The 122,414-nt window shown below is 41.3% G+C and overlaps 4 protein-coding genes, 1 long non-coding RNA gene and 1 other non-coding gene across 9 annotated transcripts; 5 read left to right on the top strand and 1 right to left on the bottom strand.

The window, feature by feature from the left end:
* The first annotated feature begins 11,281 nt into the window (after positions 1 to 11,281).
* exosc2 (exosome component 2) lies at positions 11,282 to 16,808 on the top strand. The gene is made up of 9 exons (XM_034095998.2): positions 11,282 to 11,456; positions 11,845 to 11,946; positions 12,045 to 12,090; positions 12,215 to 12,304; positions 12,403 to 12,468; positions 12,554 to 12,622; positions 12,929 to 13,105; positions 13,342 to 13,470; positions 16,420 to 16,808. The coding sequence occupies exons 1-9, from the start codon at positions 11,335 to 11,337 to the stop codon at positions 16,498 to 16,500; spliced, it is 882 nt and encodes a 293-aa protein (XP_033951889.1). The 5' UTR covers positions 11,282 to 11,334; the 3' UTR covers positions 16,501 to 16,808.
* Positions 16,809 to 18,930: 2,122 nt separating this feature from the next.
* On the top strand, positions 18,931 to 56,941 carry abl1 (c-abl oncogene 1, non-receptor tyrosine kinase). 4 transcript variants are annotated; one of them, XM_034095738.2, is made up of 11 exons: positions 18,931 to 19,257; positions 47,460 to 47,624; positions 48,828 to 49,123; positions 50,927 to 51,199; positions 51,434 to 51,518; positions 51,661 to 51,838; positions 52,316 to 52,500; positions 52,697 to 52,849; positions 52,941 to 53,030; positions 53,528 to 53,656; positions 53,800 to 56,941. In XM_034095738.2, exons 1-11 carry the CDS (start codon positions 19,131 to 19,133, stop codon positions 55,461 to 55,463), a joined length of 3,345 nt encoding a protein of 1,114 aa, XP_033951629.1. In that variant the 5' UTR covers positions 18,931 to 19,130; the 3' UTR covers positions 55,464 to 56,941. The 4 variants fall into 4 exon arrangements, with proteins under 4 accessions (XP_033951629.1, XP_033951628.1, XP_033951631.1 ...); XM_034095737.2 differs by having other exon boundaries at positions 50,909 to 51,199; XM_034095740.2 differs by lacking the exon at positions 18,931 to 19,257 and adding an exon at positions 39,294 to 40,116.
* A 76-nt stretch (positions 56,942 to 57,017) lies between these two features.
* Positions 57,018 to 71,907, bottom strand: rab14l (RAB14, member RAS oncogene family, like). Its single transcript, XM_034095741.2, has 8 exons — positions 71,785 to 71,907; positions 65,913 to 65,971; positions 64,676 to 64,729; positions 63,955 to 64,132; positions 62,616 to 62,682; positions 61,308 to 61,395; positions 59,317 to 59,347; positions 57,018 to 59,221 (listed from the first exon to the last, which is right to left on the bottom strand). Exons 2-8 carry the CDS (start codon positions 65,962 to 65,964, stop codon positions 59,044 to 59,046), a joined length of 648 nt encoding a protein of 215 aa, XP_033951632.1. The 5' UTR covers positions 65,965 to 65,971; positions 71,785 to 71,907; the 3' UTR covers positions 57,018 to 59,043.
* A 15,115-nt stretch (positions 71,908 to 87,022) lies between these two features.
* On the top strand, positions 87,023 to 95,412 carry ddx54 (DEAD (Asp-Glu-Ala-Asp) box polypeptide 54). Its single transcript, XM_034096096.2, has 20 exons — positions 87,023 to 87,313; positions 88,103 to 88,226; positions 88,394 to 88,464; positions 88,560 to 88,745; positions 88,841 to 88,890; positions 89,000 to 89,041; positions 89,132 to 89,227; positions 89,471 to 89,592; positions 89,717 to 89,778; positions 90,074 to 90,205; positions 90,360 to 90,570; positions 90,688 to 90,819; positions 90,901 to 91,122; positions 91,219 to 91,292; positions 91,389 to 91,628; positions 92,155 to 92,303; positions 92,407 to 92,520; positions 92,629 to 92,739; positions 92,838 to 92,935; positions 93,343 to 95,412. The coding sequence occupies exons 1-20, from the start codon at positions 87,203 to 87,205 to the stop codon at positions 93,636 to 93,638; spliced, it is 2,643 nt and encodes an 880-aa protein (XP_033951987.1). The 5' UTR covers positions 87,023 to 87,202; the 3' UTR covers positions 93,639 to 95,412.
* On the top strand, positions 87,409 to 87,480 carry trnac-gca (transfer RNA cysteine (anticodon GCA)). The gene has a single exon. It is a non-coding gene; the product is annotated as a tRNA-Cys (tRNA).
* A 3,438-nt stretch (positions 95,413 to 98,850) lies between the features above and the next one.
* LOC139434919 (uncharacterized) lies at positions 98,851 to 99,975 on the top strand. The gene is made up of 2 exons (XR_011644211.1): positions 98,851 to 99,656; positions 99,877 to 99,975. It is a non-coding gene; the product is annotated as an uncharacterized lncRNA (long non-coding RNA).
* The last annotated feature ends 22,439 nt before the right edge of the window (positions 99,976 to 122,414 follow it).

Below are 122,414 nucleotides of genomic sequence, written 5' to 3'. Positions count from 1 at the left end.
GCTGATATAGTATGAGCATTGAATATTTTCTTCAATTATAATCACAGTACATTTCATACATTTTTAAAGAGATTAAAAAATATTACGAAAGCAAACAAAATTCAAAATGATGGAAAAACCTTAAAGAAATATATATTTTATGATTACCTGTTGATGTTGAAGGTAGGCATTTTTTATTCTAATCCTATTACTTGGGACGTTGGTGATTCCTAAGTCCTTGCAGACAATTCCCCAGAAACTCTCTTCTGGATACGCGCTTTCTTCTGCCAGGGGCCCTTTTGTCTTGTCTTGCAGCCTCTGGATGCATGACAGAATGTCCGTTGCACTCTTTACCAATTTTCTGGACTATTCAAACATGGAGGAAAACGGTAAATTGTTTGTTTTATTTAAAGATTTGTCTAAGCAATCAATACATGTGCAAAAATAAGTAATACTTACCCTCCCAAAAGTTGAAAAAGTAAACGATCTGTAAAGAAAAAAAATACTCAGTTACAAAAATGATACATATCATGATGTATAAAAATCAAGAAGACTGTAGACAAGATATAAAGATCTCGAGCGCAATTATTTTCTGTTTACATATGACTGCACTGAACATTGGCCTCAAACACTTGACTCACTACATTGTAGGCCTATGTAGTATTGTATATATATATATGTTATATATTTTTGAATAACAGAGTATACAATGCAATCATATAATACAATACTAAAACACAATATATGTATAAAAAAAAATATATATAATAATTATAATTAAGCGAGTTACAGTCGACTTTATAGAGAAGTCTGCATCTCTGGATTTCTTCAATAACAGAAGTTGAGCTCTCCAATGGCGGACACGCAGATTAACGTCAAATCGCAAACGCGGTATCTATGATTCTATATCATGGATGCTATCATGGATGTATATTAACAATACTTTTTTATTATACATCCATAGGGTCTTATTATACAACCATGATATATTTGAACATTATATTGATTAATGGCTGCACCCATTTTCAGTACTCGGATTTACATGATGCCTTTTTTAAAAATGGGGGGCGGTGCCGGCAGCGTACGGAGCCGGCCGTCAACGGCCCGCTGACGACCGGCCGTTCTGTGATTCTCCAGAACACACAGCTGGCCAGTCCCTGTATTCCACCGGGTCACCGCGGCGCAGACGGACCCGGTGGAATACAGGGTCTACCGCGTTTAGGAACCAAAATTGTGTACGGGTACCCGGCATTTTCTTATCGGTTCTCATTTGGAACAGAGTTTTGGTTCCCAACCCTAACACAACACAAAACATAACACACCTGAAATAACATAGCCAAACAATTGGATTCACTACATGAAATAGCTTAAGTAACTTTTTTTCAATTTATAGAAGTTGCTATTTCCAAAGTAAAGAGTAAAGAAAGCCTAGGCATACAAATGACATATGCTAGTCCGTTAACTTTGGTAGGGAAAAATATACTTACCCTTGACGATGGGTCATCATGAATTTCAAATTGCACAGTGAAGAAATATATTATATGCTGGAAACAAATGAACGCAACTTCAAAGTCATCACTGCCAAAATGGCTCATCACATGGTCATAATGCGTGGCTGTGAGGTGAATAGGCGGGTTTCTGTGACAATGCACTTGCTGATTGGTGGGAAAGATAGGTGTCTATCACAATAACAAACACTACTCACGTGAAGAGGGAGAGGATTTATGTAGGTTAAAAAAAAGCACAAAAGCGGCATGGACCAGTAAATGATTATAAACATGGTATATTTATAAAGATGCATATGTTAATTGTAAATGTATTCATAAGTTTATTTAAAACATGTAAACTGGGTATAACATGGGATCACACCAGCCATAGCGCTCTTGCTCTTGATGGCCTGTCCCATCTTCAAACATAAACTTCAATTTGAACTCAACCAGTAAAAGTTATGCATTCAAAAACCTTCCTTAAATAAAAGTACAAGACTTGGCATCAAAATGTACTTAGAAAAACAGTAGTGCAGAATGCCCCATTTAAGAATAATATATATTACTGGATTATAATTATTGATGCCTTAGTGTGTTCATCTTTAATGTTGCAGCGGGTAAAGGTGGGAATCATTATAATTACAGTAGTATTTACTTTACCATGTTTAGTTCTGACTCTGGGGATAGAAAGCTGAAGATATTCATAAGAAACGTAACGTGGGAGAAAATGTGTTTCTAGAAGATATGTAGAAAATAAACGTATTTGAGATACGTTCATAACGAACGTAACGTGGGAGAAAATACGTTTCTAGTTAAACGTAATTGAGAATGCAGTTTAGTTCTGTGGGAACGTACTTTTTAGGAGACAGGGTTGAGCAGTCAAACATGGTGGTGGAAATAATACATTCTCTAGGAGTAAATTTGCCATTGGATTACTGAAAAAGTAGACAGTAAAAGTAGTTCATATTATTTGTGCAAGTAGTCTAAGAAGTACTAAGTACAAACATGGCAGTTTCATAAACTACTTATGGAGGAAATGTTTTTTAGACCACATCAAAGTTGACAAAAATGCTCATTCTTGTTCTCCAGAGAGGACTTTGAAACTCAGATTACTCAAAAAGTACACAGCAAAAGTAGTTAATATTATTTGTGCAAGTAGTCCTAGAAGTACTAAGTACAAACATGGCAGTTTCATAAACTACTTATGGAGGAAATGTTTTTTATCCCACAGCAAAGTTGACAAAAATGATCATTCTTGAGGACTTTGAAACTCAAATTACTCAAAAAGTACACAGTAAAAGTAGTTCATAGTATTTGTGCAACAAGTTTATGAAGCAATAAATCCTAACATTATTCTCATAAATTACCCTGTTCCTCAATCGCAAATAATATAAATGAACCACATGCCATCCTATACTTTGAAATCCTCACCGGAAGTGATCCTGCACATACGAAACGTCCAGCTTCCCAGGGTTGTTTTTTTGCATTACCGTAAACCTGTAACTATTCGCGCACTCGAAATACAGGGGCGGCTGGCTGGTTTGACCACGCAAAAGTGAAAGACGGCTGGCTTGACCGCAGTGCGCATAGCGCGGGAACACCGCAGCGGAGCCGTTTTATGTAGAAGTGAAGCAATTCTTTTATTTTAATCTAAAAGGCGAACTATTCAGTCAGACAGCAATTTATTGTAAAAGTAAAGCATTTACATTTTCAAGCACTTTATCTCAATTTCAAGCACCATTCCCAAAATTCAAGCACTTTCCCAACCTTGAAAACACCACGTCAAATTTCAAGCATTTTCAAGGATTTCAAGCACCCGTACGAACCCCGAGTAGTACAGTTAAAACCTTAACGATCCGAATAATCGATTAATCGTTTCATTAATCGATTATCAAATTAGTCGTTTGTTGCAGCCCTAGTGATGACACGTGGTGACACCAATGTGCAATAGGGTCTGTGACGAATTCATTAAGAACATTGTAAGAGCAACTAACGTTACCAACTTTGACACCGATTTAGATTAGGTCTAATTTGATTAGACAATGTCATGAAACCACCACGCACCTAGCACAAGAAACATTCATTAGCTAGCTAACATCAGCTAACCTACTAGTAAGTTAGTTAGACCATGGCGTCAGAATACAAACTTAGCAGCAATGCTAAGCTAACTAGCTTATACCAATGGCAATTATGCCAGTCTTACCTGTTAAAGTATTCATTGTTCGCTCTTTCATTCGAATACAGCATAAGCCTTCTGCCAACAAATGGAACAGTCAGCAACAGTTGGCAGGCTAGCACCAGAGCTATCTACCATAGCCATATACGGCGCTGGCTAGCACTAGCTAGGCTAACGTTAAGGCCACCTGCTTGAAGGTGGACATGGCTGCTATCAAGCTAACGCTAGCTATCTATTCGCTACCATGTACAAACCAACACGACACTACTCCACTGGCGTTCGCAATCGAAAGCACATAATATCCACCACTAATCCACATTATGGGCAGTACTTACTTGCTGTTTACCGATGGTAACCGCTTTGGAGAAACTCACAGATGTTCACCTTGACTGTTTCCTCCGTGCGAATTTTCGAAAGGATCGAGGCATCTCTGTTAGGAGGCTTTGGGTTCCTCAAAGCGCGATATGATTGGCCGTTCGAGCGATGACGTTCCGTTTCGTCCCTTCAAACGTGACACCTACGGTTAACAGGCAAACCAGTGGAAAAATACCCAGAAATTACGTTTTTTCTGGCGTGTATGTCACGTGATCTTCAACTTTCTCAGCAGAATAAAATAAATATAAATATATCAGCAATTAAACAACATATTCCATTTCTTTTCACACAATACGTCTCCTTTCAGTATCAACACTAATTCGGCTGACTTATATATTTGATCCAATTGGTAAATAGGGACACCTAGTGGTTAAAGCACGTTATTTAAATGTTTTGTTAAATAATCTTTAATCTTTAATAACCTGACTTTGGAAAGGGCTGGAAAGATAATTTTTTCACCAGGGGCGTCTAAATAGGGCCCAGATAAGGCATCTGGAATATGGGAACCGTAACCCACCCAGACATTTTTTTTCAATCTAATGTCAAACTCTCACAAAATCCTGTCTCGAGCTAAGGATTGGACACCCTTTGATGAGGGAGGGAGAGAAAATTGAAAAAAAATGAAAAAAGGTGTTTGGTGCTCCGAGACTTTGAGAGTGTGTTGCTTAACTTGTGTGGAACCCGCTTGCAAAATTTGGGGCCGCTGTGACCTTCAACCAAGTCTCAAACTAAGGTTAAAGGTCATGTTTTCATGGCTCTCAGTACTCTAGACCAGTGGTTCTCAAAGTGGGGTCCGCGACCCCCTGGGGGTCCGTGGCACTCTGCCAGGGGGTCCGTGAAAAGTTTTCAGATTCATTCATTTAAATTATCGATATCATTTTTTTTCAATTTTCTTTTTTTCAACAAATATATATTTTTTTTAATCTAAAATAGTTCATAGATTACGTTCTAATCTAACAAATAGATACATTTAAAAATCAAGCGCGTCACCCATTACCGTGGAAACAACAATAACTGTTACGTCAGTCAGAGAGCGCCGCTGCAAGTATCATAGAGATATAACACGGCTAGCATACTACGAAGATGGACAGATTTGTAAAACGACCGGTTACGGCTACAAATGAAGTAAATGAAAAACAAAAGTAAGGAAATACGATGAGGAGTATCTCCAATATGGATTTATTGAAGTGGAAGGGAAACCGAAATGTCTGATATGCCTGCGGTGTCTTGCCAATGAGGCGATGAAGCCTGCCAAATTGAAGAGGCACCTCGAGACCAAGCATCCAGATTATGTAAAAAAAGACCGGGCTTTTTTTGAGAGGAAGGGTGAGGACTACCGCCAGCAACAACAACGGATGGTTAATGTTACGTCTGTTTCTGCTAAAGCGCAGCGGGCCTCCTACCTGGTAGCGCAGAGGATTGCTAACGGTACGTCCACACAGCAGCTTTTTACGGTACGTCCACACAGCAGCTTTAGACGAATCTTCCACCGCTTCCAACGCTTCTCTGCCCATTGACTTTGAATGGGGATGACGTCACTTTGCCTCGCTTTTCGCCGAACTGCATTGTGGGGGAGCGAAGCGAAGATTTCCAGGATTTCCAGGATTCAAAAGTTGACCAATGTTCAACTTTTGAAGCTAAACTGGAAGCGTCAGCCAATCAAACACGTTTATGCAAATCTGACAGTAGAAGCGCTAGCCAATCAAACCGCGTGTAAGCAGGGAGAACCAGACCGCAGTTCATTTCCTCATATTCCAAACGAGAAATTACGGTAGCAAATCACCCGGTTCTTTACCACCAGACTATTTACCGGAATACAAACCGGAGGAACCAGGCATGGAGAGAGGTGGCAGAGACAGTGGGTGAAAATGGTAGGTTTTCGCCTGTTTGGGGAGTTTATATATATATATATATATATATATATATTGCTCGCATAAAATCCCTGGGGTTTTTTGCTTTGTATGTCGGGGGCGGGAGATTCATGTGATTGGTTGTTGGTCGCGTTGCTCACAAAAAATCGCCAAGCTTTCAGACACGCCCAGCTCCAAGATTTACAAGATTTTTGAAAAGCTGCTGTGTGGACGTAACGGAGCGTCCACACTACAGCTTCAAAAATAGCTTGGAGCTGGGTGTGTCTGGAGCTTGGGGATTTTATTTTACCCCCTGAGAAGTTGAACATTGTTCAACTTCTGTCGCCTGAGACGCCTGAGACGCCTCGCTCTGCTACCCACAATTCAGTTCGGCGAAAAAGCGCGGCTACGTGACGTCACCCCATTGAAAGTGAATGGGCAGATTGGAGCAGATTGGAGCTTTCGACGCTGTCGACGCTGTAGTGTAGACGGGCCGTAACGTAAGGCGCGAAAGCCCCACACAATAGCGGAGGAACGGCCCCTACACACGGCGGTGTGCGTTGCTGCTTGGCGGTGGGCGTGTCTTGAGCTTGGGGAATCAACGCGAGCAGCCCGACCAACAACCAACCACATGAATGTCCCGCCCCGGACATACAAAGCAAAGCATTCATGCTACATCAATGCTGGCTAAATATACTGTCTATGCTTGCTAGCTGTCCATTCAAAGAAATACACTGGATATAAACTCCCCAAACAAGCGAAAACCTACCAGTTTCCCCCACTGTCTTTGCCACCTCCCCCCATGCCTGGCTCCTCCGGTTTGTATCCCTGTATGTTCCCTACCGCCACGATCATTTTCTCCTCCTTTTGTTGACATATGGGAAATAACTGCGGTCTGGCTTTCCCAACATACACCCGGTTTGATTGGCTACTGCTTGTACTGTCAGATTTACATACGAGGGATTTCAAAAGGGCCCTCAAGTCCCATCTTTTCATCAAGGCTTTCGGCCCTTAAATCGATCTGTTGTTTTGTCTGTCTGACCTTTGTTTTGTTTTGTTTTGTGTGTGCTCGCCCCAATTCCTGTAAAGCGACCTTGGGTCCCTTGAAAGGCGCTATAGAAATCTCAGTTATTATTATTATTATTATTTGATTGGCTGACGCCTCCGTCGAGGCGGCAAAAGTAGAACATTGCTCTACTTTTGCAGCGAGCACCTCGAGAGAAGCTACGCTTTGCTCCCACAATGCAGTTCGCCGAATCGTGACGTCACCCCATTCAAAGTGAATGGGCAGAAGCGCTGAAGCGGCAACGCACGCCGCCGTGTGTAGGGGTCGGAACTGCTGCTCCCTGCTGCGGTGGATCTGTGTGAGGTGATGGTGGGGAAAGATGCGGCTGCCAAATTGAGAAGTGTACCTCTGTCAAATGACACCATCAGACGACGAATTGAGGACATGTCTGCTGATATCAAATCACAACTGCTCGAAAGACTGAGAGGGTCTAAATTCGCGGTTCAATTGGATGAGTCCACTGATGTGTCCGGCTCTGCGCAGCTCATCGCGCTGGTTCGCTACCCGTGGGAAGGAAGGATTCAGGAAGATTTTTTATTTTGTCAAGAGTTGACGGGGCGAGCAACAGGTGAGGATATTTTCAATGTTATAGATATGTTCATGGAGACTGGCAATGTGAGTTGGGAGAATTGCATTGCGATTTGCACGGATGGGGCAGCTGCCATGACCGGACGCAAGAGTGGGCTGGTTGCTCGTGCCAAGGAGCGCAATCCAATGATGATAGCTACCCACTGCATGCTGCACAGGCAGGCTCTGGCGTCAAAATCGTTGAGTCCTGAGCTACAGTCCGTTCTCAGCACGGTGGTATCTGTGGTCAACCACATCAAGTGTAAGCCACAGTCCCGTTTATTCGGCATGCTCTGCAGGGAGATGGGCGCAGGACAGGACACCCTGCTGTTCCATTCAGAGGTGCGTTGGCTCTCCCGTGGAAAAGTGCTACAGCGGGTGTACGAACTGCGCTCAGAGCTGTGTGAGTTCATCCAGAATGACAAGCCAACCACTGCAGCACTCTTATCGGACCCCGAATGGATCGCACAGCTCGCCTACCTCGCAGATGTGTTCAACTTATTGAACGATCTCAGTTTGTCCGTTCAAGGCAGATATGCCTCTATCCTGGAGGTAAGCGACAAAATCCAGGCATTCCGTGCCAAAACAGCGATCTGGAGAAGGCAGGTGCAAAATGGCATTACAGACATGTTCCCCAAACTCACAGAGTTTCACATAACTAAGACTATAAAAGTGTAAAAAATAGGCTACGTCAGATTATTTCAAGGGACATACATGTCAAATCAAGTCAATTTTTATTTATATAGCCCAAAATCACAAATCAGAATGAGGGGGTCCTTGGTGTATTCTCTCTCTTGTAAGGGGTCCTTGGCTGAAAAACAATTGAGAACCTCTGCTCTAGACGGCACAAAGGAAGGTCCGACAGCTTTGAGCTTGGTGTCGTTGGAATCGCCTCGAAGAGTACATGCATATTCATCCCTCTGCTGCTCCGAATGTCAAACGTTATGGCTTAAAACGGGACAAAGCCTTCCATTAAGCCGCTTTCACTCTCGCTCTTGTGGTGACAGAGCACGCCAATTTCCCCGCATGCTAGGCAGACAAGAGTATTCTAGTTAGCTTCGGTTTGATGTGGAGATGTGATTTGATGTGTCGTTTGTCCCCCAACTCCTCTCCAAAGTTGAGATATGTAATAAAATACTCAGGGGAGTTTCCTGAATGTTCATGCCGAAAGCCAAGCACTAGGCCCTGGGTAAATGAAGACGCTGATTTGGGGCACTTTTTGCACTTTCCCTGGTGCTAGAAACTCAAGTCAGGAATCCCTGGAATCGTTGTAAAAATACATTTCTAGCTAAACGTAATTGAGAATGCAGTTTAGTTCTGTGGGAACGTAATTTTTAGGAGACAGGGTTGCCAGGACACACGCCGGTTAGAATAGTCTATTCTGCACATGTGCATTGGTGCACAATTCACATGTTACAGTAATGAGTTGTGCTCTTTATATACAGTCTATCATGGTTGTGCTAAGATGATTTTGAGTACAGTGCTTTACTGTGAAATAATAGTTAAATAATGTGAAATCCAATTCTACTGTTTTATAGATATTTTGTTGTGATATTATAGGGGCTTTTGATTACAATATTTCTCTGTAATATGCTACTCTTAAATGCTGTGAAATCCTTGCAATTTTTACAATGTTGTTGTGATATTACAACATTTGATGTGATATTACAGAGGATTTTGATTGCAGTATTTTATTGTGAAATAATAGTTAAATGCTGTGAAATCCAAGGATACAGTCCTTTTTACATGTATTTGTTGGGATATTACAGGGGGCCTTGATTACAATATGTCACTGTAAAATAATACTGTTAAATGTTGTGAAATGCTGGTAATTGTTTACAGTGTATGTGTTTTTGTTTCCCATAGGGTTTATAATTGATTTCTGGTTAGGGGGGGAGCTCTGGGTCCAACGGCCCATGGTGTGGTTGGCTCGGGTTCCCTCCTTCAATCAATCAATCAATCAATCAATCAATCAATCAATCAATCAATCAATCAATCAATCAATCAATCAATCAATCAATCAATCAATCAATCAATCAATGTTTATTTATATAGCCCAATATCACAAATGTTACATTTGTCTCAGTGGTCTTCACAGTTTGTACAGAATATCAGTATGACAATACGACACCCTCTGTCCTTAGACCCTCACATCGTACAAGGAAAAACTTCCAGAGAAAAACCCACAGTTTAAAGGGGAACATGGGAGAAACCTCAGGGAGAGCAACAGAGAAGGGATCCCTCTCCCAGGACGGACAGACGTGCAATCGATGCCGTGTGTCCTTCTGTTTGTTCCTTTTGGCCAGTCCTCCAGACCTCTTTTTGTTTCCCGTTTCGCTTGAGCAAACGGCTGATTATCAATAAATGCTCGTTACCAGTTATTGCGTGTATTCTTTCATGTTGCGGGTCTCAGCACGAGCCACTACCGCGGAGTAGAGGTTGGGGCCATAACAACATATCCAAGACACTGTGAAATGTACTTTGCACTTCAATGGAGTAATAAAAAGTTAAAATGGACATTTTCTTTGTTGATTGAGCTGATTGAATTATGTAGTTATGGGAAAATCCCAGTTAACTCGTCAAATTTACAATATATTATCGTATTATTATGTATTATTTACATTTGTATAGGTACAGTAAATTACTGGCTTATTGCACAAAATAATTTTATCTCTCATCAAAGATGGCCAAAAACATGCATTATTGTACTCAGGGGTGGAGTTTGACAAAGGATTACTCAAAAAGTACACTGTAAAAGTACTTGATTGTACTTGTGCTTCTAGTCCAAGTAGTACTGAATCCAACAGTACCAATTCCATTAAGAACTTATTGCACAAAATAATTGTATCTCTCATCAAAGATGGCAGAACACATGCATTATTGTACTCTAGAGGGGAGTTTGACAGGGGACTACTCAAAAAGTACACAGTAAAAGTACTTGATTGTACTTGTGGGAGTAGTCCAAGTAGTACTGAGTCCAACACTACCAATTGTATTAAGAATTTATGGCTAAGAATCATTTTATCCCTCGTCAAATATAGCAAATACATGAATTATTGTACTCGGGAGGGGAGTTTGACAGGGGATTACTCAAAAGTACACAGTAAAAGTACTTGATTGTACTTATGGTAGTAGTCTAACAAGTACTGAGTCCAACAGTATCACTTTTATTAAGGATGTATGGCTAAAAATCATTTTATCTCATCAAATATAGCAGAAGTTGCATGATTTTGTTCTCAGGAGGGGAATTTGAGAGTATTACCCATAAAAAAGACGTTGTTGGTATCAGTCAACCTAGGACTGAGTCAAACAGTGTTAGTTTTTTTAAGAACTTATGGTAAAAATGATTTGTATCGCATGAAGCAGAAAAAACATGCATTATTTTACTCTTCTATTCTTTACTCTTGCGTTAGTGCCGCTTCTCAGCGATTACCGTAAAGGCGCTATAAATCGCGCACTCAAAAATGAAGAACTGCTCATTTGACCAAGCAAATTTGAGAGACTGCTGAGTTGACCGCAGTGTGGAAATTAGGGTCACATTTATTAAAGCACTCCTGACTGGTACCCTTCAATAACTTTTTCAAGGCATGTTCTCTGCCATTAGTTCCACAGCAAGCATAACCCGACAACAAAGCATAATCTAAAACATAACTATTTACCATTTGAAATATGTTGCACGAACCTCGAGATATTTAGCTCTTTTGAAACTACTAGAAATGTTAGGTAGAACAACATTTAGACCCACACTTCGGTAGGTGGCGGTATAACACGTGTAGTTGTATGCTAGCTGCCAGAGAGGGAAGTAGACGAAGAAGAAGCAAAAGAAGAAGAAGCATGGCTGCTGATATGAGATTGCCAACTATTCAGAAACCAGTGTCGCTAACATTTTCTGCTTTTGACCGAAAAGATCTAGTCGTCCCGGGCGATGTTATCACTTCAGACACCGGCTTCATGAGGTAGGCATCTGGTTGTAGCACCGGTGGTGTGACCGGCTGCTGTGTATGATGGCCTCAACATGTTGTCATGGAGGGAAATCAACTACCGTTAAAATGGGCTTGATTATCTTGAAAATGTACCATAAAGTAGATTTTATGTAGATTGACCATCAGCAGCAGCATCTTAATGCAGGCTGCACTAGCATTGTCTACCTTAAAATATAAAGACATTTAAAAAGGGATGAGTTATTGGTTGTACTCTTGCCATAATCATATTTGTTTAGCTGTTTTTATGGAAGATGTGTAAGTCTTATCTACCATCACCAGTAATGAGTGTTCATCCTCACAGCAGGTCAGGATGACATAAAAAGTTTAATGTAACTTTCTCCACATTGTCATTTATCCTCAGGGGACATGGTACCTATGTTGATGAAGAGAAGCTGACTGCTTCAGTTGCTGGAGAGGTGCAGAGAGTAGACAAGCTGATCTGTGTCAAACCACTTAAGACCAGGTAAGTTATCAAATAGATACTCTCAAACGTTTACTGGTTTTACAAGTTGTAAATGAAGTTGTGTGACTATATTTTGGTTGTATATCATTGAATTTCAGATTCAACGGTGAGGTTGGAGATGTGGTGGTTGGCAGAATCACAGAGGTAAACACTGCCGCCACATCTCTTTTTAATATATGATGCCGGACATTTTAAATGTATCCTAAAATATATATATTTTCTAGCCAATATTCTAACTAAGATTTGTGTGTTTTGATGATATGTATAGGTACAACAGAAACGGTGGAAGGTGGAAACCAACTCCCGTCTGGACTCTGTTCTCTTGTTGTCATCTGTCAATCTGCCTGGAGGAGAGCTGGTGAGCTGCTAAAAAACAAATCACTGGGAGAAGTGATTTGTGTACTTCACAGTAAACTGAACAATGCCTCTTTTTAATCTCTGATGTTCTGTTTTTAGAGGAGACGATCTGCAGAAGATGAGCTCACCATGAGGGAATACCTTCAGGAGGGCGATCTCATCAGTGTAAGTCACAGTGAAATATAATCTTTAATTTGCTGCTTTGTCTAACTATTCTCACTTATTGTTGCTTTTTTTCTATGCTTTTTAGGCAGAGGTGCAGTCCGTCTTCTCAGATGGAGCCCTATCACTTCATACCCGTAGTTTAAAGTATGGAAAAGTAAGTTATGCTAGAGTAAAGATGTTGTTATACCCCAAAGTAATGGTTCACTTTGCTCTTTGACTCATTGTATCTGGTTCAATCAAACAAATCAGAATGTAAACAATGGGCAAGGACACTCGTGGGGGTGGACAATGCTATCGCAGATGGGGCTTGCAGACTTTGGAATTCCCAAATATGCACATTTCCACAATGTCATTAGTTTCTCAGCTATTACACAATTGAATACAAATCAAAGGTAGTTATACTATTTCATCTTTCCTAATTTGACCTAATATCCTGTTTTCTACTTTCTCTGCCCATCAGTTGGGTCAGGGAGTGCTGGTACAGCTTTCTCCTTCTCTGATCAAGAGGCAGAAAACACATTTCCACAACCTGACATGTGGTGCATCCATGATCCTCGGGAATAACGGCTTTGTGTGGTTGTATCCCACACCGGAACAACTGGAGGAGGAGGCCGGGGGCTTCTACACCAGCCTGGAGGTGGGAACAAAATAGTATTTGATTTAGTCTCCCTAGTAAATATATTGGTCAATGAATACTTGATTTAAACAAGAAGTTAACAGCTAACCTTGTCTAATTTAGATATTGTAAAATATGGGAGTAATCTGCAACACTATTACTTAAAAAAAGAAAAGGGAAAAAAAGTCTAATGTACTGCATCCAAATTCTACTCCCATGTTTGTATTAAACTTGTTTGTTTGTCCCTGACCTTTCAGCCTGTCAGTGTGTCGGATCGAGAAGTGATTTCACGGTTGAGGAACTGTCTACTGGCTTTGGCTGCGCACAAGGTCCTTTTGTTTGACACCAGTGTTCTCTATTGCTATGAATCTTCAGTTCATCATCAGGTAGGAAGCAAATACTCATGCACTATGTCACTTATTTCAGATTAAAAAATGTTATGCATTTCTTAATTGAGCCTGGTGTTTCCTATATCTAAAGCAATGGCAATACAAATATGCGTCAAGAAAAATGTGGACATTTTCCATGATATATTGTGCCATCTGGTGGCCATATTTGAAAACAACAGAAACAATTGAATTACTGTTCTTCTAAAGCAGTGGTTCTCAAAGTGGGGGGCGCGCAGAGGCATGAAAGGGGGGCGCGAGAGACCAGGAGGAAAAATGGTTATTTAAAAAAATTATTGATTCGAAAAATAATATGATACAGTACTATTATGTCTGGGTCTCTGTGTTTCATAAAAGCTGTGTGTTTGTGGAACGAGCCATGTTGTGTGTGTGTGCGCGAGAGAGCGCACCGGTACCGGAGATCGTTGTTGTTAGCTTCTGGTGCTAGCGAGCTACGCCAAAGGATATAAGGAGTTTTTTCAACAACAAAGTGGAGGAGAGCCCTCTCCTGTCAGACTAAGAGACTCTCTCTAAAGGACTCTCTCAGTGTTATCTCAGTGGGTCTCAAACGTTTTGGTCACCATTAATGTAAACAATTATTTCCGAGGCACATGTTTATATGATCATTATAGTTATAAAAAAATAAGAGAAAAAATTAAAAACAGGTATGAAATACTATATGACATTACAAAAAGAATAAAGTTTAAAAGGGGAGTGATTTGTAAAATATCCATAAAGAAAAAGTAAATCTGTTTACAGTTCTGTTTCATATGGGTGTTGAGAGATGTATCCATAGATCTCTTCATGTTGCTCTCAAAGTGCACCAGATTGATGCATTTAACTTCAATATATAAAAATCTTCCCGGGGGAGCTTGCCTCCGGACCCCCCTATGTGAGGTCCACACACCACCTATAATAATAGCACTTTACCCCTGCTTACACCTATATGTCGTGAGCTGATTATAGAGCCTTTATTGTAACAGTCACAGTACACTGTGTATATGCGTGGGTATGCGTGGGGATTGTTGCAGTAGAAAATTACACTGTAGCGACCTCCATGAAATGTCAAGCTACCCCACGGCACCCCCAAAATAAATCTCTGGCGCCGCCACTGAGCCTGACTATTTGTGTTTTTTTCTCCAAAGGGGGGGACTGACAGAAAAAGTTTGAGAACCACTGTTCTAAAGCACAGTGGAACAGGCATGGGTGATTTCATTGCTCTTTTTTGGCAGGGAACTGATGTCATAACTAGTGCTGTCAAAATTATCGCGTTAACGGCGGTAATTAATTTTTTGAATTAATTGGGTTAAAATATTTAACGCATTTAACGCATGTGCAGAATGGCCCGCCCCATACGTGCCACCAGTGGCAGCGCCGGGGTAGGCTACACCCATACCAAGAAATGGCTTAGCCCCACCATGAAAAATGATGTTAAAGTAAGCAAAATAAAGTCTGCCAACTCGCGCGGAGTAAATTGCACAGACAGCAGTTAGTAAGATTGATTTCAGTAGCCACGGTTTTCAAAACTTTTGTCACGTAGTGATCGTCTTCTCAATAGAACATCTTTGATAACGGCGTGGTGTTGTTGCAGGAAGTCCCGACGGAGAATACTTTTGCTGTAGTACAGGGGTGCACATAACTGGTAAGCAGGTTATGTGCGTAATCTGAAATGCGTACCGTCACTTGTGTCACAAAGCGCATTTGGGTTAGATCACCGGACGACAGAGCCGGTCTCCGTGTGCACAGACAGGGCTGCTGTTAACGTCGGTCTGTACAACGGACTTGTGCCAAAACTACGCCAACCGGCTGCAGAGGGAGAATCCCCCCCCCCCTCACTGGAGAACTGCGCTAAAACAGCTGATCACAACTTTCACACTCTGTGGTCACGAAGTACTCCACTAGCCGCCGCCCCTCTCCCCCCCCTGTCGACTTTCCTGAAGTACTCCCCCGTTGATAGAAATCAACACGTAATGAATTAAGACCCCACGGTTTGATGATTGATAGGTGTGTGGGCTGAAAATGAACGCAGGAAATCTGTGCATTAGTGAAAGAGAAGCAGAGCAAATTAAAGCGCTAACAGGGGCTATTTTAGTGCGAGGGCAGGGTTATAAGGAGAAAATCTGAACATGAAGTGGAAAAAAGCTCTATATGATTTGATGATAAATCCTACCACCTATGGTACTTTCAAGCAAAAACACTGATAATCACAACATCCATGGAAAAGGCGGAAAAGAGAACCTTTTATCATCTCGCAGTTATCGTACCCATCTCTAAAGGGAATATAATGGAGGAAAAAACAAAACAAAAGTAGCTCTATATGTATGTTCTAGTTTGTATTGTCGAACACCTCGGATGTGCCTGTAAAAAGTACATTGCACATTGTACTCGAAAAATCTTATAATAAACATAGATACTGTATGTTAAATGGATATATCCGCCTTCTTTCATTTATCTTTCCATTCCCACAACAATATACATAAAGAAATGGCATATTTTGGACATAGTTCGAATGGTGATTAATCATGATTAATTAATTTTTAAGCTGTGATTAATCTGATTACAATTTTTAATAGTTTGACAGCCCTAGTCATAACACATTGACATAAGGCAAATATTTGAGAACGCAACATTTTCTATTTTGCTAATATCCCGAGCTAACCAAGCCCAAATAATGTTTCTGGTCAACTGATGTAGAAAATATTGCTAAAGGCTTTTCTTTTTGGTCTGTCTCTGTAACCAAGCTAAGGTGCTAATGTCATTGAAATATTTACTGCATTAAAAAATGTGAGAATAAATGTGCATTATGCATAATTGTGCTGGTTGGTTTTAAGTTGTGATTTCTTCTTGTTACATTTTATAGTAAAAGCTATTGCTATACTGTTTACCAGGATCATTTTAGTGTAATGTGTAATTGATTTATAATTTCTTTGCTTTATTCTGTCTCTGTAGGTCAAGGACATCTTGAAGCCAGAAGTGATGGAGGAGATTGTAATGTTGACGCAACAGAAGCTGTTGGATCAGGAAGGTTAAAGAGCATCAATCCTGATCATGCATCAATGTCAGGGACCGACCACCAGTGAGGACCGATCTGGCCTTTTTTTCAAAGAACCAATCTTGTGTTATGCATTTGAACAGCTCCACATGTATTTTATGTAACAAAACAGATGTTTGTTGTTTGACTGCTTATGGAAATGATGGTTATTTACTTTGATTTCTTCAGTATTCTGAAATCACTAGAGCCACTGTTATTACATTCTACCAAGGTATAGTGGAACCCTTTTGATAATGTTATACGAAGAATGTTGTATGCAATACATTTTCTATAAATATCAGCACTTCTTGGTGTCGTGTCGTTTGTTGATTAAGGAAGAAAGAGAAAGGAAAACATGTCTTCATAAGAGGTTTTATTTGATGTATTTATGCAATCCTTTCCAATTTGCAACAACCGTAATGCAGTTTATCTTTAACATTTTTATTTTATGTTTATTAAGGCTGTCAGCACTGACATGTTACTATTAAATGCCGGATTAACTAAACTGGGGGGAAAAGTTAGGCCAGTCAGAGCATAAGTCATATTTCAAGGTTTTTTTTCTCAAGTATTTGAAATATATGGGTTTGTTATAAGTACGTTTTAAAACTGATGGGGGGGAAAAACCCATGTTTTACATGTCAGAGGATTTAAATCTTTCATACCCTTTCTCTTTATTGAAAAATATCTTATGTGTGTATATATATAATATATTTTGTAATTTTGATTTGATTGTTTCTGAATTGTTTTTCTAAACACTAGTAGTTCGAATAACTCAACCTTACACATGTGCTGCTGTAAAATGCAAAAATACTCATTAATGCAGCAGTAATATGAATCCAAAAACATAAAATTGTAATACATTGATAAGGACCATTTTACTTCACACTTAATGGTGTTACTTTCCATTTTTAAGCACATTGATCATAAGATAATTTTACTAAAGTTTACAATTTTGCACGCAGGACTTTCACTTGTAGTGGAGTATTTTCACTGATTCTGATTCAAAACTTCGAATACTAGTATTTTTACCACTTCCTGGACTGGATGTGCTCTGTCCAGCTCTCCCAGCATAATTCACTACCCTGGTCCCTGTACTAGCCCACGCACGCAGGCGACGTCACACGTAGCCCCACCCACATATTTCTGTAAACCACCTTGCGTATGGAAGTATGGCGGCACCAGCGACACAACTACTCCTCGGCCAAAGTTTACTGCTCATATTTTCACGTGAGAGCGATGAATAAGTACGCAAACCGAGGGGACGGTAACGAAGAGCTCGGAGACTATAAGCAGCGGGGAGGACTTCCAGAAAGAGTCGTCGGTCTCTGGCCGGCTGAGTTTCCTCGATTTCGCTGCACCTCCTGGATTGAAGTGTCTGTAGTCCGGGTACCACAGGGGAAGAAACTCCGCAAGATACGGAAGTTTGAAACAAACTGAATTATTTGGGTTTGGAAAGAGACATTGCAACGCATTTTATTGTTGTGACCAGAGATGTTATTTTGAGATATTTGAGTGCACTTTCGGAACTTTATAAGCATGTTAACAGCCAACTGTTGAGTGCTCGATGAGCATTTAAGGGTCTGGCGCTGCATACCACCAGCTAACGTTGGTTAGCCTCCATGGCTACCTTCAACATTAGCTTGAGGTCGCCAACTAACCAACAAAACACATTTTTACATGTAAGTTTCCTTCACTTGTCTTTAATTCATACGTTCTTAACTACCGTGCAAGTTTAGGATTTGTGTTAGAAGTCTGTCATTGTCACTTATTGCTTATGATTTACATGTGAAATGCTGTTGTAGAAACTATAAGTTGCACAGGGACAATAGGGTTAATGATAACAATCGTATGCTCTTCTGCACATCAGGAATGGGTTTGATGAATATTTTTGTATCGAGCATTACTTTGTTGTCGCTTATCAGCACGAAATATCCTGATAGTCATGTATGTAGCCCGCAGTATACTGAGGTTTACAGATGTTAGCTTGTCACTAAAGAGCTTCATTGGCATTAGAAAGAGGAAATTAAGTGTCATTACATCCTCTATATAACGGGAAATGGGGTTGTACATAGAAGGAAGCACAGGTAATGTAGGTGTGCTGACAAAAAAGTGGAAGTAGGGCAGTTAAAAATCCAGTAATAGTAAGTTTAGCATTTAGTGTGTTATTGTGCACAGTCTTATTACAACATTCCTTAATTGGTTGTTTATTTCAATATTAGAATGCACATTATATTATATTTGAGGGTGTTTTTGCAGTATACATTCAAGCTAGGATTAGCTTGCCACTTGTGTTTAATTTGAGTTGTTCATTTTAATACAATCATATCACTCTTAATTAAATCATTAATGATTCTTGTTTGTTTACCCCCTCTAGGTTACTCTGCAATGCCTTTCTTTGACCTCTGAAGCACTCAGGATCCATTAATGCATGATAAACAAAGACATACTGGAGTAATACGGATCTGCATAGGTGACCCCCATCACCCACACTCCAAGAGAGGACGGACTGAGCCAGGGAAAAGGGTTCCTGTCTTCTCCTGATCCCGTCCCTGCCTGGTGGCGAACTCTTGACAGTGAGCAACTGAGTCCAGCTCGGAGAGTCCCGGCTGCGGCCTGGCACCGTGCCCTTATGGGGCAGCAGCCGGGGAAGTTTGTAGGGGACCAGAGGAGACCTAGTCTGCCGGCCTTCATCAAGGGTGGAAGGAGAGAGTCCTCACGCCATGGGATCCATCCCTGTAACGTTTTTGCTGTGCACGGTAAGAACACAAATACCTACTTAGACCTTTGATAGGTCACTTGTCTCTGACAGCAAATGTGTTCGAAAGTAATGAAATGCATTGTGTGTGTCTGTAATGAGAATTTAGGGATTTAAAATTGCATCGTTGGATCATCATGTGTCTTCACAGGACAAGAAACAAATACTCAGATACCTTTCGGTCTCAGGATTCCTCTTGTACCATAGTACTGGCTAGAGTAGACCATTGCACATGGAATGCAAGGTGCAGGAGATGTAAGGATGCATCATTCAAATTTTCAGGAGTACTGTTGCCTCAACATTACTATGGGTGCATCCATGAGAATGCAAATTGCCAGCTGAATAAAAATGGCAATATTACATTTACATTTAATAATACATGCATCCATTAAGCTACTCTGATCCTTGGAAAAATAGAATGAATGTCACTTGACTGATACAGGGCAAATCGTCTTGTAATGCTAAATAACAACTCATGATTTACTGCTGCTAACATTGCTGTCTTTAATCACGGATGTAATGTGTGGTAAATCACATTCTCTATGGTATTATCACTTGGTGTCTCTTGCATGGTAAACTGATAGACAGATGAGTTGGCCTCCGTGTGATGGCTCAGTGAGAGTCATACGAGCTCTGCAGCACTGTGGCATTGTTGGAAATATGTTGAACTCGTTACTCGCTGGATATCTTAAAGGAATTAAACAATCTGTATAGCAGCTATTTTTCAAAAAGCATCCTGTATTAACAGCAAATATCCATCCAATGCAGATTGTACTTGACCTATGTACAAAGTACTTTTAGTACAATCGGCATTGGATGGATATTTGCTGTTAATACATCAATTCTGTTTACTTTTGATAAGACTTTACTGATTTAATCTGGAGATCTCTGTGCTGATGGTCACACTTGATATGATGTATCTACCTTAACAATTATTAAACCTTTATGAAAGTGTAATTTAAATGAGCGAAGGCATGCTCTTGCTATAAATCCTTACACAAGAATAATACAGTAAGTTATAACTTTATCAACGGAAAATGTAGCTTAAATTAGGCAATTATCTCCTCCAGGCAATTATGTATAGGTTGCTCAAAAGTTACTGCAAAGTCTTAATTTTGGCTCCGCCTCACCTCGGCTAGCTTCTCAATCACAATGAGTCTTGTTGGGGAAAGTGCATTTAGGATGTGATTGTGCACTGTGTGCCATACAGATATGGACAGAGGATATTACAGGACAGTTTTGAGCAATGAAAACACAGTAAAGATTATTCTGTTCACATTGTCTCCTCCTGTGTCTTATGTAGTGTCAAGAAAGTGTTGATTGGTCAGCAAACATAGAGGCTGTGTCCAAAATCCAGACTGCAACCAACACTTTTTTTATTGAATAGTTTTTTTCTTTACATTTTTCGCTTTATCATTGGCCTCAGTGTACAAATGGGGCCAGAGAGAGAAGAATGTGACATGAAACAAAAGTCCCCAGGCTGCAATTGAATGCTGAAAATGTATACAAAATATATTTGTCAATGCAGAATAAACTTTCATACAGAAGCTTAAGTTCAGAAAAATGTATACATCAGTTTAAAAATAGCTTTTTTAAATGATCACTTAGTTACTATTGAAGCTGACGCATGCCTTGCAGCAAGCTAACTGATACGTTTAGCAAAAGTGTCTGTCAGGCTGGGAAGGCCTTGATGGGAATTATTTTTGCTGACAATTGTTGCATAACACAGAGGGGGACAATACTGGGAAAGATCAGAAAAACAGAACGAAGGCCTGTGCCGGTAAATGGATTGAATTTGGCAAAGGGTCAGTGACATGGGGCGTGCATGTTTTCTTTTCTTGCCCCTTTCCGCGTGTGATGAGCACTTTAGACGAGGAGAGGGGATGTGAGTCATAGTGCATGAGGAGGGCAATATCAACACATGGTTTTACATCTATGTTTTCTTTTCTTCCTGGTGAGCCCCAGCTAGTTAACGCTGGGCTAGCCAGCGCCATGCTGCTTCTTAGCAGGCAGGCTCAGACCTCTGCATGCAGCCGCCTGTGAGAGAGACAGAGGCAGTGAAGGGCAAGCAAAGACCTGTTTGTGCTTTTGGCTCGTCTGTATACTGTACACTGGAGAGGTATGATCTCACTGCCTAGCTAGCACAGATCAGAAGAATCCAGCAGGGTAGAACATTTCTCAAACCAAAACTCTAACACTGCATTGTTTTTCTGTGTGTGGCTCAGATAACTGATTATGTCCTTAGATTGGCCATTGAATCATGGACTGGTTTACAAGCTGCAGTAGGTTACCAGGCCTGTTTCAGAAACAAGTCTTAGCACAACAGAACATACTTGATGACATCCTTTGAGTCTTATTTTCTTTTGTGTATAATGTTAACTTGTAAATACAACCTGGATTAACAATATGGGTGTTTTAGCTGTGGCCATTGCTGTCACATCACAGTCCCCCTGCTTCTACTCCTACTGCTATTTATTAAATGTGTTATTTGGAGCCTTGGGTCCCTTGAAAGGCGCTATACAAATGTCATTTATTATTATTATATGTACACTTCTTGCTGTAGCCACATAGGGGCCCTTTCGTATGAAAGTCAGGGAGTCAAAAAAAAGAAATATAATAATTATAACAACAATGGTGTAACTATGATAACTGTCAGCATTAGAGTTGTTTTAATAGTCAGATATTGCTCTAGTTATTGCATTTCGTAAAGTTAAATGTGTTCTGTCAAATATGCACCTCCATCCTTCCTCCCTTTATTTGACCATGCAGGACATGGACTTGTATGTTATTAGTATCAATCCTGTTGTTATAAGTATTTAACAAAGAAACTATGCTTTTCCTGCCATCCCCTCAAAAGGGCTGACTGAGTAAAGAGGAAAGCAGAGGAGGGTTGGGAGGTTGGAGGGTTCAGATGAAAGAGGATCACAACAACATTGTCTGATTTAGAAGTACCTTAGTAATTGCTGAGCCCATTTCATATGTGGTTACAATTATTTGTGAGTTCAATGTATTTTTTTTTAAGGGTACATTGCAGTCTTGACCTATGTACAAAGTTTTTTTTTTTAATAAAAGTTATGATTTCCCATCAGCCATTATATGCCAGAATAATTACACATTAGTGGTCATGATCCAACAATATGATTAAAAGTGGGGTAGGTAATTTTGGAGAAACCAGCTCGAGTGCGCTAGAATTTGAAAATACACAGCCGGAAAAAATCTGCCACTTCCTTACAGAGCCCCTCCTCCAACACACACGAACGCGCACATGACCAATGAGGGCACGAGATAAGTTTGGAAGGCTGACAGGCAGGTAGGCCATCCAGTTACTTTAGCCGGGCCGGCTCAGATGATTGGTCATGCTTTTTACAGTATTACGGCTTCCACAGATGACATTTTTTTTATGGATTTATTGTCAAAGCACTTAAGATATTCATTGCTATCGGGATGTTAAGAGCATTCCATGGAATATAACAAAGTGTATCTCGAGCCGGTTTCTCAAACTTACCTACCTATCTTTTACTTTATTTGTGTATATTATGTACATTTCCTAGCCATGGCCCAGAAATGCAGTCCCACAATAAAATGGGTGCCCTCAGTTAACCAAATTACATTAATTTTCGAACATAGTTTTTGTACTTGTTCTATGACAATCTTTAATTGAAATGAAAATGCTGCCATGTTTGAATTCCTCTCAGTTTAGAGGCCAGTCATCCATATTAAACAGATAAACTGCATCATCCCCCCCACATTATAGACTCATGGTTGCGCATTGTATTTCACAGTTAGTTTAACAGTAACCTAGACATTGGACATCCAAGAAGTGCATTGATACATTTTCATCTCTAAGCAAATGCTTTCCTGAACATTGACCAGTTATAGATTAGCAGCGTTTAACGTAAACCACGTTTTGAACATGCATCGTATCATTAAATGTTTGCAAGAGACTAGTTTTGAGTCATCCTGTTTTTGTCCATAAAATGTGCCATTGTATTCAGCTTCACTTATTAGTTTTAGTTCCTCTAAACTACTGAAAAGCAACAACAGCTGGAAACAGTGTAAGGTTTTAAGAGGCGGCTGTTCTGGCATGTGATTGGCCACTGATTGCCCCTGTTGTCTCTAATGTTTACTCCGGCCCACTTTCATTCGTAGACAACAAAAAGAGAGCAGTGTCAACCTGTGGTCATCAGCCAGACAACAGAAAATGTCGGGACCTCAGGCATGTTGCTTCTTGCTTGGATAGGTTTCAATATGGTCACAACAGGACTGTTCTCTTCCTTCCCATAAGCTTCACCCCACACTTTCCCCCTGTTTGACGCCTGCAGGCTAGACTGGCAAAGCATCAAGTATGTACAAGGCACATTATAATGTGGGGATGAAGAAAGATGACACCCCGCTTGTTCATTGTCTTTATTTGCTCATTTCTATTCAGGGTCAGGCTGGAGCAGTATGTGCAAGGCAGAAAACAGGAAAACACAGCACACCGGTTAACATTGTGTCCCTAAATAACAAACCGATTGACTCGCATGTCTGTAGAGCACATAAAAGGGGAAACTGGAAAATATGTGAACATAGGGACGTCCTGCTGCTCTATATAGTAAGGGTTTAGCCCGTGCCCCACATTCTCAGTTCAAATCGTTGCATGTTATCCCCTATTCCTCTCATCTTATTTTCTTTCATCTCTCTATTCTTCTAAAAAAAAACACTTACAACTAAGCCTATGGATGATAGTGTGTGTTCCAGCAGCATATAAATATATATATTTAAAAGCTAGTTTCAAGATTTATCACAAGGCAATCTTAAGCCTAGATACATATGAAATGACTTTAATTTTTTATAGTACTGGTTAACGTTCCTTGTTGTTTTTTTTAGTTTGTACTCTAAGGTTAGACCGTCTAACCCCTCCTCTCATGAAGCCTTTCAGTGACATCATTTGACTTGTGTGTGTGTTTTTCCTGCAGCAGCTGCATTCAGTGTTCATGTAGTAAGTGAATCCATTTCTCTTTTAGTCTGTCTGGCTCTTTCTTGGCTGGAACCCGAGGAATCTATACAGTCTACACACCAAATCTCCTCCCATGATCCCTATGGTTGTGAAGACGGGAGGAGGGAGTCTGTGTGTGTGTGTGTGTGTGTGTGTGTGTGAATCTGGTGGTGTGTTTGTGCGTGCACACCCACGTACATACCCAGGCAGCAGGCGCCTCACAGTAATGCTCATTTAGGACAGCTGTTAGGCCCCTGGTGGCTTGTCCTTCATTGTGGCTGGTCATCTCTCCACACACACACACACACACACACACACACACACACACACACACACACACACACACACACACACACACACACACACACACACACACACACACACACACACACACACACACACACACACACACACACACACACACACACACACACACACACACACACACACACACACAAACTGGTGTAACTTTAAAACCAAAATACTAATATCTAATCTGCTTCCTACTTCATCTTGATAGTGCTTTGGTTGTCTTTGGTGATGGTATTCTGACAAGTTTGTCTGCAAAGTTAAGTGTTGATGACAAAATGTGTCAAGGGGGAATGTGTGTGAGACACATTTGTCCCTTACCAGATGACACCTTGCTGATAAGTATGTGTTTTCCCCTCTCATCAAGTTTTGACCACCTGGAAAGGAGTCTCCTTTAGTACCACCCTAGCTGATGACTGGTCAAAACAGCTGTGATTATAAATCGTGTCACGATTTCTCTCTTTTTGAACTCTTATAGTGAAGTTTCACAAGGACCTGAATTAAAAGCTAATTGCATTAAAGGGCCGGTTAATCATGTTTAAATCTGACATGGTAAACATGAATCACATAGTTTAGGTAGTTATCCTCAAAAACACATACAGTGGGGCAAAAAAGTATTTAGTCAGCCACCAATTGTGCAAGTTCTCCCACTTAAAAAGATGAGAGAGGCCTGTAATTTTCATCCTAGGTATACCTCAATTTAACTATTAGAGAAAAAAAATCCAGAAAATCACATTTTCTGATTTTTAAAGAATTTATTTGCAAATTATTGTGGAAATAAGTATTTGGTTACCTCCAAACTCCACTATGGCCAAGACCAAAGAGCTGTCAAAGGACACCAGAAACAAAATTGTAGACCTGCACCAGGCTGGGAAGACAATCTGCAATAGGTAAGCAGCTTGGTGTGAATAAATCAACTGTGGGAGCAATTATTAGAAAATGGAAGACATACAAGACCACTGATAATCTCCCTCGATCTGGGGCTCCACGCAAGATCTCACCCCGTGGCAGAGTTCCCGTTAGAATATTTTTTCGCCGCTCAACATGTCCGTTAAAGTTTAAATCTTCCGGACAAAATGAGAAAAGTGCCGGTCAAAGGTCTTCTTTGTTATTTATTGTGCTTTAAAGGTGACATGTCATGCTTTTCCGGTTATTGCCCGTCCCCTTGTGTGTTATGAAGGTTTTTATGCATGTAAACGGTCTGCAGAGTCAAAACCCTCAAAGTACACCATGTAGGGAGTAAAACTCTAAAACAGAAAATACCTCCCCAAAACGCCTCGTTGGAGATACGTCACTGTCCATTTGATTCTTCCGGGTACATCATGTCATGTCGTCCCCGGAACGAAATGGACCAATCCGTGGAGCCGTTGGCTGCAGGCTGATAACAGACAGTTGGGATCGCGGCAAAATTCTCTCTGCAGACCCATTCTCACAGCGTTTATCAACATTTTTCTTACTCCATATCAAGCCACACTTATTGTTTTTACTTCGGCTGTGACTTTGTGTGTGTGCTCAGGGTGAGTTTGGCTGTTTCGCTGTGTATCGCTAAACAAGGAAATCACACCTCCACGGAGCTTAGCGCGATTCACAACGTCCCGACTGGTCCCGACCAATCGGAGCACACTGGGCTCACAGGGAGGGGGGGGGCCCAAGAGCTGCAACAAGCCGTTTAGTGGAGAGAGTGAATACACATACTTTACAGAGATGCTGTATGCGAAACCAATGTGAGTTTGGAAAATTGCACAGTATAAATCTATTTTAGTAGACCTCAACAATGGAATTATGATCAGTGGAAATGGCCATGACATGTGACCTTTAAAACAAATTGATATGATTTGATATTAAACAAACTAATTATAGTAGATTAACTACATTATTCAAAAGTGTACAGTAACTTACAATAACACGGGAATAATAAACTGAGTGCTCCCCCTCTCCTGACAGCCCGTCAGTATCATGCAGCTCGTGGATCCAGTAATGAGTGACCCGACAGTAAAACTAAACATATCTATAACTAGTTACGGTAGTTTGAGAGGTCATTAAAATAGCTACGTGTGCTATTCTAACCTGGTGTGTGTTTTGTTCCGCTCACCGCTGCATGTGATCATGCAGAGCTGCGTGTCGACTCGTCAGCACAGCAGCTGATCTCTCTCTCCCGTCAGATTAGACTTCACTCGGGTTTATGTCCATATCGATCAGATCTAGCTAGTTCTAGCTAATGATATGACTACCTGCTTATTAAAAGACACCTAAACAATAAGCGTCGCTATGCAACCGGGTGAGGCCGCAAAGTATAGCGCAGCATTATGCATTTGTTTACATGCCCACCGGAACCCAGAGGCATTACCAACAGATCAACGCACAATCAACCCATACAGGACATCTCTTTCTCCACATTAAGTGTTAGACATTATAATTGACTATTCTTGTCTGTCACATAAATGGCGCAAGTTGCGCAACTGATGTGGTATTGCGCTAAGCGGAAATTATTTTGAACGGACACTTTGACCGGAGAGATTTAGATTTGCCGGTCTTCAGCATATTTTACCCGTCGTAGTCCGGTAATTACCGGCTAACGGGAACTCTGCCCCGTGGGGTCAAAATGATCACAAGAACGGTGAGCAAAAATCCCAGAACCACACGGGGGGGAACTAGTCAATGACCTGCAGAGAGCTGGGACCAAAGTAACAAAGGCTACCATCAGTAACACACTACCTCGCCAGGGACTCAAATCCTGCAGTGCCAGACGTGTCCCCCTGCTTAAGCCAGTACATGTCCAGGCCCATCTGAAGTTTGCTCGAGAGCATTTAGATCAGGGGTACTCAAATACAAATCTTAAAGGTCCACATTTTTTTTTTCAATAAGACAAAGGTCCGTTTATTACGGTCATTTAAACCTTTAAACAATTGCAACAAGATTCTTAACACGAGGTTGCAAAAACAAAAATAATCTTTTCATTGTGAGCTGCACAATTATGAATAAAGGCAGCTGCACCCTCTTTCATTCAGCATTCCCATTATTGCTTTATAAATGTCTTGCCCCCTTGTGTGTCCACTGAGGTTTGTCAGGCCCAACACATCTTCAACAAAATCTCCCTTTGCCTCATCATAAAAAGTCACAAACACCAGCAACTGAGCATTGTCAGTGGTGTCAGTGGACTCATCCACAGCTAAGGAAATGCACTGTGCATTTTTTATTCCATCACAAAGCTGATTAATCAAATCACCAGCCAGTATGTATGTTCTTCTGGTTGCTGTGGAATCTGAGAGGGGGAGTTGCTTGATTTGACCTGTTATTTTCTCTTTTTGTTTGTCTTCAAACATGGTCTCCATCACTTCAGTCATGCATTCTTTTATACTTCAGTTATTATCCAGTGGAATGTCCTTACCTACTGGCCTAGTTAAATCAAAGTGGTTACTTTTTGTTGGCTGGGCAGTGTAGTTTTACACACCGTCTTATTTTACTTTCTCAGGACTTAAAACTGTAGGCAGACCCCCCACAAAAAACTGTAGGCAGACCCCCACAAAGAAAACTAAATATTTACACACGTAAGGTCATCATCTTAACAGTTTTGTATGCTCATCCGTGAGCAGAGCATCAAGTTGACATGTCTATTATAGCTGAATGCGGCGATTGCCATTTTGTTCAGCAAAACGCCTCACAAACTTATTAAGATCAAAGTTTTAGTCTGTTTTGATTCAATGCTGAGTACAGCCGCAAATACCTCATTCCTTCAGTACTTGGGTCTGAATCATAGGTCTGAATCAAGCGGCAAACTCTGGGGAAGAGCCGGGACGCCAATACGGAAGTGCCACACACTGCAGTTCATCTAGTGGCCAGTAGGAGCAGGCTGCAGAAGGGAGAAATGTCCATAGACACCCATGTTAAAATGCCCAACTTTACAGCAGAAATAAACATGTTTACATCGTGGTTCAAAAAACCATATTCTCTGTATAGTGAGATTCCCCCTTCATGACTACTGTGTGGGGGGTGCATTTTTTCTCAACTCATCTGTTTAATTAATATTAAGTCTTAAAGCTTTTGCATAAATTAGGGCATGGTCACTTTGATGGACACGTACATGCCTCACTGTCGGCTAACAGCAACTTGTCCACTCTGCTAGGCTACAACCATAGAGGCTACAACGTTAGTTAGTTGTAGTTACTGTACTTGACTCTTTAGCCGTGTTCGTGGTGATTGTGCCTTTTAGGGAATATTGTTACAAATACCAGACAATTAAAATGTTGTGCTGTGCGCTTGAATGTACTAACAGAACTTCCAAGAAGTCTAAAATTATAATATTATACATGTTAACCCCGTTCGCAGGTGTTTGTGTGCTTGGTAGCTTAGCTTGCTACTTATTAGCCAGCTAAGGACGTAACCCTTTATTCATACATAGCCAGCTAAGGACGTAACCCTTTATACATACATATACATTTTAGTTTATGATTCAGCCTTGGGTAAGACTTTTATAGTCTATGGCTATGAAGCCCATAATGCTAAACGGGAGCAAATGTTAATGGGGGACCCAATTATCCCAGTGGTGGCCGCCGGAGCTAACGGAGCCGCAGGGGGCTAGCTCCAGCCGTTAGGTCCGGGCGGTGGAGTCAGTCTTTTCTCAACGTGTGAATGACAAGCATTAAGAATAACAAAATATAGCTAATTCTCTTGCAGATTGTCTCATTTGATTATGAATGTAACGTTTATATAGGGGAACTACACTGTTAGCAGTAACTTGGTATGCATGTATTTCATGTTAGCTTAGCTTCTTAGCCTGAGCTAGCTCTGTTTACTTCCAGTTCGGAGGCAGCAGGTCCCGCCTCGGCTCCGCCTCTTTGCCCTTATTTGGAGCAGGCGGGATTAGACTATGACGTCACAGTCGAGCCGTTAGTGGCCGACTCCGCCTACTAAGGGCTTCTCGGCAACTCTGCAGAATCCTATGGGTGACGTCACGGACACTATGTCCATTTATATATACAGTCTATGGTCTGAATGCTTCTCGTTTTGCACCGTCCCGTTGAAATGAAATCGCCGCCAATCATATTTCCACGCTCGCGCCAGGGCCGGGGGAGGGGTTACAAGATGTGCGTCTTGTGCTGCATTCACTTGCACTCGGACATTAGAGACTTTCTCTCATAAATGTCCGATGAGCCACAACTTTTCTTTCAAAACAAAGCTGCCAACTGGGGTGGCAGCTGGGGTGGCAAGGCATATACCATATACCATGCCACCCCGGTAGGTGAAACTATAGGCTACTAGCTACAGTACAGATGCAACTAGATGAGCTGTTAACTCTCGCTCTGACTCTTTTTTTAAACTCTCGCTCTGACTCAGACAAGTTGAAAGACGACACACGCATTTTTCCTACCAGCATTCCGCGAAGACCTGCCCTACTGTGCCTTTGATTCGCAGACTGTTGGTGGGGGGAAAAAACGCTGACGGGATGCTGAATGTGATTGGACCAATGCGTTGACAGACACACACAGACAGTGGAACAGTCGGACATGCAGAGCGCTGTTTGCAGTGGACATTAGGGGTGTTGAAAATAATCGTTTCTACGATGCATTGCGATGCGGACGTGGACGATTCGGTATCGATGCAGTGACGGACGATCACTCACCGTCTCCTCTGTTCCTCCAAACCCCGCCCCCTCCCTGAAAATAATGAGTGACAGGCTGATAGTGACCCGATGGACACTTTATTATTCACTTAATCACTGAGATATAATGAAGCTAATTTAATCTCATACATTCATGGGATTTATGTAACAGTAAGACAGAATGTAAGTGTGCACCCACATGCAGTATTTTTGTTTGTATATGCTGTTGTAAATACTCCTGTTGTCTGCTGTGTTCAGACTCAAGTCCTGTGTGTGATGCCACATTCAGGACATTCAGTGTCCTTTTTTTAACAGAAGACCCGTTGCTAGAAGCTGCAGCTAGACTGCAGAAGCATTATTTCACACAACTTCACACACAGATATAGGGAGGCTAGACCTATACAATTCATTTATTTTGGTTTATAAATTAATGTCAAGACATTTATGTTATTGATTTCTGAAGCACTTTCTAAATAATTAAAAGAGAGTTCATATGTATTTACTGCATGTATGCATTGATGAAAAATAAGCCATGTGCAGTAATATAGAAAATTGAGGATGCAACACATTGGTATGAATCGTGATGCATCGGGATATCGAATTGAATCTAATCGTAATCGAATCGTGAGACCAGTGAAGATGCACAGCCCTAGTGGACATAGCGGAGAATTTTGACTCATTGTGTTGTGGCGATGTCTCGCAGATAACACAGATGATACAGATAATACAGATAATACATATGAAAAGTATCATTTGCTCAGAGTCCAGAGACAGTTGTGGTTCGGTCCCGACCCGGCACTTTGAGGATGCCTGATTTAGATGATCCAGAAGAGGATTGGGAGAATGTCATATGGTCAGATGAAACCAAAATAGAACTTTTTGGTAAAAACTCAACTAGACGTGTTTGGAGGAGAAAGAATGCTGAGTTGCATCCAAAGAACACCATACCTACTGTGAAACATGGGGGTGGAAACATCATGCTTTGGGGCTGTTTTTCTGCAAAGGGACCAGGACGACTGATCTATGTAAAGGAAAGAATGAATGGGGCCATGTATCGTGAGATTTTGAGTGACAACCTCCTTCCATCAGCAAGGGCATTGAAGATGAAACGTGGCTGGGTCTTTCAGCATGACAATGATCCCAAACACACCGCCCGGGCAACGAAAGAGTGGCTTCGTAAGAAGCAATTCAAGGTCCTGGAGTGGCCTAGCCAGTCTCCAGATCTCAACCCCATAGAAAATCTTTGGAGGGAGTTGAAAGTCCGTGTTGCCCAGCGACAGCCCCAAAACATCACTGCTCTAGAGGAGATCTGCATGGAGGAATGGGACAAAATACCAACAACAGTGTGTGAAAACCTTGTGAAGACTTACAGAAAACGTTTGACCTCTGTCATTGCCAACAAAGGGTATATAACAAAGTATTGAGATGAACTTTTGTTATTGACCAAATACTTATTTTCCACCATAATTTGCAAATAGATTCTTTAAAAATCAGACAATGTGATTTTCTGGATTTTTTTCTTTTTTTTCTTTCTTCTCATTTTGTCTATGATAGTTGAGGTATACCTAGGATGAAAATTACAGGCCTCTCATCTTTTTAAGTGGGAGAACTTGCACAATTGGTGGCTGACTAAATACTTGTTTGCCCCACTGTATAACCTTGACGTTTGCCACAGAAAACAAGAGACAGATTCATCTATTTTGTTCGTCTTATTATAGTCCTATCAAGACAAGACTGGTTAACACTGAGGAGGCACAATTATGAACGTTTTTCAACTGTGCTAATGACAACTAGGTCTTTTGAAGCTAAAGCTACATTAGTCATTGTGATAAATAGATTCATACGTTCGAAACCAATGTATTATAAGACTGGAATGGACGAATGCTTTGCAAATGATGTGTCGATTTTGTTTGTTGTGGCAGTATTTTATATTGATTGCTGCCGTCCATGGTAGACATTTCAATTTTTTTATTTGAAGCAAAAGAAGAGGGGATACTGACATTATGCCCTGAAACTAAAGCAGCTTATTGGCATTCAGCATTGTTTATGGTATTATTTGTACCTCTGCTCTTTCTACTGTGACATGTCAACATGTTGCTCATTAAAGAGGCCTATTGTCCAAAATGGCACCCTGTATGATGGGTGTTATGGAAATCTTAGACCCAGTCAATACTGTGGAGATACATGAGTCAGAATGATCAAACAATAAATGGTGAAACAGACAGAGTTGTCTTTCTGGTTAAACCCCAATAGCTTCCTGTCCTAATGCTTCTTCATCCTCTGCCTCTCTGCATGTGATCTGTTGCACCAGAGGGGTGTTGAGTAATATTACCCATTTTACACAGAGAAAGAGAGAGAGAGTTGAACATAGGGCAAGCCACAGCAGTGGAGTGAAGAATGCGACCTCTTGTGCATTCCTCCCTCAAATAACTGGTGCAATCCCCTTCCCTCCCTCCCTTCTTTCTTCTAATGTTCTTCCTTCCTTTTTGTGTCTTTCTTTCCCTTTGTCTGTCTGTCTGTCTCTCTCTCTCTCTCTCTCTCTCTCTCTCTCTCTCTCTCTCTCTCTCTCTCTTTGTCTTTGTCTTGCTCTCATTTTAAGGCCTTTTTATGTGCATTTTACATTTCCTAGAACAGTTTTATAGACATGGGAAACAATAGCAAAAACTAGCAACAGGCTACAAGAATGAAAATCAGCAGACAATGGAGCACAGAAAAACACTATACAACAGTAAACAATGTAAGCAGCAAGCGTTGGTCACAATGTTTTAGAGGATTTTAAGCAGAATGAATTCATGTGATTATGGTTACATGGGTGTTATGACGTTTTAAATCATTGTTCTGCTATCATCAAGTAGTGGATGCTATGACTGGTTGAAATCTAGCTGCCCTGTGTTAGCTGTGATGTTGCATTATACTGTACGTGTACTCTGTTTTACAAAAGAATGTGTATCAAATGGTGCGTAGTAAACTTGGATACATGTGCTAGGTTATTCCACAAAATAAAAAAGAAGCACAATACCTGTTTATCTTGTTTTGATAATATTTTACAGTTTAGAAACGAATATAAACATGTTCAAATAAACTTTTAAATAGGAAAAACTGAGAAATGATCGTCTACTTGTAATGAAGTTAGCTTGAGGAGGGGGAAAATCCAAAATGCAAACAAGTAAGAAAAAGAACAAGGTAAAACAAAAGTGTAAAACCAGGGTTTCTCCATATACATAAGGTACAGTGTTTTGTGCAGAACAATGGAAAGTGTAAGCATATCTGCTAAGAACAAACAGTCCTGTTGAGTCATCCACTCTCACCCTGGATTTTGTTATTTGGATTCACTTCAGTGTGTGCAACAGTGTTGATGTTATGCAATCCAGGCTTGTGATAGCCCAGTTTCTGACAAGAAAATACTTAATGTTTATTAAGAACTCTTGTATACGTTTATTATTTGGATAAACTGATGCATTCTTTAAAATGTGGCTAGTTTTTTTTTTTAATGTACATTTTCTTCGCATGCATTGTCAATCCTAACCTCCAGTCAGAACAATAAGAGGCCGACCGGACGACGACGTGCACTTCCGCTTTCTCTTTGCTGTTTATCCTTCCATCCTACACATATACCATATATACATTAGGGCTGTGCAATTTAATCGATCCTGCGATATATATCGATATTTAGTTTTCCGAGAAAGTATCGATATTTCAGCCACGGGTATCGATACATTAAGTCTGATAACTGTGTATGTTATTCTCGCGTCCAGGAGAGAAGCTTTAAAAAGGAGACTAATTGAGTCTCTGAGAATGTTCAAATGTATACTTTAATTAATAAAAAGCGCGGTAATGTTACAAGCAGAAGATGGTTCAGTCAGAAAAACAGCTGTGTTCTGGCTCTCGTGAGCGAAGGGAAGAGAGCGAGCTCCACCTTTCCAGCTGTTAAATATCCTCTGCTGACTCCTCCCTGTGTGCCGGTTGGCGCTGCTGGGGGCCGGCCCTCCACGTCTCCAATGTTCGTTGTTGCGCATTACAGAGGATTCAGACATTGTACATTAAATATATAACTAAACACGCCTTTTCTCCTCCTTATCTCTTTCATGACTTTTCATTTAATACATTTTAAACGCTGTAATCAATACTCCAAAAATACCTCACGGCTGGTATCATTTCCGGTAGTTCCGAATGTTGTCTCATGCTACCCACGTCTGTAAACAAACGTATTCAAATAAACTGTACCTTCATTTAATATTCAGCAATAATAATATCTCGACGTCTATAGTTGTAGTGTTGAAATCAGTAGGTTTCGGTGTGCAACACCCTGTGTCATATCGCTACTAAATTCACCTCTATAGGAAATGGTATATTAGCCACATGCTAAATGCTAACCGGAGATGAAGGATTTTCAGAATAAAAGCTTAACAACTGGTTGTGCACAAGAACTTCTGGTTTTTCAGTATAAAACAGCATTTAAACTGACGGTATGTTTATGGTACTTTATGCCATCAAAACATTGATTTTAATTTCTAACAAGTCCCATTCGAATCCCCCGTGTTCCGCCACCTGCTGCACCTTTTAATTGTCCATTGTGATACTGCACTTTTCAGCTACAGTTTGCACTTTCAATAAATGAAACTAATTTTCTCACCACATCTTTTGATTCATTTTGTCCAGCATTTGCAAGCTGTAGACTCTCTGTCAGAGCCATATATTGTATAATTGATGCTTTCAGTTTTCAGTTGAATTAATTCAATCCAAGTCAATGGAACACTCACAAGATGTCACCAAAATCACACTGTCCCTTTAAAATCTTTCAGAAAATGATATAAGTGTATCGAATTATATCGAATCGTATCGTTGGCTGAATATCGTGATCTATATCGTATCGTTGGCTGAATATCGTGTATCGTGAGATTAGTGTATCGCTACAGCCCTAATATACATACAATACATACAACAACAACAACAACAACAACAACAACAACACTCACATGCATACGGAGAACCTCCAAGTTGGGTTAGGAATGCAGAGCAGCAGCTCTTCACCTCGCGGGTCACTGCACACACACACTCACACACACACACAGAAAAACACCCCCTGTTCCTTTCTCCATGCCTGAGCAGGCAGCCACAGCTGTTGTTTTCTCTTCAGACAACCTGCTACCTAGGATGCCAGCTCTGTCTTTGGTGAAACACTTCAGCCTTTTATGGGCCCTCTTGGTCAGAGAGCTTCCCCACGCAGATTACAGGATACAAGTCCAAAGAGACATTTGCCTTCTTTGAGAAAGCAGGACACCCTATCCACCTAGACATCACCCGGTCAGATGCATTATTTTGTGTTTTCTTCTGCTCACACTCCAGTCCATACAGTACTGGTATGCTGTCTTGTGCCTTTGTGTTGTGTTAAGCTTCTCTTCATAGCGCTTTAAGAGGAGGCCTGCTATGCTAGCTGCATCTGGATCCACTTAAACACAATAAAGAACCGAAGCAGCTCCACTGCTGCGGCCCGAGAGCCTCATAGAGTCACTCCTCTATGTATCTGTTTCTGTTTGCACCCCAATGGACATACAGACAAATGGGGTCTTTCCACATGCATCTTGATAACATCTCAAAGACATTTAAGGTTGATGGTCTATAAAAACAGACTCTCTTCCCTGTGTACTGTGTCTGTCTGCTCTTATTAAGGTGTAATCTGTGTATGCTGTTGAATCGATGAATAACACCCAAGGTGATAGCATTAGCTTTAGCACTAGCTGTCTCTTTCGATGGCTGTAGGATTGCAAACCCAAAGTCCTACGCCTTTTCTTTTCTGCTTTCTCTTTCCCTCCTGAAACAGTTTGGCTCTCCTTGTCTGCACACTCATAAAACAATGGAATATAAAAACGTTGTCTTTCATTCCAGCTCACAAATTGAGTTGTTAAATTCTGAAAATGTCTGGATTAGCACCCTCTCTTCTCACACACACAGGTTGCTATTCCTGAGTAGACCTCATTTGTCTGGGCACTCTTTCGCCTTCTTAATTTCCGCCCTTCAACACGATGATTAGTGCAGCATTTGATTCCTGGCAAGTGATGAATAGCTGTGTGCATTTGACCTGGCTTTCTGTTTTCTCAAAGAATGGAATTTAAACTCTCGTCTAGCATGCATACATTTCTATTCTCTGCAGGTTTGAATATTTTTTGGCACTGCATACTTTTGTCTGGGCCTACAGCCGTCTATCGTGTGGAGAAATGAGCAAAGGCTCTGCTTAGTCACCTGGTTTGTGTTGCCCTATGTTGTGTCCATGATCAAATTGTTCCTCCAGTCCTGTTCCAATAGGTCGTCTGGGTTTACCTCCCTCTGTCTCCGCTGTGCGTGCTAGCAGACCTTCCCCGGGTGTCTGTATAGAAGATTGTTGTAAAGCTGAGCTGACAGTGGATTGTTAACGAGTCACCTCAAATGAGCAGGATTTGGCGAGAGAGTGTCTATGAGAACAGATACGCAAAAGCATGCACATAAAGTGGATTTCATCATAAAATGTGTTTAATGGCCTTTGGGTCAGTTACAGTGTTTCCATGTAAAATACAGTTGGAAAACCGCTCTTGAAAAACCCAGAGAGAATTGGCGTAGAGAACGTTGTTTGCATTTTCTCTTCACAATAGGCTTAATATATTAAAACCATTGCATGATTGCTTCTATGTTTGATTTAGTGTTGTCCACATTAGTAACATATTACCACCTCAGGGTGACGCTAGTGCCGTTCACCTTGAACCGAAGCAGCCGACGTTTTGTTTTTAAGTGTGCTCTCTCCCTGTGGACAACACTAAGTGGAGAATTATGTCCAAAGCCCTTAACCTCATGTGCGGGACTGCACGCCTCTGACACCCTGGCTGCATTCTCCAGAGGGCCCTGAGTAAACAGCCACATGTGCACACACACTCACTAACATACCTGGTTCTTGAGTGTCTGATATTTAAGTACGCTGGACTGTTACATATTGCTGCGACTGCTGGGTTTAGGCAATGTGCAATTCAGAATTTGCTACTATTATAAACCTAACTCTGGCTTACATTTGTTATATTATAAGGGAATTTGATGAGGGTTTGTATGACTGGAGTGGGTCGGACAGTGCTCGAATATCAGTCGTATTGAAATGTAGCCTAAAGACAATATCTTCTTACCAAGCATGCATTTATCATACAAGTGGAATGTTCCCTCATTGCCTTGCCACATGTCAAAAATGTTCATAGCAGATGTCAGTAGCATTTAATCCTGTGATCATATGAATTATTTGGTGGCATTGTCGCTCAGGGAGTTCTGGTTAAAATGCAAAGTGTAAAAGTAATGCCTAGTTCATAATTGATTGTTAGGATTTCATATATGATGAAATGGTTATGTGACTTGTCAAATATGGAAAATATTGATTCATGCTAACATTATTTAAATGCTATAACACCATTATAGTTTGAATTGTTACACAGTTGCTGCCTCAGAGTTTGGGTATTCAACCTTTTCTCTGGAATCAGAAAAGCAGGAGGGGGTACTTCTTAAGGAAAAGGGCCAAAATCCATCCCGTGGGTGGATGTACGTCAGCTAACTGTTAACATACACGGCCCCGGATTATAAAACACGAGCGAGCAATTCTCCTATGAGCTCACTTCCAAACCATGTGCTTCATGTTTCTCCATCTGCAACCTTTTTTCCCTCTCTCCTCCTCCTCCATTTTTTTTTTTTTATAGCCCCTCTCCTCTTTCCTTCATCCTCTCATCTCCTCAACACTTTGTGACTGCGGTGAGTTAATGGGCCTTTCTCAGAATTTGAGGAAGACTGCATTTCTTCTTAATTGGCTTTTGGGGTAGTGCACGAGAGGAACACAAATGTTTGCCATACCAGCACTGCAGTGATGATGGAGGGCTTGGTGCCATGTGACTGGATGTTCACAACATTGAGGTAATTTTTTGCAAGGCGACTGATACTGAGCTATGTGTATGAATACCCATAGATGCTAATAAAACAGTAACATAATTACTTCCCACACCAAGCAGACAAGCATGGGTAATTGATGTGTTTAGCGAGCCCATGTCAAGTCTGTAATGTCCCCGTTGATTTACAGTCTTTTGGATTCCTCACAGTTCAAAATATAAATCTTAATATTGTCCGCTAACTATCTATTTAGAAAAGGTTCAGAGGACCTTTTTCAAACTCTATGCCTTTCTTCAATTATTGGACCTTTCTGAATGTAAGAAGTGTCCTATAAAACAAGCATTTTAATGATATTTAAAAAAATCTGAGTACATGCCAAGCCATTATCAAACTTGTTCATAAATGTATGGCAATGTAAGACTAGCTCATTGCTCTGACACATATGACCTTTTAAACAAAATGTATTCCCCCCCCTTTATACTCTACTTTCCTAAGATGTCTCCTTGTCTTATCTGTTGTACACACATTAGCTTGACTTCAGAAACATGTACTGTACCAGTAAAATTGTTTCGGACAAAAATGGATACTTGGATGAATACTAAGATGTCCCTAGTAACACTTAATGTTTCAAGATGTAAACAAAAACTGTTAAAGCTATTGACCCTTGTTATTAGTCCATTCTGCACTCCGTCATTGGAAATTCCAAGGACCAGGTCAGCCAGTGATCTGGTTTGGCACTCGTGCTATTTGTGTCATCGAGCCGGCTTCCCATCAGTATTTATTCATCCCTTTGACTGGGCTTCTTATCTCTGGGTCATGTTTGTTAGTGAATGGAACAATATCTATCAGACAGTCTGTGAAACTGCTTTTTTAGTGGTTTCAATCTTCAGTGGACGGACAGCCAACAATACTATAACACAAAATAACAATATCCTGATAAATCAACATAAGCATATATTGCTTTCTTGGTATGCATGTACAATTTGAGATGCAACAGTAGAGTGCTTATGGTTATACTTTCCTTTCTTTCTCTTGATTGACAGCTTTAGCTACATCAACAACCCAGTCATGTTCCTCCAGAACTGCATTTCTTCAACCTGTAAACATTTCTGAATGATGAGAGGGGAAAAGTGTAGTCAAAAAGAAGAGCGAGCAGAGAAAGAGGGGGGAGGGGGGTGAACAAGTTGGAGGAGGGGCTTCTTGTAATCATCTCATGACTTCAACAGAAGGGAAGAACTTTTTTTTTCTTGGGTCCATACTGAAACAAAACTCCAATCAAAGTTTCATATAAGACCTCTGCAGGACTTGTTCCATTTGTTAGTATGAATTTAAGGCAACGGTGTGCTCTTGTTTATATTCCTCTTGGAGAGTGCTTGTGTATGTGGAAGCGGTCTCTCCCTCTCATTGTGTGTGCTGCTGCTGGAGGTGGGAGGGCTCAGCTGATGTCATTGAGTGCAGCGGGCTGAGCCTGAAAGAGGCCCTTTGTTGGCAGCTGTAGCAGGAGTAGTCCCTGTGCCTCAGAAACACACTCACACAGGGGACCGGAGCGAGGAATGGCACCGAGCAGACTGCCCTACTGCCCACTCAACTGACACATCTACATCTGGAGCAAGCTTTCGGACCAAACCCATGCTTTTGGAGAGCCGTTTTACCCTCCAACAAAGTGGAGCTAACCAAGAGCCCAAAAGCCAAAGAGGGAGAAAAAAAACATGGAGACGCTCAGAAGAGAAAGTTGATAGACTTTGCCGGACAGCGGACTCTGCTTTTTCTGTTTCGGCAAGGAGTGAAGAGAAAAGATGATTAACACTTTCTGAGAGGACTGAAGAAAAGAAAAGCAGTGTATTTGAACACCTACTTTCCCTTGGTGCCGTTTTCCTTTTTTCAGTTTAACTCTTGCGTTTGAACATTTCCTTTTGTTGGACACATGTAGAGGCAGAGCGTTCGAGGGACCTCTGATTTGAACAAGCAACAACATTTTCAAGCGGGAAGGGAAAGAAAGCAAATGAAAATGTTGGAGATATGCCTGAAATTGGTGGGGTGTAAATCTAAGAAGGGCCTCTCGTCCTCCTCCAGCTGTTACTTGGAAGGTAAGAAAACGTTGTGCGAGTTGAAAGGGTTGTTCTTTTAGCTCGGGCCGTGATTTGAAAGTTTACTTTGGAGAAGTATAAACAAAAGGTAAAGTGGAGATGTCACACAGAAAGAAGAGGCTCAACAATGATTTCTGCACAGTGGAAACAGAAGAATGGGGAGGGGAAAGCAGAGAGTGAGCACAGGGGAGGGTGAGGGAGGCCAGACACACTGGCTAGCTGAAGAGGAAAGAAGTGGAAAAAGAGACGGAGAAGAGAATACAAGGAAATCTGACTCCTGCTCATGTCCCACTTAACTCTTGTTTATGAGGAGAGGGGATCTAATCTCAATCTGCGCTTTCCTTTTCAGTTCTCCATGTTCCACTACTTGGATCTTTAGTCTTTAGATAAAGTAGATCTATATACTCCACACACTCTTTGTAGTACGCACACTAGCAATTTCTTATTTTCCATTACTTCTAATTACACAGTGCTGGTCACAGTTAAAGTGGGTAATTGATTCGCCCGTGATGTATAAAGGGGACACAAGGGGAGTTTGAAGAAATCCAGGAACATCCAGTCTGTTCATGATCAACATAGTAATTGATTGGCAAAGGAAGACTCTGTGAAGACTTGTGTGCCAAAGATTGCGCAACCTCATGATTTAATGGAGTTAATAGTCCTGGTACGCTCCCCACTGAAGTGGATGACAGTGATAAAGAGCCTCTCATTTCCAGACCTTATGGTACAAGGCACTGCAAATCTCATGCTAAGATGTTCCACCCCAAACTAAAACCTTTCCATCAGAGCCGAAGGCCTAATTTTTATTTATATCAACGTTCGCCATTTGACGTGATCAGAATGGCATACAAGCAGGGTAATGCAACTTTTTACGACACTTTTGTTGTTATGCTAAATTATGAAAATGGTGGTTGTAAAGTTTAGTTGGCTCCATTTGGCTCTGGTCTGTTCATCCGTTTACAAATGTCCCTTAATGGATAGAGCCATTTCAAATGTAACGTGAATTTGTTTCCCTTGTCTCGAAACTCCCTTCTCCACATCCTAGGACTCAGGTGATGCAAGAGAAGATTGTAGATGTTCTCTCTCATCCCTCAGAAATATGTGAGTTAGGCCTAGAAATGACATAATGGAAAGGGATCACACTGCTATATACATTCATGGGTTTTAGACCCAGACTGTCGGTTTCTTTTCTACCTGGTATTTAGTTATATTTCCCTTTTTTAATCCAAGGTGTAAATCAGCTTATTTAGGATGACTGGAATCAAAGCTACCAGGGCTCTTTTGGTCTCTGGCACTAAATGAAGCCAGAAATCATTTTTGTTTTTGTTTCTTTTTAAAAGCTGTAGGGGTTTTGAGAAATGTCTGTCTTGCATCAGTGTGTGAGTTTGGGTGAATTCCTATTGCTTATCGCGGTGCCGTCATAGCTATGAAGTTCCAAACGTATTTAATCATTATGTTAGTTTCTTCCCAGTAATTCATGTAGGACATGCTGCAATATTCCCCACTGCAGGACTCTGGAGGACGTTGAGTCTGATTTAAAAAGCATACCTCAACCCTGGTTTTTCTTTTTCATATGTCTTCCATTTTCCTCTCTCTTTGTTGTCATGGCCGATGTGTCAGTGTGCTGTCGCCCTCTCACAAAGAGCTGTGGTATTTGTGGCCCGTAATGTGGACATGTGTGGCATGGGCTGCTCCGATGCGCTGCCCACACACTTTATGACCAGGCCAAACTCTGGACATGTGGTATGTCTTGCTGGCTTTGGTCTGCATCTTGTAAAGTGGAGCTCTTTTTCTCTTATGCTTGATCTCTGGCCTCAGTTTAAGCCTATATTCAAGAAAACATGGCCGTATTTTTCACTTTCATCATATTGCTGTTGTCTGCCTGTCAGTCTCGTATGTATAACCAAGAGATGCACTCGAATGAAAATCTCTTTTGGATGCTACTTTCTTGCCATATATTGAAAAATTAAGAGTTTGGACCCATATGCTATTTACAATTCCCAACAAACAAACTAACTATCAATGCAAATGTGCTGTCTACTGTCTCGGATAGATTGGTTTGTAATTGTATTATGATTTAAACTGTCAATATGAATGTTACTGCTTGATATGCTCATATGTTATATCTTTTGGCTTTAATCATTACATTACATGTCACTTGTTAGACGCTTTTATCCAAAGCGACTTACATACTCAATACTGTGGGCAATCCCCACAGGAGCAATCTGGGGTGAAGTGTCTTGCCCAGGGACACAACGACATGCTGACTGCAGTGGGGTTTGAACCTGTGACCCCCTGACCCCAACACCAAGGCTCTATCCACTGCACACACGCCAATAATCTAATACTTTATGACGACTAGCATATTATACTGTAGAAAGGTGACTGCTTCCCTAAGGGTCTTTTTGTGTTTCTGTATCTGCAGAATTTCATGTGATGCTACAGTCTGTCATTATTTAAAGACATATCTGTATCAACCTGGATTGGTTGCTCCAGCATTCAACAGGTTTTGTCTTTATAGGATTGGAATCTACTTTGATATACTGTAGGAGTCTGAGCAAGGCCTTTTGCTCCAGATGAAACCAAATCTGGTGTTTTCTCACAGGCTAAATGGCAGGTTTGTGACCTCCAAAGAATGACCACATTTGGCATTGATTGTCTCACTGTGCTCAAAGGCTATGAAAGGTTTGTTATCAGCCCAACACACTGAGGCCTGCAACTTGTCAACAATGTCATGTGACTGGCTGTTCCCATTCCTTAGGGCCGCTGTACTAAGTCTTGCATGCTACAAATTCATCTTCATTTAGCCTACTTCTTCAAACTTTGTCATATCTTCTCTAACCTTGAAGCTGATGTTATGACTCAAAACTAAACAGCATTCAGTTTTGATTAAAATATCTGGAATAAACTTGCATTCAAACCTCAGCTGACTTGTTGGGGAAAGCTTCTCAAATAAGCATGCCTCCATTGTCCTGAGTATACATCGATAGTTGCTTGCAGCTCTGTAGCATCTAGAGAGGGTGCACACTCTTTGACTTATGCTCAAAGATCCTTCTCATATTTCCCAACAAATCCAGCTCTGCCTTGATCACTGCATGCACATTGTCCTTTCGCCCAAGTCATAATAACTGCATGACCATTGTGGATAAATCAGTTGTGGTAAAGTATAGAGGTCATGGCTGTTTTTGTCTGTTTTTCCACGTTGGTCTCCTTCAGACCAGACAGTCCTTGGCACTCCTTCTACAGGCATAATGTCTGAAAACGATACATTAGATGATCTCACTCCTTAATCTTTTGCAGAAACAAACTGTAGATGTGTGGAATTTTTCCTCAACTCACATTCACTTGTGCAATAAATGTGGTGAGCAAGTCGCAATATGCTTCATTATGCAACAGGGAGACTTGGTTTTGCTCCAGCACTTTCCATCATGTGATGAAAAGCAAGTATCTCCAAAATATGATATTTTCAGAAAAACAGCCTCGACTGCAGCTTAATCTGTTGAATCCAGTAGCTTTTTCAGAGTGTTTTATGAACCTAAAGGGTAAAGGGATTCATAAAAACTTCCAAAAGATAAATGGTTTTCAATTAAGAGAGATAACACAATGGATAACTGTTCCATCATGTTTGTGTGTAGTGTTTGCACGTAGGAAATGCTTAAAGTTGGCCACAATTGTTCCTGCCTGCGGTACTAGTGGTACGATATGATGCAGTCATTTAAACTTGACAGCTGGTTTTATCGGACTGACCTCTGTGGGATTGAGAAAAAGCCTTTGCAACTTTAAATCTTTGTTAATCAACTTGCCTGGGAAATTCTGAAAATAACAGGGACGGACATTTTAGCAGTAGTTTCTTAAGATGAAATGAGGTTTAAAAAAATAACACCCACAAGTGTTTATGTTAACAGCCGGTCAATGTTTTGAAAGGCCAGTAGGCATTATAATCTGATATGTTTTCAGTGGGCTCCTTTTGCATTATTTATATAGCCTTGAGGAAAAGCCATTGACTTGCAACGTTGTTCTTCAGGATTACCAGGATCCTGGAGCCTGACTTTGCACTCAGACTATTGTTTTATTTTTGAAGATTTGTCAGTGTTGGGGCAGTGTTTAAGAAGGTACTTTTATATTGATATGTAAATCGATTCCAACTGCAAATATGTTGTAATTTTATTTGTGGTTTATTGCATGAAGGAAAATGATTTATACAGGATCGTGTTTTTTGGTGTAGGTAGTTTTACAGTTGTAGAAGGGCTTATTTTCTATGTGAAAGAAACATTACAACTCAGGATTTGTTTCCCAGTGTTACCAAATCCACAGAAAATACAAAACAACGAATTTAATATAGAGGCCCGAATTTATTTAATGCAATGTTTAGCTAGCAACTTTTTTCCCAGTCTTTGTAACTAACTAACTAACTAACTAACTAACTAACTAACTAACTAACTAACTAACTAACTAACTAACTAACTAACTAACTAACTAACTAACTAACTAACTAACTAACTAACGGTTAGTTCCAGTGACTTTCATCACTTTGAGAGTTATATTGGATTTCCAATGATACTGTGTATCTTGCATTATTACTGCTTTTCTTATAAATTGATTTGAGAATTTTCCCTCCTCACATAATCCTCATGTTCCCTAGAAGGTGAAAACATGGTGCAGCTGTAGTCTGTTGTCTCTGCTGGAAGGATGTGGGTGTTTCTGATCTGGGGGATGAAATGTAAGATGGCTCTAAAACATGTGTGACAACAGCTGAGGAAGCCACACAATGGAGCTCACGCTCAGGCCAAACTGCACTTTAAAGTTCTCTCCTCACTGCACTCCTGTTCTCTCTCTTCCTCCTAAAACATTTTCCTTCTTTCCTCATTCTTTCCATTTTCCTCATTTTGTAATTTAGCCATCAGCTTTACTGCTCTAAAATGGCTATAATTCCAGCTGTGTCTGTAATTAACATAACTATGAGTTAAAGGGCTTTGAACCTGGCATCATTACCTGTGAGTGCAAGCACATCTAGTTTCCAGTTACACTGAAGATTCATGCTGAGACACATTCTCACGGTCTGATGTTCGCAAGTTGTCTAGGTATTCAGGAAAATGAAAACTAGGCAGGGATAATCCAGGAAATGAAACGTTACAAAGACAGCGGGTCACATGACCAGGGTTATTACTCTAATCCAGGGGTAGGCAAGTAAGTTTGGCCTTGGGCCAATTTTTTGCTGAGCCACAAGATGGCGGGCCAGAACATAATCAAAGCCTAATTCAAGGAATTGATTTTGGTAAGAGGGCGCAGCGCCCCTGTTCCGAAAAAATTCTATTACTGATAACCCTCCTCATCAACACTCTGATGCGCAGTCAGATCCGCTGATTGGTTCACTGATGATATAGGTGCCCGCCGCCCAATCCAGAGCCTCTGGCTAGACCCGCCCAAAGAGAGGGTCGTCCTCTCTAGCCCCATTTCAGTCCCAAAGCCAGTGCTATTATCTGTATTTTAACATACTTATCTTTTAAATTGAGGTGTATTTATTGTTCTCTTCAAAGTAAATTTTTCTCTGAAATTTTAGGGGGGATGGTCCTCCCTTTCCTCAATGGACGAGCCTCCACTGAGTAAAGTAGAGTTATTAACTAGGTAGCAGTGTTATTTAACATAATTTTATTCTGATAAGTATTGTCAAGTTCTCTGGGTTTTTGGCATCTATTTGAGTGTTTGCCCACATTTGAGAGGCTTGAGGGGCAACAGAGGACGCATGGACAACTGGAATCCTTTTTCCTTTTCTTTATTTCAACTTTTCAAGGACACATTAGGATTCTTTCAGGTTGAAAACCTTTAAAAAATATCAAAGGACAAAATAAATAAATTACAGCATGTTTTGCTTTGCAATTTAATATATTATAACCTAAATTAATCAGTAACCAAGTATTTTACTCAAACTCAATGTATTTAATAGTTAAATAAGTACTTTAATTGACCTGGTTCCCCACAACCACACATTTGCCATATGTGACCCGCTCTATCGAAATCAATCGGAAGTCGCAACGGCTCATTTCAAAATAAACGTGGATTTGCGTAAAAAAATTGTTTTTCGGGGTTCCGGTGTTTTGTTTGATTTTAAATAAACAAAGTTTTGGCTTTCAGAATATGAAACTTTTATTTCCAAAATCACACGATAAATACATGTTTGAAGCTTGTAAAGGGAAGATGACAGCTCTCCCTCGCCACTCTGCTCTTCCACAGCGCCGCTTCCCCTCCCTCCGCTGACATTATGAATGTAAGCTGATATATCGGGACAGAATTTATTTTACCGGACAAATTTGAAACTTACCGGTCATGTTTCAATAATAATAATAAGAATGGTGTAGCAAAGTTCCCATTAGCACTGCAGGTAATCACCGGACTATGACAGGATATGCTGATGTTAATGGGAGTCATTTTTATATCGCTTCAGTTTATAATCGTTACAGATCGAAAAGTTCAGATTCATTTTTCAATAAATGATTCCACTAACAACAAACAACATAATTATTACATTCAAACTACTTGTAATAGATGAAGTACATTATTCAAAAGTTTACATTCATTTTGGATAATAACACGGGAGAAACGGATCCTCTCTCCCTCTCTCCTGACAGCCCGTCAGTTTCTCATGCAGCGCGCTAAACAGTGGGCGGGGCTTCAGGTGATTATGCAGCAGCTGATCTGATCTCTCTCTCTCAGGTCCGGTTACACTTCACTCGCGTTTATGTCCATATCGATCAGATCCAGCTCTCCTGATCGGCCTTGATAGAGAGCACCGATCAAACTATTAAGAGTGAATATCAGCCGATAATGACTGGTGGCCGATCGATCGGAGCATCCCTAATTATTACCAGACATTTTGACCAGCAGGTTTTGAATTTACCGGTTTTTAATGAATTTTACCAGATAAAAACCGGTAATTACCGGCTAACAGAAACCCTGATGTGCGACTCTCGGTCCTATGTTGTAAACAAAACAAAAAAATATCAAAATAATATTTTATTTTTGATTCTCAAAATTACAGGCCAAATAGTATTGCTGGCGGGCCAACAATGGTCCGCGGGCCGCCTGTTGCCGACCCATGCTAATCCCTCTCTGGGATCACAGCTGATGACCTGCTTGTTGGAGCAAGGCCCAATTTTGGGAATGTAGAAGAATTGTAATGACACGTGGAGAGGCAACAGTTGTTGCTGAATCATCTCCAATGTGTGTGGGAAAACTGCCTCACAATGTCGCTGCGTACCAAACACACGCCTACAGCTCTCCCTCAGCCATGCATTGTCTCATGTTTTCCCACATTGACGGCATATGTTCTCTTTCTGTTTTTTCAGAAGCTCTCCAGAGACCGGACTTTGAGAGTCAGGGTCTGACAGAAGCCGCCCGCTGGAACTCCAAAGAGAACCTGTTGGCCGGCCCCAGCGAGAATGACCCCAACCTGTTTGTCGCGCTCTATGATTTTGTGGCCAGTGGCGACAACACACTCAGCATTACTAAAGGTAAGTAAAAGGGATAAATAAGGCAATTTATTCTCATAAGTTGATTTGTAATCAACAAGGAATTAGTCAGCTAATTTTCAGATAGGCTTTTGTAGGTAAATCAATGATGTTTTATCTTGTTTTTGACTGCTGTCACTACTAGAAGTGATTCAAAGTGGCGAAAGAAAGTCCCAACAAGGTTATTCATCTTATTTGGGATCTGCTTATTTACTTCCTGTCTCCTTCCCCTCTGTCTGACTCTCACTTCCTGACAATGGTCTCGAACACATAGTTTTTTGTGTTGGTCTGAACCGTCTGTAAAACAATACCACACATGGATCACACAGACAAACACAGGAAGGAAGGAGAGAACATATGCACCGGAATAAACAAGAACATATCCTGTACAACATTACTTTCCATAATATGAGCCAATTCATCAAAAACAAAGCTTCTCTTGTCACTTTGCTTCTATATGGTCAGAGTGAAGTTTGGCCACTTGTACTATATTTCTGTTTTACCTAAAGTAAAGAAGTGCATTTATTTTGTCTAAATTAAAAGTTAAGAAAATAAAAGCAGCTGCCAGAGCTTTGATTTATGGAAGAGATGGCAAACGTAAACACATCCTTTTCTCAAGTAGAAGTACATATACTCGTGTTTAAAAATACTTATTCTTTTATTCTCAAGTAAAAGTAAAGAAGTGTAGGCTTCGAAATGTACTTAAATAAAAAGTACCCATAACTACCATCTGTTTTAAGGAGTACCTGACCTCACTTTTACATTAATAAAACAATAATGTCATTGTTAGCTAATGAATGTTTCCATGCTGAACAACGGCAACATGACAAAGTTCTCATTGGTCCCTCTTCTTTAGAGAAGACCAGGAAATGATGTTCAAATCAATAGGCACGCAATGACTCTAAATAATAATGATCACGCCACCAAACACACATTCAAACTAAAGGAACCAGCCTGTTAGGGAAATGTAAGAAGTAGAAAGTACAGGTATTTGTGTTAAAAATGTATGAAGTCAAAGTAAAAAGTCGTCAGAAAATAAGTAGTAAAGTACTGATACCAGAAAAATTTACTTAAGTACAGTAATGAAGTATTTGTACTCCACTACTTCCCACCTCTGAAGGAATGTGCTCCAACCATTTAAGATATTAATCAAGTAGGGGTTCACACTTTTTCCTTGATATTGAAATGTTATTTTTTCCCATGTAGGAGAGAAGCTGCGTGTGCTGGGCTACAACCACAACGGCGAGTGGTGCGAGGCACAGACCAAGAATGGCCAGGGTTGGGTGCCGTCCAACTACATCACGCCTGTCAACAGCCTGGAGAAGCACAGCTGGTACCATGGACCCGTGTCTCGAAACGCTGCCGAGTACCTGCTCAGCTCGGGCATCAACGGGAGCTTCCTCGTGCGCGAGAGTGAGAGCAGCCCCGGCCAGAGGTCCATCTCGCTGCGCTGCGAGGGCAGAGTCTACCATTACAGGATTAACACTGCGTCTGATGGCAAGGTAGGCAGCAGGACACACCAACACACACTCTGTGTATACACACACACACACACCACCTCTTCTGTCTGATTAAAAATAAAGGTTTAATTAAGTGGGCTTTTGGCTGAATGTAACGTGCTCAGAAATGCCTACATTCTTCTTGCTTTTTCATATGCTGGGGTTCTATTGACCAAGTACCATTTTTAGATCCTGTTTGTTTACTTACAGCAAATTGCACATATTTCTATATAGCTTTATTTTTCAGCCAGGGCACGTTTCCATCATTCAGATAAAAACCCAACCTGAGATTATATATGTTTTTGTCTCCCTAAAAAGTATGAGGTTTCACATAATATACTACATGAAATTTAGGCTGCGGAAATATATAGTTGTTCTTATTATCATCACCGACAACTGTGACAGTGCAGATAGTTACCAGCTATTAGCACAAAAATGCCCTTTAAAGTATCATCTTAAAAAATGGACATTAAAAAGTATGTCCTTTTTTTAAATACAATTTGTGGTTCTATAAGCCGTCTACTACAGAACTAGGTGCACTCTTATATCTATTTATTTATTGCAGGCAATATTCTTATCTCAATATCCAACCGCATTATTTCATATTGTATAGCTTCCTCATATCTCGCCCTACTAGAAATCATAAATGTGATGCCTAAGACTCAGCTTGGCCAAAGAAGGCAGGGAATCTGGAGCATGGAGGGATTCCCCCAAATAGTTATGCCAACAGAGAGGCCCATGCCATGTTGGCCGTGTCACCCTCCTGTCTGCAGCGAGGTGAGCCGGCTCCAGGAACGCTAGCTATGACAAGAATGCCTCTAACCACCACTGTGCTGCTCATAATGGCCAGCAGACGCAGGGCCAGCCAGACGCTGACGCCCATGCTATGACATGCATTAGAGCAGACAGATGCAGCCAAGTATGCACACACGCACAGACACTCACACACACACGGCTCTCCATCTCATATTGTTTTCCATGCTCCCACTGAGCTACAACTCAAGAGTCTGGTATGAAAGACTACTCCGATAGTTTGAGATGACCTCAACACCCCCCAGGCTGCAGCTTTGTTTCATACTGACTGATTAAAACTTCTCTGGATACTATTATTTTATGTTTGTCAAATTGTTTATTCCCACTTTAATTTAGTACATGGTCAGTGTTTAAGCTAGGAGATCCTCTATCGATATCGAATGTGTTTTACTGCCTTTTAAAAACGATTCTTCCAAAGGCCTTCAGCTAGCTCGAGAAAAGCCTGTTCACAAGTAACGCAGTGCAGATTGTAGAGCAAATCATTTTTAGGGTTATGTAACACTTGGACAAGACTGTGTCCACTGAGCCCTGACCAATATCCTCCCCTCCTCCAGATTCCTGAGTAATGCCTTGTGAGTTTTAAAATGTGTTAAGGTCTGTCTTTACGAAATAAATGTTTTAGTGTTGGTCAAGACTTAGAAGATTGCTTCATGCCTCGAGAATGGCACTTAGCCAGTTATTTCTGGCCTTAACAATGCCTCTAATATTGCTCATTGTTTCCAGACATAAGGGGTAATCACTACCCTTTTAATGCAATTTTACACTTAGTCATGTAATGAAAACATTTGGTAACATTGTTTTGCAAAATCAGCTTTGTTGACCTCTCTTTTTGAAATGATAACCACCAATCTTGTACTAATCCAAAACTGTAGCAGATATTTGGTGTATGAATAAGTATTTTCATAGCTAGTGGCTTAAAATCCTGTCCATAACCTAAGCTGAACTGACCTTTCATATGCATCTACTCAAATGTAGAATCTCTTTCTCCTCCAGCTGTACGTCTCGTCTGAGAGCCGCTTCAACACGCTGGCGGAGCTGGTGCACCATCACTCCACGGTGAGCGACGGCCTCATCACCACGCTGCACTATCCGGCGCCCAAACGCAACAAGCCCACCATCTACGGGGTCTCTCCAAACTACGACAAGTGGGAGATGGAGCGCACAGACATTACCATGAAGCACAAGCTGGGAGGGGGCCAATACGGGGAGGTGTACGAGGGGGTTTGGAAGAAGTACAACCTCACCGTGGCTGTGAAGACACTAAAGGTAAAACAAAAAAGATAGCGTGACGAAGAGCAGGATAAGTTTGGATATTTTGAGGAAAGGGTGTATGTCATAAAGTGGAGTGGAAACATTTTGACACCTACTGTTGTCACTTATTAACACTGTCAGCTATTACATCTGTAATTGTCTGAATAATGCTTCCATCTGGTGTTGCATGGATGCAACTGCAGCCAGCCAATGGTTGGGCTCACTTTGTTTGCCTTAAACTCTGTGCAGGAGGATACAATGGAGGTGGAGGAGTTTCTAAAAGAGGCTGCGGTCATGAAAGAGATCAAACATCCCAACCTGGTACAACTGCTAGGTATGTCCACTTCTTCAAAATGGAAGATATTTTGACTCGGGATAACTAATAACCAGAGTGGAATAGGTTAAATAGCATATTTATTTCTGTGTAAAAGCTAATGCAAGTAAACTACAAACACAAATCCTTGTTCGTTTGGCAGGTGTGTGCACACGGGAGCCCCCCTTCTACATCATCACAGAGTTCATGACCCACGGTAACCTCCTGGACTACCTGAGGGAGTGCAACAGGGAGGAGGTCAATGCAGTGGTGCTGCTCCACATGGCCACGCAGATCTCCTCCGCCATGGAGTACCTGGAGAAAAAAAACTTTATTCACAGGTGGGTGTCATGATCCTCCTCTTTCGAGTCTTGATTTGACTCTATTGTCATTATCAAAGGTTTGTCAGGCAGCCTGGTTATCCTCAGTAGTGTGGTCTCAGTCAGAGCTGCAAGCAAACTAAAGAAAACATCTGCTTTGTCCTTAAATCTCACATTCTCCTCTCCATTTCTGAGCTGCTCTCCTCCCATGTGCTCTCGCAGGACTTGTATCAGACGTGTTGTTACACAGCTCTATCGTTCTGGCACGTTTAACGAGGTTGTTTTATGAGACATGTAATGATTTATGACTTTCGTATTTGCCAAATTGCATTTTAATTTTTAAACTTCACAAGAATCGGCTTGAACAGAAACATCGCTAGAAATCCTAAATGTTTTAGTTACTTTGTCTTTATCTTTTACTGTTCTGTTTTTAGAAAGTCAGGATTGCATCATGGCCTCCTGTTCGTCACTCATTCCTCTCTTTACTGTCTCCTGCAGGGACCTGGCTGCCCGTAACTGTCTGGTCGGGGAGAACCACCTGGTGAAGGTTGCAGACTTCGGCCTGAGCAGGCTGATGACCGGGGACACCTACACCGCCCATGCTGGGGCCAAGTTCCCCATCAAGTGGACCGCTCCAGAGAGTCTGGCATACAACAAGTTCTCTATCAAATCTGATGTCTGGGGTAATTTGATCTCATTACAGCATACAATGTACTCTGATGTTCCTCCTTTAACATCTTTATTTCAGGTTCCTCTTCAACAAGGGTCCATTGTTTTCCACCTTCCCACCATTTACAGTTCAGTGATTTAGCTCTTGACGTGTTTCCGTTGTTAATCGTATGAATAGCACAACTAGCTGTCTTGTGCCTACATCTCCAGCATTCGGTGTGCTGCTGTGGGAGATCGCCACCTACGGAATGTCTCCGTACCCCGGCATCGACCTGTCCCAAGTGTACGAGCTGCTGGAGAAGGATTATCGCATGGACCGACCGGAGGGCTGCCCCGAGAAGGTCTACGAGCTCATGAGGGACTGTGAGTAGCAACATCATCTATACTGAATATGATTGAAGTCTCTAATCATGAAGGATGTCCTTATTATTTATTCACAACATCTCTCTGGCAGGTTGGAGGTGGAACCCCACAGAGCGTCCATCTTTTGCTGAAACACACCAAGCCTTCGAAACCATGTTCCAGGAGTCCAGCATCTCTGATGGTCAGTACGGCCATCTTTGATATCCCTGTTATTTTCTCATATATTTTCATGCCCTTCAAATTAAATTCAACGGTTTTAATGTCATATGCACATAAGCTAAAGTTTAGAAATGACAATGAAAAGCTTATGTTCCGACCTCCAACAATTCAACATAGTTATGTAAGACAAACACAATAAAACAAATTCAAAAATAGTGCAGAAGTCTATGTACACACGTAAATACAATATGATATATACAAGAACAGAATGTAAAATGAAATAATGTACAGCAAGATGAAATTAAATACTGTTTATTACAGTGATAACTATTTAGATAAATACATTGTAAGATGACAAACAGATGACTGGTTATGGCGGCACTTATCAGAGCTCAGGTGTTTAGCAGTCTTATTGCCTATAAAAACTGTCCCTGAGGCTGGTGGGTTTTGTTGGTTCTTCCATCATAGTTATTAAGATGTGATAATAGTGTTAAGTCTTGTCTGTATTTGTACTTTTAGAGGTGGAAAAGGAGCTGGGAAAGAAAGGGAAGAAGGCGACATGGGGCCCCACCCAGCAGGCACCACAGCTGCCCACCAAAACCAGAACTCTCCGCAAAAACATGGACAACCGGGATGGAGATAGTCCAGGTGAGACGCACTTCCACCCACTGCCACTGTTACAACCTGCTGTAAAATGGTTATTCATTTTCTCTAGCCCGTTGAATTAATTGTAGTTTAGTATTTCTTCCTTATCACTAATCGTTTTCTGGTTCTTTTGGGCTTTTCCTCAGACCCTTTGGATCCAGATGTAGCTGTGTCTTCACCCATGCTCCCCAGGAAAGAGCGCCCCCTGCTGGACAGTAACCTGAATGAGGACGATCGCTTGATACCCAAAGACAAGGACAAGAGTCGTGGCTTTCTCAGTCTCATAAAGAAAAAGAAAAAGAATGCGCCCGCTCCGCCCAAACGCAGCTCGTCCTTCAGAGAGATGGACATCCACCCCGAGAGAAGGGGCATGACTCCAGATCTCCGAGACAGCGACAACTTCAACAACGGTAACTCGTTGACCATTAATGACATTACACATGGCCTCGACTCCGCAAAGTTCCTGGGTCCTAACAATAACGGGGCAGGGGGCATCACCAACGGGGCCCCCACCTACCCGGTGCCTTTGTTCCCACGCAAGAAGGGAGCTCCTGCAGTGCCTGGCCCTGGAGGGAAAGCAGCCACAACCCCACCCAGCGAGGAGGAGCCCATGTCCAACACCAAGCGCTTCCTCTGGTCCTCCAGCATGCCCAGCGGCTCTGACGGCACCGAGTGGAAGTCCGTCACGCTGCCCCGGGACCTCGGCCAGCGACACTTCGACTCGGGCACCTTCGGGGGGAAACCAGCCCTGCCACGCAAGAGAACCAGTGAGCAAAAAGGGGAGAACGCCCCTCGAAAGGGGACCCTGACTCCCCCGCCACGTCTGAACATCCTTTCAGACGTTTCCTCTTCCTTCTTATGCAAAGACACTGATCCCAGTCCTGGTTCCAGTCCCCAGGCCCTAACGCCAAAGGTGGTCCGGAGACTGGGGTTGCCCGGACTGGAGAACTCCAAGACCAGCGCGCTCCACGCCGAGCTCCTCAAGCCCAACGTGTTCCCCGCTCTGGGGGCCGCTGGAGACGAGTGCAGGGCCCGCAGGAACAAGCACTCCGGGGAATCTGTCAGGGAACGAGGAAAGATACAGAAACCCAAGCCAGCCCCACCTCCACCACCCACCAATGCCAAATCGGGCAAGATTTCCCGCAGCCCCACTTCAGAACTCCCCTCTCCCTCAGACATCAAAGCTAAGGGCCTCCCCTCTCCCTCAGAGCCCCACCACACAACCACTGCCAGTGACTCTGCCCGCTCCCCCCTCAGCGAAGGCTCCAAGAAGCTGTCCCTGGGCTCCACCTCCAAACCTCAACCGTTAAAGACCTCCGCTTCCTCCTCTTCAGTGACCACCTCCCTCTCCAGCCAGAGCCTGGGAGGCTTCTCTTCCTCCCTCACCTGCCCCGGCGACCTGTGCTCGCCCACCGCCTTCATCCCCCTAGTGAACACCCGACGCTCCCTCCGCAAGACGGCCCCCCGCCAGGCAACCGAGCGCACCCCCAACTCGGCCGTGACGCGGGACATGGTGCTGGAAGGCACCGAGCGGCTCCGCACGGCCATCTGCCGAAACTCTGAGCAGACGGGCAGCCACAGCGCCGTGCTGGAGGCCGGCAAGAACCTGTCCAAGTACTGCGTGAGCTTCGTGGACTCCATACAGCAGATGAGGAACAAGTTCGCTTTCCGCGAGGCCATCAACAAGCTGGAGAACAGCCTGCGGGAGCTGCAGATCTGCCCCACCGCCACAGGGGGCGCCAACGCACAGCAGGACTTCAGCAAGCTGCTGTCGTCTGTCAAAGAGATCAGTGACATTGTTCAGAGGTAGCGCCATAAAGCTACCAAGATGTAAAACTGTTTCCTACACTACTCTTTTTTTCTGAACAGTCCATGCTGAGCTGTCGGAGGGTAAAGCCTGCGTGAGAGCGGAGTGTCACTACAGTTCACTCCGAAACACTTAAGCCTGTTGTTACTGTGGATGGAATCAAAGGACTCTCTATGGAGACCGCGTCAGAGTATGCAATATTGAAAAGCCTTAACCATGAATGAACTGTCTTTTGGCCTTTTATGAGAGGCGAGGCGCCAATACTTTATCAACATGACTTTTCACCAATCATTTCTGAAATGATCATGTCTTATGTATTCTCGTTGTGTTCTCCCCCTAATCGATGAAACTAGTAGAAGAGGCCTTTGATATATCACTGTTAAAAGTATGATTCTTCATCGATGCCAATGACAATGAGAAAAGCCTTCACCTCATCTTGTTCTAGGATGCCTTCTAACTTTTAAACGACTGATCTCATATTTCTGTTGACACATTGTGAGAATTAGGGAGCATCTGGAATCAGTGTTTATAACCTGATGCCTCTGTCCAACGTGTTGCATTGCTTCATCAGTGACGAACACGTGTCAGTGTTTGTTCTGTGTGAATGCTTTTTGCAGTATTTGCAACCATGTGCCATAAAATAATAATGGGAGCAAGCAAATAAGGCAGAATGAGCTTCTGGTTTTCACCTTTTTTGTCTCACTGCACACTTTGGTGACAAGTAGTGCCTTTAACACTATTGGCAGAGCTGTTTAGGACTTGCCACTTTCCAGAGATGTGGCAGAGTGGATAGCTGTGTTGATTAGATATACTTGTGTTATTGCCATACCAAAAACCTTTGTCTCCAGTCGATACTGGAGAGGGACCAGGGTGCACGATCTGCTTCTTTGTGGATCAGACTTTTATGTTGTCCTCAGACTGGACCTTTTTTTACTTTTGTAAATCTAATTCAACTTTCTCTACATGCCAGTCACAAAAGCCATCAGTAGCAGCCCCCCCATGTTTGATCTGTAAGGAGTGATCAGTGTCTCTCACCATTGAAAGGGCTCTTTGGAGGGTTAATGACACGTGGTCCTGATGCTGTTTCAGAGGCCTTTCTACCCCAGCAAGAAATAAATATATCCTGGGGGAAACACTGGACTGTTGATCAAGCTGTCACTTGCTGTCTTAGAAAAGTGATAAGCTGACCATTATAGACTAAAATACCTATGAATATCCACTGTAACATCTTTTGTCAGTAAGTTTTCAGTAACACCCCCATGCCTTGACTTCAACATGGTACTGTCAGTGTCGGCAGTCATCTGTTTTTCCTCTCCTTTTCAACCATACCACTACTCTACTTTAATGTCTAAGTCTTCTCACCAATTTTGTAGACAAACTTTGCTTTCCTTTGTAAATATGTTTTCTTTTTCTCTCTCTAGCCTTGGTGCAATTTTTGTTGCAATAAAATACAAAGCAGTTGTGCTACTTGAAATACAGAACAGAGTCTGGTGCTTTTTTCTTAATCACATTAGCAGTAATTCATATTCTGTTTTCAAAGCAACAACAGACACCGCAACAGGTTATGTATAATTTATTTTTTCTGTCTAGAGTATTGTCATTAAAATCAAAATGTCAACATCTTAAAATCATATACACTCAACACATTTAAATGTTAGCACAGCTCGTTACAAATTTATACATATGTACTTTTTTTGTACTTGTGGACAGACAAAGCAGGAAGTGGTCACTCGGACTGCAAAGAGGTGGGACACAGGAAAAAGGAAGACCCAGCCCACCAACTTCCCACAATAACAAACCAATCCCCAAAAGTTAAGACAGCAATGCAGGCCCCTCCCATGTGGAGGAGGGATGATGGGGGTGGAAAAGAGACTATAAACATTAAAGTGCCCCATTCTCCACTCCATAAAGAAATTAGAGTTTGCAGACATAAAAACTAGTTTTCACATATCAATCCACTTCCTCTCCCCTCAACCAATCGACAGGTTCAGTAGTGTGCTTGGGGGGGGGGGGGGGGTGTTTAGGTGTCTGTCCTTTACGTACATTTATTAATAGAAACTATGTTACAGAATTTCCCAAGCATGAATTACAGGCAACCCACTAAGCACATCAACTGTACAGATCTTGGCAGAGCCAGCAAATAAAATGTCTAAATTTCCAAGTAGCGAGGTCTTCACCGATAATTAAGAAGCGTTATATACAGCTGTCCAATCGGGGATCACTATGGTACAGAACGTTTTTTTTTTTTACTTGAAAAATAAACAATTGGATTTGTGATAATTTTGGGGGGTGCATGCCGCTCGGTGTCGTACTATACAAGGCAGAGGCACAGATCAGCTCTTCAGTGCAGCGCCAGAGACAAAGGAGTGTTGACACTTTCTGACCATGCTGCTGATATTTTTTTATACAATGTGAACCAACACTTTGCATTTTTATTCTCCGGTAAAATGCTTTGTCTAAAAAGAGTTGATTTCATTGACTCGGGGTGAGTCCAACAGCAGTGTGAAGAGCAAGTGCAGCGATACAATGATAAAGAAGAAAGAGTAGTAACATGAATTATAGTAAGGCAACAAACAATGACAAAGAAAATGCTGGTAGAGACAGAATCTGTTGGGGAGAGCTTTTGGGGGGGGGGGTAGGACGGACGGGCGAGGAGAGCTGGTTTAGAGAAACCGATGTGAGTGAATCAAACAGAAAAGCCATGTTTTGTTTTTTTTATAGTCCCCCACCCAAATATTTCTCCTTGTGATTTCTCAGAGGAGAGACTGAGGAATAACTTCCAAAGGAATTTGTGGGCAATTCCTGGTTTTGTAAAGTATTCCTCCTCCTCTCTCTCTCTCTCTCTCTCTCTCCAGAGAACATCAGTGTGGCCACATCTGGCGAAGGAACGCTCTTGGTACCGAGGAGCAGAAACAGAATTAAAAACCACAAGCCGGTTTTAATCCTTCTGAAAACGCTCTCGGCTTTGAAACACACTGGAGACCCTCTGCCTGTGAGGGAGTGAGATATCACGCCCGCATGTCTCTGTCAAATGCTCGAGTGGTAAACCATGCAGGATGTTAGGAGACTACATGTAAGATCCGATTCATTCAGAACTGATTCGCGGTGGATGAAACTTAATGCAGTGTTTACATGTCATATACAGCTATAAAACCAAACGTAAAAAACAGTCTCGGTTTATCGTGTGAACGTTACGTCTATCTAAAGTGTCGGTAACCCGTGTGGTGGCGTCTACCATACTGGGATAGGGGGGGTGACTACACTGAATGGTGCGAGAGGAGGGGAGTAAAAGAGGAGTTATGGGACGACAACACAGACATATTTTAGAGAGAGGAGGGGAGAGAGAAAGGAAGAGGGGGGAGAGATGTAGTCCGCCCAGGCCAGCTCAGTCTGGCCCTAGTTGATATCCATCCCTCGGGTCCTTCGCCCTGCTCTCATGCTCCTGGTGCAGTGAGGGAGGAGGGGGGGGGGGGTGGACGTACGGAGGTGAAGGAATGGATGGAGAGGGGGGGGGGGGGTGGTTGAGGGACAGACTGAGAGAGAAGGAGGGAGCAAGGGAGGATGACAAGGGTTTGCTTGGTCATTAGCACCCGCACCCTTCCCTCTGGGGCTGTGGTTCGCTGGTTAGCCGGCCGCCCTGGGGGGCCGACGGCTTGTGCTGGACCCCCGACTCGGCGGCGTTCAGGTCCAGGCTGCCATCTTGGATGTTCTGGTAGATCTTCTTGGCGGCTTCCAGGAAGGCGTCCTCAACGTTTTCACCTCTGAAACACGGAGCGAAAACACACAAATGTGAGAAAGGAGGCAACTGGGAGTTAGAGAATGTAAGCAGAGAGTCGCTGAGGCTGAGCAGACTTACGTTTTTGCACTGGCTTCCAGAAACAACAGACCTGGGGGACATAAAGCAGACGCAATGACACATTCAGTAAAACATTGTTAAAAGCTCACAGTGCTCAAGTGCCAAGTTCTCAATCGCCCGCTCGTTTGATTAATATCCCCGCTTTCCTCAAGTCACCTTCTCCTAGTTTCTGTCCCAGCGATATAAATAGAAAAGGATATTAGGGGTATTGATCTTCATGTCTGCCTCTTGAAATCAGCCATAGGGGCTCCAGTTATAAACAATCTGGAGAGGCTGGATCTCATTTTATTGCTGTATTTTATTTCTAATTATTTGGACATTTTGTTGGAAATGTGATTTATAGTGTTGAAATTGAGGATTGATTAGTCCCAGTTTTGAATGAGGTCTTTATAGAATGACTAGTGTGAGAAAAAGTTTTTAGAGTGTACTTGTCCATGGACAAGTGAGTTTGGCAATTTACTTGTCCGAATACATTTTTCACTTGTCCAAAATGGACAAAAATTGGGGCCACTGGAATCTTCTTCTTCGTCATCGTTTTTTACATTTTCCCACGGTTTTACCGACACCGCTAACGTAAGTGAGCGGTAAGCTTTTACTGCATCACACATAGGGTTGGTTATCGTTTGGATTTTAACGATTCCGGTTCTGCTTTTCGGTTCTCGATTCCGGTTCTTTGAGAGGGTAAATAAGTCCCATGACAAACTGGGAGAAAAATATATTTATGAAAACATTAAGTCAAATCTGTATTCCTATTTACAAATCACTTCATACTGTTGAATTTCTTACGGTTATTGAATCAAATTATATAAAAATTATCTCTGCATTGTTTAGTTAGTTCTAAGTGGTGCAGTTTGAGAATGTACAATTGGCCCAGTCTCCTGATGTAACACTGCAACCTGCCTGTGAGACAGAGTCCAACCACACATGTCCAACACATAGGACATAACCTAATAATAATAATAATAAATTAGATTTATAGGCCTAGCGCTTTTCTACAACCCAAAGACGCTTGCACGCTTACACATGTCCTGCAATACACATGCTGCAGCTGCCCAGCTGCTCACTGTTTGTAAAAGTAAATAAATAGTATTTTCATTTCAATAATGTAGCTACTTTCTTTACCCTGCTTCATAAACAATACTGACATCCCTGTGCTCCTCCGAGTCTGGGGGTCCGGGGATGTGAGGACAGCGCGAGGACACAGACAGGGAGGCTGCTTTACTTCTTAAAGGAAATCGCGGTCAATATTAACAACACGGGAGCTAAAACGCTTAATAACCTTCATTACGTGTTAGAGAAAGAACATTAGAAAGTTTGACAAAGATGAGGCTGTTAAACGGGCAGCGGATCCGCTGTGTGTAGAAAGAGAGAGAGAGAGAGACGCTGAGCTGCACCGTGCAGTGATCAGCTGATACGGAGCATAGAGAGAGAGCTGCAGTCCGCGGGGCTCGGCCTCGCCTCCTGTTCTCACAACTCTTATTAATCCCGGTACTGGACAATTGATATTTGTTCCTACTCGGAACCGAGTTTTGCTTCCCAACCCTGCCACTGTGCTACACGTCGTTCTTATTATACATCCATGGTCCCGCCCCGCCCCACCCCCGTCTAACAGTACAGAAAGCGGCGAGATGCATTTCCTTAGAAATCGACAAGCAGAACCGAAACTAACACTTCTAAACGAACAATGGCGGACACGGACAATTTGCGAATGAGTTCTGCGTTTTGTAAACTGAATGCATCAATAATTTGTCAATAAATGAGGGCGAAAAACGTCACTTGTCCCCCGGACAAGTCAATTGAAAGATCTACTTGTCCGATATCGTAAATAATACGTCCCGGGCGGTGGGACGTGTGCTTTTTCGCACACTGATGACTGATTTACCGATTGGTTAAGTCCTTAAAGTCTAACAGCATGTTGAAATCCCTAAAGCAAAACATTTCCTCCGCCTATTTTCCTCGTTCCTTTCTTCCTGATGTTCCGTTTGTCTCACCGTTCTCCTCAGCGAACTGCTTGGCCTCCTCGTACGTGACGTCCCGCTGGGCCTCCAGGTCCGCTTTGTTTCCTATGAGAATGATCACCTGAGGAACAGAGACAGGAACGTGGCGGGTGAGAAATGTGTTTTCCAAGAGCTTAGAAGGCAGTATTAGAACACTGTTCCTAGAGCAGTTGTTACGCTGTTAAGAGATGGAGAGAGGGATACACTGAGGAGCAGAGACACACAACAAACAAACACACTAGACTGTGCCCCTAGCAACTGATGCAATTAGACCTGTAATGAACTCATGTAATGCAATAAGCCTCCTTGTTGGAGCAGTGGCAGACTCCTACGGCAGCACGTTGAGAATAAACAACTTGTGTTTTACTTCTCACAATGATCCTCACTGTGCTGTTGTGGTGAGTTTTAAACTTATTTGGGGAGAACGTGCTCTTTCCAATGACAAGTAATAGACACAAATACTTCTGTAAGTCAAATGAAATCTTACTTTTTGAATTACTGGCTGTTGTTGGGAAAGTGAGCCAAGTTCTTTCTTAATTCCAAGAAGTCTTACACAACCTATTGCTTTCATTCAGACTCCAGTGATAGTCAAATGATCAGATAATGTTTTCATTATGTTTCCCATCTCAAACAACAGCAGTCACACGATCTCTGTGAAGCAGGAACACATGTTGACACTTGCAGTACTGCAGTGATATACAGTGGTAAGGACTCCAACACTGCCATCCCACGGCTGATTCAAGGACACTCAGTGAAAACAAAACGAGGCTACGATGCTGCTGCAGATTGCTTCTACTATTTTGTTATTGTAAGAGATGACAGGAAGGACACCACAAAAACCCATGTCTCAAATAACATTCATAATTAATAAGCTTGTGAGCATATTTACCCATAAAGATGAGGGAAACAAGAAACCATTACTTGATGTGTAAGAACAGCTCGACATAAATAAACCTCTGTGGTTTAGATACCAGGAAACATCTTTTACTTGATGTTCAAAACCTGGCGTGGCATATTTCAGAAATACAGTTCCCTGAAGTAAATTAGAGAAGTGTGTTTTAGAGCTAATCATATTCACCAAGTAATTCAATTTAAGAAATGGACAGGGCTCTGTGGCTTTGAACAGGCTCGGGGGGGTTGGGAGGAAGTGACAACAGGGGGATACTTAAAGGTCACAGGAGGACAGTAAAAGAAAAGACAGAGAGCGGAGGATGCTGGGGCATTGAGTTAGAGTGATGCAAAAGACACAGTCATTCCAGAATGACACAGGATGAAGAGAGGTTACTGTATCTTTGTACTCACAGTATTAGGGTTGGTGAGATTTCTGGCATCAGTCAGCCAGCTGCTGAGGTGGTTGTACGTGCTTCTCCTGCATGACATCAACAAAGGGGACAGGGGTTACTATGACAACAGGCAAAGAAGACTTAACGATGCCACGCCTGAGGAGGGATCAGGATCAGCAGCTGCTACACAATCAGGATGAGGAGAGAGCAACAGTGACACAACCTCATTTCAGATAGGGGTTTCTGGAATGGACAATTCCTGTCACTGGTTTCAGCCTAATCTAACATTTCCCGTTTTCTTTAAACGGACCATTTCCTCATACAGTTTGATCGTAGTGACAATAATCATGCAGGGGATCTGGTTCCAAAGCACAGATGAGTCGGGTGTTTTTCAGCAAGATGTGGTAGCTCTAAAATGAGGCCTGACAACAATACAGATTTTTAGGATTAAAATGTTGTCCGATTGCCAATGAATCAGTGCATTCCCATATCTGAAGTTAACTGCACTGACTGACACACTGTACCCTTTAAACAAGCTTGTAGCATATACCATGTGACCAAAATTGTTAGGGCGAGTGAAGCAGGCAGGACCCAAATGCAGAATAAACAGAAAAAATACCTTTATTTCAAGGTTTAAGGAACAAACGGAACACTACCTCGTGAACACAGTCAACGACAAACAATGAACCAACAATGACAGACAGAAAAACCAGAACTTAAATACACACAAGACTAATCACACAAACAAGACACAGGTGAGGAGGGAGGAGAAAACACAGGGGCACCAGGTGAACACAATCGGGTAATTAGGTAGGAGGGAAAACAGACAGAAAGCAACAGGCAAGACAGGAGGTGAAGACTTTTCAAAATAAAACCAAAGACAGAAAAAGACAAGATAAAACAACACAGACAGATCGTGACAAAACTTGAACTACAGCCAATAATAGACAAATAAACTGGTTATAAAGGCCACACCCTTTAATAACAGGATATGGATAAAGGTCAGCTGTGTGTTTTAAAGATTGACACAACAAATATTTGTCTCCAATTAGCCGAGCAGGAGCCGCCACATTAACAGGTATGTAAACAATAATATTAGCTCTCCCAGTTAAGTGCTGTTCCTAGGCTCTGCTGCAGTGGGTGTGGAGGGACATTCCACATGTTGAGCTGTGTTTATTTGGCACACCCCTGATGCCATCTAACTTATCTTTTGTTCAGGAGGGAGTCTATAGTGGAGGGCTGTGTGCTTATCAGATTGTTTTCCATCCATTAACCTTCCTCTTGAGCTTTAGTGTAAACTCCATGCTGTGTAGTAACCTTATCTCTCACAGACCTTAACAACGAACCATGGCCTGTACCTGGTGATGTCGTAGACCATGAGCGCCCCTGCGGCCCCGCGGTAGTAGGAGCGTGTGACCGCCCTGAAGCGTTCCTGCCCCGCCGTGTCCCAGATCTGCAGCTTGATCTTCTGCCCGCTCACCTCGATTATCCTCGTGCCAAACTCCACGCCGATCGTATGGGGGCAATCTGCCATGACTGGGGAGAGGAAGTGAGGTTAGGATGAATTCAAGACGACTCTTGGGGTCATTTAGTTTGACTAATGCCATTTTATACACTCAATTTTGATTACATTATTTAACTTTATTCATCAGCATTTATTATAGTTCATTTTATTACCAATAATTCATCTTTTTTAAGTTTTAAACACACACACGCACACACACGGTTTAGAAAAGGTTCTCACTGACAGTTTAAAATAAATGTACCGCTTTCTGGGTGTGTGTGTGTGTGTGTATGCAGGAAGTGATGGTGGCAAGTGAATGAGGAACACAGCATCTGGCTCGTCAATAGTAGCTCTAACAAAGCGGAGCTGAATGGTGATGGGAGGCTGCAGCTGAGTCACACTCAGAAGAAGAGTCTCCGACTGTTGAGCTCACACTCCACTTCTATGCCTCTCACTTCCGCTGGCGTATAAAGAAAGCTTTAGCGATTTAGGCACTCCAGTTAACCCTGGCAACCTTACACACTCACATGCGCAAGCTCACGCGAAAAGGGAGTCAAGATCAGGGCAGCACTTACATTTCTTTTCTGTGAACTGGTGAAGCAAACATGACTTCCCTACCCCCATGTCCCCTGTGGAGAGAAAGAGAGAAACACTCCGGTCAGCCGAGGAAATAACAGCGTTTCTTTATCCAAGCCTGCAGCGTCGCCCCCATACATGTTGCATCAGCCACACAGACAGTCAGTGGCAATACTTAACATTTCATGTGGAGTGAAAAGACAGACTGGAGTATAATGTGTACTGTTGAAATGTTGACGATGCATGTTAAGGTATTTGGTGCATTGATCCCGTTTGTGTAACCATCAGTGAGTCATGAGTCCTTCACCCGCAGCAGAGCAGAAAAACAATGCCGCAAGCAATACATTCTTTTGACTGAACAAGTTCATCTTCAAAGTGTGTCAATATTGATGCCTCTGGGGGTACTATAAGACAGGGAAACGCTGTGATGTTAGTAATTTGGATAGAAACTCCAGGCTGCACCAACGGCTGTTCATCTTACTAAGCTAGAACAATCAAAGGAAGCTTATACAAGTGTGTGCAACTGCAACAAGCAGGATCACAAGACCTTAAAAGCTTCCCTTTTACAACCAAGCTGTGAGTTAGCTTCACTTTTCTAGAAATTCACAGGCTACTCTTTTAGACTCGTAAACACTTCCCTTTAAGATCCGAGCTGACTGTTAGCTTTGAGTCAGGGTGTTTTAAGTTCCAAAGAAGAGGAGGGTAGCCCAGAGCTGTGGGTGTTTGTTTATACATACTGTCTGTGAATTACAGGTAAAAGCAGCAGTATGTTCACTAAAAGCGCTCGTGTTATTAAAAGTGGACCATAAGTCTTAAAGGGGAAAGGCATTTCATAATTCATTTGCAGTGCATTCTAAACGGGTAATTAATAAGCAGCACAGAGTAGTTTATTTACATATAGCATTACATATTGGACCACTCAGTGTAAAGGGCAGTGGCGGATTTAGGATTGTAGGAGATCCGGGGCTTAGAGCGGGGGGGGGGGGGGGCTACTGCGGAGCGCATAAAGCAAACTCTTCACTGCACATTACTCACGAGACGTTTATATAAAAATGAAAAAAAACATCCGGGGCTTGAGCCCAAGTAGCCACCCCCTAGCGCCGCCACTGGTAAAGGATAACATACAGTAAAGATAGATCGTGGTTTATTGGAGCTTCTTGAGAAAGTACGTCAAATCAATGCACTGCAACCAAAAGCTGTTTAACATGGCATCGATGAAGAGCATCGTTCACTTACCGATAATGATGTATTTGAAAATGTAGGAGTAGTTGTACGGTGCGGTGGCCATTGTGGCTCTGAAAGAGAGAAGAGAAGGCGAAGTTTAGGCACGTAAACTGAGGAAAGGCAATATGCAGTTTTACTTCTTAGATATTCAGACAAGGGCAATAATTCAATGTCATTTGTGAGGTTTTATTTTGTATATAAAAGTACAAATGTATTCTTATATCTTACAAACCATATCCACTGAACATTTATTCTGCATGCTGGTTCAGGAATGTTCATTTGTTTAATTAAGGTTAACTTGCCACAGTAATAAATAATACAACATATGTTATGAATAACAAAAACATAGACATTTACGCTACACAGAGATTAGTCACAAATATATTATCAACAAAAATACAACCTTAAAAAATCTAATTTGAGCATCTCCGAGTGCAAATGAAATAGCAGACTTGTTGACGTCTATCTAAATTGGTCATGTAAGGGCCGGTGTTATTCAACAACCTTATTCCTATCGGAGCAGAGGACTGTTACAATGTGAGCCCAGGCCGGCCAGATGCTTCATCAATGCACACTAAAGTACAGAAAACCTCTGTACGGATGTGAATTATCACAACATAACCAAATAGTTTGTTGCACTGATTGAGTAATTACCTTATTATCTTGCACAATTTTGTATTACCCACTGATAATAATAAAGTGATTAATTATATCAGCAATCATTAACTTAATTGCTGCCATCAATTACATATTTGATCATTTCTCAGAAGCAACAATTGATACTGTTGTGATCAAAACACTATTACCTAGGAGGTGCTGAATGCACTTCCCACTAGGATTGGGAACCGAAACTCGGTTCCAGATGAGAACCGATTAGAAAATGCCGGGTACCCATACAAAATACACAATTTCGGTTCTGCTTAACGGTTCCTAAAAGCAGTAGACCCTGTATTCCACCGGGTTCGTCTGCGCCGCGGCGGAATACAGGGTAAGGGCAGACTGGCCATCTGTGTGTTCAGGAGAATCACAGAACGGCCGGTCGTCAGCGGCCGCTGACGGCCGGCTTGGTACGCTGACGGCCGGCACGCCCTTATTTATTTTTTAACGCCAACATGTAAGTTGCGCTGACAGCGAGGCTCCCCCGCCCTCCCATAGACAGTTCACGAGCTCAGTCACTTCATGAGCTCAGTCACTTCATAACACCAAAGATGGATCGTGGTAAACTTTCTAAAGTGAGGCTCCACTACACTAAAAAAGAAAAAGACAAGGCACAGTGTAATGCCTGTTAATAGCTTGCCACAGGCATAGCTCAGTTAAAATAAAGCACAGCTATTGTGAAATACATTTGTATTGCATGTATATTTTTTACTTGTAAAAATGTCAGTTAAAGCTTAAAAGAATAAAGATATTTTTATTATCTAAACGTTTGACCTCTTTCTTTTACAATTTTGGAATCGAAACGGGGAACCGATAAGCAGAACCGGAATCGATACATTTCAAACGATACCCATCCCTACTTCCCACACACTTCATATTTCTTGTTACATAAACAAATGCAGAAAAAAACACCTTGTATTTTAAACAATATCATGACCAATGACAAACTGCTGAATGCTCCTGGATGCATCAACTCTGGGGAATGACTGGTATCGCCCTGCAACATTTGGAATATCATTGTAATAATATTCATCGTGTATATTTTACTACATCTTATATGCATTGTCATTTTAAATCTACAAAATATAAGTGATAGTCAGTCCAGTAACATTGCGACATGCATTTATTAAGCCTTAATGTACTGTATGCTGTGAATGTGCCTGGTCTTTCCCTCCTTAAGAGGCTCAGAAACAACCATTAGCAGTATTAATAAGTTACCTAGGCTAGGTAATGTACACAAAGTGAGGGGATGGGTCATTTTTAGCACGAAGGGGTGAAGAAGGCTCCTCAGTACTAAGTAGGGATGCCAGCGATTATTCGATTATTCGCTACAGTCTCCATAATCGAATATTAATTTAAAAAAAAAAATGTCTGGCTTAGTTTCAACCAAAATATATATATGCTAATAATAGTAATAGTATTAATAATTGTAAATGGTCATTGGTCACACCACCAGTTTGTTTTACTGTAAACTTGGAGGAAGCCTGCGTGCAGAGCAGACTGCAGCACGCTACACACCGACCCCGACCCCCCCTCTCCCTCACACGTGCGACTAAAGATGAACAAAGCGGCAGGTAAAAAGAGTTCCTCCTCGTGGAACTACTTCGAACTTACAAGTCCAAAGGAAGTTAAATGCAAGCTCTGCGAAAAGACGTTGGTCTATCACAGCTCAACCTCAACAATGCGTTCGCATTTGAGTGCGAAGCACGCCAAAGAGGTTACAGAGAAAGACGCAGCACAGCCGGCCATTACCAACTTCACTTCAAGGCCACGTCGTTGTGATGACATGCTTGTTTGTTGTTTGTACTGTTAAACATGTTACAGTAAAGAAAACAACGGAATTCCTTTTTCTTTTTTTCCCCTCTCCCGCGGGGAGGGGGGGGTCGGTCGAATAATCGATTATTATTCGCCAGGGCTGCCGAATAATCGATTTTGATCATGGTCAGTTTCTGGCAACCCTAGTACTAAGTACACACTTTTGTATGCAAAGACCACTGTCTCGCCTCCGTCTCTTCCACATAATACAGAGCCACACAGTGAGACTTGCTAGTTTTGATGGCACTGCACACACTTCTTTACATGCACATTAAAACACCTTCAGGAGCATATCGTCAGAGTTAGGCTAAAAATAGCCTTGACACCCATTTGATACACAGTGATGCTTCATTGTTCACACTCCATTCACAGCACACAGGGAAAAGCCTTCAGAATTACCACATAATATCACCACAAAGAACCTTCACAAAGTACACTGGTTGAACAGCCATGGGGAGATGCTCTTTCTTTAAACATGCACAGATTGGATCATATAGAAATGATTAGGTCATCATGTGTGACATCACTGAAGCTGTTTTAGCATGTTGCTTCTCTCATGAGCAATTTCCCTTTACTCCATCTCCAGCCCATGTTGTAGTTTCCCTAAATAAAGGCCGCTTCATAATCCTGTATCAAGGTGCTGCAAACTGCCATACAGTGTAACTGCTGTACAGAAGTCAATCATTCAGCAGCCTTGATGGTTTCCGTGTCCCTGGCAAAGATGGTCTGCCTTGAACGAGTGCTTGCCTCTGATCTACAGCTCAGAGAAAACTGTGCGGCAGCTAGAGCAGTTCCTGGAAACAGGAATCACTCTGCCACATCAGAGCCTGGTGCTGGTCTTATGCAGTTCAGTGACTATGTGTTACTGGCTGGATTCATGCTGACACAACCAGACAAAATGTGGCTGGGTGTGATGTGAGAATCAGAGAAGCAACGAAAATAGAGCAAGCCCGTAAAAAGGAAAGGACTTTATAGGGATGAAAGAAGAGAGGGATAAATGGTGTGGACTTTCAGTAGCATTAGAAAATTGAGTAAGTGGGAGAATATAGAGGATCAGAGACAGGAAATAAAGAGGAGCTGCAGTGCAACTTCACCGAGGTTAATTCAGGTCGAGGGAAACTGCTTCTTGATCTTAGTTCAGGTTGGTACTATCATAATGGCTCATACCGAGTCCAGCAAACATGCTTTGAGGAAAGCACTGACAATATTATGCCTAAGAAAGAAAAAAAGAAAAATCACAAAAAAAGAAAATATCAATAGAAGAGAAAATGTATGTTCAGACTGATACATTTTTATATGAATAGATTAAACCATGTCATTTGATAACTAAGATAACTCAAAGCATGTTCCTTTGTCTTTTTACAAACGATGTAAACAACTTGAAGGGATGTTTTTGATGGTGTCCAGTCAAGAGTTGGCTCACACCCACAGTCCCCAGAAACTCTGCAACCTGACCTGACATATGGTCATCACTGAGCTTAACACCAGCTAGCCAACCTAAGAGCAATATGTATAACTATGAACTTCTTCTGTGATCAGTATACACTATCTGGGAATCTATCCCTATGACTAATGTTTTGAATACAAATGCATGTCCAAGTTCAGCACTTAAAAAAACACCAACATGACAGTCTAATATAAGTGAATGAAGAGTGGGTTTCAAAATGAGAAAGACGCCATTAACAAATCACGAAATGACATAATTGCTATGCTTTAAAGATCCAAAATCTGAGGGCCTTCAACCAGGCTGCGTCCAGTCACATGATCGTCATGGGGCGTCTCTATGCCCAGTCAGTGTTATGGTTTACACTGCTCTGGAAGGTATACCTTGAGAGAATGTATCCTCAAACCAGTTAAATCTAAACGTTTTTCAGGAATGATACCCAACCCATTCTTTCAGCTTTTTTGCTCATTACATAGAAACAAAACCAAACAGTATCCATCAAGGAGAAGGCGAATCAAGACCATGTGATCAGACTGCAGCATCAGCACTTCTCTGTCACTCCCCAACACACTGAATCTTTCCCTGCCTCGTCCCATAGAGTAATGGTGCACGATGTAAATCTGGGCCATCAGGAAATCATGACACACATATGGCCACAGTGCCTCCCTGATGTTGAGGCCTACTTTTCAAATCATGTGACTAAATTATGGGAAACAACAAAATGAGATTACTACCATTTGCCGGTTAGACGAAGCACACTTTCACAATGCATACACATCGAATTTATGAGGTTTTACAAACCTTGTATACAAATAAATCAATACAAAATAACAGGCAACGTTCTTATTCAAGTTTCAGATCAAGCCTGCTTATACACAGACTGCACAAGTACAATAAACAGAAATGGTGCAGCAATATATATTAAAGCTAACATCCGATTTAGCCGTGAAGACATTTAAGACATGAATGGTGTACTTGTGATCAACTTCAGTTTTGTATTTATAGTAAACATCTGCTTGGAAAGGCACAAGGAGGCTAACACATTGGCTAAGGAATGATCGGACCCTTTTCCCATTGCTGTAGAACAATTGATCACGCTATGACTTATAAACAGAACCCGTCTGCATTCACAAATCCAAACAACCCCGACTAAAGTGTCCGATGTTAACTCATGTATTCAACATTGTTACGGTAACGTCACGCAAACTCACAACGACGGTGGCTAGTTTGCCCAACAACCGGCTAAGTGACAGCATCGGTTTGGTTAAATCTCTGCTGTTATTCAGCAAACAACAAGCTAGAAATATCAATGTCCAGAAACATCTGGACATTGACTTGGTTAGAAGTTAGAACACCAGTACATGATCGCGTCTAATAACAATCTAGGCCCTAAATTAGCCGTTTTGAGAGTTAAGTTTGCGTTAGCTGGTACCTGCTACATCTTGACAACAAATAACATACGATTATATTTCAAGACGTAAGTAGGTTGCGTATATCTACACAAGGGGAATTGATAAAATGCCTTCCACTTGTTATAATAAGGTTAGTGAATTAACTTGGCTTCTGCATCATTTCACAAAAGTCAACATACACCAAACTAACGACAACTAGCGTTAGCTATAGCATGCCAGTTAGCTGTAAACTAGCTGCGAGTGTTGGATTATGGTAAATGCGTTGCTTAGCATGTCAGTCTATATTAAGTAATTGATGAGCACGTAATGTTTTGCATAGATGAGTGTTCTTTCGCAGTTTAATGTGTAATGTATCCAAATTATTGGCAGCTTAACATAAAAAAACAACCTAGTATTAGCTATCTGTTAGCTGATAGATCGCATCATTAGCTTGCCAGTTAGCTGGAAAACACAGGCTAGCTCCAAATCGTTCCATCATTTTATTACCAGAATCTCAACGTTACTCGGGCGGTGTGTGTATCTGTCTGTTAAAGTATTTCCTATGTTCTGTCCTTACCAGATATTAAGTCTTTAGAGCTTTGTGTTCTTGAGCTGTTCAGAAGAGGAATGCAGGTTATCCTGGCTCAAGTATGATCTGTCTATCCAAGATGGCTGCTCACGGCACAGGGTTTCCTTCGCTGTATACAATGGGCTGCTGGGATAAAGCATGGGATAAAGCATGGGATAAAGAGCATCATATGCGGCGATCTGCAGCCTCGCCTGCACAGGTGTATTCTTGCATTGCGTAGGCCCACTGGCATACCAATTATTATGTATAAAGTGCCATTTCTTACTTGAGTACATGCATTTGATTAAACCATGCAATTAACCTAGGTCAGACTATGTCTTGTGTAACAAAGTTTAGTAAATTGTACACATGAGCAATGGCTCTATATCGTTTACATCTATATCTGTTTTTTCTTCTTCTGTTTTTTACAATGGTATTTGGTTTATTACCAAATTATTAAATTGTGGTTTCTTTCCCACAAGTTTGTGCATTCACACTGATTGCATTTGAAGCCTGTTTTAAACCCAGCTTTTGTGTTTTAACATTTAGCTTTCAAGGATAATGACACAAATGTCATTTAAATTCAATAAAGAAGAGCTGTTTATCAAACATTTGAAGCTTAACAGCATCCTCCTAGCCAAAATGCCCTTTCATTAGTGAGTTTCTGCCCCAGCAGTGGTGCCTAACTCTAAAATGACGAAATGATATAAAGCTAAAATATATAATGTTAAGAACATTATACTTCACAACTGAAAAAAAACCTCTAAAATGTATGACATTATAATATAAGCAAATAATGGATATTTACTTATTGTTTAGCAATCAATTTTCATATGCACATACATTCACTTTCCAATCGGCTGGCCTACTGTTTAACACAGTTTAGGTAATTCTCTTGAATTCATTTGAATCTTATTTATATTCCTATATTGAAGATATTTTAATTGGATCTAATTGTGTGTAGTACTTGACAACAAATTCAACTTCATAGCATTTTTTCTTTTGAAAAATATGAAACATTTTAATACAGTAATTCACAACATGACATGCTTTCACTGTACAATATTTCTTACAATTCTACATAGAACCACATGCAGTGTGCTTTCCCAAGCTTAGCCTGGAGAACTGGACAGCGAACTAAAAAAATATTTTTTGCAAACTTAAAAAGAATCTACTGCACATAAATATTTGATCTTGAAAAAAGAAGATGAACATTGATGTATGCCTTAGAGTACAGGTGGATGAAAGCCTTTAGTAAAAACATTGGTGAGTATCTTGCTGATCTTATGTCTGAAAACTAACAAAGATATTTTTCTTTCATGGTAACACGTGTCCAATATCCTTGTACTTCATCTACATGTGAGTGAGTGGATGTGCACAATTCCCATTATTTTTGATCAAACATATTCACACTGTAAGTCCAAGCTAACAATGTGACAAGAGCTACAATTTCAAGGTGCACGTCACCACACTGAGAAAAACTGTCATTTATCCCTTTACATGAGCAGCTAAGAGTCGAGATGGAAGCTGTTGTTTGTCTCATAGTCCACACTGCTGTCAGAGGGCATGCTCCTCTCCAGTTTGACTCCATATCACAACCACATCCTCTGCAGCAAGAGGCTGAGCAGTGCACAGATGTACTGGAGTGTGCCTGGATACCAGGAGGGGGCACTGTTACATAGGTCCGAGTCACAGCAGTGGATGCGCACCCCTGGAAGCTCATGTTGCTGGCAGTGTCTAGATGTGGCACAACCGCTGGTCAGGACGATACCCAGGGCCGCTGGAGGGAAAAAGAGGAGAGACAGTCTGTCAGAGAAGAGTGACACGCTGGTGTTTGGCTCAGCAAGAAAAAAAAGCACATGTAAGCACCAAATACTGCAAGTGTGTAATGAGGAAGGCGTTTTAAAGATCTTATGGGCACACTCCACAGGATAGGTATTTACGGCAGAGCAGTCTGGAAAGTATTTTAGAAATAGTACATGTTGTACTTACAGTAGCTTGGAGATGCATTGTAAAGAAAAAGAAAAGAAAAGCGACAAACAAGGACATGTTGGCATTCAAGTATAGCATTTCAAACATAAACCTAAATCCACACAAGGTCACCTCTTATGAATCAGCACTTTTGTAACAGGGCTGAAATAGAGGGGTATGAGGCACGCTACAATGGGTGATCTGTTTGGTATTTTGAGCAAAAAACTCCAGAGACATGTTTTGTATAGATATGGCCCTATAATATATTGTTCAAATATAGTATAATATGGGACCTTTAAGTAATAGCTGGAAATCATTTTGGGTTGTCATCTAGCTTGTATCCTAAAAGCTTACAACCAATTAAATCGCAATGCACAATTTGAATATTAAAGCAGTACTTGGCATGAGATCATTCTAAATAATTGGAAGCCATAATTCAGCTTCTCCACCCTATGTTTCAAATAAAAATAGTTTATATAATGAGATTTGAATGATCACCTTCTTGCCCTCAATTAGCACCTGACAACACCTCTGTCATTTGTAATCCGCTATACAGATGAGTGATCAGGTATACTAGTAGACGACAGCAGGGCCAATCTAAAAATAACAGCCTGGCTTCTTCATTCAAATAAAGGCAACAGAGGAATGAGATGACATCAGGAGAGGAAGGATCTCGTTATGGATTAAGTACAGATGTGCTGCATTTGAAAACAAAAGAGACTCTAAGACTCTTATGGAATTTGGCCAGCATCTGTTAGATTTTGGATTGGTGGGGTCACATGAAGATTACCGGGCTGACGGGCCACAGATAAGTGACAAGACACTGCTTTGAGACTTTGATCGACAAGTGCTTGTCACACGTTTCTGATGGGCTGTTGTCAGTCGTTTTCTGAGCTTGCTGTTTCTCTGAGCGGCTGGAAAAAGGTGCCTCATCAGCTCCTTTCAACATGAGTGGATCCTTTAGACATCAAGCAGTAACAGCTGGATAGTCCACGCTTCTGTGGATATCAGCAGAACTACTCAGACCATCACTCTCCTGTCCCGGGTGTCCACATCCTCCATTTGACTTAACATCAAACAAGAAAGGACTTTTTAATTTGCTCATGATAGCACACCAAAGGAGGGTTATGTAACTGTCATCAGTGCCGGGAGCAATATATTCACATCAGCGGACAAAGAACAGAAAGTATTATTAAAAATGATTATGCCAATATCCAGTGGCACGCCAGAGTGAATTCATCATGGTTTGATAATGTTCCACTCGACCATGAATATTCTTCAAACAAATAGCTCTGTGAATAGAGGATAATATGATTTCATTTTATTAGTCATGTGTGATTGGTCATGGAGGTGTACTCACTGCTCTCTGTCTTAATGCAGAAGCGGTGTTTGAAGCCTTTGTGTGAGTGGGTGCAGGTGATGACTTCTGGGTTGGAGCAGCCCACGTCCACATACTTCTGGCCCTGGATGATGTTGCAGCCATAGCACTGCAGCCCCTGGACTGTAATGGACACACAGAACACGAATGATTACTTGTAACGGTAAAATGATGATTTACCTTTTTCATGCAAAGTCAATGGGGTTCATAAGCACTGGAATATTTGAAAGAAATAACATACACAGGGACTAGCCCCTGCAACTCCTCACACCACTGTTATGATTAACAATATTATCATTTTTGTATACTGTTCCTCTGTTACCTTAGATTCTTGAGCGAAAACATGATTTCTCTTGAAAGCCTCCACTATAATTGAAACATTCAAAAGTGGGGAAAAGTCTTGATGAATTGAAGGAAATGGAGGACTTTAAAAACAGCATCTTAAAGATGTGTATGTTCCCCTGAAAGCAGTATCATGCATAATTTCAAAGGCATCAAGATTCCCTTTAAACATTTTGCAGTTAAAAAAAAACCGCAAAATGTATTTGGAGTTGGATATTAGGTCTAACTCCTGATGGTAATCAACTATACAACAAAACCAAAATCAACTCATTCTCTTCTTTTCTTTTTTTTTCTCTTCTCTTCTCTTCTCATTTCCTTTTATTTTCTTTGTTTTTCTTCTCCTCTCTTCTCCGGTGACTCACCCTAGTGAGCCCCATCCCCATGCTGTTTGTCTGCCAGCTCCAGTTTGTGATCTGAAAGCCTTGTCTCTACCACTCACCACCTGATAAGTGGCGTTGTGGAAGCTACACCACAGAAGGGACTCGAGAGGGACCAAATAAACATGCAGCTCAGATTATGCTGTTTACTTTTCCCTGCTCAACTGATGCCTTAAAACATTAACATAACCATTTGCTAAAAATATATTTGCTCCATTTGCTGCTGAATGAGGCGCTGGCACATATAGTGGATCATCATACAATGGGGATCTAAAGCAAATGTTTTTTTTACAAAAAATGTCTCTCATCTTTAGTTCCCTCTTCTCCAAAGCCACTGTCCCACTCTCTGAAGAAAGTAAGGCTAAGCTTCAACAAATCCAACCGAGCTTAAAGGGATTGTCTGCAAATTCAGCCCCCCGACACACCTGCTGAACTTCGAAATCCAGCTCACAAGATGGAAGATCAGCTTGACTGAAACCAATCCTCCCTCTTTATCTGCGCACCCCTCTGGACTCTGCAGGGCAGAAAGCGAATGGAGCCTCCCGCCGACTCTGCTCGGTTAAATTGCTGAGCAAAAGCTCTGATGGAGCTTTCAGGAGCAAACTAATCCTGGGAAAATGCTCTTACAAAAATCACTTTAGAAATCTGCTGGAATCAATGTAAAGCCTCACAGGGACAGAGGGCACACGCCAGACTTTACGGGATGTGTCATACTCTCCTGCTGATGATACTCCATGAACATCTCTTATAAATATTGGAGTATGTCATTACAGCCGTGTAATGGTTGTGATCATACCAAGCAGTGGGACAGTATATTTACATCTGGCAAACAAGCTGAATGATCAATTCACTGTGATGTCCTTACACACACCGCATACACATTTGTCAACATAATGAGGACATGTATTGGAAAGACATTCAGCTTCCCTGGCACAAGGCAATTTTTTATAATTAGATCCTCTCCCAGTATACGCATTGCAAATGTTAATTAACTCTGTGTTTATCAAAATCGATAGTGACCTATATCAAATCCTATCAATTATTAGTATTGAGCTAATTTAACATGTGCATTTGCAAGTAAAGCTCATCTGCATTTTAGCATTGAGTAACTTACATCCATTACACTATTAAGCAGTATGCATGTTTTATTAGAAACATTTTAAGAAGAAGACAGCTGGAGAGAAAAAGTAAGCAGCCTAAGCGACAAACAAAAAGGATTTTAGGGATTATCATAAATACATTTTGATTTAATTTAGGAGAGGTTATACTGCTTGTGTGTTTCATTTTAAATTGTTATGTTTTGCTTTTGAATAAGAACTTAGGTCATGCTCAAAATGGCAGCATTTTTAGGGCAGCATTAACATATTAGAGACTAATTATGATAGCAAGGTGATTACTGTAATCAAGCAATAGGTACATTTGACATATTAAACTGTGCTATTAGGTATAAATTAGAAGTGCTTTGGTGATGTTTATTTGAAGGTTAAGGTTAATTAAAACAATGTTATAGTGTTAACATTACCTTTTTTCCATTTCATTGTTGACATCATATTGTTTATGTTAAGTTAAATGCATTTATATCCATGCTTAGCTATTTTTGCCTCATGAAAGTTGCCCAATTGATCATCATTAGTGTGTTGAGCGGATTGCTTCTAGTCTGGAGGTGGGATCAGAGATCAACTGACTCAGACCAAACACAGCAATATGAGTCAAGCAAAACAACATCTCAGCACGCAACATCCCCCTTTTTCTTTTTGCTTTGCCTCGAGTGTGACAAAGGTCGAAGCCAAGCCAAAACAAGTCAATGGTTATTGCTCAATGGGGAAATTTAGTTTGACCACCAGTACAGATATCACCTCGGCATAGATTTGAACTCCCTAGGTCATGCAGAACAAAGGCATACTTATTCTAATCCCCTTTCATCAATTATATTTATGCAATCCTGTAATTTGGTTTAGGTTTGGAACTTTCACTAGCCTATTTTCATTAGTTATACTGATGCGTTGTTTAAAAGTTTGCACGTCTACATTTTTATTCTACTTTCAGTATACTTATTTAATTTGTTTACCTCATACCAACCTCTACAGAATTTACGTTATGCTGACTGTAAAAGGCTGTTACACACACACACACACACACACACACACACACACACACACACACACACACACACACACACACACACACACACACACACACACACACACACACACACACACACACACACACACACACACACACACACACACACACACACACACACACACACACACACACACACACACACACACACACACACACACACACACACACAACACACACACACACACACACACACACACACACACACACACACACACACACACACACACACACACACACACACACACACACACACACACACACACACACACTTCTATGCACTAAACATGTCTACATACATTTCAATACCGAAATCTCCCCTACTTACCCTGTTTAAAGCAGAGACCCCAAACCAAGATAAATCCAAGCCCATACACCAGCCAGGTATGTAAAGTCATGGATGCAGCACAGTGGTGGTTGGTGGTCAGTGCTGGATGGGAGAGAGTTATAGATGTCCTCTGCTCTCATCTAATAATCCACCAAACCAGACAGATAGAGAGAAACCTAGTAGATATCCCACTTTCCAAAGCCTGAGCAGCCCGATGTCTCCCTCCAGCCCAGCTTCAGCGAAGCTCACACAGTGCGCGAGTTAACTGCCTGTGAGTGTCCAGTGAGAGGGGGAGCCAACCATCCAGGCAGTCAGTCAGCTCAGTAGCCAGTCAGGCAAAGAGACGAGGGGGAGGAAGCTAAATAAATGAATGACTTCCTTAACGAGCTCCTCGCGTCCTGAGTAGGAGAAGCTGGTGGAGCTTGTGGTTTGATTACAAAAAGGAAATCTCATCTAAACAAAAGCATCACCTTCTCTCATCACAGATATGAAAATAAACAAGTGAGTGTGGTCCTTTTTCCAGAAAGGGGAAAATACATTAATCAGGATTAAATCCCGATAGATAATTCATCGCTTCTAATAATAGCTCTATCACAATGTGTTAAAAGCCTAGGCGCTAAAGGGGCTGGGACACCAAGTGGGCCAGGTTTGTTTATGAGTGTGTGCATGTGTGTGTTTCTCAGAGAGGGACCATTGCCAAATGACACACACACTTCCCCAATAGGGCAGGTTATCTCTGCTCTGTGTATCACTGAGCTCGCACACTGGAGAGAAAATTCTATCTAATCAAGAATTAAAGAGTAAATCCTTTCTTAGAGACTGTAATGCCAGAGGATAAGGCAGGCTTTGCGCTAAGCCCTCTTTCCCTCCCCAACCAAAGCAACATATGGTCCTGGATGATAGATGGCTGCCAATGATCACTGTCATTCATATAAAGACATATTTAGAGTGCAGATTTGTTCTATATAAGTTTTGATTACAGTGGAATCTAGACATGCATGCTTTTTCATTACAGCTCATTTTACAAAACAAAGATTGAGGTTGTGCAGATTTTTTCGTTGTATCTCAGCATGCCTCTTTGTATTTGTAAGTGTGTGCAGCTGTGTGTGAGTTGTCTCTTCTTCTTGCTGTGCTTTTATTTATGAGTCACTGTTTGTGTGTGAGTGTGTGAAAGAAGAACAGGGCGAGAGAAGAGAAAGGTCAGCAGTGGGTGCTATCTGTGTGAAGCATATGGTAGGTAGAATGGTCATGTGGACAGTTCTGTTTGTACGTGTGTGTGCATAAAGAAGTAAGGGGGAAAGATGCTGTTTTAAGCTTTGCTCTAATCAATATTTGTGTGTGTGTGTGTGTGTGTGTGTATAGTTTGACATTTTGTAAAATACACGTATTCACTTTCTTAAAACGACGACATTGATACCCTCTCAATGCTATCTATCTTCTCTTCTCACTCTCTGCCAAAAAGTAAAAAATAATCATATTTCCCAAGATGCAAATCTTTTGCTTGATCATGAACTCTAAAAGAACACATCTCTTACACACTCACAAAAATACACACCCACACAGCCGCACAATTCAACCTCCAGAGATTCACCATGGACATGGGTGATGAATCTATTATGTGCAATGTTCTTATTGCATCAACACAGCCGAACTGAGTGGCGTGAAGCAATGAAAGAGCAGTCCTTGTAATGTTCCCAATGCTGATGTGCACATGCAGTTTTTGTCTCAACCTTTTCCCTCCTTCCCCATCTTACTGTCCTTGTTATATATATATATATATATATATATATATATATATATATTATATATTATATATTATATATATATATATTCTGCTGAGCTGCTTGAGCTCTCAGTGATAAAGCCATGAAACGAGAGTGAGGGAAGGATGGATTCGGAGGGGGAAGAGGAAGTCCGACAGTACAATGTTGAAAGTGAGACTTCCCCAAGCTGCTCCTGACTTATCTTATGACACACAATAGCTGCTTTAAATACCCTTGAAGCCCCCTGTGGTGGCTCTCTTGGAGTGGCAGTGACAAGAATAGAGAAAGCTACATGGCTTTAAATTCTTTATGAAATTGCAATCAAGACACCAGAAGAAGAGCTGAGCCCGAGGCTGTGCAAGCAACGACCAAAACGAAACAACAAGGATGTGAGGAGGGGAAATACATGAAAAGTTCATTCTTCTATGTTGGCATTAATTCTGGGGGTCTGTCATCGCATATTACCCTCCCCTAAAAGTGTTGAGGAGATGAAACTGGAATTGGCCATTAAGTCTTGTGTATTAACCACAGCCCAGTGGGCCTCTGCAGCTTTAATGAGCAGTAATCCACTACTGTTTGACCACAATACTCTACAGCGGGGGGGATACTCTCCTGGCTTTTGCAGCCAAATCAAAACAAAAGTCTAGGAATTGCATGAAGATCAGCAACTTGGGTCTCTCTGTGCCTTTGATGCTCCACCAGTTCTGCCTGAAATCCTCAGGGGTCTCTTTTGCTTCCCTCTAGGGACAGTTTTTGTGCTTTTGTCACATGTCCCGTGATTATCGCCTTACTGCTGGCATTTGCTGTAAGATTAACTGCTGGAGCCTCGAAGGGAAACTGCCTTTTGGCACCCAGAATCTCAAGTAATTGAAAGTCTGACCGGATGTATGTGCCTCTGCAGTTTAACACTAAAGGGAGTGCAAAGCCGGATTCTCCTTATAAAGCAAAGGAGACTTCTCAGCAAAAGGCTAAGCTCCAGTTGAGGAACAGTAAGCACTTCTGAGTTTAGCTTTATTACCCTTTAAATATTGGTCCCCAGAATGTCTTTAATATACTGAAGCTTTTTATTCATGTACTCTCAAAATGCGATCCAATGTGTTTTTGCACTGTAATATTTATTAGACATATTGTAACATATATTAACACAATTTACTCACATATCTGCTTGTTTCTTGCCATGTCTGCACTCAATTTTGCAATGCAGGAGCATAGATAATACCAGTATCCTCTATATTTGTTGTGCATAGTTATTTTCTACACCAAACATCCTTAAATTATTCTTGCTGACACTTTCTTAAAGGATTGCAACCCCAGTCAATGGCAGTTTACTGACCTAATAAGCCACACTCTCCCCTGATGGTTAAGTGGAGAGTCCGCAGAAACTACCGGGCTTACATAATTATTCGTCCTCTCAAGCATGTAAGCGCTGCTCCTTTCAAAGACTTATCAGCCCGTGGTATCTGAAGACACACAGTCCAATCAGTGGCCTTGTATTTTGTGCATGGCTGCTCTGTCTCCCTGCCTGGCAGCCCTGAGGTTAAAGCCCAGAGGACTTGCTCACCATCTGCTGCTGTCACTGGGGGTGGCGCTATCACGTTCGCAGTGCCATGCCAGCCCAATGAGCCCAAGAGGCTTTGACCCTCCCTTCAACTGCCCTGAGACCTATGTCTCCCTCAGCAGGTTATTCACAGCTGCACGATGCACACTGGTTGCTAATCTAGAGGCATATTCTCTATTGGTTAGTACAGAACAGTACTGGGTTCGATTTAAAGGTCACATATTATGCAAAATCCACTTTTTCATGTCTTTTATACATAAACATGTGTCCCCTTTGTGTAAAGAGATTCTGAAAGTTTCAGGAAAAAAGATTCACTCTCTTTTTGTCCTGACGCTGAGGCTGTGGCGCAGTGGTCTAGTGCGTTGATGTTCGGATCAGTGGAGCACAGGTTCAAACCCCACTGTAGTCAGCATGTCGTTGTGTCCCTAGGCAAGATACTTCACCCCAAATTGCTCCTGAGGGGATTGCCCACAGTATCGAGTATGTAAGTCCCTTTGGATAAAAGTGTCTAACAAGTAACACATAATGTAACATGTAATGTAATATAAAAACCTGTCTGAAAATGAGCTGATTTGATTTTGGCCACTTTATGATGTCATAACGAATGATTGGCTTGTGTAACCATTAGCCAATCACCAACCAAGGTAACACCCCCCACCCTATCACCTGAATCTCCTCCTAGAGCACCATTGTGTTCTTTTTAACCAAATATTTCTCAGAGGGGCGTGGGGAGGGGCTTCTTATTTTCATCTAAAGTAACAGACACAGAATCAGCACTTTTGAAACAGGGCTGAAACAGAGGTATGCTATGCTATGCATGATCTGTTAGGTATTTCGAGCAAAAAACTTCAGAGACATGTTTTGTATATATCTGAGAACTATTCCAATCTTTATTCCAGACTCCACGTCCATATCACAAAAAGACAAAACACACATCAATAAATAAGATAAAAAGCTAAACACAAAACAGATAAAAACAAACAGATAAAAACATAAAATCAGTCCAATCACAGCTAGCCACACATGCTCACCGTCTGTAGAGGCTGCTGCGCCAATGTCTCCAAATCATGGAAGAGAACCGAGTAGAACTCTTCACAGGGTTAATTAAAATCGAGATAACATGATTGTCCGAGTCTTCTAGGCGACACATGAATTTGTACATTAACTTTCTTAAAAGGGCTTGACAAGTAGGTACCCCCAAGCTAACAAACAGCTGGCTGGCACTGTGCCATCTCGGTACCCTCAGCAGCAACCGTAAAGCATCGTTGTATGCAACTTTTAGTTTTTGCATGCTGCTAGTCTTGTAGTTACTCCACAGGTGAGCCGTGTACAATGGTGTACAGAAAGCTTTAAAAAGTGATACCTTGACATCTACAGAGCACTTGTGAAACTTCCGCATTAATATGTTTGCCTGGGCGTACAGTTTGCAGCGTTGTCTATGGATGTCTTTGTCATCTGTGAGATCATCAGAAATATAATGACCAAGGTACTTCATCTCACTGCACACAAGTAGAATGTTGCTACTGAGAATAAAATGAGGAAATACAGCCTTTTTATCCTCTTTACTTCGCACAATCATGATGCTACTCTTCTTGGCGTTATACTTAATATTAAAATCAATGCCATACTGGGAACAAGTCCTGGAGCTGTTGTAAGCCAGCACTGCACGGGGAGAAGATGATTAAATCATCTGCATTAAATCATCTGCGCATAAGGTGGTTGACAACAGTAGCTCCGATGACACAGCCAGTTTTACACAAGTTCAGTTTCCTCCACAGATCATCCGTACAGATTAAACAACAAAAGAGATCAAATCCCACCTTGCTTGACCCCATTACCAACATAAAAATGTTCAGACACAGTATTGCCCCACTTCACCTGCATCGTCTAATGTGCATACCAAACGGCTAAGATCCTTAGTATGTACTTGGGTACCCCTCTCTGGCACATTTTGTCAAATAATTTGTAATGATTCAGTCTATCAAATGCCTTGGAAGCATCAATAAAACACAGAAACATGGTGGAATTATGGCTTCTATATTTTGCTATAATGTCTTTTAAAGCAAAAATACACATATCTGTGCCGTGTTTTCTTTTAAAACCAAACTGGTTGTCAGCTGTGGTAACTATCATATATTGATGAAAAAAAGTATAATAGGGGACCTTTAATGCACAACCTAAGGGACAAAATGTTCGAATCAGAGTTTAGACTAAGGAGGAGCAGTATTTCAGTTGCAAAATTCACAAATACTCTAAGATTTCCTATTTAGGATAGAATCATTTAATGGGATGCAACTCCAAAGCTGATACAGTATTTTCTCTTACGCAGCCATTTAAAACTTTTTGAGCAGCTGTTATCTGATTTCTGAGATTAATTTTCCCCTCGGATGTACTGCGTCTGGCCTGGAAAATCAAACCAGCATTTGATGGCTTGCTCGAGGGACACGATATGTTGCAGCACAACCCTCGCAATGCTAATCGGATGTTTTGGACTATTTTTAAAAGGTCCACTGAATCTATGATTGGCCTTTTAAAGAGCACTTGATAAATAATTAAATCGACACAGATAGAGTAGAAGAATATTTAAGTGCTTCCGCCTTAGCTTTACAAACCATCAGCTCAATAATCTTTTAATTTAAACATACCCCCCCCCCCAATCTCCAAGGCTTAGAAGCGGCATCTGCTACACACACTCTGCTGGAGAAGAAATCCAACCTGAGACATGTTGACATTTCTTTTCTCATTGACTTTCATTCAGCCTGTTTAGTCTCTGACTGTAGAGTGAACCAGCATATTTGTGTGTGATTTAAAGTTATCAGTGACACGATTTACACTGTATGTTTATGAAAGGTCAAATAACCCGCTGTAAATCCCGTATAGATCAGGATGCAGTTTAGCTTGGCATACAGTAAATCCGTGTATCTATGTATGTTGGTCCTTCATAGATCTTATCTTTATACTCTATGAAATCAATGGCAGTGCTCTTAGACGTTATGTCGCCATACTCCCAATAGGAAAATTAAAACATGCCACCCTATTTTCTTTCATAGCCAATTTCAGAAAAACAAAAACTACCTCAAGAATATAAAGCAACACCAGAAAATAGACTAATTTGTAGATGCAGTATGATTCAGGAGCCTGTTTTCAGTGTGAGAGCACTATACAGTGGGGGGTTTGAAAGTTAAGACACTGCCAGGAGCTTTGCAGGCTGACCTGATACACTCGGATGCCAACTCTCGCTTCATTTAAATGCCAGGTCAAAAGCACCGAAACATTGCCGTCCCTGCCAACAACACATCTCAATCTTCCTCAGGCTTTATCAATTAAGTGACCTTTGTAGGTTGCATGCTGTACCCTATTGCCTGTGAGTCTCTGTCAGAGCGTCCTGCACAGACTTGGCTCTGGACCACGGCTGCCGGGCTCTGTGAGGGAATATGAATGGCATTAGTTGCAGACTGTTGCCATGGTGTTGACTTATTTACTGTTCATCAGCCCACTGACTTCAAACAGCACATGTTTTGGCTGCCATATTAGTGTCAGTGTTATCATCCAGGATACATTTCGTCTGGGTGATTACAAAAATATATAAACCGTGACTTCTTATAAACAACAGATAGACATAAGCAAATGCAACAAGTTCTATGACATGCTGAACGATGGGAAATGTGCATTATTAGAAAATAATAAATCAAAGCCACACTATATTTAATGATTTGAAAAGACATATGAACTATGAAAATATTGTTACAAGTTGGCTCCTTTTGATCAAAACAGAAATTACATTTACAAAAGATCTAAAGAAACACTCTGCTGAGATGTATTTCCATTATTGGCTCCTGATCACAAACATGCTGCATATCTCAAAGCTCATTGATGTCCTGCATAGCTGTTTTTCTTCAGCAGCAGCAGACGTCACTTTTCTTTTTAAACGTATAACGTCACTGACATTTACATTTTCCAAGCAATTAATGTGCTTGGAAGTGAATGTGTGCAATATTGAAGGCTTCAAGGGACACATTTTTAGAAAAACTTTTAATCTAAACTTTTCGTCAAACTAAATAACAATTCAAAGAAAATATTAGATCCCGTAGCAGATTCAACTGACTGTGTTCAATTCATTTGGATGCAAGGCTGTAAAGCAATGATACTCAAGATAAACTTTGGCAGGGCAACATTAAGGAATGGACTGGAAGCTTTGCAGCAATGACATAGTATTATTTGACAAAGAAGGAAATGACAAAATACAGAATTATTTTAAATACTTACCACATTTATTTTTATAATTTTTAAGAAATCTTTTTGCATAATTTCCGGATTTGTGACAGTTGTTGCATGGATGGGTAGGCTTTTCCTGCCAAAATGTCCTCTGCATGAAAAGTTACGCAACAAAAAGAAAAGCTCTGATCACCCCATGAGTTTTGTTTTATATAAATATATCGTCATCTCGATAAAGGAATATTAGGGCAATGCCGTTACTTAAAAAAGTTCTTATAATGCCTAAAAATACTGAGATATATGAATCAAGGTCGAAAAGCAGCTTTGTTCATTTTCCTCAAACAGATGGAGTGAAATGAGATTATTTCTGCAAAACAACCTGATAACCTAGATATGATCATTTTGATGACATTTTGTAAATAACTTTGAATAGGATGCATTGGTTTGTGGATGGTGTTTTGTATTTAAACACACTGTGTTTGTTGGTGAGTCATATATGGGCATCTGTGGAATATGCTTAGTTTGTTTGTGTAGTTTTGGCTGAAAATTAGCTCCATAGTTGTTATCTTTATTTGTATCTTCTTTAACTATGTCTATGTACGCACCATGTACACCAAGGCAAATTCCTCGTAAACCTACTTGGCAAAAAACCTGTTTCTGATTCGGATTCTACTAACACAATGTGTCTCTTATATTGTGTAATATAAGAGAAAATTGGCAGTTCATAAAATAAGCGAAAAAGCAAGATTTCAAAAATATGAACTATAGGCAGATAGAACCTGACATTTTAGAAACAAACCAAAAAAAGCCTGACATCTGCAAATCAGTATACAGGATGCCGCTCCTCTCTGTTCACCAGGGCTATTCAATCTCAGTGAAATATCAATCTTCTCCACTGAATTAATACAGTAACTTAAAAGGGGACTGAAAAGCAAGACTGGAACATTGTGTGTGGGATTCAGCTCCTGGATTAATGGCTTTGTTTGAAGTACAGCTCATCAAATCTGCATGAGCTGAAAGTAAATGAGACATAGTTTGAAGATAATATAAATTACACAACCTACAATGTAATACTCTATGCATAATTAAATATTTGAATGCACTGATTGTATAGCTGGAGGCTCCGTAGCAGTAGGTGGCAGTGTTTAACATTGGGCGACATACTGGTGTCCACACAAAGCGGAAGTAGAAGCAGAAGAAGAAGCCCACACGTGTGTCTAACATGTCTGCCTGCCGTGTTGTTATGTGTTGAGAAGCCGTGAGCCGTTTTGACTAGTCTTTCACACCGTTTTATTTCATAAACCGTACATAAAAGTTACCAACAGCAGTGTAAGAAAGCATTCAAGCTTCAAGATGGCGGAGAGGAAGAAGAAACTGACGAAGAAGAAGAGCTACCCAGGCAGCAAAGATCAGGAGGACTCCGACTTTGAGCTGGCTGCGGAACCTAAAGACGACGATGATGATGTAAGGAACAGCATTTAAAACAACTTATTTAGTAGTCCTATTATGGTATATCCCGTTGGCAGCTAATAACTATTTTTCTGTCATAACTTTTATGCGGGGGTATAGCTCAGTGGTAGAGCATTTGACTGCAGATCAAGAGGTCCCCGGTTCAAATCCGGATGCCCCCTGGTTTTTGTTTTGACAAGCTTTCCTTGTATGACATACATATAATATACCCAGGTTTATTATCTGTTCTTATCCGTAGTTTTATTTATCAATCTAGATCTGTTGGGAGAGAGATGCTAAAATGTGTTGCCAGCAAATGTGACTTCAATATAACTTAACAGCATTTTCTCTTACAAGACATCATGACATGCTTACGCCAAATAATCAACAGACCTTGTTGTAAATAGTTAAATGAAGGATATGTTTTTTCCAACTATATTGCGGCACAAAAGTAAGTGTGCTAGACTCCTTATAGTTCATCTACTTTCTTCAAGAAACCGCTCACATCAAGGTCTTGTGATTATCTCTAACCATGATATGGAAAGAGACTTTTAAGGTATATGGTGTATATGTGCGGAACAAGTTAATTGAAATGGGAGACATCCTATGCCCAGCAGCATATTCAGGGGCAGCTTGAGCACTATGTTGTCAGAATTATCAAGGGAAAACATCTACTTCTCCTTACATCAGAAGAAAACATGTTAACGGGTGAATTTACCAACACGTATTGATATACTTGGCGCGTTTTGAGGTACCTCTCTTGTGTTGTTAACAAGCTATTGTGTTTACTTAATGTCCTCACAGATTGGAAAGAAGCTCCTATGCCTCTCCACATCAGACTGGATGTCAGATGTGGAGCCCGACACCAGGAAGCTTGTCAGAGCTCAGAACAAGAAGAAGAAGAAGTCAGGAGGCTTTCAGTCCATGGGTAAGTCCCAGTGAAGGGTGCACAGATAGGGATGCTTTTCCACTGGTAACCTGCAGATAGAGATTCACAATATTGGATTTTTGCCAATATTTACCTAAACATTTGAGCTAAGGAAGTCTTGTTCACTGTTTCAATAGACGCAATAAATACATTATTGTTTATTTCAGGTCTCAGTTACCCTGTATATAAAGGTGTCATGAAGAAGGGTTACAAAGTCCCCACTCCGATCCAAAGAAAGGTAAGTTAATACTCTTTCTGGATCGCATAATCAAACATCTGTTCCTTCTAACAGCAGACCATTTCATTCACAATTATCCTCTTCACCACTTTCAGACGGTCCCAGTGATTTTGGATGGCAAGGATATCGTAGCCATGGCGAGGACCGGCAGCGGTAAGACAGCTGCCTTCTTGGTGCCCATGTTTGAGAAGTTAAAAGCCCCCTCATCCACAGGGGCCCGGGCCCTCATCCTGACCCCCACCAGAGAGTTGGCACTGCAGACCATGAAGTTCACAAAAGAGGTTCGTAATCAGATGAATGTTTGTTGATTTGCTGACTAATATTAAGTGGCATCCCTGATTGTTTTTATAACTGTTTCACTGTTTTTGTATTGTAGCTGGGGAGATTCACTGGCCTCAAGACTGCTCTGATCCTTGGTGGTGACAGGTGTGTGTCTTCTTAATATTCCTGTGCTGTTAGTTTTCTATTGTACTCTCAGATATATAGAGTTATCTTTTGATTTTGCATTAATGTAAATGTCCCTGCTTTTTTCCAGAATGGATGATCAGTTTGCCGCTCTTCACGAGAACCCTGACATGTGAGTGTTTTGAAATTGCTCATAATGTCGTTTCTCCTCATCCATGTACTGTATGTTGTAATCCTGATCTCTGCCCCCCCCCCCCCACAGAATCATCGGTACCCCCGGTCGTCTCATGCACGTCATCATGGAGATGAACCTGAAGCTGCAGAGTGTGGAGTACGTGGTGTTTGATGAGGCTGACAGGTGAGAATTGGAATTCTTTATAGGTGTTTCATTGTCATTTCACAGCTTGGATTCACACCTGCTGCCATGTATGTATGTATGTATGTATGTATGTATGTATGTATGTATGTATGTATGTAGGTATGTATGTATGTAGGTATGTATGTATGTATGTATGTATGTATGTATGTATGTATGTATGTATGTATGTATGTATGTATGTATGTATGTATGTGTGAACGTTTCGGTGTTCTTCTTCCTCAGGTTGTTTGAAATGGGTTTTGCCGAACAGCTTCAGGAAATCATCCGGAGGCTTCCAGACAGCAGACAGACTCTGCTGTTCTCCGCCACTCTGCCCAAACTGCTGGTGGAGTTCGCCAGAGCTGGTGAGACAATCACTTCTGTTGTACATGCATCCATCATGTTTAAATATGGTTTCAAATATAATAATCATCATCAAATTATGCATAACACACAGTTTACTCAATCATTTATTTATATGTTTTGCAGGGCTGACTGAACCAGTGTTGATTCGTTTGGATGTGGATTCTAAACTCAGTGACCAAATCAAAGTAAAGAAAGGACAGTTTAATACACCTGAAATAATTGCTAGAATGATCCAATAACACCAAGGTTGAAAGGAAAACATTTGTTTTACTTTTCTCATAATAAATAATAAATTTATTTTGGCTTGTTAATACATAATTATGACCTGAGAAACCTCCTGTTCAGACCTCTGTTATTAATTGCTTTAAAATATGAATAAATAACTGTTAAAGGTGCAAATTACATCGAAAGCTTGTAGCTAAATCTTCTTCATATTTGTCCATCATTTACCAAATCTAAATGTCTCCTGTCTTCCCTCAGCTGTCATTTTTCCATATACGCGTGGATGACAAGCAGGCACTGCTGCTCCACATGCTGAGGAACATAGTGAAGCCTCAGGAGCAGACGGTGGTTTTCGTAGCCACCAGACATCACGTAGAGTACATCAAGGAGGTGAGATCCAAACGGCAGATGTGTCTCTCTTTGTGTGTATTTTTTCCCTCAATGAAGCCTCACACACTCAAGTCTAGTTTTGTTAGTTTCTTTATATTTATAAAAAAGAAAAACATCTTTGCTTAACGGTATTTACTTTTGTTTTAATATCCAGTTGCTGACTTTAGAAGGCATCGAGTGTGCCTACATCTACAGCGCCCTCGATCAGACTGCCAGAAAGATCAACATAGGGAAATTCACGCACCGGAAAGCCATGGTGCTCATTGTGACGGATGTTGCTGCTCGTGGTATTGACATTCCCATGCTGGACAATGTCATCAACTACAACTTCCCCTCCAAGCCCAAGCTCTTCTTGCATAGAGTTGGTGAGTGGCTTAGACAACACTATCTTGTTTAACCTCTTTCATTTTGACACATTTTATTTGCGGGAAGAACTTATGAGCTTATTTTGCAATTGGTCATCATCTGTGTTTTCCCATCAGGTCGTGTGGCACGTGCTGGACGCAGTGGTGTAGCTTACAGCATGATTGGTCCAGACGAAATGCCTTTTGTCTACGACCTTCACCTCTTCCTCGGAAGACCTGTTGTGTTCGCCACACCTGAACTCCCACAAGGTAGGCTTTGACTACTGAAAAAACTCTTGGATTGATTATTTGTCACGTTCTCCGATCTAACCCTCTCCTCCCCTCCTTCAGATTCAGAGGGTGTGTTTGGTCGAGTCCCTCAGAGTCTCCTGGATGACGAAAGTTCTCATTTGGTCACGGCTCACGAAAACTCCCTGGACCTGCAAAACATGCTCCATGTCTCGGAGAATGCCTACAAACAGTACCTGAAGTCTCGACCAAGCCCCTCACCTGAGTCCTTCAGACGGGTCAAAAACACAGATCTGTCCAGCATGGCTGTTCATCCGTTACTAGGTCAGTTTGGAAGGGAATGAACTATAGAGACAACAGTGATGATGATACTCTGACTGTAGTTGGTAACAGGTTTTTTTTGTATTGATCTTTTATTAGGGTTAGGTTTGGAGAAAATGGAACTGGAGCGCCTTCAAATAGTTGATGCCATCAAAGGCTACAAATCTAAAGCGGTGAGTTACCATAGATAATGATTCCGGTTTCTCATAGCGCTGCAATGTTCTGCTTACCTGTAATAACGCAAACTGCCTTCTTGTGTCTATTTGTAGACTATATTCGAAATTAACGCCAACAATAAGACACAGGCTGGGGGGGTGATGCGGGCCAAGCGCTCCAGAGACAAACCGCTGGTGGAGAAATTCAGCAGACAGAGGGACAGCCTGGCTGCAGAGAGCCTGCTGCATCAACCTGTCAAACCCCCCCCCACCACCACCACCACCATCACCACCACAGCTGACGATGAGGATGATGCAATGCACAACTCAGACGAAGATGAAGACGATATAAAGGCAAGCAACTCAAACGTCTTGCATTTCTTTGTCCTCTTGGGTTTCCTTTTATCATGGGTGCTCCACATCCAGTGTGTTTGGTCATCTGTAATTAATACAGGTGGAAGAAATGGCATATAGCGCTGTCCCACATTAAAATCAACTAAGTATAAACAAGCAATTATATGTTACAAGACATGGAAAATCCTTTTTAATATTCTGCTTATTACTTTCAACTTAATCCTTTTGTCCAGGTCAGAAAACATCTAAAGTCGTCATGATGGATATTTCTTGATTAGTCTACCAATCCCAAAGATATTACATTTATTATGTAATCTGATATATAAAAAAAAGCAAACAGAAATATCAACAAAGTTCCTGATTCATCTAATCTTCATTGACTCATAAATTATCTGAATATAATCTGTATCTTTTAAACTTTTCATAAGACAGGGCAGCATCTCTTACTAAACTACACAATCTTGATTTTATACAAGGCATGAAATGCTAAAAAATGTAAATATGTAATGTTTTCTCTTTCCACCAGGGGGTGTTCTCGTTGGTATTAGGTGGAAAAAAGAGAAGCATGGAGGACGGTTTTGAAGAATGGCCAAAGCACAAGAGGAGCAGACAGTCGGGCAAAGACTCCGAGTTTTACATCCCCTACAGACCCAAAGACTTCAACTCTGAGAGAGGGTGAGGCGACCATTGAGGCTTCTTTAAAATGTGAAAAGATGACATTGGGCATGGTTAAATAATTGATCATTATAACCCTAACTCATGTTCTGTGTGGTATTAGGTTGAGTCTTGGTGGAGAGGGCACCGCCTTTGATCAGCAGGCCTCCTCAGCTGTCCTGGACCTGATGGGCGATGATGGAAACAAGTTAAACCAAAACAAGAGTGTGATGAAATGGTGAGGATTTAAATATGCTCTGTACCCGCCCTTCTACTATTTCTGACACCTCGTGCTTCTTATTCTGCCTCATTTTACCATAATTAAGCGTCTGTTTATCATTCCTAGGGACCGTAAGAAGAAGCGCTTTGTGAGAGAGGTAGGAAAGGAGGACCATAAGAAGAAGATCAAAACCGATGGTGGACAGGTCATCGCCAACAAGAAGAACAGGAAGAACTTGTATCCTCTTTGTGTCCTTATTCGGTTTTACTGTTCTCTCACTCTGACAATATGTAGCTGTGATGTTGAGACGTTGTGTCCCTTAACGATATGTGAAGTTACGAGGAGTGGAAGAAAAAGTACAAGTTTGACGACGGTGGAGCTGGTTCAGATGGAGAAGAAGGAGGAGGACGAGGAGGGAGGAGACCAGGAGGAGGTAAGAGAGCATCTCGTCGTGAATTAGATTTGTACTTAGATGGGCAATTTAAGGCAAGCAAGCGTCAAACCAAAACACGAATAGACAATCCCTGTACAAGAAAAAATTGCCGCAATATCTGAAAAAACAACTGTATATATCAGTCTACACACAAAGTGAACTGTGGCTGGTCACCAGTTGAATGGCTTCTATAATAAAACCAATTGATCATCCATTCCAAAATGCCAACTAGTTTATCAAACCAGAAATTTTAAATAACCCATACTACAATGTTGATGTCAGCTTTAATTTACAACCATAAAGATAACTTGCGGTCTACATGAAAAGTCTATAGTCATATGTTATATCAAAAAGTACCAGTATCATTTCTTTTCTTAATCCTTCATTGTGTCTCTTCCACCTCCCAGGTCGAGGTCGTGGTGGTGGCCGTGGTGGTGGCCGTGGACGAGGTCGTGGAAATAATCCTAACTTCCAGAGTCCCGGAGGACTGCAGCAGAGACCCGGCAGCAATAGAGTGCGCTCAGAGCTGAAGAGCAGCGACCAGATCCTGAAGCAGCGCAAGAAAGACCAGAAGCACCAGTTCCTACAGAGCGGCACCCTACAGAATGTCCGTAACAAGAACAAAAAGTGGGCCGGAGAAGTCAAGAAGTCAGGTTTCGGACGGGGTGGTCCGAAGAAGGGTAAAATGAAGAAGAGACTCTGAGGAGGACACTGAGTGAATAATATCAGAGAGAGATGGAGGGCACTACGGAGGACTGGATGATGATGAGGCCCATTATCTTCAAAACCAATTATACAGTTTCACGGTGTCTCTCACGATTATGGATTGAATAAGAAGACGAGTTGTGGAACTTCTGGCCTCAGAGTATGTATAAGAAGAATCCGATAAACTGGATTATCTTCCTTTGATTTGTGTCGGCAGATTAGTGTATTTCAGTAGGGAGATATTCTTATACACATAAACTGATGGCAACATACAGATTTGAATAAGATGTTATTCCGTGTCTTCATTTGCGGTCAGTTGCATGTTTATGCAACAAAAAAAGGTGTGTTTATAAAATGACTTCAAAATATATACATTTTCATTCTTGAAGCTGTGTTCTTTAATAGCTGCACCTGGTTATAGTCCATAGCTTTGAAAAGCAGAGTCCTTGTGTCTGGAAGAAAGTCTTATAGGGTGCATTCACACCTAATGGTCCGCTTCTCTGGTGCGCACCAGAGGACAGTTTGTTACATTGTTTCATTTTTCAGAAGGTTCGGTTTGCGTTCACACGGGCAAAACTCAAACGGACTATACATTTTAAACTCAAGTCATGTGCACGGAAATGTTGTTCCATTGGTCAGACATTAAGGGGGTAAAAACAAAAATCCCGGCAATTTCTACCGGAGCCTCCGCCATGGAGCATCGGCACTTTGGGCAGGTTATTCTCATGCTGCTGTTAATCTGGAGATCAACAGACACTAGTGGCCCGCGCATATGATTATATAATCTGACAACGTCTGTTAAAAAACATTATAACACATCATGAGAGACTTTCTGCAGTAAGGAGGGGCGTTTCACCGACGACAGGTGTTCTTACTTTTATGTAGCTGACGGAGAATTTTTACTTTACACGACACTGTTCAACACTTCATTCTGCTTCACTCTTTAACTAAACAACCGCGGATGTCTTGAAAGACACTTTCGCTAAAGATTTTTGAAGATATCCGCGTTCTTGTGACATGTAAATACTACGCTTCCTATGTTTTGGTGCGGACTGCGTTCACACCAGCAATGAACCGCTCCAGAGTTCGCAAGCAAGTGCTCCGCGACCACCTATTTTAGCGGACCAGAGTCCGGTTGTTTAGTTCACTTAAAGTTGGGTTAGGTAATTTCGGAGAAACCAGCTCGAGTGCGCTAGAATTTGAAAATACACAGCCGGAAAAAATCTGCCACTTCCTTACAGAGCCCCTCCTCCAATACACAAAAACGCGCACATGACCAATGAGGGCACGAGATAAGTTTGTGCACAGATGGAAGGCTGACAGGCAGGTAGGCCATCCAGTTATTTTAGCCGGGCCGGCTAAAATGATTGGTCGTGCTTTTTACAGTACTACAGCTTCCACAGATGACATTTTTTAATGGATTTATTGACAAAGCACTTAAGATGTTCATTGCTATCGGGATGTTAAGAGCATTCCATGGAATATAACAAGTGTATCTCGAGCCGGTTTCTCAAACTTACCTACCCCACCTTTAAGAGGTCTCGGACTGCGTTCACACCCACCCAAATGAACCGCACCAAGCGGCTAAACGCACCAGGGTTCGATTCAACCGGACTATACAAGGCAGGTGTGAACGCACCCTAAGATGGGAGACACTAGGGCTTCATTTAGGATGACAATATAGCTAAATTAAACGGTGTCATAGTATCAGGGGAACTGTGTCTGGAGTCGTTTTGTACATTTAAATAAAGCCCAGTCAGGGTACAACCACACGCTTTGAAAAAAATCTTTGTCATTTTATTCCCTTGATCTTCTGCTTCTAAGTAAGTCTGTATATCTTTTGTTCCTGCTGATGTAAAGTCTGGATTGTTCCCAGTGTTTGCTCCAGTGGATGATGGGAATGAAAAACAAGGTACTGGGTTGTAAGGATGCTTTCCAGGTAACTTTGGATTGAGGGAGAATGCAAGGTCCACAACAGGTTTTTCATCAAATGATGTGATCAATAAGGGGTTGAATCCACCAGTTGTATTCTTTATTGAATCAAGTAGTTATAAATAGTACAGCATCCTAATAAGGTACAATGCTGCACTCTTTTGGTGGAAACGAGCACTGCAAGTGTATCATGGTGTCCCAGAAGTTTCCAAAACTGCATTCCACTCTTTACTCGCCCACAGTGAGAATTTGCATATCAGGCAAAAGAAAAAAGACAGGAAAGGAAGAAAAAATCCTCTTAAATATTAAGCTTTAACCTCTTTAACATCTACATGCTACCACTGGCTCAGATAATGAAGAACAACAAAATAAGTTACCATAGCTATGCAGATGACACACACATTTACGTAACAATTTCACCAGGAGACATGCTCCAATTCAAACACTGAGTAAGTGCATTGAACAAATCAATGACTGGATGTGTCAGAACTTTCTCCAATTAAACAAAGATAAAACTGAGGTAATGGTTTTTGGAGCCAAGTCAGAACGTATAAAAGTTAGCGCTGAGCTTCAGTCTGCAATGTTCAAAACAACAGATAAAGCCAGAAATCTAGGTGTAGTCATGGACTCTGACCTGAGTTTCAACAGTCACATTAAAACAGTTACTAAATCAGCCTACTATCACCTACAGAATATATCTAGGATTAAAAGACTAATGTCACAGCAGGATTTGGAAAAACTTGTCCATGCCTTTATCTTCAGGAGACTCGACTACTGCAATGGTGTCTTCACAGGTCTCACTAAAAAATCTATTAGAAAGCTGCAGCTGATTCAGAACGCCGCTGCTCGAGTCCTCACTAACACTAAGAAAGTGGATCACATCACTCCTGTTCTGAAGTCTTTACACTGGCTTCCTGTGTGTCAAAGAATAGATTTCAAAAATATTGCTGCTGGTTTATAAAGCTTTGAATGGTTTAGGCCCAAAATACATTACTGACCTCCTGCTAAATTATGAACCATCCAGATCTCTCAGGTCTTCAGGGACTGGTCAGCTTTCTGTCCCCAGAGTCAGAACTAAACATGGTAAAGCAGCGTTCAGTTATTATGCTCCAAATATCTGGAACAAACTCCCAGAAACCTGCAGGTCCGCTGCAACTCTACTACTTTTAAATCCAGGCTGAAGACTTTTCTTTTTGTCGCTGCTTTTAATTGAACTATTCATATCTTAAACTGCACTGTAACTTTTATCCATGTATTTTTTCTTTTAATGTTTATTTTATTAGCTTTTATTTTTTAATGCTTAATGTCTTTCATTTTTTGTAAAGCACTTTGAATTGCCTTGTGTTGAAAAGTGCTATATAAATAAACTTGCCTTGCCTTGCCTTATAATTATGAGCCTGCTCGGCGTCCAAGAGACCAGGAGCAGCCAAGGATTAGAAGAAATAACGGCCATCGGAGAGAAATTGAGCTGTGGTGTGAGGAGAACCAGTGAAGAACTGGGCAGCTATCTTGGTGAGTGATCGGCGTCAGCTACAGAATGTTAGCTAACGTCACATCACAACATTGTAAAGTTAGCTATCATATATCAGGAGAGGCGAAGTCACGCCCATCTACTTCCGGCCCATGGGACCCCGGAAGCGAAAAATTAACATTGAATTCAATGGAGAGAGAACACGTATCTTTTGATCCCGTTTGAATTGTGCCACGAACTACACATATGATGTTTGTCAATCTTAAACAATAAGTTCCATGTCAAAAAAGTCACATTTTGTCGTAAAACTGTTGAAATATAAGACTATGAAAAATACGCGACTACAAAGACTACAAATCCCAAATCCCATTCTGGCTCGCATAAGTGATGTCACAGGCGATAATGCTCCAAGTGGTTGCGAGCGACTCGTAATTAAAGCGAAGAAGAAGATCTCATAACTGATTTATTCCCTCCAATAAATAAGAGATTGCTAAAAATAAATTCACTTTTACAAGATGCCTGTGTGCTTTGTACCAGGTTGCAATCACATAAGTGATCATACTTATAGATCATAGCTCGTTGTATCGCTTCCCGTCTGATGAAAGGACCAGAGAGGCTTCTCAATACTCAAATTTCCCCTCCTCGACTCCCCTCCTCGACTCCCCTCCTCGAGACTTAGACCCGCCCACAGGAGATGCGAGCGGAGGACCGAGGAGGGGAACCGAGGAGAGAGGAGGGGAAGTAGCAGACGTTTAAAGAAATGAGAACTCCTCTCCTCTGAGCGGTCATATTAAAGCGACGTCCGTTCATTATGACGTGGCAACAGCTGCATCAGCTGTCGAGTGTTTTGTCATATTTTATAATCTCTGTTAGATCAGCTGAACATTGTTCCCCCACATATTTTATTTGAATTCATTGAGAGTGCGGTATAATGAGACAATAACAGGCTACAGATGCGGACACACACACACAAATATATTTATATAAATATATACAATTTAAAGTATGAGAGCACTCTCATAATAACGTAACACAGTCAGAGACTGGATATACCCCCCCCCTCTCTCTCTGGTCGCTGAAATGGGGAATTGAAATTACGGGCCAAAAGTTGTATTTGCAAGTATTAAAAGTAAGGACATCAAACCAACTGAGACCCGTCTGTCCGCGGCATCTGCGCACTGTACAACACACACCTACACACTGTACAACACACACACCTACACACTGTACAACACACGCACCTACACACTGTACAACACACGCACCTACACACTGTACAACACACTGTACAACACACGCACCTACACACTGTACAACACACACCTACACACTGTACAACACACACCTACATACTGTACCACACACACCTACAGCTGCTAAAGCATAATCAGGCTACAGCCGTTGTGTATTTTATTATGTGAAGCACTAAATGGTTTTAGAAAAATATGGACTCTTTGTAGATATCTACTAAACTAAAGCAAATAAAGAGAGTAGGCCTGTTATACTGAGTGATATATATTTTACACACTGCTCTGCTTTCTGCAGGACCTCACAGCTGTTCTCACTGTAAACATCGCGTTGCGATGAGAGCAGGTTCTCAAATAATATCCAGGGGATGCATGCAGAGCTGTCATTGGCTGAGATAAGTACGGCCGTGCGTCACGCCTCCACCGTTCCCGGAAATGCATCCGCGGAGGAGCCGTGGAGGAACCATCAGTGTATCCTCGGTTATAGCTCCTCCAGAGAGCCTCCTCGATGCTCGATCCTCGGTCCTCGGTGTGCATTTAGAGAAATGAGACGTCCTTCAAAATGGCGCGCTGAAATTCATTTCCGGGTCACTACCGGAGGACCGAGGAGTCGAGGAGGGGAAATTTGAGTATTGAGAAGCCTCTCAGGAGTCGCTGGATCAGAGATCTCAGGTAATACACATGTTGTGCATGGAACACAGTCAAGCTAGCTACATAGCTAGTAGCGAGCACGTTAGTTAGCATCACATTACTTAGCCTTGTCATTTGTATTAGCCTTAACATGAAGTGAACCCAAATGTTAAACAGTAAGAGTAGTCATGATGTTAAGTATTTTCTGAAACATTTGAAGAGGAACCTATCGCCAGGTGCTAAGGGGGCGGGAGGTAGGCTAACGGCAGATTAGCATCTGCGATCTTTTCTACTTAATGCTATCTGCTCAAATGGTTAACATTGAACATTAAAAGATCAGGCAGTTCAGGGAGAGTCGAAGGAAGGAAGGCAGGCAGGCAGGCAGCTTTGCATGACATGTATTTATTTATAGAAGGACCATGCATACAAAAACATTAATCTCAGCAAAGAGAAGAGATGCAATATGCCAGATTATAGCTAATAGCTAATTTCCATCTGTGGTCCATTCTTCTGGACGTGTTTCATCGTGATGATAGTGAGTCAATCTGTTTGTTGGAAAGACAGTAGTTGAGTGATTACTGAGAGAACATTATTAAAAGAGATAATTATTCAAAGTGTTGTTACTTCAAAGTGTTGTTACTGACCTTTTTCTCTTTTGTTTCCTTTCCCTCACCTGTAACTGCTGAGACCCTGAGGAACATGCACACTGACCTGCTCTGGCAACCTGATTGCCACTGTACGTAATAGTATTTGGTTATGGTATATTATTTATATACATCAAAGGCACAATGCACCCCCCAGAGACACACATGTATTGAGTGTGATATTGTGCATAGGTCATGTGAAATCATCTTTACATACTAGAAAACTGTAGGAGCGGCAACTTGTTTTGAAATTGAATTTTTAATATCCGATAATGAAGTTGATCTGTTTTCTTTATTCTTCTCTCTTCCCAGCTCCATCCATCACCGTGCTCTGTTCCTGCAGGTCCTGCTTGCTAATCAATGCTTTATTTTTTTACACAATTACAAATAAAGTCAATGTGTTGTATGACATGAAGTTGTGCTTCATTCTGAGTCGATAATACATTAATTCTGCCTTCAACTGCACAATGATTGTGGACTGCACCGACATCCATGTAGCTGCCCCCCAGTAAGATGAACCAAGCAAAGAGGGTCAACATCATGCCTAAGGACATCCAGCTGGCCCGCCGCATCCGCGAGAGAGGGCTTAGACTGACCTGAGACCAGCACACCCAAACACAAGGGCTCTTTTAAGAGCCACCTACAGTTTCAAAGAGTTGCAATCCTACGTTATTATAATTATTAAACTGGTTCATGTGTCACTTAGTTTACTGAACCGTGATGAAAGAAATGAGTGAGGTCGTGGTTTACTGAAGTTACAAATACATTAATATATGAGTGACAGGTCAGTGTAAACACAAGCTTCTGTCAATTATGGATCACTCAAACTATTTATATAAAAATATGTAATAAAGTTCTAAAACAAGTATTAGGTATATTCCTTGATAGCTTTTGGAGAAGGTTGTTTTTAAGTTTACTAAAATCTATCGTTTCAACTGTTTCACTTTATAAAAAGGAACAGGTGAGTAGAGCATCATTGAGTTTCTTATTCTGTCAGTAAATTATCCAAATGAAATGTTTATCATTATTTTATTCAACCCTAAACAAATTGATTGTAACTTTTTAATAATGACCTTACATGGTTAAGTTAAATTAACTTCAGAAAATCAAATCTGTTCTGAGAAAAAACTAATACATGTTTAAAGATAGGAACTTGCCATCCCACTGAAAAACAGTCCGTAGAGATTTAAAGGCGTAGTTGTAGTTCAGTCCAACGTTTCATTTGGATTCATTTCTCCAACAGTCAACTATTTTCATAAAGAATATATATATTTTTCAAAGTCAACTTTATTGTCAATCTTACTCAGTTTGTGTTTATAGACAGAGATCAAAAATACTTTTAAATCAAATAAAATTATACAATTTACAGATATGTATACAAATATATATATATATATATCCTATATAATGATGGTGGACACTTCACCTCCAGCAGGGCAGATGGCTGCACAAGTCCATCGGGGGATGCTCCCAAAACACCGACTCACTCACAAAGAGACCAGACTCGAACACTGTCTCCTGAGAGGCCTGCACAAAAGCCTTCACCCCTTCGGCCTCGTTTAAAACCCCCCAGTTGATAGCCATGACTCCGTCCAAGTTGTACCCCCCGAGCACCCTCTTCATGAGGGACGCGCATGGAGTGGATGAAAGTCCCGACCGCAGCACAGAACCAAACTTGCTGGCTGTCAACCTGCCCCGCCTGTGTAACTGCCACTTTGTCCGCTGTCCTCCGGTGGCTGTCTGGATGGCAGCTTGCTGGTCTCTGCTCAGTCGCATTGAGGCAAGAATTGCCTCAAGCCCCGACCCCCTTCACCAGCTCCGGCACGGTGACAATGGCCTGATGTTGAGGCCGCGGCTCTGGCTCAGGTGAAGCCATGCCATGCCACACTGTGCGCCCCTCAGTGCAGACCTGAACCAGTCTACATCCTGAGTGGCGATGTCTCTGGCCAGTGGGTTGTATGTCTCCTCTCACTGTTGGTAGAGTTGAGACACCGGCTGGACTACTTTGGAAGTGCCAGGCTTCCTCCACTGGCACTCAACATCTGTGGAGCTGATCTGCCACATGGCACATATTGCCAATGCTGCAGCGTGGCTGCATTTGTACATCCCCCGTGCACAATCACAGACAGCGCTCTGCATCGCGCCATCGCCTCCCATGCAGATCTGTACAAATAAAGTAAGTACCATGTTTGTTAGCTTGCTATAATAGATTGAATGAGCAATAATACAAGGATGGTCCGGATCTGGGGTGGGAGGGGTTATTTTTCCATAGTTTTGTCTGATTGTTGTTATTGTTTGTTTTTTCTGTATTTTTTGTAATTTGTGTTGTACTGGTTGTGATTGTACATTGTATTTTTCTAAATGTGTATGAATACATTTTTGAAAAACATTTGATCAACAATAAAAAAGGACTTGGTCAGGATCTAGACTCAGTGTGTAGTTTATTAATTAATCAATGCTCTCTACATTAGGAAAACACATACCAGTGTACCCGAGGGAGTCACGCACAGCTGTGCCTGGATAACCAAACAAATTGACAAGATAACCAAAACCCTTGAATCTACACACAGCAAATAAACTCAAATGACACAACGAGATGTAAAAGGAGATCACACATACAGTATAGTCGATATAAAACTGGCCGTTTCAATCTGAAGAGCAACTAAAACAAAACACGGGAGTATACCTTGTTCTTGTGAACACTAATGTTATCCACAGCATACACAGAGACCACGAAGTTCTAAAGGAGAAAACTAGTTACTGAAACAAAACACGTTAGTTAGCTGACATTAACGTTACACATTGCACTCATATTACTCACCAACATCTTGTAAAGCCGGTCCCGCTGCTCTTACAGAACCGAATAACTCCCCTTTCGTGTATGTACAGCTCTCAACGTGTCCAGACTTGTAGTCACCTCGTTTTATACTTTTATTCTCATTCTGAAAGAAACAGGTGACATTTGCTAACGTGACGGCCATCTTTGTGATGGTGACGCGTATTGTGCGAGACCAAGAGACCTGTAGTTCACTCAGCGGTTTCACACAAAAAAATGTGTAACTTCACAGTTTTACGACACATTTTAATTTTTTTGACTTGCAAAATATTCTTTTAAATTGACAAACATTATATGTGTCATTCGTGGCACAATTCAAACGGGATCAAAAGATAACCTTTCTCTCTCCATTGACTTCAATGTATAATTTTACGCTTCCGGGGTCCCATGGAGGCTCCCGGAAAGGGAGGGACTTCGCCTCTCTATAACTAAAGTAGCATTGATAATATAGTAACGTTACTGGCAGGACTGTTGATACTGATCCATAACAGAAACTAATGCGCAAGTATCAGCCGTATCTCGCGTTACCTAATGCAAATCCACACTACCTTACGGTGCTGTACCGGAGGGGAGAGAGAGAGCAGGGAAGGGGGGGGGGGGGGAGAGATGTAATACGGGTTCCTGATAAACGTTTGTCCTGACAGGCTGGTATAAGTGCAACCTGCACAAACACAATACTGCACCATGATTACAAGTGGTGAAATACAATGTAAAACTACCGGAAAATACCAGCTCACTAAAACACAACCGCTCAACACGACTGCTCAACGCAACTACTATTTCCGCGGTCAGAGAGCGGAGATGTGTCCCCTTTGTGATGTAATATGACGCGTTTGACGTATGGCCTTAAAAAAAATCCGTTTTTAAGAGCAGAGCTCAAAATTGCTCCTTTCCCTCTGAATTCCTGCCCTTATGTCTCGTAAAACATATACAATCCTGCATTCACCTTTTTTATTGTAATTTTCAAGCAAGGTTAAGCATAAATGTAGAAAAAAGGTAATATTTATTTGAAAAAGGTTATTCATAGCTTCAACTTGAGATTTTCACATTTAACAAGCTGCACTTTCATTTTATTGTGCATGCACACATACGTTGCTGTTTAACTTTTTAAAACAACACACATTGTGATTACTTTCTCCAACAATATGCAGAATTTAGGCTTTTCTGTCATTAATAATGGGCTCATCATCTCACATCTGAAAAGCATCACATCCAAAGTTGTTTCCTTCTTCTGGCCACATGTCAAATGATCATGTAATTTATTTCCTGCAGAAGATACAACAGTCGATCATCTGGCCGAGGATTATTCTCTCATTTCGTCAGCTGCTGGGAAGGTGAAAAACATGACCACATGCACAGCCTCCAGCCAACGAGAGCGAGGGAGACAAGTGGCTCGGTGCATCTGGATGTGGTTACAGTGCAAGCTGTTTTTGGGATGATATGCGCACATGCCATCGTAGGTTATTAATGGGTGCAGTTACTCAAGGGCTGAGATTTGTGACTTCCAGTCGTGAATGCTGCTAAAGATGTAGGAAAATAGGTGGTAGGCGGGTAATGTATTTGGTCCAAAACACTGCAGCATCACCATGGAGATTGTCCCAAGATGAACACCAGACCACTGTCATATTTCATAGCAGGGGGATCTTCCAATAAACATCCATTCATAAAACGAACCAGCTACTACGTCGAGGGAGTAAAGAAATCAAAGTCTCAGGTTGCTGTTCGGTTTGTGACAAGCCACAGCTGGAGCAATAGTGTATGAATTAAAACAAATAGGAAAGTTATTTATAACTTAATACCAGCTATCGTTCATATATTTGCACTGTTGGTGACTTATAGTTATAAGTCATAGTTAGAGAAACAACAGGGACACTATAGAAACAAAAATATGTTATAACAACAAATAAAACATGTACAAAATGTAACTCATATACTCAATGCAATGTTATTGTATTCCAGAAAATAACTAATTAATCCATGTACAGATTGAAAACAAATAAACACTACATATTTGTTTTATTTTAAAAGAGTTGATCAGTATCATATATCGTATTCATTGACATTCTGTACATACTCAGTACATTTGATATGAAAAAGATGAAAATTATCCCCTGAAAAACAATATATTAGTAAAAGGGGGTGGTATAGGGGGCGGTATTGTTGGACTGAATAGCTGATTATGTGAGAAATGTTAATGTCCAAATGAGGCTTTTAAAATGGTTTTATTCATTTTCGCGCAATGAGGATAGTGTCTGAGAGACTGAAACCTTTTAAGTTTAATTACTGGTGGAGGGGAATGATAAAACACATCTGAGCAAAGAATGGTCTGGCTATAAAAAGTGAGTTGTGGAGCATCATCCAGATAGAGAATGTGTACTGTCTGTCCCCTAACTGTCTGGGACCAGAACAAACCGGAGTGAAGGAGGTAATGTTGCCTACAGTATCAGTTAATCCTCCCGCAGAGATACTGAGCTACAGCTGGCCTCTACCTCATATCCCGTCCCCTGAAACCATCCCTCCCCTCCCTCTTCCCATCTGATGGCCCCTCTTCCCATCCAGAGCTTTCCAGTGCTGCAGCAGCACTCCAGCTATCAGGAACGGCAGCTTTATCTTTGTTTAGAGTTCCCAGGACTGACACAGCATCCACTTGAGATATGCCGAAGAGCCTGAGCCTCAGAGTACTGCTGCTCTCATAAAAGTGGGATATGTGGTGGCTATGTAGCTGTAGAGGACATCGTCCGTCCATTGTACACATTAGGGCTTCAAATGAAGATATTTGACCAAGCTTTTTTTATTTTTTATTAATTGGAACACTAATTATAGATGTTTTGTTTCAATTCATTATCAAATGTAACTTTGGATTTATGCTGGTCATGGATTTGTTAACCAACTCATACCATGTCCTATTGATTGACATATTAGTTTGAGTTTATCACATTGTCTGGTAGAAAAGTGATTCTCTTGTTGGTGCCTTGAAAGACTGCTTGTATCTGCATTTCTGGTCCCCACAAGTTTAATTGTATGGCATTGTTTGAGTTCTGAGTATCTGCCTGGAAGAAAAAAACATGTGTACAATTATGAAAGTACACTGTACCGATAGCTCCTGGTGAATTTAATAATTTATTTAACAGAATAATGTTTCAAACTAACTAAGATCACTGGACCATCCAGAGTAGAGCAGAATAACACTGTCTGATATACAAGGGGCAATATCTGCCTCTATGGAAAGGGATGGCAGCAATTGTGTAAAATGTATAACATGATGTGTAGTCTATGAGCTAGTAGTACTAAGGTTTATGCTTAAGTGTCTTAAAATACAAGAATAGTATAGATAATAATTGAAAATGACTTGAAACAGTATCAATTCCGTATTAATATCACAATAAGTAGCAACGGTTCCTTTTTGGAAAAGCTTGAGACAAAAACCTCACCCTACCCAATACGCTGAGTCTTTTTTCCTGTAATTATCTTAATAATCTTCATCCATTATCAAAGCAATTATCTGTTTGCAGATATATGAGTGTTTGGTCTCTGTTTTATTGTGTCCTGAGCAGCCGTCCCTGCAGTCTGGCTCTCCTCCGTGTCCGATGATAAGATTGCTGCCCTTTTCTCAGGCTATCACTTACGAGGCAAAAGGCCACTTGAGGAATGACAGGGCCAACATGACTGACATTAGCCGCTCTCACCTCAGCCAATTCTTTGTCCAATGTAAAAACGTGATGACAACTCATTAGCAAATGTCTTCAGTGGTTCATTTCTGGAGTTGAGACATTGTTAAAAGTCAACTGCTGGTGTGCTCGGTTTATTGTCATTATAATAATTGCAGTGCTGTGGTTTGTTTTGGACAACAGGCAGCTTTCAGAAAATGTTTGGAACAACCTCACATGCAGACGCTTAAAGGGAACCCTAAATTAGTTTGATCACAAGGGGAGAACTGCAGTCGCTGGGACCTTCTCGGGGCCAGAAACGTCCTAATTAGAGATAGAAACGACTGTTGGGGTTGTGCTGGCTGTAGGCCATTTACAGTAAGTTGAACAAGAACCAGATTGGGAGAATGATCACACGATCTGAAATCCCTTTGAAAATGTAAAATTTCTATGATGAAGTGTGACAAACTGAAGCTCAGAAATGGCTCTGGCAGTAAACACTGAATGGAAATATTTTTGGAGACACAATCTACAAGTTAAATTCTTCTAATGCATGGTTCCTTTTCCTGTGTACCGTATATATCATTTTTGTTTCTGCCCAAACCCTCTACTTAAAAAAACCTTCTTTATGTTTCCAGCAATCCTTATAACTGGTGACCTCCTGACCCCCCAGCATGTGCACTGCTTTACCTGTACAGTATGACTTATGTGACCTTCTCATTTGTAATCATTATATTGGGATCTTTTGTGATGGTTATTTTAATATATTTCTGACTTCCTGTGAGTTTGGAATGGATTGGGGACAATTTAAGATAGCTTTAGATTTACAGATGTATACATATTCTGCTGTCACATTATAATCCTCTTTATAAAGCATCCAATCTTCTGGTTTCTGATTAAACGGGGAAAACCGTGCCGACTGAACCCACCACCTGCCAATTGTAATGTAAAGAAAATCTTCCATTGCCAGAGCGCCACGTCTCTGCTATGATCTGTTGCTGCTGTCAAGCTGTAAATCTGGATGCACCCTCTGAGAAAAGAAAGAGGCTTTTCAGCAGGGACTATTACGTCTAAAGCAAGCTGCAGGACAGTGTTTCCGCTGCTTGCCTTTGTGCCATGAAAATGAAATACAGTCAGCACGCAAAGGTCTCTTTTTTTCTGTTTCGCACACTTTTTATTGGCCCCAGTATCTTCTCACATTTTCGGCATTTTGTGTCATTGGCGAACCCTAAACATAGAGGTTGCTGGGATTGTTGTGTGAAGTCTAAAATGAAAAAAAAATAGATGTGGTGAAGCTGGTTAAATATACAACCAAAGGGCAGAGTGCAACAGTCTCATTATGTTTTTCCAAAATTCAGCAAACCCATTCAATTACTGACAGTGTGATTTGATCTTGTGTGTCCCCAAATACAATTACTCATAGTTAATGTATATAAGATGAATTGAGTCGATTTGTTTATGTGAAGTGCTAAGAACAACTGAGACTCCTGTGTGTTGTGCTGTTAAGGGGGCAACATGTTGGCATGGAGCCACAGCCCAATGGATCAGGGCTCAGAGAGGGTTATTTTTGGGGATGCTCAGGTGCCTGGGGCCCCGTCACAAAGCCATATAAAGAGGCTGCTCCGGGTGGGTGGAAAGTGGGTTATCAGCTTCATGTCGCTCCTCGATGGGGCCAACTCGTTTGCATCTAGTCAACACCTTCCTCCCTTCTCTGGCACCGATCCTAAAGCGACCCTGTTCTTACTGAACACTTTGAATACACTTCCTCTTACACTTCTAATACCAGTCTGTTCAATTTCACACTAAATACACTTACTTTTTCTAATTTTCTCATCCACAATGCCATTCCCAAGCCCTGTTAAGTTCCCTTTTCTCATCTGCTTTACATTATTAATGAATGGGGAGAGCAAAGGTATGTTTTGCTTTGACCATAACGTGACAATAACGTATGGGTTAATGGGATTTTAGTGTAAAGCTGATCCAAAGCTGCTGTACTTATTAAGATATGCTCATTCAGTGTAAGTGTGATTTTGTAGAATGTCTGATAATACACAACAGCCATCAGTGTTAGCTCATGCATACAGTATGGACTGTACAGCAGGAAAAGTGCTATACCAAAACACTCTTATCCTTTTCATAGTAAGTTTAACTTCAGCTATGTCAGTGCATCCTAATCTGGCTTGTAAAAGTTTGTTTGATATTTCTGAAGACTGAGCATATTACCCCGTCTTTCCGTTCTTTATTTTCTTCCCATCTCTTCCCATCTCTTCCCATCTCTTCTGTCCTTGTCTAAGGTATGTTTTCCCAGACTCTCTTTTCACCCTCTGTGAGCGCTCTGTCTCTCTGTGGTTACGCACTTCATTTGTTTTCCCAGGATCAGAGAGACACAGAAAATCAAAAATAATCAGTAGACATTGAAGTAGGAGAAGGCTTAAGACAAACCCTGGATAATAGGATGACAACATGTATTAAAACGCAGCTCTCGAGATGCTGACCACTCCAACAATTGATATTTAACTATCGTATTATATGACACATATTTAATAGTTTAGAATATTATTCTGTTGGCTAAAATATATAAATACATTATCACCAACATTTCCAATCAATCCAATATTGCATTTTAGAACTTACTACCAGCAAATAAATCAAGTCTCTTTAATATCTATTTCTTATATTGTTGCTAGTAAAAGCTTTTAATCAAAAACTGTGGCCACATTACCAAATGTTCTGTTTTTTCCATTAAATAACAAAAGGCTTTTCCTTTCTTCCTTTACCCAGTTTAATATGTTCTTTTTCATATGATTCTTCAAGCAATGTATCTTTTAAATGACTTTTTTGTCCAAAGGAAAGGCTTTTTGCTGCTGCACTTAACCTACCTGCCAATAGATGGTGCTACAGCCATTGTCCAAGGTCTTCAGAGCAGGTTGGAAACCAGTGAGCTTCTCTGGGCCTCCCATCATGGGTCGGGTTCTGGATGTTTCTGAGTGGACTTGAAGTGATCATATGTCAGGGCCGAAAATATTCTGTTAGTTACCATTCATCAGGGATCACTCTAACTTAACACTATGCAGCATCTTTAAAAAGTGGCCATTACCTTTCAGTAATATTGTAGAGCTGAATTGTAGGAATCCCTTGAAGCCTAATACATATATCGAGCCAGGTGCAGAGCTAACAGGTTATATTCTTTACATCTGTGTTGAGTAATAAAGATGTGAAAGACAGAATAACCTAAAAATTGCAGCTACAGTGACTTCGGAAGGGGGGAGATGGGGTGGGGGGTGGGGTGCTGTAACCTTTTCCATAAGGAGAATTGAGGGGTTGTGATTGGTTGAAGACTATTTTCCCATCTCCCTACCCCTCACGCCAGACCCTCGATGGCACGCAAGGCCCTGACCACCGCCGCAGCATGGCGCCAAGGGGGTACAGAGAGAGAGAGTGTGTGTGTGTGTGTGTGTGTGTGTGTGTATGTATGTGTGTGTGTGTGTGTATGTTGTGGGCTTCAGCCAGTTTGGAGGGCCGAGACCCCGGATATGTTGTGGAAGTGTGCAGTGGACAGGGGCCAGACAGGACATGACCTTCTGGAGGAACCTCAGCCGGCCCTATAGGCCAAGTGGCTATCCATCAACACCCTTTGTCCCGCCCAAAAAACGTCCACTTCAAACACACACACGAGGATTCAAGCCGTGGCCAGATCTTTTTATTGATCTTTTGTAAAAATTGCAAATTGCAAGACTCTGATAACCTTCTCGAACCAAATCATTCCTCAATAAGAAAAGAAACTTGAAAAATTAAAATATCCAGCTCTTTTTGTTATTCTTATTTTGAAAGTAATATTTTTCAGGTCTGGTGAATATCCTGAATTATACCCATTTTGTATGTAATAATATACATTGATCCTCCAGGTATCATCATTGACAATTAAGTACAGAATGTGACCTGGGTCTGTATCAGTCACCTGTGGCTGCCGGACATGATTATTCATTAGTCTTTTGAACCCCACTGTAATTTAGCAGTGGCACTTTCCTTACTCCCAATCCATTGTAACAGCAGATCAAAGCTGCGGGTTGATTCTCCTCCTCTGCAGGCTGTCTGGGGTCGAACCTGTGCTTCGGACAAATGGCCGACAGGTCAGGCACTCAGTTCCGCTAAGGGTAGAGGCCAACTGACCCTGCGCTGTGAACTGTGTCTTATGGCTTCCAGTTTCAGGCAAAACAGATCTTTTGTTCAGTGAGGGTGCACGTGGCTGTGGTGATGATAAATACGAGACAATGGATGTATCTATCTATCTAACTAGTTCACTAATTGTAAATCTGAATATCTAATTTATAATACCACTTTGTTTTAGACCTCTTTTACTAACCCACTGAATCAAGACCAGAGAAAAACGGGTGTTATATGTGGGAAAAATGGTCAACATGATTCAATAATTTCGTCTCATTTGCAGGATAACAAGATATCAATAAATACCCAACTGGACCAACAGGCTACATTTGCAGGAAGAGGACAGGAGTTAATGTACATATGAATGTCTTAGTGTGATACATGTCTTGGAAAAAGGGCTAAAGGTGCTAATTAACAAAGCTGTCAATGGTTCCTTGAAGTGAAGTGAACTTGCCGATAAGCAGAGTGGCTGGTGGAGGCAAACTGACGGGGCCCCCAAGCCATCTGGACCTTGTTCTCCCAGAGAGCGGGGCTGTGGCACAAAAACGGTATCAATTGTAAATTCAGTAAAATATATGAAGAATATATGACTCAGGTTTAGTCTGAAACCTAGCAAAGTAGCTGGTAACAGTGTTGACATAATGTGAAATGAAGCAGGTAATAAGTGAGTTTAAATGAAATATTCTGAAGGTATTAAGTGTCAGACATTCATATTTGTGCGTAGATTTGTGAATTACCATCTCTGTGAAAGTTGCCATTAAAAAAAAAAGGCAGCTTTAAATGTCTGGTCAATTTGTTTGCTGAACAAACCAGACAAATCTGTTTCTTTTAGCACATTGGTTTGAGAAAATAACAAACACATGTGGCCTTAAAGGTGCCCAGAATTTGAACGTGAAAATGTGAGACCATACTTTAAATCATTAAATGTGTGGGGTCTTATTTTTCTGGACAATTCTAACCCCCCACCCGCTCAATTTACAAAGGGGACAAAGATGGATTTTCTCCTTCCTTCTTCTTCGGTCGTCTCTTCGTAGCGCTAAAGTGCTAGCCTGTGACTCTGGAGGGCCGCGTAGCTCATCTCCTGCAGGTAATCAACCATCATTCTTTCATGAGACTGTGAGTGTTCAGGAGAGACTCTGGATCTCCCCTGCTGCTTCTGCCAGCAATACATCCTGCTACACGTTAGGGAACATGACAACTGCACTCCCTCCCAGCTCATTGCACCTGAACACACTCCTCTATCTCATGACATGATAGGTCAAATAAGATCTCTCACGGATATACGGTTTACAGAGGGAGTTTAGGTAAGAGTCGTATAGATTATTATATCAAATTACACCTTGTACATAATCAGCTTGAGAAATAAAATTCTCGTTAGGTACTCTAATCTCCTTATTCAGTAAGTTTGGTGGTACAGTTATCCACACTGAACAAATGTCATTGTAACAGTTATTTAAAGCCATCTGAATACCTCACATGCACTGTATATTGTATTTATTGATACACTGTTGCTCTGTGTTAAAACAATTAGGAATTTCTTATATTTGAATGTAAAAGGCACAGTCATACTACATGGCCTTAAAGTTGCTGCATACATTCTGCAAAACTTAAAAATGTTTAAATTAAAAACAATGAAACATTTAAGCCCACCAGAGAGCAACTTGAAACTTTCTCATTCAATTAAATGAATGTCAATATTGTCAAAAGTACAAACATTACTTTTTGTGACTCATAAAGAAGTAAAGAAGTCGCAATTTCTCAAACGACATAGCAGGATAATACGTATAGGGATTGGTTGAAAATACAACAACACTTGATGCTTTATACTTTGTGCAAATCACAAAGTTACCGTGTGATATGCTCTTATTATATATAATATTAAAGGGCCCATGTCATGCTTTTCCGGTTATTACCCGTCTCCTTGTGTGTTATGAAGGTTTTTATGCATGTAAACGGTCTGCGAGTCAAAAACCCTCAAAGTACACCCTGTAGCGTGTACAACTCTAACACAGTCTATGTTGCCCCAAAACGCCTCATTGGAGATTTCTCATTTTCCATTGTTTACTTCCTGGGTACTGTGACGTGTGAATGCCCAGAGGCCACACCCTCTGCCAGCCTTTCACAAAACAAAGCTTCACAAACCTTTCAGCGATGCATGCCGGATATAAGCGTAGGGCACTGAAGAACGATGATGTTCCTACTTTGTTTGGACCAGCGGGAGATTCGGGTACACAACCTGTAAGTATTTATTGTTGTTTGTGTATTTATGATGTTTAAAACAAACAAGGTATATCTACCACGACTGTTTAAATGGGTAAACGTTTTTCGGGCCGCTAAGTTGGGATCGGGCAGAAATGCTCTCCGCAGACCCATGCTCACAGCGTTATAAACATTTTTCTTACTCAATATCAAGCCACACTTATTGTTTTTACTTCGGCTGTGAGTGTTTGTGTGTGCTCAGGATGAGTTTCGCTTGTTCTCGCTGTATCGCCTCGCAACGTCCCGACCAATCAGAGCACACTGGGCTCACAGGGAGGGGCGGGGGCAGGAGCTCCAATAAGCCGTTTAGGACAGAGAGTGAATATCGGTGAATACACATACTTTACAGAGATGCTGTATGAGAAACCAATGTGAGTTTGGAAAATTGCACTGTATAAATCTATTTTAGTATACCTCAACAATGGAATTATGATCAGTAGAAATGGCCATGACATGGGCCCTTTAACTAAATACCTATAGTCAGACTAGCAACATTTCTTCTCTGTTCTTCTTAATTGTATAACAGGTCAAAATGTTATTTACATGTCAATGAAAGCTGTTGGCATTTGCTCTTTCTTCATTGCTGCAGTGTTCTTGAGCAAGGCTTATAAACACACAGATTATAATACATACAATGCTGGTTGGGCTGCGTTGCCCAGTAAGTAAATAGAAAAATGTAGGATGTTGCAGCAAACGACCATAATTCTATTGCAAACCTAATTTAGATAAAGTGCCAATATGCCATCCTACCACCCATTTTTATACATAAAGTTGCAAAAATACGACAGTACATGCAATTTCAGACACCTTGGTCAGCGTAAACAGAATTTACAGCTCAAATCTAAAAATGCTTTTTGCATTTGGGTTATGATAAAGACTTTATCTATACCAGGCCTGTTTCAAACTACACACGGGCAATTGACAAATTAATGGTCAAATGTGACTAAAGAACACTGCTCTCAAGTAGTTCATCTTTTAGGTTTCTGAATATATTTGTTTCAACTGTACAGCTGTACAGAATAGCAGGTCTTGTGACATATTGTCTACTGTTTTCAGGCTTACAGTGTATGAAGATTTACCGCAGGCTGTTCCCCCTCACGTTACCCCTGTCTCAATATTTTTTTTATTACTAAGTAAAGTATATTGTGGCTCTACTGTATGTGTGTGTGTGTGTGTGTGTGTGCACATGATTTGCACGTCTGCGTTCGTGAGACTTGGTATTATCAGTGTGGTTCAACGAAAACGGTTGAAATGGTATCCAGAGCTCAGACATCAAACACTGGAGGCCGGTTGAGTTATGGTGCATCGATCGACTGCAAGAACAAAGGGGGCGATGGTTAAGGGGATGGAAATCGTGGAAGAAAGAGATAGATGAAGCAGACAGAAGACAAGCAGCCCCCGGGCTGCAGCAAATTCTGTTTGGGGTCTGAGGCTCTGGGGTTTATGTCAGTCAGGATCTGGAGGAAAAGTTGCTCCCTTGAGAAAGAAAAGAGTGGAGAGAAAAGAGAAAGAGATTCAAGGGGATGTGTGGGGCACTAAGGGGCTGCATGATAGGTGAAATTAACCAGGTTCCCTCCTGGCCCAGCTGTCAATCCATCGCTTTCCTTTCTGCTCCTCTACGGCATAACTTTGTTTTTTATGAAAACAGGACCCAAAGTCAGGTGCTGCTTTGGAGTATGCATGGCTGGCGAGTTTCCGTCTGTCCATGTCTGTTTTTCTAAGCCCATACAGTTGTGTACGGGCGCATGTCTAGATTGTGATGAATAACCAGACCCTCCTTGGTTATCTCCACTTCCTTTAGAGTTTCAAGGGGAAGCCAGATGTAGCTATTTATCTTAATATTTCCTCTCATTTAGTCTGGATGGAACTGCAGGCCATTTCACTTTTCATTACCTTATCAAACATAAGAAGAACTTTTTATGAAAAAATAATCTTGATGTGTTGACTATATTGTCACCAGCGCATGTAAAATAACTAAATTAACAAAAAAATCAGTGCAGTCATAGCTGTGAACTGTAGACACTGTATGACAAAACATATGTGACCCGAAGAAGCTTCTTCATAAATACTTCATTTTTCTGTAGTCATATTAATGCTAATGCATTTGAGATGTACTGGAATAAAAAGCTTTTGAGACAAAGAGTGTTGAGTCATACGAGATGGGACTTCTCACACCGGTGTAAATGTCATGCTATTTTTTTTTAAAGTGACCATACATTACACAATCAAATATTTAAAACAGTCCACATTTCACTGATCGGTGGTCTTTTCTTCTTGGAATATCAATTTTGAATCTGAACCATCGAATACGTCTGACAAGCCTTATTAAAAATGTATTTATTTATATTACTTAAATAAATAATAATACAAAATGTAATCCCTCACAAAGCAAGGACTAGGAACATTCAGTATTTTCACACAGGGCAATTTGGAAAAGAAGCAGAAGACAGGCACTTCCTGCAAGAAGTCATACATGTGCCTCTTGTGCCACAGATTGACAGTGCGCATCACTAGCGTGTTTAATTAACAGATTTTAAGCAATGTCATCCTCAGTGATGACAGACCACATGCTATGAAACTTCTGTCTGTGGGAAGGACGGATCACGCCTCCTTCCTGCAGTGTCTGTAGAACAAGACGATACAAACCACACTTTAATTACAGAGTGGTGAAGGAGTTAGGTGTGAGCAGTGTCATCTCTGACCACGTGGTTTTAACTCCTCTCCTAGTGGCTGGTCAGAAGAGGAAAAGCTAATTTAGCAAAGCTCGGAATAAAAACAGTCCTGTAAAAGAACCTATATCTTTGAGACCATTCACTGTTGTTATGTGCTGCAGAATGTATCCCATACTGGAAAGTAAAATATGCACATGTATGCAGTTATTTGAGTGCAAAAATAGATTGAAAACAATGTCTTATTTTTCAGACAAGATCTCACTTTTAAACCCACCTTTATAATTATGTGTGGTTCGACAACCACTAAAGTTGGCCTTTTTGGGAATGTTCCTTGGCTTCATTTATCCCTTCTTCCAGACTGGTAATTTAAATGAAGGCATCTTGGATATTGTTCTTGACACTGCTGCATTTCACAGCATATTAAACATTGCACTTTGTAACCAAGAGCTTCATAGAAATCAACAGACATGCGTTCAGAGAGCTGTAAGGAACCAGGCGAGTGAAGAAGAGAGGACTCTGTGTGCACCGGGCATGTGCACATGGCATGCAATCCTTGCAGAGAGGCACATGGCTGCAGCACATGTATGTGTGTTCACAGTATGGCTGCATTGAGCAACAGTAATTGATAATAAACAGGTCTCATAGCGGGGATTTTATAGCTTTTCCAGTCTTGTTAATTTAGAAAATAAATGCATTGGTTCTTTCCTTCCTGATTTCGTTGGCTAGTTCCATGAACATACCTTTGTTATGGGCCCTGGTGGCCAGGCTACTTTAAACGGCTGAGTCAATACCAGAGACGGAAATCAGGAGGCTGCCATGTCAGGTCCAACACTGGACAGAGTGTTCGATTGGGGATGGTTGTGTGCCTGGTCACAAAACTGTTCATTAGGTTCCTGTTCCTGTTGGTCTTGTGTATATGATATGAAAAACACTAATACAATTATATTTTGATGTAGCGACATCAAAGGAACAACGTGTGAGTCCCCTGGAGTACGGATAATTCAAATGTATTTTGTCATCTCAGGGAAAATGTGCCTTATTTGAGACAATGTGACAATAGTTCTAATTGAAGAATTTTGTGGGCCGCCCTATTTCATGCAAATGGACAACGGAGTTTTATATTTTCTCAATTAAGCATGCAACCATCATTATCATTATATTTTGCAGCTTGAATGATTATAGTTGCATGCATGAATACATTTAAACAATTCGGTGAAATCACACACATTTTCACATGCTGTTTGAAAGGTCATGCATGACTCACCGTGCTGTAGGGATACATTCAAACTAAATGGTACCAAAAAACATATACATTTACAGCTAACAAGCAAGGGGTATTTGTTCTTTGCAGTAGCCAACTATTTTGTGTGAAGCCATCCATCCAGATTGCAGCCTAACCTAGCCCTTTGTGTGGGGGATAGAGGTTGAACGGTGGTGAGTGGGGCGGCAGGAGGAGGGAGGGCTGGGAGCGGATTCTTGTCCAAACATTCTGCACGCGGATTTGTATTCATTGCACCCCTGCTGCTATTGATATCATTACGCGGGGTGCTCATGCTGCGAGGAGGGGCCTGGGACTGGCAGTGGGGAGGTCATGGAGCTGCAGGGCCTAATGAGAAGTGACACTGGCTCCAGGTCGGCCAAGCATCCACCGGATTTCAATGGGAGCCGCACTTTCCCAGTCAGCGCATTAGATCAAAGATCATTACCTGCTAATCAAAACACATGAACGTAAGGGACTTCCCTTCTTCCATTCTCTGTCTTGCCACTCTTTGCTGATCCAGGGCTTTGGTTGAGATAGAAGGGAAGACAAAGGAGGAGACTGCACCAGCTCCTGGACTGGATGAACCTCCATGGCCTCATAAGTATAGAAGACTACCCATCCTATCACTTCCTGGACTCATTCACTTAATTCCTGCAGAATTAACCAGCCACAAACTCACTTTGTGATAAAACAATGCATTTATTACTAAAATGTCCCTTTAAAGTTTACACAAAGTCTCAAACCGACTTATCATTACCTTCCACCATGCTTGGGGCTGGAAATACTTCTGTGTGGATTTTGCTCTCTATCTTTTCCCAGGCCCTCTCGTCTAATTTGGTGCTGTGTCACCATTGTTAGGTCACCACCTCCACTGGGGGCCAAACAGGGCTTAGAGGCTCTTCAACAGAAGACATGAGCACATGATTGTTGTCTCTTCTAGATAGTGACCAAACGTTTTGCTCCTTGAAACAGCCTTACAACTCGTGCAGATAAGTTGGACATTTGGCTGTCATAGCTGTTAAGAAGTCTTAAAACATAGGCATCAATATAAAGAGGACGGCAAACATGTTCACGTGAGCCCGTACTGTTGAAACACGAAGGGTCTTTTGAGATGTTCACCATATTGATGTTGTCCTTTCAGGGATGTCAGGGGGTCGCCTTGGGGCAGAGGCCTGGGTCTTGAGATGTTGAACCCCCTCGGCCAACAAGGGACAGGGAGAGAGTGAGGGAGTATAGAGTTGGAGCAGCGGTGGGTATTTTGCTGCTGTACTGGAGGCTCCATGGCCCATTAATCGTTTGTTTGAGTTTCCGCCCCAGCGAGCATGTCATGTCTCCATTAGAGAGGGTTTGTTTCTTCTTCCTGTCCGCCTCTTGGCAGCAGGGGGCTCTCACACATCTCATTTGGCCGTGCACTGCTGTCTGGTGCCAGGCAGACTGCCCTGCGTTTGTGTGTGTGTGTGTGTGTGTGCATATGTATATGTGTGTATGTGTGTGTGCGAATGCGCATGGTGAATTTCATGTTTTCGGGCTACTCATTTCCTAGAGGTGAACGTTAATGCTAATCGAGTTAGGAGGGTGCTGATTCCAATGTGATCTGTTGAACAAACCAAATCCCTCCTAAAGACTGTTGTCAGTTACTTAAGCCCTCCGACTACTGCAATTCATGGATTACTCTTAATTGGATTACTTAGTTATTTTTGTTTTACTCTGCTCCCTAAATGTATTTCATCTCTTACTTGAACCCAAAGTCTCAGTATTTGCAATGTATTACAGCTACACATTTGATTTCAATAGTAAATATAATTGTATGGAACTGTAGAAAAAGTACCATCTTCTTCCACCTTTCAGAGTTCGAGTTAAAAACGTGCATGTGTGTTTTGCTAATATTACCATAGAACCTAGTTTCTTCTCAACTAGTGGACAGTAGATTTACACTAAATCTGGGGGGAATGAAGCCTTATTTGTTTTAATTATATTATTTAGAGATATTAAAATAGCTGCTATTAAAAATAATCAAATTTCAGATTTAAAGGACAATGATTCTTTAATGTTTTCCAGGCATGTCTCTTCTAAAGCTAAGTTAAATTCAATTCTATTATGTTTCAAGTTGCACCACTTTATGATCTGCATATTGCCTGATTATTCCTTTAGAAATGAAGAAATATAGGTCAAAACGTTTTTTTTACTTAAGTAATTAGATTAAATTAATCACGTCATTGTCTTTGATAAGATATTTTTGTTAAGATGCAACATTCCAGTCAGTCTGCCGTCTTACTTACTGGTCTCTCCGGTGTAGGAGCTGAGCCACAGTGCCACGGCCTATCTTGATGTTAGTTTGACCTTTGACCCAAGACTATGCTGTAGACATCAGCCTGCTGACCTGTCAAATGGGCCCCTTTATTCCCGTGACCCATGGAGCCTTCCCCTTTAAACTAAAATATGACCGCCAAGCCTACAGAAGCCAGCCAATTAGGAAGTAGAAAGAAATCAGAGTGGCACAATGAGCCGAGACTAATAGAGCCCTCTTTATCTGCCGCCCGCCCGTCTGCCTGCCTGCTGCCTTAATGCCCTCACCGCTGCTGCCAATCTGCTGCCTGTGTCTGTGGAGCGCTGAAAAACTGATCATCAGATCTAGTACTTGTGACTTTTCAAGGCCCTCTTTAAATGTGAGCAATTTTTTAATGCACAGAAACTCAATAAAATAAACACTTCAGGGAAAAAATAAAAATAAATCACAGTTACAAGCACTGCTACATGGGAATGTGTTGAATGTCAATTTATGTGCTATAAAACTTATTTAGCAGTAACCATGTCGTTTTTTAAGGTTTAGACAGTTTACAGATTATTTGAAATGTCAGAAAAAAATAATGAAAGCACCAGTTTCCAACTTTATTTCAATTTGTACATATTGTTTTGTGCTTATACACACTTCTGAAACCTAGCAATACTTGCACATTAAGACAGCAGGAGTGCTTTTGTGGTGTGTGTGTGTTGTGACGTATTGGTTCAGTGTGAGGTGACTGATCTTTGTTCCTTTCCTCCTCCATCTTCACTTATCCTGATGTGTGTGTAGATATACAAGGAGCACTTATTGAATTTTTCGTTTTCCCCATCCCAGTCCTTTCACTGTGCACTTGACCAACTCAAAGCAAGTGTTTGCACCCCAGAGCAGCTTGGGGATGCTGCAACAAACAAAGAGGACCATTGTCTCAGTTTAGAAATATGACAGCCATCTCTAGAGGTGTTTCCCTGAATGATTCGCAACACATTTGAGTTACTTGTTCAGTGGTGGTGTCCTTTCATCTTGCATCCCAGAGGAGAACGAAAGAGCGCCACCGAAGGCTTCTGAGTGTCCCGAGCCAGAGAAAAACCGAGGACAAAATCAATAGCTCAATAGAGTGGAACTATTGTAGACTGTGAGCTAAAATGTCTCACCTTGTTGTTCTGAAACACAGCTAATGTCTCTTCCTTTTACTGGACTGATATCTGTTGCTTCAAAGATGAAAAAAAAAAAACTGACTTTAAAAACATTCTAAAACCCAACTTTGAGTCCATGGGAGTAGAAGATTAGAATAACATGTGGGACTAAATAAAGCACATTTTCTCTTCTGTTTTTCTTAGTTGAATCAATAAGGTTATAGTCTTTCTAATGGCCATTCGGTTGAGACTTTTTTCGTAGGGCGTACATGAAATGATCAGGGAAAGTTAAACTGCAAAAAGGCGTTGTGTAATTTCTATACACACCATATATAAATGAAGTAGGCAAATCTCAGCCCAGCTCCATATATCATGCACTCGCTCATCCTGCTGAATGTATTTCAAATGTCAGATAAGAGCATCACATTGATGAGAAGCAGGCTTGGGTATTTTTACTTCGGGATCCACTTCTGTCCATTGACCAAGATAATAAAGATGGACTGAGGCTAAGATTACTGGCAATTCCTGCCACCCCTCTCATTTTTCACAGCACTCTCACCGAGCAGAAGGTACTTTGTTAAGTACTTGTTAAGTGTGTTATTCTTTGTACACAAACATCACCCTGGTAATAGCACACCTACACAGCACTTGAGTGAGTTTTTGTGTGTATTTGCACAAGGCTTTTTGGAGACCTACATATTCTGACATTTTACTAAATGTTATTCTACATTATTCTGGAGCAGACCCGGAGTAACACTTTGTTGACTTTTATAATAATACATTTATTTTGATTTTCAAATGCAACTTAAGGATGTCACAACCCTTAAACCCTTTCTTCTGTGTTTGTGTTTTGTTTTCATTTAGTTCAAACTACCATTAAAGAAGTTGTATGTCAAATAGTGGGCTAAAATAACATGAAGTAGTAGCACAGAATAGATTAGTGTTATATTATGTTGGATTTGTCAGAGGAAGCTTAACATGTTTAATATCTAATTGAAAATATGACCTCATTGGCCATTTTTTTTTTTTAAATCAAAAGGGAGTATGAAAAAGAGATAACGGGCATTATTGATGTTGCAGTATTATTTTTCCTTACAGTGCTTTTGAGGAATTGTGGCTTTAATCTTTGCTGATTTAATCAATTCCTGATCTGTTTATTTTCTTATGTTGTCATGAACAACTCCCCTTACTCTTTGAGTCCAAAGCCACGGACACATGTTTGGTTAGCAGTGTTTAAGTGACACATTCATACTGTCTTTCTGTTTCCAAAGAGGCCTATGTTTCAGCACCCAAGTTCTAACAGCAAAGATGGGACGGGTCAAGAGGGAAAGTGAGCCTTGAAAGAGTGTACCGCTTAACCTTGACCTTGGGCTTGCATTTCTCCAAATGTGTGTGTGTTCAACTACAGCTGCCCCGCTCGCCACTTCAGAGAGTGTTTACATTTTAGGAGAGGCCTTTATCTCCCACAGGCCTGGGGTCCCTCTGGGTGAGTTTATACAGCCATTCAACACACACACACACACACACACACACACACACACACACACACACACACACACACACACACACACACACACACACACACACACACACACACACACACACACACACACACACACACACACACACACACACACACACACACACACACACACACACGCACACACACACACACACACACACACACGCACGTACACACACACACGCGCGCACGCACGCGCACGCACGCGCACACACGCACGCACGCACGCACGCGCGCACACACACACACACACACACACACACACACACACACACACACACACACACACACACACACACACACACACACACACACACACACACACACACACACTGCGAGCCTCCCATATAGAAAGACTAAAGGGAGAGTGCTGTCACACACTCATCCATCTCAGCTACATTCTGGACCAACGCCGGCGTAGCAGCTCTCTCCCTCAGAGCCCAAACACTGCAGAAGTAGGTTACCTCCAGTCTGGATCTTGGAAGGAGAGAAAAACATTGTATAAACCCGGCTAGAAAGGGTATACATAGACATAGCAGCGACTATGATGGGAATATCTGTAACATCATACCTTTTCACACACTAATGGCAGCCAGTGAGGTCATAAATCACCACATTCTATATAGGACACCACATTTTTCCTCCAAAAGACTCAGTTGTGGTGGAAAAACGAGTTGCTCATGTAACAGTATACTCTGAATGACACTTGGAGATTACAGTGATGTTTGTGTGCAACATTTAAAGACTTGTGTCTGTTGTCCTATCAGTCAGTTCAACCATTTAGTGTCCTTTCAGAACCATCCATCTTGATAGGGCGCTCTATTTAGATATGGGACCATGGGGTGTCTTCCATACTGTTACCGTCAACTGTCAAGTGTTTGATTCACACTGTTAACTGTTGACCATGCTTACAACACTGAAAAGAATTAGATTAACTATAACAAGAGGCACTGTTTTTTCCAGTTGAAATTGGACGCTCACTAGACCAACAAATGTTCCCAACATGCAATTTTAGATCCTTTTCAGGCTTATACAACAAATACTACATCCTCTCACAGGAGACCATAGGTTT

The sequence above is a fragment of the Pseudochaenichthys georgianus genome, chromosome 12 (assembly GCF_902827115.2).
Source record: "Pseudochaenichthys georgianus chromosome 12, fPseGeo1.2, whole genome shotgun sequence".
In the NCBI taxonomy this organism is placed as follows: Eukaryota; Metazoa; Chordata; class Actinopteri; order Perciformes; family Channichthyidae; genus Pseudochaenichthys; species Pseudochaenichthys georgianus.
Note: the sequence above shows the minus strand (reverse complement) of the source record. Positions and strands in the feature narration are given on the sequence as shown.

Excerpts from the sequence above, each read along its gene's own strand:
- exosc2 (XM_034095998.2), top strand. The coding sequence starts at position 11,335 with ATGGCTGCTGATATGAGATTGCCAACTATTCAGAAACCAGTGTCGCTA. Across the intron at positions 12,305-12,402 it reads ATCTGCCTGGAGGAGAGCTG|AGGAGACGATCTGCAGAAGA; the intron begins GTGAGCTGCTAA and ends TTCTGTTTTTAG. Across the intron at positions 12,623-12,928 it reads GTAGTTTAAAGTATGGAAAA|TTGGGTCAGGGAGTGCTGGT; the intron begins GTAAGTTATGCT and ends TCTGCCCATCAG.
- abl1 (XM_034095737.2), top strand. The coding sequence starts at position 19,131 with ATGGGGCAGCAGCCGGGGAAGTTTGTAGGGGACCAGAGGAGACCTAGT. Across the intron at positions 51,519-51,660 it reads CAACCTGGTACAACTGCTAG|GTGTGTGCACACGGGAGCCC; the intron begins GTATGTCCACTT and ends TTCGTTTGGCAG. Across the intron at positions 53,031-53,527 it reads GGAGTCCAGCATCTCTGATG|AGGTGGAAAAGGAGCTGGGA; the intron begins GTCAGTACGGCC and ends TTGTACTTTTAG.
- rab14l (XM_034095741.2), bottom strand. The coding sequence starts at position 65,964 with ATGGCCACCGCACCGTACAACTACTCCTACATTTTCAAATACATCATT. Across the intron at positions 64,730-65,912 it reads TTTCAAATACATCATTATCG|GGGACATGGGGGTAGGGAAG; the intron begins GTAAGTGAACGA and ends TTCTCTCCACAG. Across the intron at positions 64,133-64,675 it reads CCAGTTCACAGAAAAGAAAT|TCATGGCAGATTGCCCCCAT; the intron begins GTAAGTGCTGCC and ends TCCTCTCCCCAG.
- ddx54 (XM_034096096.2), top strand. The coding sequence starts at position 87,203 with ATGGCGGAGAGGAAGAAGAAACTGACGAAGAAGAAGAGCTACCCAGGC. Across the intron at positions 89,779-90,073 it reads AACTCAGTGACCAAATCAAA|CTGTCATTTTTCCATATACG; the intron begins GTAAAGAAAGGA and ends GTCTTCCCTCAG. Across the intron at positions 91,123-91,218 it reads GGCTGTTCATCCGTTACTAG|GGTTAGGTTTGGAGAAAATG; the intron begins GTCAGTTTGGAA and ends ATCTTTTATTAG.